The sequence below is a fragment of the Salmo trutta genome, chromosome 31, assembly GCF_901001165.1.
Source record: "Salmo trutta chromosome 31, fSalTru1.1, whole genome shotgun sequence".
NCBI lineage: Eukaryota > Metazoa > Chordata > Actinopteri > Salmoniformes > Salmonidae > Salmo > Salmo trutta.
In genome coordinates, this window is record NC_042987.1 from 1,135,024 (window position 1) to 1,279,202 (window position 144,179).

At 42.5% G+C, this 144,179-nt stretch overlaps 1 protein-coding gene and 1 long non-coding RNA gene across 2 annotated transcripts; one reads left to right on the forward strand and one right to left on the reverse strand.

Moving 5' to 3' along the window:
* Window positions 1-3,445: 3,445 nt before the first annotated feature.
* Window positions 3,446-4,144, reverse strand: LOC115169299 (uncharacterized). Its single transcript, XR_003870838.1, has 3 exons — window positions 4,059-4,144; window positions 3,684-3,790; window positions 3,446-3,474 (listed from the first exon to the last, which is right to left on the reverse strand). It is a non-coding gene; the product is annotated as an uncharacterized LOC115169299 (long non-coding RNA).
* A 24,001-nt stretch (window positions 4,145-28,145) lies between these two features.
* On the forward strand, window positions 28,146-118,773 carry LOC115169301 (excitatory amino acid transporter 5-like). Its single transcript, XM_029724789.1, has 11 exons — window positions 28,146-28,629; window positions 35,197-35,276; window positions 81,912-82,127; window positions 90,969-91,011; window positions 92,013-92,247; window positions 92,639-92,738; window positions 93,889-94,122; window positions 103,085-103,279; window positions 109,943-110,077; window positions 110,449-110,548; window positions 116,829-118,773. The coding sequence occupies exons 1-11, from the start codon at window positions 28,489-28,491 to the stop codon at window positions 117,075-117,077; spliced, it is 1,728 nt and encodes a 575-aa protein (XP_029580649.1). The 5' UTR covers window positions 28,146-28,488; the 3' UTR covers window positions 117,078-118,773.
* Window positions 118,774-144,179: the final 25,406 nt, after the last annotated feature.

Genomic DNA, 144,179 nt, shown 5'->3' on the forward strand with positions numbered 1-144,179 from the left:
AACCCAGCTTGGTCTACCAATCTAATCTAATTCATTAAAAATAGATCATATCACAGTAATCATTTCTATGACTCATTTACACAGTGTACAAAACATTAGGAATACCGTCCTAATATCGAGCTGCACCCCCTTAATTCGTCAGGGCATGGACTCTACAAGGTTGCGAAAGCGTTCCACAGGGATGCTGGCCCATGTTGACTCCAATACTTCTCACTGTTGTGTCAAGTTGGGTGGATGTCCTTTGGATGTCCATTCTTGATACACACAGGAAACTATCAGTGTTGTAGTTCTTGACACAAACCGGTGCACCTGGCACCTACTGCCATACCCCATTCAAAAGCACTCAAATATTTTGTCTTGCCCATTCAACCCTCTGAATGGCACACATACACAATCCATGTCTTAATTGTCTCAAGGCTTAAACATCCTTATTTAACCTGTCTCCTCCCCTTCATCTACACTGATTGAAGTGGATTTAACAAGTGACATCAATACGGGATCATAGCTTTCACCTGGTAAATCTGTCATGGAAAGAGCTGTTCCTAATGTTTTGTACACTCAGTGTATGACAGACTGGGAATAGGCTATAATCTAATTCCTCAACTCTGAGAAACAGCAGGCATTCATAACGCATTGTTTAGCATGCTAGCTCTGGGAAATAGTGAATTAGTTTGATAAATTCCAAGTATGTGAGGATCTGTACTGGTATGTGTTTGGACTCAAAGGACATGACCAGTGGATGTTGAACATGTTGGTCAGATGTTCTAAATGAATGAGGGACAGATAGACCAGCCCTCACTGGTCGTTTTAATCCCAGATTATCTCCTGAGTCCAATCCTGAAACAGGACAAAATTGGCAAAAGAAAGGGATTATTTGTCCATTGGTGTAGGGAATGTTGGTTGGGGGATGTGGTGGAGAAGGCATGTTCATCATGCTCTCACACACACGCAAGTGTGGGCACAGCTTTGTTTTCGTCAAATTTCGGAACTTTTTGGAGCAAAAAAATGTTTGCCCACGTGCTTCACGAGTGGCGCAGTGGTCTAATGCACTACATCGCAGTGCTTGAGGCATCACTACAGACCTGGGTTCGGTTCCAGGCTGTGTCACAACCTGCCGTGACTGGAAGATGCATAGGGTGGTGCACAATTGTCCAGGTTAGGGGAGGCTTTGGCTGGGGGGGGCTTCACTTGTCTCATTGTGCTCTAGGAACTCCTTTTGGCGGGCTGGGCGCCTGCAGGCTGACTTCGGTTGTCAGCTGAAAGGTATTTCCTCCAATAAATTTGACCATTAAAAATCCTATTTTCCCTAATCATAACCCCAATACTCCTATCCCTCTAGTAAGATAACATATATAATTGTTTTAATATTGGCATTCCACGGATCATTTGGCTATTTGATTTAGAATTTTAGGACCCCTTTAAGTATAAAAATGTATATTTAAAAATGATTTGATAACATATTGAATTTGGCGTTAGATAATATAGCCCATACTATATAGCATTGAATAACACATTCATAAATGGCAAAAAAGACAGTCAAAGAATACATCATAAGAAATCCTTCAACCAGGATTTCTGTAAAACCAGGGAAGTCCAAAAAAAACAAAAATATTTAGTGAGCTTTCTTATATCTCCTAGATATACAGTGCATTCGGATAGTACTCAGACCCCTTGACTTTTTCCACATTTTGTTACTTTACAGCCTTATTCTAAAATTGGTTAAATTCGTTTTTTTCCTTATCAATCTACACACAACGCAATGCCACAGACATCTCAAGTTTTGAGGGAGTGTGCAATTGGCATGCTGTCTTCAGGAATTTCCACCAGAGCTGTTGTCAGAGAATTTAATGTTAATTTATCTACCATAAGCTGTCTCCAACGTTGTTTTAGAGAATTTGGTAGTACGTCCAACCGGACTAAAAACCACAGACCAAGTGTAAACACGCCAGCTCAGGACCTCCACATCCGGCTTCTTCACCCGCGGGATCGTCTGAGACCAGCCACCTGGACAGCTGATGAAACTGAGTAGTATTTCTGTCTGTAATAAAGCCCTTTTGTGGGGAAAAACTCATTCTGATTGGCTGGGCCTGGCTCACCAGTGGGTGGGCTTATACCCTCCTAGGCCCACCCATGGCTCCGCCCCTGCCCAGTCATGTGAAACCCAGAGATTAGGGCTTAATGAATTTATTTCAATTGACTGATTTCCTTATATGAACTGTAACTCAGTACATTTTTGAAATTGTTGCATGTTGCATTTACATTTTTCTTCATTATAGATGGTCTTTCTGCCTCTCTGTCTGATTACCTCTCTCACATATTCCAGGGGCCAATATTCAGTAGGCCTAAACTGAATGGCCAGTACTGCATAACTTCTCCGTATTTAACTTCTCAGTTTTTACCATAAATGTTCTGTTTCCTGGCAGCATGTTATGGTATTCCGCTAAAAGCCACTTACATCACCATAAATATATGGTTGCAGGACAATGTAACTTCACAATCACGGCTTCAACAAAACAAACACCACAAAAACAACATTTACGTCTCTCTCTTACAATTTTTGTAAACAAACAAACATTATGGGGCCACACTGTTGACCAATTGAAGATAAGGACTGAGTGCCTGTAATTTACCCCCCTCCTCTCTTCCTCCCCTCACTGTGTAGCATTTCAACTAGATGACCTCTGTGTGTCACATACAGAGATTCCCAACCAACAGAGTAGATACAATAGCAGAGAGTACCACAGATGAGAGATGATTAAACAGAGCTTTGGGAGCTGTGGGACTCAATCAGGATTATGATTTTGGTATGTTATAGTATTATCTCTGTTTAGTTTAGATAGCGTGAGTAGGCCTTGCTGTGAGCGGAGTGCATTACACTCTTAGAAAAAAAGTTTCCATATAGAAAAAAAGTGTTCTGTCGCTTGCTTCATATATGGAACCCCTAAAAGTTTGATGTAGATCAGAACACCAATGGTTCTTCTTCACGGAACCACAATTGGTTCCATATAGAACCCTGTATGGTGCCATTTATGAAATATGGCTACTACTAATTAAGATTTTTTTTTAGCAAAGAATATAACATTATAAACAAGTAATGGACAAAAGAACACCAGCATAGTTTTGAAATAGTATTGTCATTATATGCAAACATAGTTTGGAAATATGCACTGGGGGCCAGGGAGGCATCTCTGTTTAAATAATGGACCAAGCCAATCTTGGTACCAACTCTAACTTCTTTATGGAACAGTCAGCTACAGTATGGGTTGTTGCCTAGCTGGTTCCGGAGGAGATTAAAAAATGAGCACTAACATGAGTTAATCTTCAGAAATAAGCATTTGTAAATCTGCCAAAATGAATACAAAATGCTATGCAAACATATAATTATTATGATGTAGAAGAACAACTTACATGTAGCTGTTGTCAGCAGCAGCCAAAAGAGAGATCCTTTTCCTCTGATAGTTGGTTACTTCCAGACTGAGCAAAACATAGATAGTGTGTTAAAAGTCATGTAATGATTAACATTTCACATTTTAGTAATTTAGCAGACGCTCTTATCCAGAGCGACTTACAGTAGTGAATGCATACATTTCATACATTTTCTTTTTTTTCCCCCGGATTAACTAGGCTATTGGATCACCCAGACTTATTATACATCATTAATTAGGAATCATTTAGATACATACCTGCTCTGTCAGCTCACTGCCCATTACATGCATTCAACAGGGGTCAGCAACAGTCTAATGGCTTCATGAAACCTAATAGTTCCCTCATCTGACTCCACACTGAAATACTGAAATTAAAGTAACAATTAGCTAATTGCCAATGTCAGGCTTGGTCTGTAGCTCTATATGGCATATGCCATAATACAAAATTACGTTTATTTGTAAGAGTTAGCTGGCTAGCTTGTAAAACGGCAAATTAAAGTAGCCTAACTTTTTCCTGAGCTAGCTATCTTACAAACGGTACTCAAATTCTAATACAACTTTATTTATCTAGCCTATAGTTTATCATTTGACTTTGGCTTCATTTATTTGAGTTAAAAAATCAACTACGCTTACCTTAATACATTGAAAAATAACGAGCTTATTGTTAGGCTATTTGCAAGTTCAACCACTGTCCTCTTGCCTCATCATGCTGGAATGGCAGTTGGTTTTTGAATCGGAATGGCAGTAAACATTTGGATTGACCAAAAGGTTCTATACAGAACCCCTTTTATTTTTTTATTTTTTTATTAAACACATTATTTTCTCTTGCTTCTAGCTAGCATTTAGTTTGCCACTCTGACCTCGGTAGCAATGTTGCAAAATAAGAATTCAATCTCCCCCTGCCATAAAGAGTTAACGGTGTCGGACGTCAGCTAAACATTTTTCTGACCAGGCGAAATCATGCAGCAGCATCATTAATATGGATATATATGTCAATGCAAAACAGCTAAAACTGATGAATTGCTGCATCAGATGACCTGGCCTCCACAATCACCCAACCTCAACCCAGTTGAGATGGCTTGGGATGAGTTGTAGGAAAAGCTAAGGAAAAGCAGCCAACAAGGGCTCAGCATATGTGGGAACACCTTCCAGACTGTTGGAAAATCATTCCAGGTGAAGCTGGTTGAGAGAACACCGAGAGTGTACAAGGTTGTCATCAAGGCAAAGGGTGGCTACTATGAGTTATTTCATAGTTTTGATGTCTTCACTGTTATTCTATAATGTAGAAAATAGTAACAATAAAGAAAAACCCTTGAAAGACTAGGTGTGTCAAAACCTTTGACTGGTACTGTATATAGAACCTTTATTAGTAAAGTGTTCTTCAATCTTCTCCAAATAACCAAAAGGTTCTATTTAGAACTCCAAATAACTGTCTAAGTGTACAGTATGGCGTGCGTGTGTGTGTGAGTTTGTGTGTGTGTGTGTGCCTGTGCTAGTGTGTGTGTGCGTGTCTGCTTGTTTGTTCCGTGCTTTTGTATGCGTTCTGTAGGTGCACACAGTCATTTGTGTGCATGTGTGTCGTCACACGCCCCCAATCTGGGAATCCTGAGCACACAGCTGTATGTAGGATTACCATTACTGTAATATAATCCCAAAGCTTGTTAAAATGTTAAGATAATACGAAATGCCATTTTCCCCTCATGGGGCTAAATGCTCCTAGGTTATTTTATTTCCTGGGCTGTATTAAAGGGGCAATCTGCTTTTAAAATAACAACAAAGGCAGTACCCCAACTCTGTTTTGGTAAACAGTGGAGGGATGGTGCTGTAGAAATGCAACCACTCTCAAATTCATAGACAGCTATGGATGCAAGTACTGACCATCCATAGTTTGAGGATATACAGTGTTACAGTGATACATTTGTAAAGCAAGCTTATATTTTGGGTTCTGATGGGATACGACAGTTGAACTAAGCTCATGAGGCAATTAAAAGTTATATTCCTCAATAATTAATGGGTGTGTAAATATACAGTGCAATCGGAAAGTTTTCAGACCACTTGACTTTTCCACGTTTTGTTACGTTACAGCCTTATTCTAAAATTGATTGAATTGTTTTTTTTTCTTTCTCATCAATCTACACACAATACCCCATAATGACAAAGGAAAAACTGTTTACATTTTTACTAATGATAAAAAATGTAAAACTGAATCACAGTACATAAATACTCAGACCCTTTACTCAGTACTTTGTTGAAGCACCTTTGGCAGTGATTACAGTCTTCTTGGGTATTATGCTGCAAGCTTGGAACACCTGTATTTGGGGAGTTTCTCCAGAGAATCTTATTTCTCATGGTCTTTTAGGTGCCTTTTGGCAAATTCCAAGCGGGCTGTCATGTGCTTCCGTCTGGCCACTCTACCGTAAAGGCCTGATTGGTGGAGTGCTGCAGAGACGCTTGTCCATCTGGAAGGTTCTACCATCTCCACAGAGGAACTCTGGAGCTCTGGAACACCTCCTTGACCACGATCCTTCTCCCTGATTGCTCCGTTTGCTGGGTGGCCAACTCTAGGAAGAGTCTTGGTGGTTCCAAACCTCTTCCATTTAAAAATGATGGAAGCCACTGTGTTCTTGGGGACCTTCAATACTGCAGATCCCTAGATCTGTGCCTGTCTCGGAGCTCCACGGACAATTCCTTCGACCTCATGACTTGGTTTTTGCTCTTACATGCACTGTCAACTTTTGGACATTATAGAGACAGGTGTGTGCCTTTCCAAATCACATCCAATCAATTGAATTTACCACAGGTGGACTTCACTCAAGTTGTAGAAACATCTCAAGGATGATCAATGGAAACAGGATGCACATGAGCTCAATTTTGAGTCTAATAGCAAAGGGAAATAATGTATTTCTGTTTCTTATTTTTAATACATTAATAAACATTTAAAAAAAAAATGTGCTTTGTCATTATGGGGTATTGTGTGTAGATTGATGATTGATATATTTTAGAATAAGGCTGTAACGTAACAAAATGTGGAACAATTAAAGGGGTCTGAATACTTTCTGAATGCACTCTATATACAGTACCAGTCAAAAGTTTGGACACACCAACTCATTCAAGGGTTTTTCTTTATTTTTACTAATTTCTACATTGTAGATTAATAGTGAAGACATCAAAACTATGAAACAACACATATGGAACCATGTAGCAACCAAAAAGGTGTTAACCTCTACGGGCTAGGGGGCAGCATTGAGAATTTTGGAAAAAATATGTGCCCATTTTTAACTGCCTCCAACACCAACTCAGAAGCTAGAATATGCATATTATTGTTCAGGTTTGGATAGAAAACACCCTAAAGTTTCTAAAACTGTTTGAATGGTGTCTGTGAGTATAACATAACTCCTATGGCAGGCAAAAACCTGAGAAGGTTTCATGCAGGAAGTACCCTGTCTGACAAGGTGTTGTTGTTCTTGCTTCTGTTTATTGAAGAGTCAGGATCTTAGCTGTAACGTGACAATTCCTAGGGCTCCAATAGGCTCTCAGAACCCGGGAAAAACCTGAACGATGACGAGGCAGCCTCAGGCTGAAACACATTATCTCCTTTTCCAAGTGTCGCATACGGGGACCATAGATTTAGGCGCGTGCGCGATTCGCCCCCGTGGAGTATTTTCATTCGGCTGTTTAACTAATTGCAGATTCCCAGTCGGAATATTATCGCTTTTCTACGAGATAAATTGCATAAAAATTGATTTTAAACAGCGGTTGACATGCTTCGAAGTACGGTAATGGAATATTTAGAATTTTTTTGTCACGTTCTGCGCCATGCGCACGACCGTGATTTAGCATTCTGATAGTGTCTAGAACGCACGAACAAAACGCCGCTGTTTGGATATAACGATGGATTATTTGGGACCAAACCTACATTTGTTATTGAAGTAGAAGTCCTGGGAGTGCATTCTGACGAAGAACAGGAAAGGTAAGACCATTTTTCTTATAGGAAATGTGATTTTGGTGAAGGCTAAACTGGTTGGGTGTCTAAATAGCTAGCCCGTGATGGCTGGGCTATGTACTTAGAATATTGCAAAATGTGCTTCATCCGAAAAGCTATTTTAAAATCGGACATATCGAGTGCATAGAGGAGTAATGTATCTATAATTCTTAAAATAATTGTTATGCTTTTTGTGAACGTTTATCGTGAGTAATTTAGCAAATTGTTAGTAAATTCCCCGGAAGTTTGCGGGGGGTATGCTTTTTCTGAACGTTTTTGATATAAATATGAACTTGATTGAACAGACATGCATGTATTGTATAACATAATGTCCTAGGTGTGTCATCTGATGAAGATCATAAAAGGTTAGTGCTGCATTTAGCTGTGGTTTAGGTTTTTGTGACATTATATGCTAGCTTGAAAAATGGGTGTCTGATTATTTCTGGCTGGGTACTCTGCTGACATAATCTAATGTTTTGCTTTCGTTGTAAAGCCTTTTTTGAAATTGGACAGTGTGGTTAGATTAACGAGAGTCTTGTTTTTAAATAGCTGTAAAATAGTCATATGTTTGAGAAATTGAAGTAATAGTATTTCAAACGTTTTAAAAATCGCGCCACAGGATTACACTAGCTGTTACGTAGGTGGGACGAATTCGTCCCGCCGGTCCCATAGAGGTTAAACAAATCACACTCTTTGCATTCTCTCAACCAGCTTCACCTGGAATGCTTTTCCAACAGTCTTGAATGTGTTCCCACATATGCTGAGCACTTGTTGGCTGCTTTTCCTTCACTCTGCGGTCCAACTCATCCCAAACCATCTCCATTGGATTGAGGTCAGGTGATTGTGGAGGCCAGGTCATCTGATGCAGTACTCCATCACTCTCCTTCTTGCTCAAATATCCCTTACACAGCCTGGAGGTGTGTTGGGTCATTTTCCTGTTGAAAAACAAATTATAGTCCCACTAAGCACAAACCTGATGGGATGGCGTATCACTGCAGAATGCTGCGATAGCCATGCTGGTTAAGTATGTCTTGAATTCTAGAATAAATCGCAGACAGTGTCACCAGCAAAGCACCCCCACACCATCACACCTCCTCCATGCTTCACGGTGGGAACCACACATGCGGAGATAATCCGTTCACCTACTCTGCGTTTTACAAAGATACGGCAGTTGGAACCAGAAATCTCAAATTTGGAATCATCGGACCAAAGGACAGATTTCCACCGGTCTAATGTCCATTGCTCGTGTTTCTTGGCCCAAGCAAGTCACTTCTTCTTATTGGTGTCCTTTATCGGTTTCTTTGCAGCAATTTGACCATGAAGGCCTAATTCACACAGTCTTTGGTCTGTAATCTGAGGTGCAGTTAACCTGTCTGGGCTAGGGGGCAGTATTGAGAATTTTGGAAAAATATGTTCCCATTTTTAACTGCCTCCTACACCAACTCAGAAGCTAGAATATGCATATTATTGTTCAGGTTTGGATAGAAAACACTCTGAATTTTCTAAAACTGTTTGAATGGTGTCTGTGAGTATAACAGAACTCCTATGGCAGGCAAAAACCTGACAAGGTTTCAAGCAGGAAGTACCCTGTCTGACAAGGAGTCGTGCGTCTTGCATCTTTTTATTGAAAAGTAAGGATCTTAGCTGTAACGTGACAATTCCCAGGGCTCCAATAGGCTCTCAGAGCCCGCGAAATAACTGAAGGTTTACGAGGGAGCCTCAGGTTGAAACATATTATCGCCTTTTGTAAGTGGATGCTCTGAGGACCTTTGAATGATGCGCGTGCATGAGTCGCTTCTGAGGAGAAATTTTATTCGGCTGTTTAGGCTCAATGCATACTCCCGGTCGGAATATTATCACTTCTCTACGACATAAATGGCATAAAAATTGGTTTTAAACAGCGGTTGACATGCTTCGAAGTACGGTAATGGAATATTTAGACATTTTTGACATGCCAATGCGCCATGCGCGAAACCGGGAAGAAGCATTCTAGAACTCACGAAAAAAATGTCGCTGTTTGGATATAACGATGGATTATTTGGGACCAAACCAACATTTGTTATTGAAGTAGAAGTCCTGGCAGTGTATTCTGATGAAGAACAAGCAAGGTAAGAAAATTTTTCTTATAGGAAATGTGATTTTGGTGGATGCTGACCTGGGTGGGTATCTAAATAGCTAGCCCTGTAATGCCGGGCTATGTACTTAGATTATTGCAAAATGTGCTTCATCCGAAAAGCTATTTTAAAATCGGACATATCGAGTGCATAGAGGAGTAATGTATCTATAATTCTTAAAATAATTGTTATGCTTTTTGTGAACGTTTATCGTGAGTAATTTAGCAAACTGTTAGTAAATTCAACGGAAGTTTGCCGGGGGTTATGCGTTTTCTGAACGTCACATGCTAATGCAAAAAGCTGTTTTTTGATATAAATATGAACTTGATTGAACAGACATGCATGTATTGTATAACACAATGTCCTAGGTGTGTCATCTGATGAAGATCATCAAAGGTTAGTGCTGCATTTAGCTGTGGTTTGGGTTTATGTGACATGATATGCTAGCTTGAAAAATGGCTGTCTGATTTTTTCTGGCTGGGCACTCTGCTGACATAATCTAATGTTTTGCTTTCGTTGTAAAGCCTTTTTGAAATCGGACAGTGGGGTTAGATTAACGAGATTCTTGTCTTTAAATAGCTGTAAAATAGTCATATGTTTGAGAAATTGAAGTAATAGTATTTCTAACGATTCAAAAATCGCGCCACTGGAATATCAGTAGCTGTTACGTAGGTGGGACGAAATCGTCCCACATACCCCAGACAGGTTAACTGTAATGAATTTATCCTCTGCAGCAGAGGTAACTCTGGGTCTTCCATTCCTGTGGCGGTCCTCATAAGAGACAGTTTTATCATAGCGCATGATGGTTTTTGTGACTGCACTTTTAAAGTTCTTGAAATTTTCCAGATTGACTGATCTTTATGTCTTAAAAAGTAATGATGGACTGTCGTTGTCTTTGTTTATTTGAGCTGTTCTTGCCATAATATGGACTTAGTCTTTTACCAAATAGGGCTATCTTCTGTTTACCACCTCTAAGTTGCCACAACACAACTGACTGACTTAAACGCATTAAGAATAAAATAAATTCCACAAATTAACTTTTAAGAAGGCACACCTGTTAATTGAAATGCATTCCAGGTGATTAGCTGATGAAGCTGGTTGAGAGAATGCCAAGCGTGTGCAAAGCTGTCATCAAGGAAAAGGGTGACCACTTTGAAGAATGTCAATATAAAATATATATACATATACTATATATATATACTTTTTTGGTTACAACGTGATTCCATATGTGTTATTTCATAGTTTTGTTTTCTTCACTATGTAGAAAATAAAAATAAATAAAAATAAAGAAACCCCCTTTTTTACATTTCTTTTAAATATCCGGAAATGGATGTACCAATTTCAGATTGCCTACTACAATAGCATATTTATCAGGTTTATACCGGTATCTATTGTCTATTGTTTAATCTCCCCTCAGGTACTGTAATTATCAAGTGCTATCTTGCGATCGGTGTAAATTAATCAAAATATGAGCAGGCAGGTAGAGCTGTAATGAAAAAGCCCTCAAGTTTGGCGCATGCTTTCATAATTAAGAGTGAGAGAGAGAGCGAGAGAGAACCTTTTTCAGTTCCCTCATCTGCCACCACATGATCATACAATTGACATCTTAACTATTGGCCCTGGTCAAAAGTAGTGCACTACATAGGGAATAGGGTGTCATTTGGGAAGCAGGCCCAGTCTGCTCTGCTGTAGGCTTGGAGGCTCTGTGTCACGGAGGCTCTCCGCACTGCTAAAGCTAACTCTCTCTCCTCTGCTCTCATCCTTCTAGACCTATCTGCTGCCTTTGATACTGTGAACCATCAGATCCTCCTCTCCACCCTCTCCGAGTTGGGCATCTCTGGCGCGGCTCACTCTTGGATTGCGTCCTACCTGACAGGTCGCTCCTACCAGGTGGCGTGGCGAGAATCCGCCTCGCACCACGTGCTCTCACCACTGGTGTCCCCCAGGGCTCAGTTCTAGGCCCTCTCCTATTCTCGCTATACACCAAGTCACTTGGCTCTGTCATCCTCACATGGTCTCTCCTGTCATTGCTACGCAGACGACACACAATTAATCTTCTCCTTTCCCCCTTATGATAACCAGGTGGCGAATCGCATCTCTGCATGTCTGGCAGACATATCAGTGTGGATGACGGATCACCACCTCAAGCTGAACCTCGGCAAGACGGAGCTGCTCTTCCTCCCGGGGAAGGACTGCCCGTTCCATGATCTCGCCATCACGGTTGACAACTCCATTGTGTCCTCCTCCCAGAGTGCTAAGAGCCTTGGCGTGACCCTGGACAACACATCGTTTTCCGCTAACATCAAGGTGGTGACCCGATCCTGTAGGTTCATGCTCTACAACATTCGCAGAGTACAACCCTGCCTTACACAGGAAGCGGCGCAGGTCCTAATCCAGGCACTTGTCATCTCCCGTCTGGATTACTGCAACTCACTGTTGGCGGGGCTCCCCGCCTGTGCCATTAAACCCCTACAACTCATCCAGAACGCCGCAGCCCGTCTGGTGTTCAACCTTCCCAAGTTCTCTCACGTCACCCTGCTCCTCCGCATATTCCACTGGCTTCCAGTTGAAGCTCGCATCCGCTACAATACCATGGTGCTTGCCTACGGAGCTGTGAGGGGAACGGCACCTCCGTACCTTCAGGCTCTGATCAGTCCCTACACCCAAACAAGGGCACTGCGTTCATCCACCTCTGGCCTGCTGGCCCCCCTACCTCTGCGGAAGCACAGTTCCCGCTCAGCCCAGTCAAAACTGTTCGCTGCTCTGGCACCCCAATGGTGGAACAAGCTCCCTCACGACGCCAGGACAGCGGAGTCAATCACCACCTTCCAGAGACACCTGAAACCCCACCTCTTTAAGGAATACCTGGGATAGGATAAAGTAATCCTTCTAACCCCCCCCCCCCAAAAAAAAGATATACATGTACTATTGTAAAGTGGTTGTTCCACTGGATATCATAAGGTGAATGCACCAATTTGTAAGTCGCTCTGGATAAGAGTGTTTGCTAAATGACGTAAATGTAAATGTAAATGGTAAAAGTAACAGGTGTGTGCGATTGGCATGGTCACAGCAGCAGGTGTTTGCGCCTGTTAAATTTAAAACCTAGGATTAGGTTTAGAAAGTATCTCAGTATGTCACAGGAATCTCACCTTCTCTGAATTCACACGCATTCTGCCTGCAGAGAGCTGGAACTGGCGATGGAGGGCCATGTGTGTGTGTGCTTGTGTGTGTGTATGTCCGGGGCTGTCAGCGTTGAGTGGAAAACACCTAATTAGAGTTTCCATCTAGTAGATCTAAAGTTTCCAAATTTTAAGACATATCTATCCCTCTCCCTCACAGTCCTTCACAGGTGTGTGTCAGGCAGGCCAACAGCCCAGACCGTCTGGCAGGGTTCGCAGGGTGGCAGCTGTGGGTCGTTGGGCATATAATTGAATACCTGTATTAGAACTTTAGAATAGACATTGAGATCCTTGCAACATTACAAAAAATCATGCAAAACAAATCTTGGTAAAGGAAAACTTTAATAAAATAACTCAGAAAACATGATACAATATTGCATAAAACAATGCATTTTTAGATATATCTGCACAATATGTTTGTTAGCTAGCCAGAAAGTTTTTGATTCCATTATTTTATTTTTATTAACTGTCACTATAACAACATTCCATATTAACAATGGCTGTCGGTAGCTGTTGGGTTTGGGTGAATGGCAATGAGTGGCTCTGTGGTCACATGCAGTGTCAGGGAGGATCCAGGTGGCCTCATTTTACCTGATTACACACATCGTCATGGGAACTAAGCTCACCACATGAGTGTGTCCGGTTCCCTTGTCCCTGGTGTGAAGCAGTACGTCTCTCCCTCTCCATCATACACACATGCAGTTGTTTATTTCCTTATTATTTTCCTTCTGACACACACACACAGCCATCCTGTTGTGTGTGTGTGTCAGTGTGTGTGGTGTATGTGTGTGTGCGTGCGGGCGTGTATACCTGTGTGCGTAAGCATATGTTTGCTTGTGTGTCTGTGTACAGTATGTGTAACACCACAGATGAATAACCATAATATGTGTCACGGTTGTCGTATGATGAAGAAGCGGACCAAAGCGCAGCGTGTGTATCGTTCCACATTTTCTTTATTAAACTGTGAAACTATGCAATACATACAAATAAACAAAACAACAAACCGTGACGAAGAGGTGCAACATACACTAACTCAAAATACAATCTCCCACAAACTCAGGTGGGAAAAACAACTACTTAAGTATGATCTCCAATTAGAGACAACGATGACCAGCTGCCTCTAATTGGAGATCATCCACCCAAAAAAACATAGAAATACAGAAACAAGAACATGACAACATAGAAAATCTAAACTAGACACAACCCCATCACACCCTGACCTACTCTACCATAGAAAATAAAAGCTTCTATGGTCAGGACGTGACAGTACCCCCCCAAAGGTGCGGACTCCGAACACAAAACATCTAACAAAAAAGGGACTGTTAGGGTGGGTGTCTAATGTCGGTGGCGGCTCTGATGCAGGACGAAGAACCTTCTCCTCCCACAGATCCTCCTGTATCGGATCTGGTGCGGGATGAACAACCCTCTCATCCTGCTTATCCGCCAGCATAGGAGGTGGTTTGGGTGCAAGACGACGAACCCTCTCCTCCTGCGAATCCAGCATCATAGGAGGCGGCTCCGGTTCGGGGGGTAGCCCCCGCTTCTCCCGCTGATCCCTCCGCTTTTGTGTCACTGGACCGTGGATCTTTGTCGGAGGAACCGGACCGTGGTTCATCGCCAGAGGCTCTGGACTGCAGACCGCCGCTAGAGACTCCGGACTGCAGACCGCTGCTGGAGGCTCCGGACTGGAGGACGTTGCTGGAGGCTCCGGACTGTGGGCCCTCTCAGGAGGCTCCGGACTGTGGGCCCTCTCAGGAGGGTCCGGACTGTGGGCCCTCTCAGGAGGCTCCGGACTGTGGGCCCTCTCAGGAGGCTCCGGACTGTGGGCCCTCTCAGGAGACTCCGGGCTGTGGGCCATCTCAGGAGGTTCTGGACTGTGGGCCGTCTCAGGAGGTTCCGGACTGTGGGCCGTCTCAGGAGGTTCCGGACTGTGGGCCGTCTCAGGAGGTTCCGGACTGTGGGCCGTCTCAGGAGGTTCCGGACTGTGGGCCGTCTCAGGAGGTTCCGGACTGTAAAACGTCGCCGGAAGCTCCGGACTGGGAACGTCGCTGGAAGCTCCGGACTGGGAATGTCGCAGGAAGCTCCGGACTGGGAACTGTCGCCGGAAGTTCTGGACTGGGAACTGTCGCTGCAAGCTCTGGACTGGGAACTGTCGCCGGAAGCTCTGGACTGGGAATGCGCACTGGAGGCCTGATGCATGGGGCTGGCACAGGTGGCGCCAGACTGGTAACACGCACCTCAGGGCGAGTGCGGCGAGCAGGAACAGGACACACCGGACTGGGCAGGCGCACTGGAGGCCTGATGCATGGGGCTGGCACAGGTGGCGCCAGACTGGTAACACGCACCTCAGGGTGAGTGCGGGGAGCAGGAACAGGACACACCGGACTGGAGAGACTCACTGGAGACCTAGTGCGTGGAGCCGGGACAGGATATACTGGACCGTGGAGGCGCACTGGAGGTCTGGAGCGTAGCGCTGGCACAACCCATCCTGGCTGAATGCTCACTTTAGCCCGGCAAGTGTGGGGCTCTGGCACAGGATGCACTTGGCTGTGCAGACGTACTGTGCAGACGTACTGTGCAGACGTACTGTGCAGACGTACCTCTCAGTTCCTCCACCCACACATGCTATGACATCTTCTGGTTTCAATGATGTTTCTAGAGACAATATCTCTCTCATAATCACTAAATGCCTAGGTTTACCTCCTCTGTACTCACATCCCACCATACCTTTGTCTGTACATTATACCTTGAAGCTATTTTATCGCCCCCAGAAACCTGCTCCTTTTTCTCTCTATTCTGGACGTCACAGACGACCAATTCTTATAGCTTTTAGCCGTACCCTCATATTTATTCTTCTCTGCTCCTCTGGGGATATAGAGGTGAATCCAGGCCCTGCAGTGCCTGGCTCCACACCTACTCCCCAGGCGCTCTCTTTTGATGACTTCTGTAACCGTAATAGCCTTGGTTTCATGCATGTTAACATTAGAAGCCTCCTCCCTAAGTTTGTTTTATTCACTGCTTTAGCACACTCTGCCAACCCGGATGTCCTAGCTGTGTCTGAATCTTGGCTTAGGAAGTCCACCAAAAACTGTGAAATCTTCATCCCTAACTACAACGTTTTCAGACAAGATAGAACGACCAAAGGGGGCGGTGTTGCAATCTACTGCAGAGATAGCTTGCAGAGTTCAGCGGTCAAACGACCTCCACTCATCACTGTCAAACGCTCCCTGAAACATTTCAACGAGCAAGCCTTTCTAATCGACCTGGCCCTGGTATCCTGGAAGGATATTGACCTCATCCCGTCAGTAGAGGATGCCTAGTTATTTTAAAAAAATGCCTTCCTCTCCATCTTAAATAAGCATGCCCCTTTCAAGAAATTTAGAACCAGGAACAGATATAGCCCTTGGTTCTCCCCAGACCTGACTGCCCTTAACCAACACAAAAATATCCTGTGGCGTTCTGCATTAGCATCGAACTGCCCCCGCGATATGCAACTTTTTAGGGAAGTTAGAAACCAATACACACAGGCAGTTAGAAACGCCAAGGCTAGCTTTTTCAAACAGAAATTTGCTTCGTGCAACTCCAACTCTAAAAAGTTCTGGGACATTGTAAAGTCCATGGAGAATAAGAACACCTCCTCCCAACTGCCCACTGCACTGAGGATAGGAAACTCTGTCACCACCGATAAGCCCACTATAATTGAGAATTTCAATAAGCATTTTTCTACGGCTGGCCATGCTTTCCACCTAACTACCCCTACTGCATTCAACAGCACTGCACCCCCCACAGCTACTCGCCCAAGCCTCCCCCATTTCTCCTTCTCCCAAATCCATTCAGCTGATGTTCTGAAAGAGCTGCAAAATCTGGACCCCTACAAATCAGCTGGGCTTGACAATCTGGACCCTTTCTTTCTAAAATTATCTGCCGAAATTATTGCAACCCCTATTACTAGCCTGTTCAACCTCTCTTTCGTGTCGTCTGAGATTCCCATAGATTGGAAAGCAGCTGCTGTCATCCCCCTCTTCAAAGGAAGTGACACTCTTGACCCAAATTGCTACAGACCTATATCCATCCTACCCTGCCTTTCTAAGGTCTTCGAAAGCCAAGTCAACAAACAGATTACCGACTATTTCGAATCCCACCGCACCCTCTCCGCTATGCAATCTGGTTTCAGAGCTGGTCATGGGTGCACCTCAGCCACGCTCAAGGTCCTAAACGACATCGTAACCGCCATCGATAAGAAACAATACTGTGCTGCCGTATTCATTGACCTGGCCAAAGCTTTTGACTCTGTTAATCACCACATCCTCATCGGCAGACTTAGTAGCCTTGGTTTCTCAAACGATTGCGTCGCCTGGTTCACCAACTACTTCTCTGACAGAGTTCAGTGTGTCAAATCGGAGGGCCTACTGTCTGGACCTCTGGCAGTCTCTATGGGGGTACCACAGGGTTCAATTCTTGGGCCAACTCTTTTCTCTGTATACATAAATGATGTCGCTCTTGCTGCTGGTGAATCTCTGATCCACCTCTACGCAGACGACACCATTCTGTATACTTCTGGCCCTTCTTTGGACACTGTGTTAACAACCCTCCAGACTGTTAAAGGAATTTTATATCTTTGATGATAATAATCAAGAATCAATTCGCCTTGACTAATGCCCAAGGTTTGTAAGACAATGGGTTAAAATAATTAGGCAAGGACTCAGCTTTCTGCAAAAGGTATCTGTAGCTTTTATTCAGAGAACGTTCTGAGGTCAGGATAACAAAACAGTCATTATATAGTTCTTGCTTTCTTACGCACATGCATTTACACACACTGTTGGTGACCTGTCTCCCCCACAAACTTCTCACACTCTTTATCACTCCCCTGATCTCGCCTGTTTCTTTCCCTCAAGATAAGAAATGCTTTGAAGCTTTCACTCCCAGGAACATGTGTCTCCTGGTGTCCCTCGTAATTGCATATACACATTCCTTTCCCTATCACATGGTTCCTGAACTTTCCAGAACTAATCAAACTTATCTATCCCTACATTGATCATTACATTGATTATTCATTAACCATTCTGTATGACTAATAATTCATCATGGTCTATTGATTCATTTACCTTTAATAGATAATTCTCTTATCAATTCCACCCTTAAATGATTCAATAATTCACCATGATTTGATCAGATGCTATATGAGAACCATACTAATCACACGCTATATGTAAATGCAATAATCACTCGCTACATGGAAATACATCACACACTATATGGAAATACATCACATCACACGCTATATGGAAATACAATACATCACACGCTATATGGAAATACAATACATCACACGCTATATGGAAATACAATACATCACACTACAATGATTTAAACAAGTCCAATACATTAATATTCCTCATATTCATCCATTACTGTCCTAGGCCTATTTCCAATTATGACACTTCTATTTAGGATTTTCATCATAATTTTCATTTAAGGAACAGTGTATCTAAATGTTGAAAATTGTTTCATCAAACATTGGCTCCTCGTTGTCGAAAGAGACGGAATCATCTCCCTGGCCTGGAGGCCCGCAATCGCCATCCCACTGATCAGAGCTCGGAATCGGTCCATATCTCACCATCTGCTGCATCATCGATCTCTCTAGAGTCCTGGTGATTAAACCTCTCACACATGGGACGAGACAACATCCACACAACACAAACACACTCATACAGGTGAAAGCAGCCCATAATACAGTTTTTACAATACTTTTCCATTTCCCAAACATGGGCTGTGTTCTCAGGAATGTACGTGTAGCGCTGACCCTAATCATTCTACCTACACTGCCCTCTTCTGCCAATAACATATCGAGAGTCAGTCTATTTTACCAGGTCATGAGGGGGGTGGCGGATAATTGATCAGAGAACCTCTTTACTGCATCCCCATTTTCATTCATGAATCTCTGTTGATTATAAAATATGTCATTAATCCCATCCACATTTTTATTTATTGTCAACCACCAAAATAATGTAGTGTTAAAGCCTTCACGTATTTGATTCATAGCTTTGTATTCATCTGGAACTTCCCTGAGGATGCCAATAGCATCCATCTAGACAAAGCTACTCCCATCCTGGTCAAAACTCCTCCTGTGCCTACTTTAGCCTCCTATAACTGGCCTCTGATGACTAACTTGACTTGGTTGGACCTATAACCCCAGGGCGCAAGTTCCTAACCACCCTTTGTGGTAATTTCTGTCGTATGCGTCCTTTGCTGGTACTAGCCCACCCTTCATCAGTTATAGGTGCTGTGAGGTTAAGAATGTTCTATTCATCTCTCAAACCTAAGTCAGTCACATTACCAATTACCTTTCAGTCATTAAAATCATCTAAGTTCTCGGTGCCATTCTTGTATCTATAACACTGGTATTCATCCGGAATTTAGGTGAACCGAGGTGGGTTGGCTGAGTACTTCAATCTGGCCAACCCCAATTCCTGTACAGTTGTCTGCTTCCCCAGGAAATTGTTTAATGTTTACCTTAAATTCTACATCTTGATCTTCTTCGACTCCTTATTCTGTATGTCACTCATCAGTGTATTATATAGTTTATCTTCTCCTTCTTCTCAATGACAACGGTATCGTATGATTAGTACCAGAAGGTGGTGGATCAATGTATCAGTCAGATTAGACTATGATGCAGCTCAGAGTCTCTACTCTTCCCAAAAACCGCCAACCCTCTCCTGCCCTTAGTCTCTCTGCTAGGTACCACCCCATACTCACACCTCTAGGAGCACACACAGTGATGAACGGTCGGGATAGGAAATCTTCGTTAAGGAGGTAACCCCCGGACCCTGTTGGTATCGGTTCTTCTCCTAACTCTGTGTGTGATCAACAGTGTTCATATGTGTACATACCTCCTTGCAGTGGGTAACGTGGACCCAAGTGACTCTCTCAGCTTTTCTAATGGCAAAAGCAGTGGTTTAACAGAACCTGGTATGGGCCTTCCCAATGGTGTTGCTTCCAGTTTTTTTCCCCTCAGGGACTGGATCCACACCCAGTCTCCTGGTTGGATTGAGTGAATCACCTTCTCCTGTAATTCACCTGTTGGACACAAAATCTTGGACATACGGGTTTGGTTAACAAACAGTCTTCTCATGTGCTCTGCTAGTATTTCTTCAACTTCTATGTCTACCTGTTCTGGTATCTCTAACTCTGTCATTCTATAGGCTCTACCTGATTAGCTAAACTGTCATCCATCATTTAAAGAGATGGCTCCTAGTAAACCAACTCTAGGGATAATATCTTGACTTAATATTTTAGCTACCATAATCATGTCCACCAAGTAAGTTGGGAACGCTTCTACCCATTTGCTATACTTATCTATTCTTGTTAAACACCCCTTCTTCCCCTCCTTTCGGAATATTTCAATAAGTCCAATTCCAAATGTTGGAATGGAGCTTCTTACAAAAAAATTTTGTTTAAGTAATTATCCTCTAGGCCATCACTCTTTCCTAACTACTCTACTATACTCCCTTCCCCTTGATACATTGCTTAGCCTATGTATCAATATTGCTGCGTATCCATACAATTTCTTTGGTAGGATAAGTAAATTATCCTTATGTCAGATCTTCTCTTGTAGGATGCCCCCTTTCATTTTCTACATGTCCAATTCTCTCTGGGGCCTTCATCCTCGGCTATTCTGTAAAAATTCTCTGTCTAGTTTCTTATCGTCTTTAAGATTTATCTATGCTGCTTTGTATGGTTTTAAATGTCTATGTGCTTGTCTGTGTAAATATTAACTTTTCTCTCCTTTCTTATTTCACCGGTTCTAGTCAATGCTACTATTTCGGCCTACTGTGCAGAATAGTGTCTGGGCAATGGTTCAGTGTCTAACACCTGAAACCAACTAAGCTTTCATATCTCCTCCTAGCGAATTTACCAAACATAAACTAAAATCAAAACTAAAATACATGCCTGCCAACGGAGCCGATAGTCTCTCCATGAATTAATATCCTAAAGCTAAGTGAACCAAATTCTCTTCCTATCTACTCCTGCTGGCCCCCCTTCTTTCTTCGTACTGCTCCCCAACCCTCAAGGTTTCAGCAGTGCAGGGGAGGATCTCTCTGTCTGCCCTTCTATCTGTCTCCAGCTTTTTCTCATAACAGAAAGTATCAAATCTGGGTTGTTTCCAAATATTGACTAAATGTCTCATTGACTCCTTGGTTGCACTCCTGAACTTTAGAAAAATCAACCTGTCTAGATATTGCATATCTACTTAAATTTATCTCGATACCCTCAATAATCCTGGATCACCTACAGATGTCATGTATCCCTGTCCTGTTGACCTAAGTCTACCATTATTAAACTTCTTCACAACAAAATATAGTAATACTAGTATATCAATTCCACAGCCTTGTTGTGTTAAATCTCTTACACTGAATTCAACAACAGCTGACTTCCTAAGGGAAAATAAATGTATCTACATCATGTAAAAAAATACCCCTGCTACTGGTCAAAATATTTTCAAATCACATAATCAGATCAAAATGACTCATCTGATTTACTCCACCCAGAAAAAATATTTTACCCTTATTGTTCTAGGAAAATAGACTTAAGGAAGCCTACCCTTGGTCTAAGGCTTTGCCCTTTTAGTCCTATCATTGGTTCAAATTATCAATTGTGTCTAAGAGCTTTAACTCCATCATAATTATCAGTTCTCCAAATTCCCTTAAAATCAATATCACCAATGACCTTAATTCACCATCCAAATGGCTTTTCAATGTGGCTGATCAGACCACACAGGAAAAGTCACCAGAGGGGTCAACAAGTCATACCACCTTTTCAGAACCGTGTTTCTTACTACATTAAACAAATTAAGGCTTAGAACTTCATCTACATTTTGTATCCCAGGTTCCCAGAACATTCCCTATCAAATGAATTCCATGTGTTTATTAAAACTCTGAAAACAAGACACTCCCCAGTATCACACAGAAATTTGATTCTCTCTCCCATTACTGTTAGTGTCAAATAGGGTTTCTGTTCTTGTTGTACTGCCAAATCAATTGTAGCCAATTCAAAAACTTCACAATCGCTGTTTATAACTAAATTCTGAAAATCGTCCTTCCCCTCACTAGTATCTGTTCCCCTGCTCTCCATAGTTAGTCATGCCCCATCCTCCTCCTCTGAGTCTGGCTGGGGTCGCCTGACCTTCTTTTCTTTATCTCTACTCCCTCTCTGGCCTTGCTTGTCTCTGTTTTTGTTACAATCTCTACCAGAATGGTTTCCCCCCCTGCAGCGGTTACACGGTGCGTTACACTGTCTAGCAAGGTGTCCTAGCTTGTGACAATTGAAACACTCGTATTCCCCTTTAAGATATCATGTCCCTAGGAATTTTTTATTTATTTATTTATTTTTTCCCAAAGAGAGCTAAGCGCTTCTTTTTCCATACAATAACCACTTGGTCAGCATTTCATCCTGTCACACTGATTGAAAAACCCAAAAGTTGACTATAAACAAAACCTAATAATACTTAAAATTCCATTGTACTCCCCCCAATCATTAGTTTTAAACTTTCTCAATGGTTTATGTGATTGAACATGCCTTTCTGTGGCGCCTGACCTTCTCTCTGTATTTGTCTCGACCCCCTCTCTGGCCTCTCTTACTTCCCTCAGATCTGCTAGCCCCCACCCTACGAGGTTCTGTTTGGTGGCACGATTTATCTCGGGATGCATTCCACTGAGGAAAGCAATTTTTCATTGCTGATAATCCGGGGCTTCAAATCCATCCACTACCGTCGGTTCTATTAACCCAATATTAGCGTTGGACACGTCCTTTAATCTCTCTAGGTATTGGTTTATAGTCTTATGAAATGTCCAAGGGTTTAAAAATATCATGTATATCGCCACAATTCTGTCGCAATTATTAATTTCCGCTCCTTATAATTCATTAGATTTAAGTAACTGCCTTTTCCTTGATTCCGTCCTTCAATTACAACTCCCATTCTCTCTATAAATCATTTAAGCAGGCCATTTAGACCACAAACAACGTACTTTATCGAATTCGCTCCGCTATTCTTTTGAAAGAATCTGTCTTCCTATTTAAACTAAACAAGCTATCAAAACATTCGGTTTCTATCTTAAACAAACACTAACAACAGTATCGTTCTAGTCAAAACATAATAATTACATTTAATTTTAGTCCCATGGTGCATGGGCTGGGATCCGAACACGGGTCCCCCGCATGGCAGGCAAGAATTCTACCACTGAACCACAATGCTATTATTCATGTTTACAATTTCGGTAGTTGTGTCCTACTCGGTCACAATGTTCACAGGGTGTTGTACAGTCTCTGGCGAAATGTCCTGTTCTATCGCAATTAAAACACCGCTTCTTTCCGTCTTGGACAGCGCGTCTCCCTGTTTTTCCCCTTCTGTCTACAGAGTCTGTTCTCCTCCCCGCTATTTCCCCTAGGGTTGCTATCAGGTACTCTGTTTTTTTCTGTTCTTTTTTAATTCTGTTGTTTTTCCCATGCTGCTCATAGTGAACGGCATATCTCTTTACCTCTGCCAGAGTTGCTGTTCCCCATCCTACTAGAGTCCTTTTTATGGCACGACTTATCTCTGGGCGCATTCCACTGAGGAAAGCTATTTTCAGTTGCTGGTGAAATGCTGTATCGTTCCCCTGGGCTACCCGTGGCTCTATTAACCCACTGTTGGCATTGAATACCTCCTTTAATCGCTCTAGGTATTGACTTATAGTCTCATTCTCTTCTTGTTTACACTCGTGAACCTTAGAGAAATCTGCATGTCGGTGATAGTGGTTCCTCAGATTATTACACAGCTGTGTGATTTTCTCGACATACTGTCCATCTATCGCCCAGGGCAATACCACCAAATCATTATGTCCAGGTTCCCACTGTCCCCGGACCGTTGCCCAGTCCTTCCCCACCAGCTGTCTTACTGCTCTCTCAATTTCCCCTGTGTCTAGCTTAAAGCTGGCTGCTAGACCTTCCAGATCTCTTCTGAACCTTTCTATACCTGTCTTAGGATGCACTACACCCTCTACGGCTCGGACCACATCTCTCTGTGTCCATGCCCTGTATACATCCAGAGTGGCCTGTGCCCCATCATCCCCAGCCCGTGGGTTTGGCAATGCTATCATAGGGTACTGGCCACTCTCTCCATTCTCTCTCAACTTCAGTAGCTCCTCTCTCTCCTTACCCTGTTCTTCCAGCAGCCTTCTCAGGGCTTTGACTGTCCTGTCCTCTACACTATCTACATGTCTATGTTCTGCCATTAACTCTAGCTTTTCTACATCTAAACGTCCATCAAATTCATACTTATTTCTCCATTTTGGGTCAAAATAAATGTTCCTTTTATCCTTGGATTCAATATATCTCTCATATATCTCTCTTAATTCCGGGACCTCCTTTGAGGATTTACCACCCATATTATTCAATTGCTTTCCTTGTTATTATGCTTATTCTCACAATCTATGGGTGTGCTTTTATTCTATATTTTTAATAGTCCCTGACTACTTCCCATATACCCCTAATAGTCCCAGACTATTTCCCATATATTTTGAATAGTCCCAGACTACTTCCCACATATTTTTAGCATTCCCAGACTACTTCCCACATTATTTTAGCAGTCCCAGACTACTTCCCATATATTTTTAGCAGTCCCAGACTATTTCCCATATATTTTGAATAGTCCCAGACTACTTCTCATATATTTTTAGTAGTCCCAGACTACATCCCATATCTTTTGAATAGTCCCAGACTATATCGATACGGGGTAGTTTATTTTTAGTAATGGCCTCAACTACTACGAGTCATTACGGACCCGTCTGTTTCCGAATAGTCCCAGACTACTTCCTATATTTAAAATCCTCCCTCACCTTTATCTTGACCAATGCTTTATAGGAATTTTTAGTAAGTTTAGAATTTAACCCCAAAATAATGAATAAAGATTACTGACCTTATCTTGCAGCTGAGAATTCAATGTTCGTTGAATCTCGTCACCACCTCTGTCGCGTACCAATTTGCCACCGGCCTGTAAAGAACCCACAGAAAAGGGCCAGGTCTTTGATTTACGGATATTTCATCCGCCCGTGCACGGTTTCGGTGTCTCCTTGGAACGACAGCGGCAGTTTGAGATCCGGCTCGAAGGACCAATTGTTAAAGGAATTTTATATCTTTGATGATAATAATCAAGAATCAATTTGCCTTGACTAATGCCCAAGGTTTGTAAGACAATGGGTTAAAATAATTAGGCAAGGACTCAGCTTTCTGCAAAAGGTATCTGTAGCTTTTATTCAGAGAACGTTCTGAGGTCAGGATAACAAAACAGTCATTATATAGTTCTTGCTTTCTTACGCACATGCATTTACACACACTGTTGGTGACCTGTCTCCCCCACAAACTTCTCACACTCTTTATCACTCCCCTGATCTCGCCTGTTTCTTTCCCTCAAGATAAGAAATGCTTTGAAGCTTTCACTCCCAGGAACATGTGTCTCCTGGTGTCCCTCGTAATTGCATATACACATTCCTTTCCCTATCACATGGTTCCTGAACTTTCCAGAACTAATCAAACTTATCTATCCCTACATTGATCATTACATTGATTATTCATTAACCATTCTGTATGACTAATAATTCATCATGGTCTATTGATTCATTTACCTTTAATAGATAATTCTCTTATCAGCTTCAATGCCATTCAACTCTCCTTCCGTGGTCTCCAACTGCTCCTAAAAACAAGTAAAACTAAATGCATGCTCTTCAACCGATCGCTGCCTGCACCTGCCCGCCCATCCAGCATAACTTCTCTGGACGGTTCTAACTTAGAATTTGTGGACAACTACAAATACCTAGGTGTCTGGTTAGACTGTAAACTCTCCTTCCAGACTCACATCAATCATCTCCAATCCAAAGTGAAATCTAGAATTGGCTTCCTATTTCGCAACAAAGCATCCTTCACTCATGCTGCCAAACATACCCTCGTAAAACTGACCATCCTACCAATCCTCGACTTCGGCGATGTCATTTACAAAATAGCCTCCAATACCCTACTCAACAAGCTGGATGCAGTCTATCACAGTGCCATCCGTTTTGTCACCAAAGCCCCATATACAACCCACCACTGCGACCTGTATGCTCTCGTTGGCTGGCCTTCACTTCATAATCGTCGCCAAACACATTGGCTCCAGGTCATCTACAAGACCCTGCTAGGTAAAGTCCCCCCTTATCTCCGCTCACTGGTCACCATAGCAGCACCCACCTGTAGCACGCGCTCCAGCAGGTATATCTCTCTGGTCACCCCTAAAGCCAACTCCTCCTTTGGTCGTCTCTCCTTCCAGTTCTCAGCTGCCAATGACTGGAACGAACTACAAAAATCTCTAAAACTGGAAACACTTATCTCCCTCACTAGCTTTAAGCACCAGCTGTCAGAGCAGCTCACAGATCTCTGCACCTGTACATAGCCCATCTTTAATTTAGCCCAAACTACTACCTCTTCCCCTACTGTATTTATTTATTTTATTTATTTTGCTCCTTTGCACCATATTATTTATATTTTAACTTTTAACTTTCTTCAAACTACAAATCTACCATTCCAGTGTTTTTCTTGCCATACTTTATTTACTTTGCCACCATGGCATTTTTTTGCCTTTACCTCCCTATCTCACATCATTTGCTCACATTGTATATAGTCTTATTTTTTTCTACTGCATCATTGATTGTATGTTGTTTTACTCCATGTGTAACTCTGTGTTTTTGTATGTTGTCGAACTGCTTTGCTTTATCTTGGCCAGGTCGCAATTGTAAATGAGAACTTGTTCTCAACTTGCCTACCTGGTTAAATAAAGGTGAAATAAATAAAATTAAAAAAAATACGGTGCGCATCACTGCAGAACAAGGTGCCTGTCTGGTCACACGCTCCTTAAAGCGAGTGCGTGGAGGAGACACAGGACGTACCAGACTGGGGAGGTGCACTGAAGGCCAGATGCGTGAAACAGGTGCATATGACACCGAACTGGTGTCACGCTCCTCAGCACGTCCGCTCTGCAGCGCTCTCAATGCCAACACCTCTCTCCGGAATCTTGCGTTGAGTTCCTCACTCGTCTCCCTGACTGGCTCTGGTTCACCCCTCGGCTCTCCACGGTAAGCACGAGGAGTTGCTCAGGTCCCAAACCTGAATCCACCAAACTCCCTGTGTGCCACCCCAAAACATTTTTTGGGGGAGCTGCCTCTCGGGCTTCCGTCGTTGCCGTGCTAGTTCCTCGTATTGTCGCCGTTCCTCTCTCGCTGTCTCCGCCTGCTTGCCTTGATGGTATAACGACTCGTAATATCGCCGTTCTGCTCTCGCTGCTTCAATTGGATGGCGATACTCCTCCTTTGGATGGCGATACTCCCCGGGCCTTGTCCAGGGTCCTGCCCCATCCAGGATTTCTTCCCATGCCCATTCCTGTTTACCACGCTGCTTGGTCTTTTGGTGGTGGGAGATTCTGTCACGGTTGTCGTATGATCAAGGAGCGGACCAAAGCGCAGCATGTGTATCGTTCCACATTTTCTTTATTAAACTGTGAAACTATGCAATACATACAAATAAACTAATAAACAAAACAACAAAACGTGATGAAGAGGTGCAACATACACTAACTCAAAATACAATCTCCCACAAACCCAGGTGGGAAAAACAACTACTTAATAAGTGTGATCTCCAATTAGAGACAACGATGACCAGCTGCCTCTAATTGGAGATCATCCCAACAAAAAAAAACATAGAAATACAGAAACAAGAACATGACAAAATAGAAAATCTAAACTAGACACAACCCCCTCACGCCTTGACCTACTCTACCATAGAAAATAAAAGCTTCTATGGTCAGGACGTGACATAATATCCTTAATCAATCAAATCAATCAATCAAATTTATTCATAAGCCCTTTTTACATCAGCCGATGTCACAAAGTGCTATACAGAAACACAGACTAAAACCCCAAGCAGCAAGCAATGCAGATGTGGAAGCACTGTGGCTAGGAAAAACTCCCTAGACTCCCTTAATGTGTCTCCATTCCCTCCCCCCTTCCAAGGCCAGTGGTTTTTCCCTCCTCTTGTTGTCTCCTCCATCTTTTTTTGTGGTTGCCTGGCTGGAACAATCCTCTGTCTAATTGTTGGTAGGTCTTTAATCCTGCCAGATCCCAGTAATGCAGCACAGTGCAGTGTAGCATGGCCCGGTCCGCTCCTAATAGGATCTAGTGTATTAACGCTCAGGACAATACTGCCAGCTGTCGCAGACTAGAGCCCCCTACTGGCAAGAGAGAGAGGGAGGTAAAGAGGGAGAAAGAAAGGGAGGGGGTGGAGAGAGAGAGAGAGCGAGAGAGAGAGAGAGAGAGACAGAGAGAGACAGAGAGAACGTGTGTGTGCCTGGAAAGTGTAATGTTCTTAGTCCTGTGTGGAATGACAGAGAGAGCAGCTCATGGAGTCGCAGAAAACCCCCTAAAGTGCAGAGGGGACAACTGCCTTTCTCCCTACTACTTTTTTTTCTGCAAACCTATATCTATTCCACCCACTCCTTTTTCTCTCTATCTCTATCTTCCGCTTCTTAGTTATTTTCTCTCTTTAATCACTTTTCAGTCCCTCCCTTCTCTCCCCGTCTCTTTGTTTCCGTCTTTCACCCAACCCGCTCCTGCCATCCAGTCTGTCGCCTCTCTACTGGCTCTATATGGTTGACTGAGTGACCGACCAGGGACTCTGGTGGAGTGAGTGTCCGTGTCCGGGACTGTGGAGGACTTTCCGGGAGAGTCAGGATGGCGGTGAACTTTGCAGAGGTGCGGGGTCGGGTGAAGAATGTGTGTGCGCAGAACGGGCTCCTCATCCTGTCTGTGTTGGCTGTGGTCATTGGCTGTATGATGGGGTTCCACCTGCGGGGCAAGCAGCTCTCCGACCAGGTCAGTGTCAAAACTAACACCTGCAGGGTGTCCTGTTCCCTCAACCAACCAACACACACCCTTCAATAGTACCCTTCCTTCAATAGTCATTCCCACCATCCCATAAGGACCTGTTCCTTCACACCTCCGCTACAGTTACCACTCCTCTGCTGACCTGAAACACCCTGGGTCTCCTGTTCCCTTACCCCCCCAACCCCCCACCCCATGTTCCCAAAAAGGGAATGGCTGGTAGCCTAGTGGTTAGAGCATTGGGCCAGTAACCGAAAGGTTGCTAGATCAATTCCCTGAGCTGACTAGGTAGAAATCTGTCGTTCTCCTCCTGAACAAGGCAGTTAACCCACTGTTCCTAGGCTGTCATTGTAAATAACAATTTGTTCTTAACTGACTTGCCTAGTTAAATATAAAAATCCCTTCTCCTTACAAATGTGGTGTCCTTGACCCGCTGCACCCTGTTCTCCCTGTCCACTGGTCCCCCTGTCCTCCTGTCCTTGAAAAACACCTTACATAAGAACTGTCCTCCCAAACATTCCCCTCTTTCTTAACACCAACCTCTCCTCAAACACAGCTGTTGTCCTACCATGTGACAATACCAACCTTAATAGCACTGTGTGATTGAATTGTGAATTACCACACACACTTATGTTGTGAGTGTTGAGGTGGGTGCAATGGGGGTTGAGAAAGAGGGAGATCGCTCTATAAGCTGTTGCTGAATATAGACGATCCAACAAAGCCTCTCTGCTCTTTAATGTCGCAGTACCAATGGCTGCTGTCGCTTAGTGGCTAGACCTGAGGCTAGATCACTGTTCTGTCTCTAGGAGGACACTGATCAGACTGACTTATGGAAAGAGACAACATTTTCTGTTTACAAAAGAGCTGGTATACTCAGCTAAAAAATGATATTAAAGTTGAAACACTTCCAAACACAACTCATCCAGTGATTCATGCTGCTGGGTAATGCTGTCCATCCTGCCCCTATTGATTTGTTTGGCTTCACTTGTCCTGTCTGAATTTGTTTTCAAAATAAACATCTTCTCATCAGCCGCGCTCCATATTTGTGAGATGAAGGATTGTTAGTGGCTGTTGCTGTGGCTGTGGAGGCTTAGCTGTGAAGCACATAGATGGGATATAGAGCAGAACACTGCTGTCATTCCCTGTTTGTTTTTTCTTCTTCAATATTTGTTGAAAAGGTATATTCACTTTATTTGGACAGAGATAGATTTGAATAAGACAGGGGATACAGAGAGGGGGGAGATGCAGAGTTACCCGCTAGACCAGCTTCAAGCATGGCATTCGCTGTTTATCAGATAAATAACAGAATACATTGAAATTAGACTCAGTTCATTTGAGAGCATTCTGTTCAAATTAAATATACAAAGGTAATTACGGCACACAATGTACACAATCGGCTGTGCTAATTTTACACATGGGGGGAGTGACAATCCACCAGCCCTGTGGGTTCTGAAAATGAACATTTACTGTTTGTTCTTAGCGACTGTCTTATTACATTGTGTACCGGTGTACTGGTATCTTGTAATTTCAATGATTGACGTAATAAAACAGGACTGTATGAATAATTGGTTATGTGACATTATACATTATTTAGAATGTACACTGAGTGCACAAAATATGACCGACTGACAAGGTGAGTCCAGGTGAAAGCTATGATCCCTTATTGATGTCACTTGTTAAATCCACTTCAATCAGTGTCGATGAAGGAGAGGAGACAGGTTGAAGAAGGATTTTTAAGCCTCGAGGCAACTGAGACATGGATTGTGTATGTGACAAAATATTTAAGTGCCTTTGAACGTGGTATGCCAGGCGCACCGGCTTGTGTCAAGAACTGCAACGCTGCTGGGTTTTTAACGCTCAACAGCTTCCTGTGTGTATCAAGAACGGTCCACCACCCAAAGGACATCCAGCCAACTTGACACAACTGTGAGAAGCATTGGAGTCAGCATGGGTCAGCATCCCTGTGGAACGCTTTCGACACCTTGTAGACTCCATGCACCGGCGAATTGAGGCTGTTCTGAGGGCAAAAGTTGGGGTGCAACTCAATATTAGGAAGGTGTTCCTAATGTTTGAAGAAAAAACAAATGTATCATCTATGGAGATGACAAACTTTGCAGAAAATAATATCTCAAATTGGAAAAGGAGAGTTTCCTGGGGACAAAATAATATGAAGTTACAAAACATTATGGGTATCTCTTCCAGCAGTTACCGTCTGTAGGTAGCCCGCGAGACCGAGTGGATTTTGTCAAAGTAGTATATTTGATAAGAGTCTGAAGCTCTGATAACACCACAATATTGCAACCGTTTAAAGGTCCATTAGACTGGTGGATAAGAGAGCAAGGAGAAGGAAATGGCTTCAATTTACAGTAGTAGTCATGGTGATAAGAGCTACTCATTACTGACATAAAACATCCTAGTTGGTTTTCTTTGAACATTCCATATGTTCTAAACATTAGTCCCAAAAAGATCCCCCCCCCCCAAAAAAAAAGTTATCTCCGGTGCTGTCATATAAGTGGGAGAGAAGACTTAGGAGAATATGATGGAAAAATCAACAAAGTGGAATTCAAGAGGCATCTAATGGTGCCTTGGGAGGGTTTTTGTTTTCGGTTGAAGTAGTTCCTCAATAGCTACTCTTCTGTCTCAATTTCTACCAAAAACATGTTCAAGGGTGCTGTATTTCTGCTCGTGGTGGAGCTCTATCTACATTACCACACGTTTCTTCGAGATGGCCTTCCAAAATATCCAGCACTTCCTTCATTTATATGACTGACCAAGTGGGATATTGTTGGTTGTTTTTACTGAGCTTTGTGCTCTCTTCCTACCTTCTGGCTAGTTGCTACTCACTGTGTATCTCTTGAACACAATTGCTACTCACAGAGTTTACACATGCAGCCAAATTCTGATCTTTTGCCAAATTATTGGTAAATGATCTGATCTGATTGGTCAAAAAGATAATTTAGTGCCAAAGATCCGAATTAGGCTGCCCGTATAAACGCAGCCTAAGAGAACACCGTGGGAAGCAACTTCCCACTTGGTAAGTCATATAAACTAAAGAAATGCTGGATATTTTAGAAGGCCATCTTGAAGACACTTGTAGTACTGCAGATAGAGCTCCACCAGGTCGAGCAGAAATACAGCACCCTTGAACAGGCACGTTTTGGCCAAAATTCTTAGACAGAAGAGTAGCTATTCAGGAACTACTTCAACAGAAAAACCAAAACCCTCCCAAGGCCTCTTCAAACACAGACACAAGGCTGCGTTTAGACAGGCAGCCCAATTCTGAGCTTTCTTTCACCAATTGGTCTTTTGACTAATCACATCAGATATTTTTCAGAGCATATCTGATTGGTCAAAAAAACAATTTGTGATTTTTTTTTATTTTTAGAATTGGGCTACTTGTCTAAATGCAGCTATAGAGCCACAGTGAATCCAGTAGCTCTTTTACATGGATTAGGCTAATGTTGTACTATGGAGGGGAAGCAAAGGAAATGTTTGAGGGGTAACCAAAATTATACTATTATTTGTTATGAGAGCTGGTTTTCTATCCCCTCTTTCTGCTGTGAGGTAGAGTGGGTAGGAGAAAGTAGAGTACTGGAGGCGGAGGAGGTCCTGAGGGTGTAGCCATGTCTTCATAGGGAATGGGAGGGGGGGAGTGAGTGGATAGATGCACACAACATACCATCACCCCTACTCTCCCCCTCCACTGTCTTGAAGGTTATTTCTCAAACCGACAACGGTTTGTTCTGCACTAAGGCAAAAAAACAAACCATACAAAGTATACACATAGTTGAGGTGGAGGAAGGAACAATTGAATGTTTGTTTGCGTTGTATTTCTCCTGTTTGTTTGGGAATGGTTTAGATACCTTTTTTCCCGCCACCTAAAACTAGTCTATAGCAAAAGGATCGTCTAATATAATTAACCAGATTAATAATTTGCTTAATTTGAGAGACTGTGATGCCACTGCTTTTAAGCCTTGTTCACTCTGGCAGTTTGAAGTCACTAAAATCAAATTTTTATGCATATTTGAGTCAGTTCTTTTTCCTGTAGTCTGAACAGCCAAAAAGCACATTGAATCGGATATTTCAAACCATCTTCATATGTTGTTTGAAAGCAGATACTAATCTGATTCCTGGCCATACAACTTCACATTTATGTCATTTAGCAGACAATCTTATCCAGAGCGATTTACAGGAGCAGTTAGGATTAAGTGACTTTCTCAAGGGCACATTGACAGATTTTCACTTAGTCGGTTCAGGGATTCAAACTAGCAACCTTTCAGTTACTGGCCCTACGCTCTTAACGACTAGGCTACCTGCCACCCTCGTGCCTGAATGGTCAAATCTGATTTATTAAGTGGTAGACTGTTATTTGGCATATCTTGTTGCTTGCTAGCTACTCTGTTGACAGTTTGACAAGAACATGTGGTAGCTAACTAGCTTGTTCATTCTTTACAAACAAATTTGTGAATGTGCTTGAATGCTAAACAGATAGCTAGTTGACTGCTGTGGCTAGCCAAAAAAGGACTTGTTTTAAACACACCCGTCGTTACTATGACAACTAGCGTAGCCATGTCAGCAAAAGACCGCTGCCTGAACACACACAAATCTGGATTGGTCACTTGTAACTTGTTCTTTGGACAGTCAGTTTCCAAAACGCATTTGAAAAACAAAACTGATTTGAGCATTAACGCCTGCAGTGTAAACAAGGCTTCAGAGCAACTGACTCAAACTAATCTTCCCAAATCTAGATCTCCACACAATTATTTTAAAACCCTCTGAACCCTAACCCCGGTCCCCTTTCCCTCCCATTTTGCTGTCCTGCTATCATGCAACAGATGTATTGCATGATATTACAAACAAGATGAACCATCAGGTCTTATATAGCGATCATTTATGGGTTATGATATGATCAACCTCCCAAAATGTCACTGGGTGTTTCATTTATTGGGATTAGGTGGTTATAATTGGGGCAGTGTGTGCATGTGCCACATGTCAGCCTTGTGTTCGGCAGATGCCAGGGCCTGATACCAGCTGTGTGTGCGCGTCTCTCCCGTGACACACACACTCACTACTAATCAGCCCGCCATTTGACTGCAGTGATCCTGATCTAATCTCTCTCTCCTCCTGTCTTTCCACCCCCTCTTCCTTCCTAATATTAAACAACAGCTAAAGCTCTTTAGCCGTTATCATCTCTCAGACTTATTGTGTTTGAATTCATCCCTCTCGCTCCCTTCCTCTCTCTCTCTCTCAAAACCTTCTCTCTATCTCTCCACACCTCTCTGTTCCCAACATCTTTGTTTCTCCCACTACTCTCCATCCCCCCCAACCATCCCTCTCTCTATCCTCCTCATATCCACATCCTAAGGAATTGTAAACACTTCCCATCTTAGTAAATACAGTAGAACAAATTATAGTAAATACCTGAGAGGTTGATGTTCTAACAGATGCCTATTTAATTATTTATCTGGATTGAATATTCCCATTCATATCACATGCTGTTTGTAACTTGCCACTGAAGTTTAAAGGGGATCATTTTATGTTGGTGACTTTTCCTGTTGAAAAATAATATCTGACGTATAAATACAGTAATGTACACACACTTAAGGGTAAAAAAATATGTTTTGAGCAACGTAGTGTTTGTTTTTTTACACAAATGCAAACTTCACAGAGTAGGCCATTCAAGGAGTTGGTCTGATGGTGGTCCCATTGTGTGTTTTTACCTTTGTGGGTACATTACTGCATTTATTCTTGGCATAAAGCTTTTAAGTTGGTCTGAAACTCTTTGTTTACAGGCCACATCAAGCCTGCAAGTCACGTTATACTGGTTTACAAAGTGATTTCTAATGGAATCCAACAATTGAAACGTTTAATAACCCCATACCTGAATTCAGAATGACTGCCAGGGTTGGGGTAATGTATTATTGAGACTATCTAAATCATATAAACTGGAACCGCCATCTCAGCAACAGGTGCAATAAGTCCAACTACAAACTGATTTGATTAGTTAAAAAAAGTATGTTATTTATGTTTGTGTAGCATAATATTAACCAACCAAACACAGTGCATGCAAAAACACAGGTATTGAAACAAACAATTCAGAAAAATCTACCTGTAAGAGAGCATGCTGGGAAATATGATAATGATGAGCGTGGTTTTGAGTTGTTTTGATCAAACAAGTTTGTTGAGTAAACACACTAACACATTAGCTCAAGTTCTTGTCCTTTTGAAGTCTGCTTAACTCGCGTAATAACGCTGATTAAACGATTGGTTGAGTTGGCTTTTTGACAGTGTTGCCTTCCAAAGGCAACAAGAATTTGTAATTTTACTCAACAAGCTTTTTCAAATTCAGCTTACTTCGAGAAGAGTTTGTTGAGTAAACAAACTTGAACACATTACTTCAAATTATAACGCTGATTAGGAACTGGTTAAGTTGGCTTTTTACAGTGTGGTAAATCCAAAATGCCTATCTACAGTAAGCCTACCCAATATTTACAGTAGGTCTATCTACCCTAACTAACATCCTGCTCTGCTTTGTTTGTCCTCTCTGTGTTTATGTAGGAGGTGAAGTACTTCCAGTTTCCTGGAGAGCTCCTGATGAGGATGTTGAAGATGCTCATTCTGCCTCTCGTCGTCTCCAGGTAGGAACACAACAGAGGGCATGCTGGGTAGTTCACCCTCCTCCCAACACACACACACATACACAGTACTTGGAAAATATTTGTGCTTGTATTGATCTTCGCTGACAAAAAGACAACATCTACTTCCATGCCCTGTCCTTCTGACTTGGAAACTAGCTGCAGTATGTCCTAGAATTTGCTGTTGTTTATTTATAAGATTACATTTTCAGGTCATGCAGTTCTGCTGTTGTTTGCAGAACTGTGAGTGTGTTTGGTGTTAGCTACATATGACTGCTGAGAAATGTAAAATAAAACTACATAAACACACTCAAAAGCCATGAGGTCGAAGGAATTGTCCATATAGCTCCGAGACAGGATTGTGTCGAGGCACAGATCTGGAGAAGGGTACCAATACATTTCTGCAGCATTAAAGGTCCCCAAGAACACAGTGGCCTCCATCATTCTTAAATGGAAGAAGTTTGGAACCACCAAGACTTTTCCTAGAGCTGGCCACCCGGCCAAATTGAGCAATCGGGGGAGAAGGGCCTTGGTCAGGGAGGTGACCAAGAACCTGATGGTCACACTGACAGAGCTCCAGAGTTCATCTGTGGAGATGGGATAACCTTCCAAAAGGACAACCATCTCTGCAGTACTCCACCAATCAGGGCTTTATGGTAGAGTGGCCAGACGGAAGCCACTCCTCAGTAAAGTTTGCCAAAAGGCACCTAAAATTCTCTCAGACCATGAGAAACAAGATTTTCTGGTCTGATGAAACCAAGATTGAACTCTTTGGCCTGAATGCCAAGCGTCACGTTGGAAGGAGACCTGGCACCATCCCTACGGTGAAGCATGGTGGTGGCAGCATCATGCTGTGGGGATGTTGTTCAGCGGCAGACTAGTCAGGATCTAGGGAAAGATGAATGGAGCAAAGTACAGAGTGATCCTTGACGAAAACCTGCTCCAGAGCGCTCAGGATCTTGGACTGGGGTGAAGGTTTGCCTTTCAACAGGACAACAACCCTAAGCACACAGCCAAGACAAAGCAGGAGTGGTTTCGGAGTGGTTTGAGTGGCCCAGCCAAAGCCTGGACTTGAACCTGATCGAACATCTCTGGAGAGACTTGAAAATAGCTGTGCAGTGACGCTCCCCATCCAACCTGACAGAGCTTGAAAGGATCTGCAGAGAAGAATGTGAGAAAGTCCCCAAATACAGGTGTGCCAAGCTTGTAGCGTCATACACAAGAAGATTCAAGGCTGTAATCGCTGCCAAAGGTGCTTCAACAAAGTAGTTGTAAAGGGTCTGAATACTTATGTAAATGTCATATTTCCATTTTATTTTCATTAATAAATGTCCAAAAATGTCTAAAAAAATGGTTTTGCTTTGTCATTATGGGGCATTGTGTGTAGATTGATGAAGGCAAAAACTATTTAATCCATTTTAGAATAAGGCTGTAACATAACAAAATGTGGAAAAAGTCAAGAGGTATGAAAACTTTCTGAATACACTGTATATATTTCAGGAGCTTTCTTTTATCTCCTAGATACATATCTCCTAGATATAAGACAGTCACTTCAAAACCTTATTCCTAATGATTTATTTTTTGACTGTCTTTTTTTTTGCCATACATTTTTATGGGCTATAGTGGTTGTCACGTCCTGATCCTAGTAAGATGTAATTTTCTATAGTAGAGTAGGTCAGGGCGTGACAGGGGATGTTTTTGTGTTTTTCTATGTTTTCTATTTCTATGTTTAAGTTCTAGTTATTCTATTTCTATGTTGGGATTGTTTGGGTTGATCTCTAATTGGAGGCAGCTGATCCTCATTGCCTCTGATTAGAGATCATATTTAAGTAGGGGTTTTTCTTCCTGGGTTTTGGTGGATGTTTTCTGTTTAGTGTGTTTCACCTGACGGAACTGTTGTCGGTCGTTTTGTTGTTTTGTTCTAGTGTCTTCATAATAAAAGTGAATATGAGCACTATACACGGTGCGCCTTGGACCCCTTTATACGACCCGCGTTACAGTGGTAAAGGCCAAATTCAATATTTTATCAAATTATTTTGCAATCTTAAAACAATTCAATTTAAAACAATATGTAATCTTAGTAGATCCCCCCATAAGGTGAAACGTTTGAATGAAATATAGGCCTACTGCTTCTATATTCTAATATTCTAAAAGTATTTTTTTTTATTAATCAGCTTCATGGTTTAATATACAGTTGGCTGTTTTTTCCGTGCATCGGCAAGACAGAACACTTGGGGTAAGACAAGGGGTGGCGGTCTGTGTCTATTTGACAATAACAGTTGGTGCGCGAAATCAAATATTAAGGAAGTCAGTGGTGTAAAGTACTGAAGTAAAAATACTTTAAAGTACTACAGTACTTAAGTAGTTTTGGGGTATCTGTACTTTACTTTACTAATTATATTTTTGACAACTTTTACTTCACTACATTCCTAAAGAAAATAATATACTTTTTACTCCATACATTTTCCCTGACAACCAAAAGTACTTGTTACATTTTGAATGGCTAGCAGGACAGGAAAATAGTCAAATTCATGCACTTACTGTATCAAGAGAACATCCCTGGTCATCCTATTGCCTTTGATCTGGCGGACTCACTAACCACAAATGCTTTGTTTATGTCTGACTGTTGGAGTGTGCCCCTGGCTATCCGTAAAAAAAAAAAAAAGAAAATGGTGCAGTCTGGTTTTCTCAATATAAATAATTTTAAATTATTTATACTTTTATTTTTACTTTCAATACTTAAGTATATTTTAGCAATTACATTTACTTTTGATACTTTTACATACCCCAACCAGAAGCCATGGATAACAGGCAACATCCGCACTGAGCTAAAGGATAGAGCTGCTGCTTTCAAGGAGCGGGACTCTAACCCGTACACTAATAAGAAATCCTGCAATTCCCTCAGACGAACCATCAAACAGACAAAATGTAAATACAGGACTAAAATTGAAGACTTGCAAACTATTATGGACTACAAAGGGAAGCCCAGCTGCAAACTTCCCAGTGACACAAGCCTACCAGACGAGCTAAATTACTTCTATGCGCGCTTCAAGGCAGCAACACTAAAGCATGCATGAGAGCACCAACTGTTCCAGACGACTGTGTGATCACGCTCTTTGTAGCCAATGTTATTTAACCTTTATTTAACTAGGCAAGTCAGTTAAGAACAAATTCATTACAATGACAGCCTCTTATTCTTCTTAAAACTGCATAAAAGTTTGTAAGGAAACATTTCACGGTAAGGTTGTATTCCTGTTGTATTCAGCGCATGTGACAAATAATAACATTAGATTTTTGGGATTTTAAGAAATCCAGCGGTAACCTGCAGGAGCACGTTGACCTTCTACCTGTGCGTTGCAATCGACGTTTCACAATATTGTTGAGCCATTAACTATCTCTCCTGATTCACCTAATCAAGGGATTAATGATTAGTTGACAAGTTGAATCAGGTACGCTAGCTGAGGAATAGTTAAAATACATGGAACCGCCGGGGGCCCACGAGGAGAGGTTTGAAAACCCCTGGCCTAACTAAGTCCTGTGAGTTTCCTTTCCTCCTTGTTGCAATGTTGGTGTTTATGCAAGGTTTTCATGCAACAGAATGTCAGTGCAGTTCTACAAGTGATTATTATACAATTTCTACGTTCACCTGAATTCTCCTCACAGAGAAAAAGCAGGGAATAATATTTATGTGGCGGTACTATAAATCTGATGCCGTTTTATGGGGTTTGATAAGTTCTTGCTAATGGTGAGCCGGACAGATTCTCTCCAGCCCGACTCTATTTTGGAACCAAATCTTCTGTTCCCTGGCTACATGAGGCTGCAGCGATGTTGACCGGCAAAAAATGAAATAACAAATCATGCAAACGGACTGATTACATGCAGGACGCTTTGCGGAATAAGCTACTTACAATCCCTGCTACGGCAAAGACTGGATGAGAAGTTGATCCCCCTCTCTCTCTCGCTCTCTCTCTCACCCTCTTTTTATGTCTATCTCTCTCGCTCTCTCACCCTATTTTTATCTCTATCTATCTCTACCTCTCTCTCCCTCTCTCTCGCTCTCCATCCCTCCCTCCCTCCTCACCTCTAAGCAGAAGGGCCAGGCCAGTCAGTGTTCTAGTCCCTCAGTCACATGCACAGCAGGAGTTAACTTTAGTCCATGCTAGGTTTCCTGCCAAAGAGGCACATGATGGTTAATTACGTTAATAACAACTTATCTGATACTCTATATTATTGTATAAAACTGTAGTATTACTATATTTACATACTATAGTATTCATTGTAGTGTTTTTGCAGACTTTACAGTAGTATTCAATGTAGTGTTTTTGCGGACATGACTGTAGAAAAGTTGTAATTAACGTAACGTGCCTGGATATGGGCTCTGTTCCTTGGTGTCCACATCACTAAGGACTTAACATGGTCCTCTTACACCAGCACAGTTGTGAAGAAGGCATGACAGCTCCTCTTCTCTCTCAAGAGGCTGAAAATATTTCGCATGGCCCCTCAAGATCCTCAAGAATGTTTACAGGTGCACCATCGACAGCATCTTGACTGGTTGCATCACCAGCTGGTATTGCACCTGCAACGCCGTCAACCACGGGGCAAGCTCCCAGATATTCAAGACACTCATACCAGGCGGTGTCTGAGGAAAGCCCCCAAAAATCGTAAACAACACCAGTCACCCCAGCCATGGACTGTTCTCTCTGCTACCGTCCAGTAGACGGTACCAGAGAATCGGGTCTCAAAACAACAGGCTCCGAGACAGCTTCTTTCCCCAAGCAATAACCCAGCAAACCAAAATTGGTTCTGTGAAAGTTCCCAGAACATTTGTTAGGTTGCGGCTAATGTTCTCATAACAAAATAACTGTCCGGTTGTCCTGGTGATTGTATAGAACATTCGCCTGATGTCCTCGCAAGAACGTTCTCAGAACACATTTTGTCTGTTTGTGTTATTACATTGCCTGGAACCTAATGAGAACGTTTGGGGAATGTTATGTGGTGGTTGTTACAGATGCTGAGCACAACATTTTAGTGAATGTTAGGAGAACATTCCAAAGATCTTAAAAAACATTTTTTTGTAATGTTAGATAACGAGAACTAAATGGGAAGCTTAGCTAATGTTTACATTTTAGCAGACGCCTTTATCCAGAGCAACTTACATTAAGTAGTGAGAACATACATTTTTGTACTGGTCCCCCATGGGAATTGAACCCACAACCCTGGTGTTGCAAGCACCATGCTCTACCAACTGAGCCACTCAGGACCAAATGTTCCTGGTTTGCTGGGAAGAGTGGTGAACAGTTAAACAACGGCTGCCTACCCTCTCTCATGGACTATCTGAAGTGACTATCTGTACAGACTGTATGCTCACTCACTGGTCTCTACCTACACATTCACACACACACACCTAGACCGGGGGTGAAGTCAGGCGCAGGAGACCAAATACCAAATATGCACTAGCAGAGCGTTTATTCCTGAGTCCAAAACACCATGAACAGGCATAAAAACCAGACAAAATAATCCCACCCAAAAGGGCCAGAACGCAGTCCAGAAAGAAACGCCAGTCCACATAAGACAAAGAAAATATAATGCAACCCCAAAACCACGACAGGTAAAACAAAACAATCGCGCACGAACCCAACCTGGTAGGGCGAGACTAAATAACCCACTAATAAACCTAACTGAAAAAAGGTGAAACACAGGACAGACAAAACCAAACGAAAAGGGAAAAAGGGATGAGTGGCAACTAGTAGACCGGCAACGACGACCGCCGAGCCCCGCCCGAACAGGGAGAGGAGCCACCTTCGGTGGAAGTCATGACAATCAACTTGTCTATCATTTTCTTTTGTCGTTACTTGTTGCCCTAGAATACTAAATAAACCTTTGCTCACCAGAATAATGTGATAAATCAATAAATGGAATACTTCAGCAGCAGTTATTTTATTAGCGGTGAGGAATAAACAGGCGGCAAATACTTACAATATTTACAAAGATAACTAACCGGTCAAAGAGCAACATAGAACATAAACTGAATCAAATATGAGCTCATTCTAAAGAAAACCCAGGCTTCAATCATGCCTGAAAAACCTGGCAGCATGCCAACCTGTTCCCTGTCTGTCTCCCTATAAAAAACAATGAATTACAGGGTTTAAATAGGACTCCCCATCATGCAACAGCCAATGAGAATCCGTTTCACATCAGGATATTCAATTAACATTACAATGCACAAATTACAATCCAGACATATTAAGATCACAATCATGCATAGAGATTTATACTAGCACACATCTCAATAAATGTGCTAACCCCACATAATATAAAATCAATTAATGTGCGTTTTGTAAACAGTGTCTGGTTATTATAATCCTGAAATACTTTAGATTGTCTGATTGAGGACATACACTATAGTACAATTGTCACAGTTCTACACATGATTGAGGGATACTACAGTGTGGAGTGTAGTATTCTATAGTATACTATATAATTCTATAGTAAGTACTATAGTATTCTATAGTAAACTCAAATATTTTTTCATGTGGGTAGGGTTGAGGTTAGCTGTCTGGGGAACTACGTACAATTCCCACCCACCAACCTACTCATCCGCCCATCCGCCCCACCCACCTGAAGCCCATCATCCGCACAAATACATCCACCCACCTCCAAGAAACCCACCCACCCACCAGCCTCCACCAAGGATCCTCATTAGCATATGGAACAGGCTTCATACAACAAAATACGTTTTGAATTGATCAGTGGTTCCCTTTATAGTTATTTTGTTACAGGTATCCACATGGGTAAACAAGCCAACTCCAGGCTACAATATAGTTGTTGTTTGTTGCTATATACTTCCGTACTAATCAGTATGGATTGCATATTCTCTACATCTCTATGGTTCTGATTATGTTGATTGGTCAAGTTAATAATCCTGACAAATGTATTTATTTAATTTTTTATTTATTTCACCTTTATTTAACCAGGTAGGCAAGTTAAGAACAAGTTCTCATTTACAATTGCGACCTGGCCAAGATAAAGCAAAGCAGTTCGACAACATACAACAACACAGAGTTACACATGGAGTAAAACAAATATACAGTCAATAATACAGTAGAAAAATAAGTCTATGTACAATGTGAGCAAATGAGGTGAGATAAGGGAGGTAAAGGCAAAGTAAATACAATATAGCAAGTAAAACACTGGAATGGTATATTTGTAGTAGAAGAAAGTGCAAAGTAGAAATAGAGATAATGGGGTGCAAAGGAGCAAAATAAAATAAATAAAATAAATAAATACAGTAGGGGAGAGGTAGTTGTTTGGGCTAAATTAAAGATGGGCTATGTACAGGTGCAGAGATCTGTGAGCTGCTCTGACAGCTGGTGCTTAAAGCTAGTGAGGGAGATAAGTGTTTCCAGTTTCAGAGATTTTTGTAGTTCGTTCCAGTCATTGGCAGCAGAGAACTGTAAAGAGAGACGGCCAAAGGAGGAATTGGCTTTGGGGGTGACCAGAGAGATATACCTGCTGGAGCGCGTGCTACAGGTGGGTGCTGCTATGGTGACCAGTGAGCGGAGATAAGCGGGGACTTTACCTAGCAGGGTCTTGTAGATGACCTGGAGCCAGTGGGTTTGGCGACTATTATGAAGCGAAGGCCAGCCAACGAGAGCGTACAGGTCGCAGTGGTGGGTAGTATATGGGGCTTTGGTGACAAAATGGATGGCACTGTGATAGAATGCATCCCGTTTCTTGAGTAGGGTATTGGAGGCTATTTTGTAAATGACATCGCCGAAGTCGAGGATCGGTAGGATGGTCAGTTTTACGAGGGTATGTTTGGCAGCATGAGTGAAGGATGCTTTGTTGCGAAATAGGAAGCCAATTCTTGATTTAACTTTGGATTGGAGATGTTTGATGTGAGTCTGGAAGGAGAGTTTACAGTCTAACCAGACACCTAGGTATTTGTAGTTGTCCACATATTCTAAGTCAGAACCGTCCAGAGTAGTGATGCAGGACAGGCGGGCAGGTGCAGGCAGCGATCAGTTGAAGAACATGCATTTAGTTTTACTTGTTTTTAGGAGCAGTTGGAGGCCACGGAAGGAGAGTTGTATTGCATTGAAGCTCGTCTGGAGGGTTGTTAACACAGTGTCCAAAGAAGGGCCAGAAGTATACAGAATGGTGTCGTCTGCGTAGAGGTGGATCAGAGACTCACCAGCAGCAAGAGCGACATCATTGATGTATACAGAGAAAAGAGTTGGCCCAAGAATTTAACCCTGTGGCACCCCCATAGAGACTGCCAGAGGTCCGGACAACAGGCCCTCCGATTTGACACACTGAACTCTATCAGAGAAGTAGTTGGTGAACCAGGCGATGCAGTCATTAGAGAAACCAAGGCTATTGAGCCTGCCGATGAGGATGTGGTGATTGACAGAGTCGGAAGCTTTGGCCAGGTCAATGAAAACGGCAGCACAGTATTGTTTCTTATCGATGGCGGATACGATGTCGTTTAGGACCTTGAGCGTGGCTGAGGTGCACCCATGACCAGCTCTGAAACCAGATTGCATAGCGGAGAAGGTGCGATGGGATTCGAAATGGTCGGTAATCCGTTTGTTGACTTGGCTTTCGAAGACCTTAGAAAGGCAGGGTAGGATGGATATAGGTCTATAGCAATTTGGGTCAAGAGTGTCCCCTCCTTTGAAGAGGGGAATGACAGCAGCTGCTTTCCAATCTATGTGAATCTCAGACGACACGAAAGAGAGGCTAGTAATAGGGGTTGCAATAATTTCGGCAGATAATTTTAGAAAGAAACGGTCCAGATTGTCTAGCCCAGCTGATTTGTAGGGGTCCAGATTTTGCAGCTCTTTCAGAACATCAGCTGAATGGATTTGGGAGAAGGAGAAATGGGGAAGGCTTGGGCGAGTAGCTGTGGGGGGTGCAGTGCTGTTGACAAATCAGTTTAACACCTAATGTTCATACCTTTCAACATAGTTGGAAATGGCATTGTCTGGGTCTGTCTGGTATCTTCATATCTTAATGTAAAATGTAATGTAAATGTCTGTGGTAACGCCATGTCTGTCAGTTTTGGGAGCTGAATGCCCAGTGATTTGACAGTGATTAATTCCCAGAGCATTTATTTTCCAACTGATTCAATCCCTGTCGTCCTCTGTCTGCCCGCCCACCCGCCCCCCGTCCGTCCGTCTGTCTGTCTGTCTCTACTAGTAATAAAAGGCCTCAGCCCTCTGATAAACCCCTTATGGAAGAAAATCCCAACTGATTATTAGTTCAGCAGAGCAGGTTAAACATCGTATTCAAGTCAGATGAAATATGAGTTTTAGAGTGAATTGTTTTTCTGGCTTCTCAATCGTGATGGACAGGACAGAGCTTTGGAAACTACTTGTATGGTGTTCTTGTAGGAAGATACACTAGCTGTGCAGCAAAGGGCAAGGAGGGTTTCTAGATTTGGACATACTGTAGAATAGTGTCTGTTTGTTTTTTGTTTGTCCATAATAGTAGTATTGCCTCATGCCAATTATTGTCTCATTTGTTATGTCACTGTAATCTTTAATAGCACTAATGGGGTATTGGTAATAGTCTGGATGGCCAGCTGTCATCTTCTGTATGTACAGTAATATAGTGGTCTGGTACTGCAACATGTCTGAAAATAGTATTCATGTATAATTATTTATTATGCTATAATTTAATCCTACTGTTTTTATGTTTGTTTGCTGACCATATTGGATAAAGGATGTGAGGGCTAGAATGTCATTGTTTTTGCATAAAAGAGATCAATAATAAGGATTTATGATGCCTCTGTGTGTTAATTATCTGATCCTTTGATTGTGCCTCCACATTTTCATGCAAGATAAATTAAAGCTAAAAGACAGAGACCTAAGGTTAATGAGTGATGGCAGGCATGTCATTTCTTTGAGGCTGTACCCTGCTGCACACATAAGATCAGGAACTGTTGGCCAAGCTATGTTACTTCCTGAGACTATTTCAGCCTTGCGCGTGCATGTGTGTTTAGATATGGATACAGTCAAGGAAAGGAGCACTCAGTCAGCTCCACTGTTTCCACTCGAGGAGGAGGAGGGGTGGATTATTAGAAGTCTCTTGTCCAAAGAAGGGAAGGTAGAGTACAGTGCAGTAAGCCTCAGATGGCAGATAGTCATATGCGAAATTATTGGCACCATTGGTATAGATGAGCAGAAAATACTGTATAAAATAAATACTGAGCTATAGTGTATTGTAAGGCGTCTAGATGTAGCAGGTAAGGCGGAGTAGGGCGCAGGACACAGAGATGAGTAATTCACGTACTCACAACAAATATTCCAAGAAGGAAAATAATCAAGCTCACAAATACAGACCAACTTACAATGAACAAACACGCACAAAACCATGGGGGAAACAGAGGGTTAAATAAGGAACATATAATTATGGGATGGAAACAAGGTGTGTACAATGAAGACAAAACAAATGGAAAATGAAAAGTGGATTGGTGGCGGCTATAAAACCGGTGACGTCGACCGCCGATCGAACAAGGAGAGGGACCAACTTCGGCGGAAGTCGTGACATGTATGCTCTAATTTTTTTATTTATTATCTTCTTTGGTACTAATACAATTGTTCAGAGGAAAAATATTTAGTTTAACAAGTAATACAAAAAAATCTAAAAAATATAGGTGTCATTATTATTGGCACCCCTGTTTGCAATACTTTCGGCACCCTTCCCTTGCGAGGTTAACAGCACTTATTAGCCTTTTTCTATAATGTTTTATGAGATTGAAGAACAAATTGGGGCGGATCTTAGACCATTCCGCCATACAGAATATTTTAAGATTCTTGCTATCCTTCGGTCTGTGCGGAGTACGGAGTCATTGCAAAATGTTGATTTTGTGGTCAATTAACCATTTCTTTGTGAATTTTGATGTGTGCTTGGGTTATTGTCTTGCTGGAAGATCAACTCGCGGGCAAGTTTCAGCTTCCTGGCAGAGGCAATCAGGTTATTGGCTAAAATGTCCTGGTACTTGGTAGAGCTCATGATGTGGTTGACCTTAACAAGGGCCATAAGACCAGCGGAAGCAAAACAGCCTCATAACATAAAAAATCCAGCACCATATTTTACCTACTGTAAAATATGGTGCTGGATTTTCTGCATATGCATTCCTTCTTTTGGCACCAAACTCACCACTGGTGTGAGTGGCCAAAGAGCTCTATTTTCGTGTCATCTGACTATAACACTGGTTCCATTTCAAATACCAATGCCGTTTAGCAAACTCCAGGTGTTTACATTTGGGGTTTTTTTTGCTCTAAAAAAGTGGGAAACTTGCCTGCTAGAGGACCCAAGTGTATATTGTCCCCACGCAGAGTGAGCAAGATGGTTCGGAAGGCAAATGAAAGTCCAAGGGTCACAGCGGGAGAGTTACAGAACTGGGTCGCTTCTTGGGGTCACCAAGTCTCCAAATCTATAATTAGACGTCACCTCCTTGCCAATAAGCTTTTTGGAAGGGTTGCCAGAAACAATTCCTATTGACAAAGAGTCACAGTGGCCTTGGACTTTCATTTGCCTTCCGAATCATCTTCCTCACTCTGCGTAAGGACAAGATACACTTGGGTCCCTTACCAGGCAAGTTGACCATTGTTCCAGTGGTTTTAAATGTATTTATTGTTGCCCTACTAGTGGTAAGTGGTATATTTGTATTTTTCAGTCGTTTTTTTGTACCCATGGCCTAATTATGAAAGTCAACAACCTTAGTCTCTTTTAATTTGTGAGTTCTTTCATTTTCCCCATGGTGATGGATGACACACACACACACACACACACACACACACACACACACACACACACACACACACACACACACACACACACACACACACACACACACACACACACACACACACACACACTGTGAAAGATACGAAGACACTGGCGTGCGTGTCAGGATGGTTGTCCAGAGTTTGTCGGTAATAATAACGAATGATAACGAATGATCAATTCTCACAACTGAAAAACAATGCTATTAAGATAGTAGTATACGTAATAGTACAGCTCTGAAGTAAAAACCCTTCATAAAACCTTTATTAAACCCTTATAACCCCCTATGTAGCTTTAGCCTCATGTAAGTACAAGTCAAAGAGTGTATATCCAGCCAGTTCTGTCTGTCTCATCCACTCATACAGACACAACATACAGGAAAGATAATACATGAAAGACTACAGTATATAATCTCTGAAACAATTCCCCAGCATTTACAACAGTTCCAACATCATCATGATCTAATCTGCTACGTAACGCCACTTTAACGCTTTTTTTATTAGGGTAAAAGATGAATCAGTCAGACTATGAGTGTGGAGGGTGATTATATCAGATGCATGCACACCTGTGCGCAAACATGCATGCATGCACACATACACACGCACAAACACGCATGCACACATGCATAGTGACAAACGCACGCACAAACACGCACGTAAGCATGCACACACACACACACACACACACACACACACACACACACACACACACACACACACACACACACACACACACACACACACACACACACACACACACACACACACACACACACACACACACACACTCTGGGACTCATGTCTACTGTACTGCAGCCCCATGATCTGGTCTGGTTTTTGTGTCACTGGACATCTCTCTATCTGTGTGTGTCTGTCTGCATCTGTTTTGTCTGCAGCTGTGTGTGTGTGTGTGTGTGTGTGTCTGCAGCTGTGTGTGTGTGTCTGCATGTGTGTGTGAGTGAGTGAGTGTCTGTGTCAGCATTTTGTGTGTGTGTGTGTGTCTGTGTGTGTGTCTGCATGAGTGTCTGTGTCTGCATGTGTGTGTGTTTGAGTATCTGCATATGTGTCTGTGTGTGTGTGTGAGTGTGTGTGTGTGTTTGTTTGTTTGTGTGTGGATTATTACTGCATCTCCATTTAAGACTCTAATCTCTGACCTCTGCATGCATCCCTGAGTGGACCCGTCAACCTTTGGACTCATTGTGGTATGACATCAACTCTGTACACTATGCATGTGTCCCAAATGGCACTCTATTCCATATACTGTATAGTACACAACTTTTGACCAGAGCCAAATTGGGCTATAGGGAATAGGGTGCCAGTAGTAGACCTACATGCCCTTGTTAAGTCCTTTACCCCTACCTTGTAGACTAGATTATACATATGTATATTAATGGTGTTCTACAGAGGGGGCATTCTTACACATTTAGAATAAATCATTATTCCAGCAGTAATCAGCATGGCATCAGCCATTCTGACACACATTCTAAAATATACATACCGGTATGGAGAAACCAGTATGTATATAGTGCATTTGGAAAGTACTCAGACCCCTTCAATTTTTCCCACATTTTGTTACGTTAGAGCCTTCTTCTAAAATTGATTAAACCATTTTTTTTCTCATCAATCTACACACAATACCCCAACATGACAAAGCGAAAACAGGATTTTTTTGCAAATGTATGGAGTCCACCTGTGGTAAATTCAATTGTTTGGACATGATTGGGAAAGGCACACACCTGTCTATATAAGGTCCCACAGTTGACAATACATGTCAGAGCAAAAACCAAGCCATGAGGTCGAAGGAATTGTCCGTAGAGCTCCGAGACAGGATTGATACGAGGCACAGATCTGGGGAAGGATACCAAAAAACATTCTGCAGCATTGAAGGTCCCCAAGAACACAGGGGCCTCCATCATTCTTACATGGAAGAAGTTTGGAACCACCAAGACTCTTCCTAGAGCTGGCCACCTGACCAAAATGAGTGATCGGGGGAGAAGGGCCTTGATCAGGGAGGTGACCAAGAACCCGATGGTCACTCTGACAGAGCTCCAGAATTCCTCTGTGGAGATGGGAGAACCTTCCAGAAGGACAACCATCTCTGCTGCACTCCACCAATCAGGCATTTATGGTAGAGTGGCCAGACGGAAGCCATTCCTCAGTAAAAGGCACATGACAGCCTGCTTGGAGTTTGCCAAAAGGCACCTAACGGACTCTCAGACAATGAGAAACAAAGTTTTCTGGTTTGATGAAACCAAGATTGAACTCTTTGACCTGAATGCAAAGCCTCACATCTGGAGGAAACCTGGCACCATCCCTAAGGTGAAAAATTGTGGTGGCATCATGCTGTGAGGATGTTTTTCAGTGGCAGGGACTGGGAGACTAGTCAGGATGGAGGAAAAGATGAACGGAGCAAAGTATAGAGAGATCCTTGATAAACACCTGCTCCACAGCGCTCAGAACCTCCGACTGGGGTGAAGGTTCACCTTCCAACAGGCCAATGACCCTAAGCACACAGCCAAGACAACGCAGGAGTGGCTTCGGGACAAGTCTCTGAATGTCCTTGAGTGGGCCAGCCAGAGCGCAGACTTGAACCTGATCGAACATCTCTGGAGAGACCTGAAAATAGCTGTGAGGCGACGCTCCCCATCCAACCTGACAGAGCTTGAGAGGATCTGCAGGGAAGAATGGGAGAAAGTCCCAAAATACAGGTGTGTAAAGCTTGTAGCGTCACACCCAAGAAGACTCGGGGCTGTAATCACTGCCAAAGGTGCTTCAACAAGGTACTCAGTAAAGGGTCTGAATACTTATGTAAATGTCATATTTCATTTAATTATTTTTTAAACATTTGCAAAAATGTCTAAAAACCTGTTTTTGCTTTGTCATGATGGGGTATTTTGTGTAGATTGATGAAGGAAAAGAAACGATGTAATCCATTGTAGAATAAGGCTGTAACGTAACATAATGTAGAAACACTCAAGTGGTCTGAATACTTTCAGGACGCACTGTATTTCTCATTGCTAAGAAAAATATATGCTCTCATTTCTAAGCAGACTGACATTCTGACATATCTAAAACAAATTGATTAAATGGAGCAGAGGATAAACCATCTCCGCTCTGCTTTGCTCTCATTTCTAAGAAAATTGTTGTCAGTCAGTCGTCATGGCCTTTAGGCTTTCCAGGCTTGACCTTTTGAGAGGGAGTTTCCTCTTCAACCCCTCACAACAGCAGTGGAGGCGGATGGGAGGAGCTATAGGAGGACGGGCTCATTGTAATGGCTGGAATGGAATAAATGGATGGCTATCAAACATCACACTTATGGAAACCGCATGTTTGACTCGGTTCCATTTTGACTGAGTGACTGCGGAACTTGACAGCCATGTTGTCTTTAGACCGATACATTCTATTGTTCTAATAGAGCAAGATTGTTTTCACAGTCTCTGTTACATACAACATGAAAATCAACACACAATCCGATACATCACAGAAACACAATACAATATACAACAGTGTTGTTGTACTTCTTCGTGTCAGCAAAAGGAGGAAGTGAGTGAGATAGTGATTGTGAACTACCTATCTATTACATCGGCAATTGAAATATACTGCTCAAAAAAATAAAGGGAACACTTAAACAACACAATGTAACTCCAAGTCAATCACACTTCTGTGAAATCAAACTGTCCACTTAGGAAGCAACACTGATTGACAATAAATGTCACATGCTGTTGTGCAAATGGAATAGACAACAGGTGGAAATTATAGGCAATAAGCAAGACACCCCCAATAAAGGAGTGGTTCTGCAGGTGGAGACCACAGACCACTTCTCAGTTCCTATGCTTCCTGGCTGATGTTTTGGTCACTTTTGAATGCTGGCGGTGCTTTCACTCTAGTGGTAGCATGAGACGGAGTCTACAACCCACACAAGTGGCTCAGGTAGTGCAGCTCATCCAGGATGTTACATCAATGCGAGCTGTGGAAAGAAGGTTTGCTGTGTCTGTCAGCGTAGTGTCCAGAGCATGGAGGCGCTACCAGGAGACAGGCCAGTACATCAGGAGACGTGGAGGAGGCTGTAGGAGGGCAACAACCCAGCAGCAGGACCGCTACCTCAGCCTTTGTGCAAGGAGGAGCAGGAGGAGCACTGCCAGAGCCCTGAAAAATGACCTCCAGCAGGCCACAAATGTGCATGTGTCTGCTCAAACGTCAGAAACAGACTCCATGAGGGTGGTATGAGGGACCGACGTCCACAGGTGGGGGTTGTGCTTACAGCCCAACACCGTGCAGGACGTTTGGCATTTGCCAGAGAACACCAAGATTGGCAAATTCGCCACTGGCGCCCTGTGCTCTTCACAGATGAAAGCAGGTTCACACTGAGCACGTGACAGACGTGACAGAGTGGAGACGCCGTGGAGAACGTTCTGCTGCCTGCAACATCCTCCAGCATGACCGGTTTGGCGGTGGGTCAGTCATGGTGTGGGGTGCCATTTCTTTGGGGGGGCCGCACAGCCCTCCATGTGCTCGCCAGAGGTAGCCTGGCTGCCATTAGGTACCGAGATGAGATCCTCCGACCCCTTGTGAGACCATATGCTGGTGCGGTTGGCCCTGGGTTCCTCCTAATGCAAGACAATGCTAGACCTCATGTGGCTGGAGTGTGTCAGCAGTTCCTGCAAGAGGAAGGCATTGATGCTATGGACTGGCCCGCCCGTTCCCCAGACCTGAATCCAATTGAGCACATCTGGGACATCATGTGTCGCTCCATCCACCAACGCCACGTTGCACCACAGACTGTCCAGGAGTTGGCGGATGCTTTAGTCCAGGTCTGGGAGGAGATCCCTCAGGAGACCATCCGCCACCTCATCAGGAGCATGCCCAAGTATTTAATAAGATTATTTCTTTCATTCAGATCTAGGATGTGTTGTTTAAGTGTTCCCTTTATTTTTTTGAGCAGTATACATTTTTGATCAACCGACAATCAGAGTTTCTCAGAGAGCTTCTCCAAATAGTAAGTCAAATGGTAACATTACAAACATTTCAGAGCTCATAGAAAGAAAATTATTATTGATCTCAGTCTGTCAGTATCCTCAAGAAACCTGTTACTAAATCAGAGAGAGAGAGTGTGAGAGAGAGAAGTCCTTTACATAAGTAAGGAAAGGTCACAGATTTTTCTGGACCATGCTTGACTGTCTCCAAATGTTTCCCATCAGAGCAGCCAGATGAGCAGACAGAGCAGAGCAGTGGTGAATGAAAACACTTCTTCCTGCTTGACTGTCTATGGCTGAATCCTCTCCCCTCCTCTACTCCTCTCCTCCTGTCCTCCGCTTCTACTCTCCTCTGCTCTCCTCTCATCCCCTCTCCTACTCCCCCCTCCTCTCCTCCCCCCTCTCCTACTCCCCCCTCCTCTCCTCTCCCCTCTTCTCCTCTGCTCCCCTCTCCTCCCCTCTCATGTATTCTCTCCTCTTCCCTCCTTCCTCTCCTCTGCTCCCCTCTCCTATCCCCTTTCTACTCTCCTCTCCCCTCCCCTCTCTCCTCTACTCTCTCTTTCTCTCGTCTCCCCTCCCCTTCTCTACTCCCCTCTCCTCCTCCCCTTCTGTACTCCCCTCTACTTCTCTCCTCTCCTCTCCTTCCCTCTCATCCTCTCACACTCATCAGTAATCTGCAGACAACAACCAGAGTACGAGGGTTGCTGTTGAGTCATTCAGGCCAAGTTCTGAATAACAACATCAATTTTTCAGGGAGAATGCTGAAGGCTTGATTCAATCCATATCGTTCAGCATTATAGCGCAAATTACACTTTTAAAGGTAAATTCCGATTGAGCCGACATATGCAGCTTTTACCTTGAATGCAGTCTCAGCAAACGTGGGAACATTACCTTTACATTTCAATTGTGCTATAGCTCTTAACTTCTGTGAAAGGGATTATATCCAGCCCTTTAATGGAAACATTTTCTCTCAGTTAGATGCTCATTCATATTCATATTCAGATTTGATTAATGTAGCCCTTACCATGAATTTAACGTACAACTAATTGTTGTACTGGTACTACAAAACAAAGGCTATGTGACATCACTCAGTAATGAAAAGGCAAAGAAATCACACTGTATCAGTGAGACCACTTGTTGCAGATTTACTACCATTTAGTACCAGAAAGCACTTATACTGAACAGGAAATGGAGGAGACATCAATCTCTGGGACTCTCTGATCCCCAGAGCTGGACAGACAAGGGATGCTTCCCAAATGGCACCCTATTCCTTACATAGTTAATTTCTTTTGACCAAAGCCTTATGGGCCCTGTTCAAAAGTTGTGCACTATATAGGGAATAGGGTGCCATTTGGGATGTAGACAAGATGTTGACCTAGCTGCCTAAAGTCTAATCCTGTATTGTTTGGCCTGCGGGTTAGAGTGGTCAATGAATGTTTCCTCTGCCATTTTGTGCTGTGAGGCTGTCCTCCGCAGATACCCCTCTGAGATAAAAATCTACTTCCCAAATGGCACCCCATTCCTTGCACTACGGTTGAGCAGGGCCAACAGGGGAATGGAAAATAGGGTGCCATTTGGGATGTAGATGCAGTGAACCATCCTGATCTTGAGACCGTGCTGAGGCTGAGATAGCTTTCTGGATGTCCTTGATCGTCACACAGTCTCTTACCAGCAGGAGATGGGCACAGGAGGTAGTGAATGAAGGGGGAGGGTGTGTGTGTACAGTATGTAGAGTATGTATATAACTGTTTCATATATCACTAAGATATAGCTGCTCATAGCCTCGGAAGGCTTCTAATGTACGAGACTAAGTCTCTCATGACACGGTCTTGACACTCATTTGGGTCTGAGTGCCGAGATTAGTGTGTGTGTGTGTGTGTGTGTGTGTGTGTGTGTGTGTGTGTGTGTGTGTGTGTGTGTGTGTGTGTGTGTGTGTGTGTGTGCGTGCGCGCCCCCTAGTTAAAAGTAGTTCACTATAAAGGGAATAGGGTGCCATTTGGGACGCAATGTATTCATCCAGTCTACACAAGAGACCAGCTGGGTGATGACTGATGAACACTTGTTAATTTTCACACAGGGACAATCCGTCCTTGTCATCACAAATAAAAGCAAATACATTAAATAGAAATCAATGATTTCTTCAAGTATGGTTTATCAGAGGTGTTGGGATTCAGCAAAAATAGAAAAATACACAGCCAGGTCAAAAGAGAAGTCACAAATGAAATGAAAACAAATACATTCATTAGATGTTCATTCATTATTCAACTATGGTTTATTAAAGATGTTTGGATGCTGCAAAATTAGAAAATCCAAAATGATAATCAGAACTCGAGGCATTAGACATGCATCAGACATCAAGAACTGATCCCAATTCTCATTTGTTGATTTCTCAAGGGAAAATACAACAGAGTTGGTGCCAGAAGGGCTTGGAGGTATGCATGTGTCTTTTTCCTGGAATGAAATTCTTCATCACTTTTAAAGGAGATTTAGAACTCGCTGTCATTGTTTTCTATGTTAATCACACTTTGCGGTTGTTTACTTGCAATTGCATATCACTTTGGAATCTTGTGATAATTGTGACTGACTGAATATACACTGCTCAAAAAAATAAAGGGAACACTTAAACAACACATCCTAGATCTGAATGAAAGAAATTATCTTACTAAATACTTTTTTCTTTACATAGTTGAATGTGCTGACAACAAAATCACACCAAAATAATCAATGGAAATCCAATTTATCAACCCATGGAGGTCTGGATTTGGAGTCACACTCAAAATTAAAGTGGAAAACCACACTACAGGCTGATCCAACTTTGATGTAATGTCCTTAAAACAAGTCAAAATGACACTCAGTAGTGTGTGTGGCCTCCACGTGCCTGTATGACCTCCCTACAACGCCTGGGCATGCTCCTGATGAGGTGGTGGATGGTCTCCCGAGGGATCTCCTCCCAGACCTGGACTGAAGCATCCGCCAACTCCTGGACAGCCTGTGGTGCAACGTGGCGTTGGTGGATGGATCGAGACATGATATGCTCAATTGGATTCAGGTCTGGGGAACGGGCGGGCCAGTCCATAGCATCAATGCCTTCCTCTTGCAGGAACTGCTGACACACTCCAGCCACATGAGGTCTAGCATTGTCTTGCATTAGGAGGAACCCAGGGCCAACCGCACCAGCATATGGTCTCACAAGGGGTCTGAGGATCTCATCTCGGTACCTAATGGCAGTCAGGCTACCTCTGGCGAGCACATGGAGGGCTGTGCGGCCCCCCAAAGAAATGCCACCCCACACCATGACTGACCCACCGCCAAACCGGTCATGCTGGAGGATGTTGCAGGCAGCAGAACGTTCTCCACGGCGTCTCCAGACTCTGTCACGTCTGTCACGTGCTCAGTGTGAACCTGCTTTCATCTGTGAAGAGCACAGGGCGCCAGTGGCGAATTTGCCAATCTTGGTGTTCTCTGGCAAATGCCAAACGTCCTGCACGGTGTTGGGCTGTAAGCACAACCCCCACCTGTGGACGTCGGGCCCTCATACCACCCTCATGGAGTCTGTTTCTGACCGTTTGAGCAGACACATGCACATTTGTAGCCTGCTGGAGGTCATTTTGCAGGGCTCTGGCAGTGCTCCTCCTGCTCCTCCTTGCACAAAGGCGGAGGTAGCGGTCCTGCTGCTGGGTTGTTGCCCTCCTACAGCCTCCTCCACGTCTCCTGATGTACTGGCCTGTCTCCTGGTAGCGCCTCCATGCTCTGGACACTACGCTGCACTACACAGCAAACCTTCTGGTCACAGCTCGCATTGATGTGCCATCCTGGAGGAGCTGCACTACCTGAGCCACTTGTGTGGGTTGTAGACTCCGTCTCATGCTACCACTAGAGTGAAAGCACCGCCAGCATTCAAAAGTGACAAAAACATCAGCCAGGAAGCATAGGAACTGAGAAGTGGTCTGTGGTCCCCACCTGCAGAACCACTCCTTTATTGGGGGTGTCTTGCTAATTGTCTATAATTTCCACCTGTTGTCTATTCCATTTGCACAACAGCATGTGAAATTTATTGTCAATCAGTGTTGCTTCCTGAGTGGACAGTTTGACCATTATTAACCAGGGTCACGTCCCTGTCCTCCATCCTCCGCCCTGCACTGGGAAAGAACTGTAAAGCCTCTTGCCCAGTCTTTATACACAGTGTGCTGCTGCTTCAACGAACTCCAACACACACTATGTGTCACGAGCGGAATGAACAGTTTAAGGAGTGAGTCAAGCGCAGGAGACTGAGGTCCGTTGGAACAAACTTAATTTAATAAATCCAAGGGCAAGATCCATATACGGCTGGGAGCATAACAGTCAAAAAATGACTAAAAGAAGCTCTGCTCAACAGGCAGACGGGGCGCAGCCCGGCAAACCTAATGCCTATACGATAGAAGTAACACCACACGTAACAAAGAACAATCCCGCACGAATCCTAGCTAAACACAGACAGACTAAATACCCCCCCCCACTAATGACAAACACAAAACAGGTGCAATCAAAAAACAGACATAACTAACAGACACTGAAACACAGATCGGTGGCAGCTAGTAGGCCGGCGACGACGAGCGCCGAGCGCCGCTCGACCGAGGAGAGGCGCCACCTGTGGATGTTGTGACACTATGGGAGAATGTAAATAGCATCCATCCTCTCTCCTCAAAACCCATTGGATAAGCCAGAGGTCACTCCCCTCTGACTTTTTCCTCCAATGGGTTTTGTGAAGGAGGAGTGTGCATCTGAGATTCTTCCATAGAGATACGTAGATAGAGGACTCATCTTTGTATTTATGCCATTATAGTGTCTGTGACAGCATGGACAGCGCCATTGAGGCAATCTCCATTTTGAAGTACTCCATTTTCTTCTTCACGATTGGTTGATCCCTCCTGATGACCCGGTTGGACATGGCCCAATGAAGTTGGAAACCCCACTGAGTTGACTACATGAAAATGGTGGATACTCCACATCTATCCCCCTCCAACACACTATCCATATCTCAATGAGAGCAGCAGACCTGGATTGAAATCCCTTCAAATAGTTTGTCCGTGCTTAATTGAGGTTGCCTGTCTTAATGGACCAAGGGGGAATTCTGACCCGAGTTAAGCACGCTTAAATGGAACGCAATTCCCTTTTTAGGCACTTTTCTCTCTATGCATATTCTGACCTTGAACTTCTGCATGAGAATTGCATGCTATTCAAAATGAAGGTGTGGTGGTGTGTAAACAGATACGCCGTATTCTGACCTTTACTTAATTCCCTAATAATTCCACCACCTTCACGCAAGAGGCAACCATGAATAACGTCTAACAAACCTACCGGTTCCAAGTGGAAAAAACATATACTTTGTTTTTTCAGTGTTTATTTATTTTATACTTTTCACTTGTAGCCTAATATGTCACCATCAATCTAATGCATTCTAACAACTGATCGGCAATTGCGACAGACCTTGGATCATTTCCAATTTAATTGACTGAACATGGCCATTAATAATTGCATAATAACACAAGGCTACAACAGCAATAAACTGAAGTTATAGGCTATTTATTTAATCTGTTTGCCAGCTCCAGGTAGGCTACACAAGTGGCACAAATTGATTTGCAATGACTCCAGTGATATTGTAATTTCAACATATTTATTTTATATAATGGTAGCCTACAGTAGCCTACAATGGCATATAAATTAATAGGCTAAGTGATGGCCAACAGAGGCAAATGTATCATTCTCCACATTTAATGGATTTTTTCACATAAAAATAACCATGCGAGGGAGTTCCATAACTTCCATTTTAAATTTCCACTCGCAGCCCCCAAGACTCAAGAACTGAGCATGCTTTAAACAGTTCGCTTGATGCTGTTTTCTTTAAGCAAAGTTGACATTAGAATGGAGTTTGAGCAAATATTTGTAATGCGCTCTAGTGCGCCCAAAGTAGTTTTCCAGTGCTTTGTCTCCATTATTTATTGATGTGCATCAGTTCAATGTGTTAATATGTTTTATAGAGAAAAATAGGTGTCTCCATAATGCCAATCTAAATAGCCTACTTACAACTGGTAAAATGTTGTCACGACATGCACGAGTGCTGCTTTGTCTCCTCTCGATCAGGCGACAATAGTGGACTAAAGGCATGCTTCAGTTTGGCTGGCGCCTAGCCGAATTAGCCGACCGAACATCACATATTCCGTAAAAGACCTTTGCTTGAAAAACGAGAAAAAAGCAGCAATAGTACTGTTTGTGTATTTTGAGACGCTGTAGCCTCAAAATAGTCAGAATTAATCTAAGCTAACTCAAGAAATCTGTAATTAATTTTGACGTTTTTGCCGAAGATATCTTAGTCGCGCAATTTTACATCTAACTAAGAAGTTTGATGCAGTATTTTTCATGCTTCCCAGCTGAAACAGTTTGGTAAAGTTCATGCATATATTATAACATTTTGTGATGTTTTTGTTCATTTTGGACTTCGGTGAGAGTTATTTCGACTGTTGGGACACACCACATTTTTTCTGGAGCCAAGCCGTAGTTCGGAGCTGGTCTGCGCCCTTTCATTGGTGATGGGTCAACAGTCTTTGTTGTCGTTCAACTAGAGGCGACTTGCTTAATGCACATTTTTTCATGTAAAATTAGATGTAAAATTGCACGACTAAGGTCTCTTCGGAAGAAACGTCAAATTGAATGACAGATTTCTTGAGTTATCTTAAATTAATTCTGATTATTTTGAGGAAGTGTATACTGGCTACGTGTCTCAAAATGGACAAACTAATGCCGCTTTTTTTTTTTTCAAGGGAAGGTATTTTAAGAGAGTATGCCAGCACAATTGTTCGGTTCCTCTAGCCGAGATTGGCTAGGCGCCAGAAAAACTGAAGCATGCTGAACCCTTAAGCTGCCTGCTGTAGTGCTCTCTCAACAAACACACACCCCTCCGGCCCTCCCCACCACTCATTCACTCACTCAGCAACAGCCTGCCTCCCTGCCTAACAGTCAGCAGCAGGTCACAGTGAAATATATATATTTTTAAAGATATAATGTTTAAATGTACCCCAATTCGCTACAAAACTACGGACATGGCAACCCCATCCCTATCAACACCCATCAAAATAAAGTAATCTTTCTTCTGATGTAACTGTTGAGACAATGCGTTAAATCTCAGACTAAGTGTTCTTATAGAAAGCTAATGTATTCCATTGAGCCCATTTTAGCTTTTACTGGAGTGTGTTTGACAGGTCATTACAAACGTTTCCACGGTTGTTACGTTAGGAAAGAGTCACGAGAGTAAAATGAAAGCAATCAATCCAGCGAGATTTAAGTGACAAGTGGATTTTGCACCCCTCAAACTCAGAAAATAGATGACTGAAAGGATCCTCGGATGGGCGTTGCTACTTATTACCAAAGGGACAGGGTTCTGGTCTGGAAGTATGTTTTCCATTGCACCTACAGTCTTGCTTCAGTACTGCAGTTGAACTGACGTCCAGCCCAGAAAGGCAATTTCCGTAGTCGGTCCCATAGAGTAGTCAGATTAGAAAATGTCTGATAAGACACTTTAGTTATCATCTTTGTTCACAAAACAACCATTGAATTACATGTTTTTTTTCGATCACTCACAAGCGAAGATATTAAAATGTAATATTTATCCAATGTCGCGCTACTCCCTGTGCACACTGCACAGAGTGCTAACCTGTGTTCGAATACCCATACTAACATACTGTATACTACATACTTAATGAGTATATACTCATACGATTAGTTCATTGTAGTATACTGAAAGCCAACGGTATACTTTCAGTTGAGCGTACTAGCACTTTGCCTGTCTACCGGAAGTTGATGCTGTCGATATGCAACTACTTTCCAGCTTGTTAGCGTACCAAATGACGAGCTAAACTCAGCAAAAAAATAAATGTCCTCTCACTGTCAACTGCATTTATTTTCAGCAAACTTAACGTGTGTAAATATTTGTATGAACATAACAAGATTCAACAACTGAGACAGAAACTGAACAAGTTCCACAGACATGTGACTAACAGAAATGGGATAATGTGTCCCTGAACAAAGGGGGGGGGGTCAAAATCAAAAGTAACAGTCAGTATCTGGTGTGGCCACCAGCTGCATTAAGTACTGCAGTACATTTGCTCCTCATGGACTGCATCAGATTTGATAGTTCTTGCTGTGAGATGTTACCCCACTCTTCCACCAAGGCACCTGCAAGTTCCCGGACATTTCTGGGGGGAATGGCCCTAGCCCTCACCCTCTGATCCAACAGGTCCCAGACGTGCTCAATGGGATTGAGATTCGGGCTCTTCGCTGGCCACGGCAGAACACTGATATTCCTGTCTTGCAGGAAATCACACCACAGAACGAGCAGTATGACTGGTGGCATTGTCATGCTGGAGGGTCATGTCAGGAGGTCATGTCAGGATGAGCCTGCAGGAAGGGTACCACATGAGGGAGGAGGATGTCTTCCCTGTAAATCATAGAGTTGAGATTGCCTGCAATGACAACAAGCTCAGTCCAATGATGCTGTGACACACCAACCCAGACCTTGACGGACCCTCCACCTACAAATTGATCCTGCTCCAGAGTACAGGCCTTGGTGTAACACTCATTCCTTTGACGATAAACGTGAATCCGACCATCACCCCTGGTGAGACAAAACTGCGACTCGTCAGTGAAGAGCACTTTTTGCCAGTCCTGTCTGGTCCAGCGACGGTGGGTTTGTGCCCATAGGTGACGTTGTTGCTGGTGATGTCTGGTGAGGACCTGCCTTACAACAGGCCTACAAGTCCATTGCGGACAGTCTGAGCACTGATGGAGGGATTGTGCATTCCTAGTGGATGGCAACAACAACTCAGGCAGTTGTTGTTGCCATCCTGTACCTGTCCCGCAGGTGTGATGTTCGGATGTACCGATCTTGTGCAGGTCTTGTTACACGTGGTCTGCCACTGCGAGGACGATCAGCTGTCCGTCCTGTCTCCCTGTAGTGCTGTCTTAGGCGTCTCACAGTACGGACATTGCAATTTATTGCCCTGGCCACATCTGCAGTCCTCATGCCTCCTTGCAGCATGCCTAAGGCATGTTCACACAGATGAGCAGGGACCCTGTGCATCTTTCTTTTGGTGTTTTTCAGAGTCAGTAGAAAGGCCTCTTTAGTGTCCTAAGTTTTCATAACTGTAACCTTAATTTTCTAAGGTTGTAAGCTGTTAGTGTCTTAACGACCATTCCACAGGTGCATGTTCATTAATTGTTTATGGTTCATTGAACAAACATGGGAAACAGTGCTTAAGCGCTTTACAATGAAGATCTGTGAAGTTATTTGGATTTTTACAAATCATATTTGAAAGACAGGGTCCTGGAAAAGGGACTATTGTTATTTTGCTAAACTGTTGCTCAGTTTAGAAATGTTACGATTTCGGGTGTGTTCGTAAATTCAATCTGGAGTGTCAGAGTGTAAATCCAGAGTGTTGTCAGATTGTCCGTTCATAAATTCAGAGTGTTGTCAGATTGTCCGTTCGTAAATTCAGAGCGTTTCGCTCTCGGAGCGTACATTGGACACTCTGGCCGAGGAGTAGGGCTGATCCGAGCGTTCTGACCTCACAACGGCAGTCAAGCACCCAAGCTAACTGGCTAATGTTGGCTAGCTACTTCCAGACACAAATGAGAGAACACCTCACTCTGAACATTTTACTCGCCCTAGCAGAGCTGGTTAGGCTGTTTTCATGTTATCCAGAGCGTTGGTGACTGTAACTGTGCTGCTGGCAACAATTACATTTTTTATTTTTTGTCAACGTTTACCGACACAGGCCATATTCAACGGGTGTTGAGCGTTCGTAAATTCAACAGTTATTATGCGCTCTGGCACACTCAGGCGAGACGAGTGCTCTGAAATCAGAGTAGATAGCCAGAATTAACAATGTCCATTGAGAATCAAGACAATAAACATTGGGTAGTTAGTTAGATAGCATATAGTTAATACACTGCCTGGCAAGTTCGATGTATTGGTAGCCAACCAACGTTAGGTAACTAGCTAACATACCGGTACATGCTGTAATGCTATGCAGTTCATAAGGATAGCATAGCTAACAAATTGTCAGAGAAGATACCGTGTAGGGGACCTTATTTGAAAAGTAATTAATTTATTACATTGCTCAACATTTTCTTAACATTCGTCATAATTAGTTAAAGCAATAAATATGTATCCACTCTCGTCAGACATTGTCTGCATATTTTCTGGCATTTTCTTCAAATCTGAAAACGTTGTGAAGCCACGCCCATTCTTCGTCTTCTATGATATCATGCCGGTCTGCAAACAATCGTTTAAGTGCATGCCGCCACCTACTGTGCTGGAAAGTACGATCAATCATGATCTGCCCAATTCTGTACTACCATGAAAATAAAATTCTAAACCAAATAAATCCCCCACTTCTACCGCGCCCTCCTCCAAAAACCCCTCCCCAACCCCACTCCACCCTTAGGATTGTTCAGCATGTCAATAACCATTTAAACAGTAACATTTGTTACCAAAATATCTCTTTTGCCGTCTTCACAATAAACTTCAACCTGGCATTTCTGCTTTCCATAACCTGAGTCGTATTGATAACCCTACCAATAAAAGCTATGAAGTCAACTTTATTAATTATCAAAGTGTCCTTTGGCACCGCACATTCATGAGCACAAGATTTCTGAAAAGGCCTTGAAACCATGCCAGGACCAGAAGAAGCACCAGCACAGACAGTAGGTCCACTTACTACAGGTAAATCCATGTAAGATCCTTCAGTCTGACAGCAGGTCCACTTACTACAGGTACATCCATGTAAGATCCTTCAGTCTGACAGTAGGTCCACTTACTACAGGTACATCCATGTCAGATCCATCAGTCTGACAGTAGGTCCACTTACTACAGGTACATCCATGTAAGATCCATCAGTCTGAAAGTAGGTCCACTTACTACAGGTACATCGATGTCAGCTTCATCAGTCTGACAGTAGGTCCACTTACTACAGGTACATCCATGTCAGATCCTTCAGTCTGACAGTAGGTCCACTTACTACAGGTACATCCATGTAAGATCCATCAGTCTGACAGTAGGTCCACTTACTACAGGTACATCCATGTAAAATCCATGTACCTGTAGGTACTACATGTAAGATCCATCAGTCTGACAGTAGGTCCACTTACCTGTACATGTAGTACCTGTAACATGTAAGACATGTAAGATCCATCAGTCTGACAGTACGTCCACTTACTACAGGTACATCCATGTCAGATCCTTCAGTCTGACAGTAGGTCCACTTACTACAGGTACATCCATGTCAGATCCATCAGTCTGAAAGTAGGTCCACTTACTACAGGTACATCCATGTAAACTCCATCAGTCTGACAGTAGGTCCACGTACTACAGGTACATCCATGTAAGATCCATCAGTCTGACAGTAGGTCCAATACTACAGGTACATCCATGTCAGATCCATCAGTCTGACAGTAGGTCCACTTACTACAGGTACATCCATGTAAACTCCATCAGTCTGACAGTAGGTCCACTTACTACAGGTACATCCATGTAAACTCCATCAGTCTGACAGTAGGTCCACTTACTACAGGTACATCCATGTAAGATCCATCAGTCTGACAGTAGGTCCACTAACTACAGGTCCATCCATGTCAGATCCATCAGTCTGACAGTAGGTCCACTTACGACAGGTACATCCGTGTAAAATCCATCAATCTGACAGTAGGTCCACTTACTACAGGTACATCCATGTCAGATCCATCAGTCTGACAGTAGGTCCACTTACTACAGGTACATCCATGTAAACTCCATTAGTCTGACAGTAGGTCCACTTACTACAGGTACATCCATGTAAACTCCATCAGTCTGACAGTAGGTCCTTACTACAGGTACATCCATGTAAGATCCATCAGTCTGACAGTAGGTCCACTTACTACAGGTACATCCATGTCAGATCCATCAGTCTGACACTAGGTCCACTTACTACAGGTACATCCATGTCAGATCCATCAGTCTGACAGTAGGTCCACTTACTACAGGTACATCCATGTAAGATCCATCAGTCTGACAGTAGGTCCACTAACTACAGGTCCATCCATGTCAGATCCATCAGTCTGACAGTAGGTCCACTTACTACAGGTACATCCGTGTAAAATCCATCAATCTGACAGTTGGTCCACTTACTACAGGTACATCCATGTCAGATCCATCAGTCTGACAGTAGGTCCACTTACTACAGGTACATCCATGTAAGATCCATCAGTCTGACAGTAGGTCCACTTACTACAGGTACATCCATGTCAGATCCTTCAGTCTGACAGTAGGTCCACTTACTACAGGTACATCCATGTCAGATCCATCAGTCTGACAGTAGGTCCACTTACTACAGGTACATCCGTGTAAACTCCATCAGTCTGACAGTAGGTCCACTTACTACAGGTACATCCATGTCAGATCCATCAGTCTGACAGTAGGTCCACTAACTACAGGTACATCCATGTAAGATCCATCAGTCTGACAGTAGGTCCACTTACTACAGGTACAACCATGTAAGATCCATCAGTCTGACAGTAGGTCCAATACTACAGGTACATCCATGTCAGATCCATCAGTCTGACAGTAGGTCCACTTACTACAGGTACATCCATGTAAACTCCATCAGTCTGACAGTAGGTCCACTTACTACAGGTACATCCATGTAAACTCCATCAGTCTGACAGTAGGTCCACTTACTACAGGTACATCCATGTAAACTCCATCAGTCTGACAGTAGGTCCACTTACTACAGGTACATCCATGTAAGATCCATCAGTCTGACAGTAGGTCCACTAACTACAGGTCCATCCATGTCAGATCCATCAGTCTGACAGTAGGTCCACTTACGACAGGTACATCCGTGTAAAATCCATCAATCTGACAGTAGGTCCACTTACTACAGGTACATCCATGTCAGATCCATCAGTCTGACAGTAGGTCCACTTACTACAGGTACATCCATGTAAACTCCATCAGTCTGACAGTAGGTCCACTTACTACAGGTACATCCATGTAAACTCCATCAGTCTGACAGTAGGTCCTTACTACAGGTACATCCATGTAAGATCCATCAGTCTGACAGTAGGTCCACTTACTACAGGTACATCCATGTCAGATCCATCAGTCTGACAGTAGGTCCACTTACTACAGGTACATCCATGTCAGATCCATCAGTCTGACAGTAGGTCCACTTACTACAGGTACATCCATGTAAGATCCATCAGTCTGACAGTAGGTCCACTAACTACAGGTCCATCCATGTCAGATCCATCAGTCTGACAGTAGGTCCACTTACTACAGGTACATCCGTGTAAACTCCATCAGTCTGACAGTAGGTCCACTTACTACAGGTACATCCATGTCAGATCCATCAGTCTGACAGTAGGTCCACTTACTACAGGTACAACCATGTAAGATCCATCAGTCTGACAGTAGGTCCAATACTACAGGTCCATCCATGTCAGATCCTTCAGTCTGACAGTAGGTCCACTTACGACAGGTACATCCGTGTAAAATCCATCAATCTGACAGTAGGTCCACTTACTACAGGTACATCCATGTCAGATCCATCAGTCTGACAGTAGGCCCACTTACTACAGGTACATCCATGTAAGATCCATCAGTCAACACTGTAGTTCTACCAGTCTGTTTTACGTCCTCTGCATATTATACATCATGACGGATCCTATATCTCCTAGCCTCTCTATCCTCTCTCTGTACCTGACATCCACCAAATGCTGCCCTTTGTTCTCCCCCACAATTACAGCACTTAATTGAACCTTCCCATTGCTTCCACATTCACTGTAATCATGTGCTCCTCCACACTTGGAACATCTTTTCTTTCCTTTACATATGTTTAGGGAATCTCCACATGCCTTTAGGCAAACACCAAACATGTTTGCTTATTTTTTTCTTTAAGCAATGGCTTTTTTCTGGCCACTCTTCCGTAAAGCCCAGCTCTGTGGAGTATACGGCTTAAAGTGGTCCTATGGACAGATACTCCAATCTCCGCTGTGGAACTTTGCAGCTCCTTCAGGGTTATCTTTGGTCTCTTTGAGCAGCTACATGTCCCATTCTCTGACATTTAAAACACATTCTCTGGAAACTAAAGAATCCTATCTATACTTTTCCTGGCAAGACTTTCACTTCTTTGACCCTCTTTCCTACTGATCAACCTTTAAGCCTCAATCACTCTGCCTCCTTCACTGTTTCTTTAATATCATCTGTGGACATAGATATTGTGACCCCAGTGATGACTCCCCTCAGTCTAGCTTAAGCAACAGGGACATGGCTTTTAATCTTCATCCCAAAAAATGTCTTCATTTTCTAAATCTTCTCTTGCTGAGCCTGGCTACCACACAATATTAACAATCTACCATTTCCAATGAAGCAAGCTAATTTCACTTCACCTACATCTTTCTCTATGGCATTAGTTAGTCGGATAGGGTGTAAGTGAGGCCCTGTGGTCTCATCAAACACTTTCACCACTTTCCACATCACTACTCTTGCTTTCTACCTTGGCCCTTTTTATGCTTCCTTTACTAGACGATCCTCTGCTTTCTGTTTCATGATCTCTCTTCTTCCTATGTCTTTCCACTACCGACCATTTCGGCCCTTAACCCTCCCGCTCCATACAATCAGAACTGACACCCATATTGTTCGTATTCCAGCACAGCTGTTGCTTCACCAACTTTTTCTCAATTTCCTCTATTTTGTCCACACTACTCGCCACCATTTCCCATTAACCTCTTACCACATTTCTGCAATAGCAAACAATATTCAACGATATCAAACAACTCTCACTTGTGGTCAAACAATTGGTCTCATGGGGGAGCATGTGATGCCGCGGAGCTGAGCAGACATTGGAAAACCGAGCTCTTCAAAGTTATTATATTATCACCTAAATAACAACGTTGACATTGTTCGGATGTACCGATTCTGTGCAGCCTCTTGTGAGCCTGCCGATATGCTGGCTATTCTCCTCCAGGAAATTCAGGATGGTAACAAAGGTCTTTCTATGAAAATTGACAAGAAATCGGCTGAACTCCATTCTTCCATTGACGACCTGAAATCCTCCATGAACGATCTCCTTTTGAGAACGACTGAGGCTGAGTTGCGCATTAGCACAGTTGAAGATACTATTGCTCGACATGACCAGGTTCTGATAGAACTGCAGAAGGATAATGCCTACCTCAAAAACAAGGTAGACCAGATGGAGAACCAGAACAGACGTAGTAATATCCGTGTGGTGGGCTTGAAAGAGGACAGCGAGGGCCATGACCCGGTCCGTTTCTTCACTCAATGGATCCCGGATGTCCTAGGCATAATCAACTTCACCAAGCCGCTGGAAATCGAAAGCGTCCACAGAACATCAGCGCCGAAACCCTAGCCAGATGAGCCCGCACGGGCCATCTTGATCAGGTTCCTCCGTTTCCAAGACAGAGAGAAGATACTGCAACTCGCAAGAGCCAAAGGGGACATCACCATCGATGGCAAGATGGTCAGCCTTTACCCGGATATGAGAGCGGATCTCGCCAGACGTCGCAAGCAGTTCAGACCTGTCGCCAAAGCACTGAAGGAGAAGAACATCACCGGCTACCTCATCTATCTTCTTGGAATTTGGATCTGTTTACCCCGCTATCCGGTCGCTATAATTGATTTGTACATTTTCAACTAACCATTTTTTTCCCGGGGTGAGTTCTATTACATTTACAGGAGAGTATATTTTGGTTTAGTCAATATCCACTGGGCGAAGCAAATAAGTGGGCTTAGGCCCACTGCCTTCCCCCCCATTTATGTTTCTCCTCTCCTGAAAAGAGACTCAAGCAGCCCTTACCATGGGCAGTAAATATTCAGCCATAAATGTCTATTCACAACGTTTGTTTTCAACTTAGAGAGCTCGAAGGTTTTAGTTTACGCCAAGGTTTAGCTAATAAGAGCAAGATGGAAAGCGAGCAGCAACCTATCTCTACAAGTGTATTCATGTTTGATTGTTGGGATTGTTGTTTTAGTCTGACAATCGGGGTTGGTGGGATTTTTTTTCTGTTTGTTGTTTCCTTCCTAAAGAGACACATAGGTCACTTCTGTGTTCAAACCAAAGTTCAAACATTTCCTGACTATTTACACATGAGAGATTTCCATTCGGTTACATATTTGAAACCCAACCTATGCTTAATCCACTAAAACATGTCACATTCAATGTAAGGCCGTAACAGCCCGATTAAAAGAAAGAGTCTATACATACCTTAAGAAATTAAAGGCTGACATTGTGTTTTTACAAGAAACACATCTTACAGCCAGTGAACACAAGAAATTGAAGAGAGAATGGGTAGGACAAGTTTTTGCGTCCTCTTTTAACTCCAAAGCAAGAGGAACTGCAATTTTGATAAGTAGACATCCCCTTCTGCGTCAACAACACCATCTCTGATCCCTCGGGCAAGTTTGTTTTGGTGCAGTCTTGGACCCTATTGAATATTTATGCTCCTAACTTCGATGACCATATGTTTATACAGAATGTCTTCCTTCAGGTCTCTCAAGCACCACCAGGATGGCTACTGGTTGGAGGAGATTTTAATTTTTGTTTAGATACAGTTCTTGATAGGTCCTCTGATAAAGGTCCTCTCACTTCTTACCAAAGCCGGCAAGCTCACCATGTCATTAATGAAAGATGTCAATTTACTAGACATCTGGAGACAGTTGCACCCACAGGATAGGGCCTACTCTTTTTATTCACACCCACATAAGACACACAAACGCATAGATAACTTTTTACTATCGACCCAACTGCTTCATAGAGTGTTAGATAGCGAGTATCTCCCCAGTGTCACGTCTTTCGAAAGGAGCGGACCAAAGTGCAGCGTGGTTGTAGTTCCATATTTCATTTAATCCGTGGACCAGCTGCCCCCAATTGGAGATCAACACAAAAAACAACCACATAGAAATAGAAAACTAGAACTAAACATAGATATAGAAAACAGTAAAAACCCACAAAACACCCCCTGTCACGACCTGACCTACACTACCATAGAAAATAACATCTTACTATGATAAGGACGTGACAGTACCCCCCCCAAAGGTGCAGACTCCGAATGCCACGAAAACACAAACAAAAACAAAAGGGAGGGTTGGGTGGGTAACTCCTATCTATGGCGGCTCTAGTGCAGTCCACATAACCTCATCCTCCAGCAGAGGAGGCGGCTCCGGTTCGGGGCATAACCCCCGCTCCACCCGCTGATCCCTCTGCTTTAGTACCACCGGACCGTGGATCGTCGACGGAGACTCTGGGCTGCAGGCCGCCGCTGGAGACTCTGGGCTGCAGGCCGCCGCTGTAGGTTCCAGACTGGGGGACCATCGCTGCAGGCTCCGTGCCATGGATCATCACTACAGGTTCCGTGCCATGGATCATCTCTACAGGCTCCGGGCCATGGATTATCCCTACAGGCTCCGGGCCATGGATTATCTCTGGAGGCTTCATGCCATGGATCATCTTTACAGGCTTCGGACCATGGATCATCACTGGAGGCTTCTTTCGTGGAGCTGGAATAGGTCTCACCGGACTAGGGAACGTCGCTGGGAGTTCTGGACTAGGGAACGTCGCTGGAGGCCGGGTGCGCAGAGCAGGCACAGGGTATACTGGGTCGTGGAGGCGCACTGGAGGTCTGGAGCTTATGGCTGGCACAACCCGTCCTGGCTGGATAACCACCATAGCTCGACAAGCACGAGGTGTTGTGACAGGTCGCACAGGTTTATGTTGGCGAACTGGGGGTACCGTGCGTAGAGCTGGCACAGGATAACCTGGGCCGAGAAAACGCACCGGAGACCAGGAACGCTGAGCAGGCATACTCCTTCCTGGCTGAATGGCAACTCTAGCACGGCACCTGTGAGGAGCTTGCACCGAGCGCACCGGGCTGTAGCTGCCCACTGGCGACACAGTGCGTATCTCAGCATAACATGGTGCTTGCTTTATCACTCACCCCCACAGTAAGCACGGGGAGTTGGCTCAGGTCTCCAACCTGACTCTGCTAATCTCCCCGTGTGCCCCCCCCCCCAATTATTTTGGGGGGGCTGTGTCTTGCGCTTGCCTTGTTGCCGGGCTAGTTCCTCCTCTCGTCGCTGCTCTGCTCTCGCTGCCTCCACCTGTTCTCGCTGCCTCCACCTGTTCCCATGGGAGGCGATCCCATCCAGCCTCCTCCCATGTCCAGGATCCCTTGCCGTCTAGAACTTCCTCCCAGGTCCATTCCTTTCCACGCTGCTTGGTCCTTTTGTGGTGGGTTATTCTGTCACGTCTGTCGAAAGGAGCGGACCAAAGTGCAGCATGGTTGTAGTTCCACATTTTATTTAATCCGTGAAACTTTGCAATACATAAATAACTGAAATTACAAAACAACAAACCGTGACCAGAGCGAAACAAACACTACTCAAAATATAATAACCCACAAAACCCAGGAAGAAAAACCCCTACTTAAATATGATCTCCAATTAGAGACAATGAGGACCAGCTGCCTCCAACTGGAGATCAACCCAAAAAACAACAGCATAGAAATAGAAAACTAGAACTAAACATAGATATAGAAAACATAGAAGAAGAAAAAACACAAAACACCCCCTGTCACGCCCTGACCTACTCTACCATAGAAAATAGCATCTTACTACATCTTACCCGCTAATGTGCGCCTCCTATAGACCAATCTCTCTCCTTAACACAGATTGTAAACTGGTCACCAAGATGCTATCTAAGAGACTGGAGTCATGTCTTCCCATGTTGGTCAACCCAGATCAGACTGGCATCATAATTAATAGATGGTCCTCCAATAATCTCAGAAGGTTCTTTGATATAATTCACCTTGCTAACAAAAACAAAATACCTAGTGTCGCAGTCTCCCTCGACGCTGAAAAGGCCTTTGATAGGGTTGAATGGCCATACCTCTTTCGCGTCTTGGAAAAGTTTGGTTTAGGTACCGTGTTTGTAAATTTGATAAAATCACTCTACAAATCTCCTAAAGCTAGGATTGCTACCAATGGGATTACTTCCTCCTCTTTCCCTCTCTATAGGGGGAACAGACAAGGTTTCCCAATTACCCCCACCTCTTTGCCCTCGCCATCGAACCGTTGGCTGAGGCTATTAGAACGTGCCCTGACATACATGGCTTTGAGGTGGGCCCCCAGACCCATAAGTTATCACTCTTTGCGGACAACCTTATCTTATTTCTAACGAATCCAGAACACTCTCTCTCTCACTTGCAGATCCTACTACAGTGTTATAGTTCTTCCTCTGGATATAAGGTCAATTTTGATAAAAGCGAAATCTTACCGTTGTCTGTCTTTGACCATCATACCATCAAGCACAAGTTTCCTTTTAGATGGTCGCCTATGGGCTTCACATATTTGGGCATAATGGTGGATGGTAATCTGAACAACCTCTATAAACTCAATCTGGCCAGTTTGTTGTAAAAGGTGGAGGGTGACCGGTGTAAATGGATGGACTTACCTCTCACTCTACTGGGTAGAATCAATGTAATTAAAATGAATGTCCTGCCCAGATTTCTATATTTGTTGCCATCTCTCCATATCCCTGTTCCCGCAGCATTCTTTTCCTCTCTCGACAAGCTGACCAGACAGTTTATCTGGCACGGCAAAACCCCTAGGGTTGGCCTGGATAAACTGACCCTTGATTACGGTCAAGGGGGCTTAAACCTCCTCAATTTTAGAATGTACTACTGGGCTGCACAGTCTAGTTTTCTGGCTCAGAGGTTTGACAATGGTCCCTCTCCCTCATGGTTGAACATTGAAAAGCTTGAGGTAAATGATGACACTGGGGCAGAATTGTTTTACAAATGGGACAGAAAATCTATAAAAACCATCACAGACAACCCTTTAATCATACGTTCTGTCCTGGCATGGTGCAAACTGCATGAGCTGTTCAGACGAGGGGGATTTCTTTCCCCTAAAACCCCTTTATGGAACAATAGATTGATCCCTATGTTTTTCCAGAATAGTAACTTTAGACCATGGTCTGATAAGGGGATCACTCTTCTGGAACACTGTTATGAGGAGGGAGTTCTTATGTCTTTTGATCAGCTGAAACAGAAATACCACTTGCCTAACAGGGACTTCTTTAGCTACCTACAACTACAAAACTTTATTAGGGTGTCTCTCAAGTGACAGTGGAACCTACCTAAGATGTCACCTATTGAACAACTCTGCCACGCAGACCAACCACTGTTCAAGACCATTTCCCTTGTTTAAGATGCTCTTATGTCAGGACTAACACTGCCTGAGCTAGATAAACCCCGACTTAGATGGGAAAAAGATCTGGGTATTGATCTTGATGAGGGTCTATGGAGTGACCTATGTAGGGGTGGTGTTACATCCACATTGAACTCCAGATATAGATTGATCCAGTTTAATTTCCTCCATCAGCTCTATATCACCCCATCTAGACTGCACAAGTTCAACCCTGATATCTCTTCCCTATGTTTTAGATGTGGCTCAGATGAAGGAACATTACTCCATTCCACTTGGCAGTGTTCAAAACGACACGGTTTCTGGCAGGGGGTATGCGATACCATATCCTCAATTCACGGGGTTGCATTCCCTTTAGACCCGGAGGTCTGCCAGCGATTGTCAAGAAATGTATTGCCTTGAAATGGAAATCGGATTCCTTCCTGCCAGTTGCAATGTGGCTATCGGAAGTTAATAGTTGTATCCCACTGGAGAAAATCACTTACTGCTTGAGGAATAAGTTAGTCATTTTACAGAATTTGGCAACCTTTTATTGACTATATGGAGAATCTCCCCCCACATCACATTGATTGAATCTCTATATAATCCTTATATAATGTTTCACACGTAATGTATAATATGTAGCTTACGGCGCGGGTGACCATATGATCCAATGTCTCATTATTATTATTTTTTATTTTACTCTTTATTATGACTTATTTATTGTATGTTTGTATATATAATTATTATTATTTTTTTTTTTTGTTACGCTCGTCTGTTACTGTCACTTTGACCTATTGTTGTCTAATATCTTTTCACTTTTGAATGTTCTTAATTGGAAAATGCAAAAATAAAATATAAAAAAACCCAAAAAACAATCGGTCTCATTGGTTTCAAGTCGCACTTCTCTGCGCATGCTCTATCCCTCCCACTGTTTACTTATAGCCGACTTACTATTTTCTGATGTATCTGTTTGTTAACCTCTATGGGATCGGTGAACCCCTACGGGACGGCTGAGCTAACGTGCGCTAATGTGATTAGCATGAGGTTGTAAGTAACAAGACATTTCCCAGGACATAGACATATCTGATATGGGCAGAAAGCTTAAATTCTTGTTAATCTAACTGCACTGTCCAATTTACAGTAGGTATTACAGTGAAATAATACCATGCTATTGTTTGAGGAGAGTGCACAGTTATGAACTTGAACATGTATCAATAAACCAATTAGGCACATTTGGGCAGACTTGATACAACAGTTTGAACAGAAATGCAATGAAATGCAGTCTAAAACTTTGCCCATACACTGCTGTCATACACTGCTGCAATCTAGTGGCCAAAATCTAAATTGCGCCTAAACTGGAATAATACATTGCGGCCTTTGTCTTGCATTTCAAAGATGATGGAACAAAAAAACTAAACAAAAAGACATGTTTTTTCTTTGTATTATCTTTTACCAGATCTAATGTGTTATATTCTCCGACATTAATTTCACATTCAAAGTGTTTCCTTTCAAACGGTATCAAGAATATGCATATCCTTGCTTCAGGTCCTAAGCTACAGGCAGTTTGATTTGGGTTTGTCATTTAGGCGGAAATTGAATAAAAGGGTCCGATCCTTACTGGAGCTAAACTACGAGAGAGAAGCATTGAAACTCCCCGAAGGCATAGTACAGCCACGCCCATTTTCTGAAGAATTGCATTATGGGCCCTAAAAGCACGAAAATAGTGCCACTGCTTGTATACTTTGTATTTTGGCAGATTTAGTACGACATCCGATAACTTTTGGCATACTAACTACATCCATACTACGATCAATAAGCATACTACATACTCAATTTACATCACAAAAAGTACAGTTAATGCGGTTAGTATGAGTATTCGAACACAGATCTAGTGTGCATGTGAATTTGGGCTGTGTAAATCAGATGCAACCTGGGTATGGTCCATGAATCGTATGTCAATGTAAATACTAGATTATGTTGAAAACAATGGTCCGCCATCTTGGTCACAGTCTCGAGTTATTTTATACTTCAGTGCTTATTACTCAGCTGAGATCATTAGTGGGATGGTTGGAGTTCTCTGGAAGTTGAAAAGTTGCAGTAATGTTGGAAGTTATGTCCTAAAGGGTTTTACCCTGTGCTTTGAGTGTTGGATTTCTTATGTTCATGTCATAGATCTGTTTCTATTGATTTCTGTGTATATTTGATGTGCCTGATGATTAAATATTTAGGGAACGCTACTAAGAAGAAATGAACAGTGGCTTGTGAAATTATTCACCCCCCTTGGCATTTTTTCTTATTTTGTTACCTTACAGCCTGGAATTAAAATTGGGGGATTTGTATCATTTGATTTACACAGCATGCTTACCACTTTCAAGATGCAAAAAAACCTGAAAACTTGAGCGTGCATAACTTTTCACCCCCCCGAAGTCAATAATTTGTAGAGCCACCTTTTGCAGCAATTACAGCTGCAAGTCTCTTGGGGTATGTCTCTATTAGCTTGGCACATCTAGCCACTGGGATGTTTGCCCATTCTTCAAGGCAAAACTGCTCCAGTTTCTTCAAGTTGGATGGGTTCTGCTGGTGTACAGAAATCTTTAAGTCATACTACAGATTCTGAATTGGATTGAGGTCTGGGCTTTGACTAGGCCATTCCAAGACATTTAAATGTTTCCCCTTAAACCACTCAAGTATTGCTTTAGCAGTATGCTTAGGGCCATTGTCCTGCTGGAAGGTGAACCTCCGTCACAGTCTCAAATCTCTGGAAGAATTTCCCTGTATTTAGTGCCATCCATCATTCCTTCAATTCTGACCAGATTCAAAGTCCTTGCGGATGAAAAACATCCCCACAGCATGATGCTGCCACCACCATGCTTCACTGTGGGGATGGTGTTCTCGGGGTGATGGGAGGTGTTGGGTTTGCGCCAGACATAGCATTTTCTTTGATGGCCAAAAAGCAAAATCTGACCAGAGTACCTTCTTCCATATGTTTGGGGAATCTCCCACATGCCTTTTGGCAAACACCAAATGTGTTTGCTTATTTTTTTCTTTAAGCAATGGCTTTTTTTCTGGCCATTCTTCCGTAAAGCCAAGCTCTGTGGAGTGTACGGCTTAAAGTGGTCCTATGGACAGATACTCCAATCTCCGCAGTTGTCATGATCGTGTGGAGAGATGGACCAAGGCGCAGCTTGATTGGAGTTCAACATCTTTATTTTTGTGAAACTTAAACAAGCCAAGAAACAAACGACCGTGCAGTACTGAGGTGCGACATGCACTCACTCAAAAACAATATCCCACAAAACACAGGTGGGGAAATAGCTACCTAAATATGATCCCCAATCAGAGGCAACGATAAACAGCTGCCTCTAATTGCGAACCATATTAGCACCAACATGAAATTATAAACTAGAGCACCCCCTAGTCACGCCCTGACCTACTACACCATAGAGAACCAAGGGCTCTCTATGGTCAGGGCGTGACAACAGTGGAGCTTTGTAGCTCCTTCAGGGTTATTTTTGGTCTCTTTGTTCCCTCTCTGAATAATGCCCTCCTTGCCTGGTCCGTGAGGTTTGGTGGGCAGCCCTCTCTTGACAGGTTTGTTGTGGTGCCATAATCTTTCCATTTTTTAATAATGGATTTAATGGTGCTCCGTAGGATGTTCAAAGTTTCGGATATTTTTTTATAACCCAACCCTGATCTGTACTTCTCCACAACTTTGTTCCTGAGCTGTTTGGAGAGCTCCTTGGTCTTCATGGTGCCGCTTGCTTGGTGGTGCCCCTTGCTTAGAGGTGTTGCAGACTCAGGGGCCTTACATTGTACACAGGTGGACTTTATTTAACTAATTGTGTGACTTCTGAAGGTAATTGGTTGCACCAGATCTTATTTAGGGGCTTTATAGCAAAGGGGTGAATACATATTCATGCACCACTTTTCCATTTAAAATTTTTGTAAATTTTTGGAAACAAGTAATTTTTTTCATTTCACTTCATCAATTTGGACTATTTTGTGTATGTCCATTACATGAAATACAAATAAAAATCCATTTAAATTACAGGTTGTTTTGCAACAAAATAGGAAAAACGCCAAGGGGGATGAATACTTTTGCAAGGCACTGTATGCACTGTACGCTATTAGCTGAAATCTTTCTTAAAAACCTTGTTTTCCTGTTTTTTTTACATACACTGAGTATACCAAACATTAGGAACACCTTTGCCCTCAGAACAGCCCCAATTTGTTGAGGCATGGACTCTACAAGGTGTCGAACGCATTCTACAGTGATGCTGGCCCATGTTGACTCAAATGCTTTCCACAGTTGTGTCAAGTTGGCTGAATGTCCTTTGGGTGGTGGACCATTCTTGATACACACGGGAAACTGTTGAGCGTGAAAAACCCAGCAGTATTGCAGTTTTGACACAAACTGGTGCGCCTGGCACCTACTACCGTACTCCGTTCAAAGGCACTTACATTTTTACTCTTGCCCAATCCCCCTCTGAATGACACACATACACAATCCATTGTCTCACAGCTTAAAAATCCCTTTTTAACCTGTCTCCTCCCCTTCATCTACACTGATTGAAGTGGATTTAACATGTGACATCAATAAAGGATCATAGCTTTCACCTGGATTCACTTCGTCAGTCTATGTCATGGAAATTGTTCTTAATGTTTTACAGCTGTTTTAAAAGGCCGACTGAAATTTCAGCCTGTTTTGGTGGGATGGAGTTTTGTCCCATCACCAAGTGGTAAATTAGTTAATAGACCAATAAGAAAGAGTTCCAAACCTCTCTGCCAATTACAGCTAGTTTTAAGTTCACCCCTCCCCACTCAAACTACTCCCAGACAGTCCTAGCTAAATTCTTTCTTGTTTCTTTTGACCTTTTGAATTGAAAACAATCACAGTAAGGTAATCAATTGTTACCCAGAAATGATTTGATGTTGAGATAAAAACGGCTGCGTTCGACCTTTAAAAAGTGTATTTCACATGAATGTCCCAATACACTATACAGACAAGAACAAGAGGTAGCTAACCATTTCAACAACCGTTAGCACTCTCTCTCTTTCTCTCTTTCGCTCACTCACTGTCTACAGTTTGATTTGCTAGTCTCTCTCTCTCTCCTTCTCTCTCTCTCTCTCAATTCTATTCAATTTGCTTTATTGGCATGACGTAACAATATACATGTTGCCAAAGTGTATTTAGGAGATTGAGTGATTCATTTACAATATTAACGTAGTTAAAATAATAATAATCAATATTGTCAAAAGGACAATCAGTAGCAACAATAATCAAGGTAAAAAATAATCATACAATGGAGAATAACAATAACAATGGCATAGAGGACATGTGCAGGTTGGTCTGTCAGACACGGTCCCTCATCTTATTGCAGGCAGCAATGTAGTGCGCTGCCAAACCACAGCTCTCTGCGTCTTCCCCGAACAGGACGGTAGCCTATTCTCATCAGATAGGTCTCTGAAACCTTGAATAAGGGTTTCAAATTTGGGGAAATTACACTTTTAGATTGTTTTATATTTTTTACATTTTGTCAGGAAATGCAGCTGTGTCTCTGGTCCTGCTGTGGTTGCACAGCCTTTCCTCTACAGGGAGCCATGTTTCCTGTGTCTACCGTTCTCAATAGCGAGAATGTGCTCACTGAGCCTGTACTTTGTACAGGTTTTGAACAGTAACCGTGGTCAAATAGTTTGCCATGGTTTACTGTTGATGTAGTGCCAGATAGCAATGCATTTTGCTTTGTGCTTGTGTTTCCCAATAGATAATGTAGTTTTGTTTTGACTGTGTTGTAATTTGGTTTATTCTGATTGATTGGATGTTCTGGTCCTGAGGCTTTAGTGTGTTAGTAGAACAGGTCTGTGAACTCAACCCCAGGATCAGCTCGATTAGGGGACTTTTTTCTTTGCCCAGTGTTTGGCATCGCAGAGCTTGGTAATGATATGAGAGGGGATCACTGTATTTTAGATATTTCCAAAACTTAATTGTTCTTTTTTTAGTTTTTATTATTAGTGGATATAGGCCAAATTCTGCACTGCATGCATTGTTTGTATATTTCCTCTGGAGATGTAGGAGAATATTATAGGGTTTCGATGGGGTTTGTCCCACTGGGTGAAATCTTGTTTTGCAAGTGGACTCCACACCTCGCTGCCATAAAGTGCAATTGGTTCAATGACACATTCAATTAGTTTAAGGTATTTCAATTTGAATTTGTTTTTTAATGTCGTAGAATGCCCTGTGTGCTTTCTCTCTCAGTTCATTCACTGCCTCATTTAGGTGTCCAGTTGAGCTTCTATTTAAACCTAAGTAATTGTGGTGATATATTTTGTACCAATTGATACCTCTGGTCGAAGTCCCTGAGACCTGGATCTTCTCTGGAAAATCATTCTTTTTGGGGTTTACTGCCAAGGCCCAGGTTTGGCAGTACCACTCTAGCAGGTCCAGGTTCTGCTGTAGGCCATGTGCTGTGGGTGACAGCAGGCACAGGTCATCTGTGAAGAGCAGGCATTTAACATTTGAATTGTGGAGACTAATACCAGGGGCTGAACATTTTTCTAGAATAGCGGCCAATTCGTTGATGTAAATATTGAAGAGCGAGCGCCTCAGATTGCAACCCTGGAGAAGATCCCACCCCTGGTTAAAGAATTTGGTTATTTTCTTGCCAATTTTGATGCTGCACGTATTGCCAGTATTGCCATTGATTGAATTATGTCATATGTTTTACCAACCTACAACGCTTTTAATAACTTTGTAGAACAGTCCTGTATGCCAAATAGAATCAAATGCTTTATGGAAGTCGACAAAGTAAGCATACATTTGGTGGACATGTTTATCTATCAGGTTGTGTAAGGTGTAAATATGATCGGTCGTGCGATGTTTTGGTATAAATACAATTTGGCTTTTACTCAAGACATTGTGCTTTCCCCAGGTTACTGTTCACACAAATGCCTCTGTAAATGTTAGGGTCAAATTTGTTTCCGTTATTAAGGATTGGGGTTATGAGTACTTGATTACAGATGTCAGGGGAATAACCTACACTCAGGATCAAATGAAACAGTTTTAGCCAATTAAAATTTTGCACTGGTGAATTTGAGCATCTCATTTAGGATACCATCAGGTCCGCATGCTTTTCAATTTGAGGGCCGGAAGTTTCTAATAGAGCTCCTGGTCAGTAATTGGGGAGTCCAATGGATTTTGATTGTTATTATAGCTTTTTCTAATCCATTCAACTTCATGAATTTGGCGTTGTTCTGCGTTTGCATCAATTTGAGCTGTGTTGTAGAGTGTTTAAAAATGGGTTGTCCTTAAGCCACCATTTTGTATCGCTAATTCCTCTTGTTTCTATTTTTAATTTTTTTTGTTCCCAATTTTGCCAGAAGTTGTTTGTGTTTATGGACTAGTGTCAGCTGCTTGCTGTTGTACTGTGCTTTTTTGGTTCTGATTGTACGTTTATAGAGTTTTAAAAGTCTCATAGTAATAAAGGTGAAATTCACCATTATTTGGCACTTTGTGCTTTTGGTTTGATAGTGTTCCAATTTTTTTCCTGGTAATTTTACAATCTGTATCAAACCTATTTCAGTTTTTTTCCTGATAATTTTACAGTCTGTATCAAACCTATTTCAGTTGTGCTTCTTTTGCAGTTTGCCTGAAAATATTGTTTATATGTTTTACTGCTAGATTGATGCCTTCTTTACTATGAGTGTATGTGGTATCTAGAAAGTTATTGTGTTTGGATTTTTTGGTTACTGGTTGCCTTCTGGTATTCTTCTGTGCTGTTTTGGGCCCATCTGTATGAATTTCTGAAGTTGTACAGCTTGCTGGGCTGTGAATGTGTGGTTGTTTCCAAGTCTGTACTTTTGAGGAACAAGGTAATTTGGCTGTGGTCAGACGGAGGTGTTAGTGGCTTGATGGTGAATGAGCTGAGAGAGAAAGGGTCAATGTCTGTAATCATGTAGTCTACTGTGCTGTGGCCAAGAGGTGAGTAATGGGTGAATCTCCCCAAAGAGTCCCCCCGTAACCTACCACTAACAAAGTTCAGACTCAGGCTTTGACAGAGCTGCAACAAATCCCTTCCATTTTTGTTGATGGTGCTGTCACTGTTGTTTCTATGGGGCAGATTAAGACAGAAACAGTATGGCCTGTAATAAAGCTGTCCCCTCGTGTGGTCATTAGGTCAGATAGTGTGCCTGTGAGCGCATGTGTGTCCCCACAGATCAGCACATTTCCCTGGGCCTGGAAATGGCACTTCTCCTCAATGGTGGGGAATATCTCCTCCGAGTATTATGGGATTCTGAGGGAGGAGGGGGGAATATATATTGCACAAAGTAACACATTTTTTCTGTCAGTACAAGTTACTTTTTCAGTTTTAACCATATGTCATATTTACCAATTTTGAGAGGATCAATTAGATTTTGTAGTTTGGGTTTGTGCCAAATGATCAATACTCCAGAGTCTCTACCTCTATTGACAGATCTGTGTTTCTGTGATGGCACAATTACCTCTCTGTAGCCTGTGGGACAGTGAGTGACAATGTCTGCCTTACACCATGTCTCCTGCAGAATGATGACATCAACATCTTTCAGATGACATGAACATCTTTTCAGTGGTAAACTCTTCAGTCCAAAGGTTGACAAGTTTAGGCCCTGAATGTTTCACATGCTAACTGATAGTGATTTCACGTTGCAAATTAAGCAAGAATAGTGCAGTGAAAAATACAGTAACTACTAAGTTGTTAGGAATGAGATAAACAATGGATAACAGCAAACGTGTTCTCTTTTTTCCTTCTTTCTATTCATTGAACAAGTAAACTCTTAGTACAGCAGTGTATGCGTGTGCGTTGAGTGGAGTTTAGTGCAGATATACTGGAGGAGCTGTTTAATCTCACTGTTACGATCGTCAAAAGGCGTGGACCAAAACGCAGCGTGTTGAGTGCTCATATTTATTACTACAATGAAGCACCTAAACAAAGAAACAAAAAACGAAAGCAAACAGTTCAGTCAGACAACAGACAACTAAACGGAAAACAACTACCCACAAAAACCCAGGTGGGAAAAGGCTGCCTAAGTGTGGCTCCCAATCAGAGACAATGCTAGACAGCTGCCTCTGATTGGAAACCATACCCGGCCAAAACATAGAAATAAAACACATAGAATGCCCACCCCATATCACACCCTGACCTAACTAAACAGAGAAAAACGGCGCTCTCAGGTCAGGGCGTGACACTCACTCAATCCTACAGAGTTCTCCTTTCCTCTGAGGGCCTCAGCATAGCTGCGCTGGTCCTGCTGTTGGGCCCCTGGTGTGGGGTATTAGGCTGGGCCCGGTCCAGTCTGGCTGTGCCGATGGAAGTGGTGATGCTCTGGTGGTGGGTAGGGCCTGTAGGGTGGGCTGGGTCTGGTGTGGAATTGAGGGGGCTTGGGGCTCCTTGGTGGTCTGGTATGGGGTCTCTGGGTGGTCCTCTGTCCAGTAAGATGTGGGGTGTTTGTCTACCAAGTGCCCCCTAACCATTCTGTTTCTCTCCGTCTTCTCTCCCTGTGATGATCTGCCTGGCTCTTTCACTTCCTAACCATTCTTTTTCTCTTCTCTCTCTCACTCCAGTTTGATGTCAGGGCTAGCAGCCTTGGATGCCAAGTGTTCCAGCCGCCTGGGCATCATGACAGTCTCCTACTACCTGTGGACCACCTTTGTGGCGGTGGTGGTGGGCATCCTCATGGTTACCATTATCCACCCAGGGGGCGCCGCCCAGAAGGAGGACAACGAGGACAGCGGCAAGCCAATCATGAGCTCCGCTGATGCCCTGCTTGATCTGATTCGGTAAGAGACAGGAAGAAGATCATTGCATTGACCTTTGACCTTTGTTGTTGCGTGTCCTACTGAATTGAATCGTTCTAAAATCAGCCTACAGTGAAGGTTCAATTGTTCAAGGATTCCAATGTTGAGGGGTTTTATTTGTCACGTTTACAATAAACATTTGTTTCCCCAGTGCAAAACATATTCTAGACAGGAATATTGCTATTACTTTGTCAGTTCCTCTTCAAGCCTCTGTACTCTGTGACTGTTGACATGCTAAAGGTTTTGCTGTTCAATAAATCAAATGTATTTATATAGTGACTTTTATAAAAGCAACATTTCATATAAGGGTTTTACACAGTAACCTGGCAACTGCAGATTCCCAAGACCCTCTAGACCTCACTCAGTAAGAGACCTCCCCTTCATCAGAATTTGTTTGAGGCAGGCTTTAGAAAAATGATTTGATATGATAAATGACAAATGATAAAACCAGTAAGACATGCGTGTGTCCATGAGTGTGTGCGTGCATGTGTGCATACGTGTGTGTCCGTTCCGTGTGGAGATTGTACAGTGGGGGAAAAAAGTATTTGATCCCCTGCTGATTTTGTACGTTTGCCCACTTACAAAGAAATGATCAGTCTATAATTTTAATGATAGGTTTATGTGAACAGTGAGAGACAGAATAACAACAACAAAAATCCAGAAAAACGCATGTCAAAAATGTTATAAAATGATTTGCATTTTAATGGGTGAAATAAGTATTTGACCCCTCTGCAAAACATGACTTAGTACTTGGTGGCAAAACCCTTGTTGGCAATCACAGAGGTCAGACGTTTCTTGTAGTTGGCCACCAGGTTTGCACACATCTCAGGAGGGATTTTGTCCCACTCCTCTTTGCAGGTCTTCTCCAAGTCATTAAGGTTTCGTGGCTGACGTTTGGCAACTCGAACCTTCAGCTCCCTCCACAGATTTTCTATGGGATTAAGGTCTGGAGACTGGCTAGGCCACTCCAGGACCTTAATGTGCTTCTTCTTGAGCCACTCCTTTGTTGCCTTGGCCGTGTGTTTTGGGTCATTGTCATGCTGGAATACCCATCCACGACCCATTTTCAATACCCTGGCTGAGGGAAGGAGGTTCTCACCCAAGATTTGACGGTACATGGCCCCGTCCATCGTCCCTTTGATGCAGTGAAGTTGTCCTGTCCCCTTAGCAGAAAAACACCCCCAAAGCATAATGTTTCCACCTCCATGTTTGACGGTGGGGATGGTGTTCTTGGGGTCATAGGCAGCATTCGTCCTCCTCCAAACACAGCGAGTTGAGTTGATGCCAAAGAGCTCCATTTTGGTCTCATCTGACCACAACACTTTCACCCAGTTGTCCTCTGAATCATTCAGATGTTCATTGGCAAACTTCAGATGGGCATGTATATGTGTTTTCTTGAGCAGGGGGACCTTGCGGGCGCTGCAGGATTTCAGTCCTTCACGGCGTAGTGTGTTACCAATTGTTTTCTTGGTGACTATGGTCCCAGCTGCCTTGAGATCATTGACAAGATCCTCCCGTGTAGTTCTGGGCTGATTCCTCACCGTTCTCATGATCATTGCAGGGGATCAAATACTTTCCCCCCCACTGTAGCAGGCAGCAAAGGGGCTTCCAGCTCTTAGCTTCACCTCATCAGTTAACAACAACAATCCTCAGCAGAGCCTTGGAATATAATTACCATTGGTTGTGTCCCAAATGGCAACCTATGAATAGGGTGCCATTTTAGCAAATATCCATGGCCCTCAAAATGCCTTATGCACTCCAAGATCTTAAGCACAAGAAATTCGTAAGATATAGCACTAACTGGATTTGTAACATATCATCCAATTTTTTTTATAAAGAATTTAAGGACGTAACAAATATTTGTAAATGGATGACGCCATACACAATTTGATGACAATTACTATGATTATTATTATTTGACCATGCTGGTCATTTACGAACATTTTAACATCTTGACCATGTTCTGTTATAATATCCACCCGGCACAGCCAGAAGAGGACTGGCCACCCCTCATAGCCTGGTTCCTCTCTAGGTTTCTTCCTAGGTTTTTGGCCTTTCTCAGGAGTTTTTCCTAGGGAGTTTTTCCCAGCCACCGTGCTTCTTTCACATGCATTGCTTGCTGTTTGGGGTTTTAGGCTGGGTTTCTGTACAGCACTTTGAGATTTCAGCTGATGTACGAAGGGCTATATAAATAAATTTGATTTGATTTGATGACGTAGTGCACAGAAAATGGGGACCACTTTTGGCTTGTGAACACCACTTTCAAAACTACTGGCTGAAATTATGCAAAAGTTCAAGAGTGCATCTTAGATGCTTTATTAAACATCATTAAAAAACAGCATTTTTATTCTCTTTGTTTGTTCTCTTTTCCATCCAATGCCACCGTGTGTAAGCTCCAGCTAATGGATCATTATTGTGTCCTATATACAGTTGAAGTCAGAAGTTTACACACTTAGGTTGGAGTCATTAAAACTCATTTTTCAACCACTTCGCAAATTTCTTGTTAACAAACTATAGTTTTGGCAAGTCGGTTAGGACATCTACTTGGCACATGACACAAGTCATTTTTCCAACAATTGTTTACAGACAGATTATTTCACTTATAATTCACTGTATCACAATTCCAGTGGGTCATCTGTACAAACAATAGTATGCAAGTATAAACACCATGGGACCACGCAGCCGTCATACTGCTCAGGAAGGAGACGCGTTCTGTCACCTAGAGATGAACGTACTTTGGTGCGAAAAGTACAAATATATCCCAGAACAACAGCAAAGGACCCTGTGAAGATGCTGGAGGAAACAGGTACAAAAGTATCTATATTCACAGTAAAACGAGTCCTATATCGCCATAACTGCAAAAATCACTAAAGCTGGAGACTCTTACCTCCCTCACTAGCTTTAAGCACCAGCTGTCAGAGCAGATCACTGCACCTGTACATAGCCCATCTGTAAAATAGCCCATCCAATCTACCTCATCCCCATACTGTATTTATTTATTTATCTTGCTCCTTTGCACCCCAGTATCTCTACTTGAACATTCATCTTCTGCACATTCTACCATTCCAGTGTTTAATTGCTATATTGTAATTACTTCGCCACCATGGCCTATCTATTGCCTTACCTCCCTTATCCTACCTCATTTGCACATGCTGTATATAGACTTTTCTACTGTATTATTGATTGTATGTTTGTATATTCCATGTGTAATTCTGTGTTGTTGTATGTGTTGAACTGCTTTGCTTTATCTTGGCCAGGTCGCAGTTGCAAATGAGAACATGTTCTCAACTAGCCTACCGGGTTAAATAAAGGTGTAATAAAAAAATGTAATAAAAAATCACCTGAAAGGCTGCTCAGCAAGGAAGAAGCCACTGCTCCAAAACCACCATAAAAAAGCCAGACTACGGTTTGCAACTGCACATGGGGACAAAGATCGTACTTCTTGGAGAAATGTCCTCTGGTCTGATGAAACAAAAATAGAACTGTTTGGCTATAATGACCATCGTTATGTTTGGAGGAAAAAGGGGGAGGCTTGCAAGCCGAAGAACACCATCCCAACCGTGAAGTACGGGGGTGGCAGCATCATGTTGTGGGGGTGCTTTGCTGCAAGAGGGACTGGTGCACTTCACAAAATAGATGACATCATGAAGAAGAAAATTATGTGGATATTGAAGCAACATCTCAAGACATCAGTCAGGAAGTTAAAGCTTGGTCGCAAATGGGTCTTCCAAATGGACAATGACCCCAAGCATACTTCCAAAGTTGTGGCAAAATGGCTTAAGGACAACAAAGTCAAGGTATTGGAGTGGCCATCACAAAGCCCTGACCTCAATCCTATAGAAAATGTGTGGGCAGAACTGAAAAAGCGGGTGCGAGCAAGGAGGCCTACAAACCTGACAAAGTTACACCAGCTCTGTCAGGAGGAATGGGCCAAAATTCACCCAACTTATTGTGAGAAGCTTGTGGAAGGCTACCTGAAACATTTGACCCAAGTTAAATAATTTAAAGGCAAAGCTACCAAATACTAATTGAGGGTATGTAAATTCTGACCCACTGGGAATGTGATGAAATAAATAAAAGCTTAAGTAAATGATTTTCTCTACTATTATTCTGACATTTCACATTCTTAAAATAAAGTTGTGATCCTAACTGACCTAAGACAGGGAATTTTTACTAGGATTAAATGTCAGGAATTGTGAAATACTGAGTTTAAATGTATTTGGCTAAGGTGTATGTAAACTTCCAACTTCAACTGTATGACCACCTCTGTCGCCTCAGTTCAACCCAGTCATGTGTATAGAAAACATATAATGTCTCTGGTTCAACCTCTGTTCACCATCACTGCAGAGAGGATAAATCATTTGGTACTGTAGCTTCCCAAGACAACATTTGATCCAGACCTGTCCTTTTCACATTTCTCCGGTGAGAGTTTTGAACTGTTTAATTCAACTCTGCCAGAGATATAAGGCCCTGATATATTCAGAAAATGTTAAGCTATGAACTGCTTAATTGACAATATAACTGCTCTTTTAAAGCTAAGATTCGCGATAGGCAAAACTGCGCCACTGGCTGCCCCCAGATGGGTTTGTTACTGTTTTTGTTCTGAGGAAATTTGCATCCAGCATCGTGGTATAAAAAAAAGTGGTACATACTCTGATGTTCTACTGTGCATGCAAATCTCCAGCGCTTGGTTGTCTCTCACCCAGCCACCCTGGTGGTTAACCATGTGTGCGGTGTCATGTGCCGTCTCAGCCTCACGGAGTGTGTGTGTGTGCGTGCATGTGTGTTTCAGTGACACGAACACAAACAGGATGTAAAGCCTAATGCCTCCTCTGTCAGTGGGTCACAGCTAAGCTAATTAACCAGGTGAGGGATGGAGGGTGGGGTAAGGGTTATGGTTAGACACAGGGACACGCTAGACTGGCTCAGAGCATCACAGCGTGTATCACCATAACAGCCGGTCAGTGGGCCACTGTCACAAGCACTTAGTCACCCAGTCACAGGCCTATGGCCCTACACAGCTCCCAGTCACAGGCCTATGGCCCTACACAGCTCCCAGTCACAGGCCTATGGCCCTACACAGCTCCCAGTCACAGGCCTATGGCCCTACACAGCTCCCAGTCACAGGCCTATGGCCCTACACATCTCCCAGTCACAGGCCTATGGCCCTACACATCCCCAGTCACAGGCCTATGGCCCTACACATCTCCCAGTCACAGGCCTATGGCCCTACACATCTCCCAGTCACAGGCCTATGGCCCTACACATCTCCCAGTCACAGGCCTATGGCCCTACACATCTCCCAGCCACAGGCCTATGGCCCTACACATCTCCCAGTCACAGGCCTATGGCCCTACACATCTCCCAGCCACAGGCCTATGGCCCTACACATCTCCCAGCCACAGGCCTATGGCCCTTACCTACACACAGGGACCTCTCGTAGGGAGGCTTTACTACACAGACAATTGCACTTTATTATTACTTTATTATCGCTTAGTATTAATGATTTAAACATTTACCATATGTTATAGTAATCGTAATAAATAAAAAGACAGTAAGTTGGCATACGTGTTTGTTCACAAACGTGTATATTTTTTTGTTAGAGCTGAACACCAACCTTGTCATGTGCTGTCCTGCATCAAAAATTGTAACAGGTAATCAGATTTATGATGTGAAAAAGTGTATGTTAAGCCAGACAGGGATTCTGTGGCCCTTACCTACACACAGAGTCCTCATGTGAGAGACTCTACACAGACAATGACACTTTATTACTACATTATTACTATTAAGTATAACAGATTAAGGAACACTGACTATCTTTTATTGTCATTGTGTAAGTATAGGTGGTACTCATTCAGGTGTATTTTGATTAGAGCTGAGCATGTGCATTAGCCTGTTACATGCTGTTAAACATAGGGAACTGATGCAGAGGGTAACTGCGCAATTATGTGGGTTTTTTTTCAACTTAAAATGAAAAGTGAGTGCCAAGCACTGTGACATTTTGAAAATGCGTGGGAAAATGACCTGTGTATCTATACCAGGGTTGAAGTCAATTCCATTTAAATTCTAGAAGTACACTGAAATTCCAGTTCCAATTCACTTTAATGCTTTTCAATAAGGAACATGTGGAATTGGAATTGACCCCAACCCTGGTATCTACCTAGGCATGTACGTGAGGCCAGGAGGAGGGATCCTGCCTGTCCTTGTTGTTGCTGTGTGTTTTTTTTTATCCCAGAGGACAGCTGTGCTCAGGATTTACCCTAAAGCTTTAGAGCCTCCCTCACTCCCTGCCTTCATCTATCATGCCAGTGTATATATATGTGCTTATGTCTGTGCGCCTGTTTTCGTGCATGTTTGTGCGAGGTGCATGCGTGCGTCTGCATGTCCAAGTATGTGTGTGCTTATGGCCGTGCGCTTGTGTGTGTGTGTTTAATGTGATGTGTGTATGAACGTGTGTAATGGTGCAGGTGTAATTAGTGGCATTGAGGTCAGTGTTTCGTTCTGATCCACACTGTGTTTGATTACCAGAGTGGTTTATTGGCATGCTTGACTCTCATAGAGGACCGGAATGGATGACTTAGTAATGGAATCTACTATAATTCAAATCCAATTTATTGGTCACCTACACAGTTTACAGGTGTGACCTTGTGATTAAATATACTGCACTTCAATACTCTATATCAGTATTTTTATTTTAAATAATATTTTTTTTCTTTTTTCTTAAAATCATCAATCAACAAATTCATCACATTATTTATACAGTGAATTTTACAAATGTTTAGCGAGCATGTTGTTTATTATTGCACTATATACATATTTTAAAATGTGTTTATTGAACCATTATTTAACTAGGCAAGTCAGTTAAGAACAAATTCTTATTTACAATGACGGCCTACCACGGCCAAACCCGAACCTGGATGATGCTGGGCCAATTGTGCGCCGCCCTATGGGACTCCCAATCACGGACGGTTGTGATACAGCCTGGAATCGAACTAGGGTCTGTAGTGATGCCTCTAGCACTGGCCAGATGTTTGCATTTCAAATAGCAACGCTCATCCTGAGCTCGCACCTCCAGCCCTGGGAGGGACCTTCCCGCAAAGTGCAGGAGATTCCATTTGTCTCCTGGTGCCTTCCAAGGCTGAAAGTAATTAAAACTGGACTGAGTTTGTGAATGTAATTATGTGAATTAAATTGTTGTGCTTGAATTGTTTCAAGGGCTGTATATTAAGTATGTTCAGTGAGACCGGGTCAAAATTGTATGTTTGGTTGACCAGTTATCAGGCACATTCCTCTTGTCTGGTCATAACTGGTCATTTGGTTTAACTGAGAACTTGTTTTGCAAGCTGCATCAAAAGACACGTGTATTTCTCATTAGTTGAGAGTCACTTACGCGGTCTTATACTGTAATGTATAATGTATTTTATGTACATAGTAATTGTTTGAGTGTCAATTAATTCGTGACTAATAAATCGTATTAGTTGATTTGAGTAAATGGATTCCTCATTTATAGAGTAACTCTTTGATTGACTGTACATTCATCATTTAGTAGGTGTCACGGTTGTCGTAGGGTAAAGTGGACCAAGACGCAGCGGGGAAATGTGCACTCATCTTCTTTATTAAATGGACAAGAAGGTGAACCAAAACAAACACAACAAAAACACAACGACTAATAACAGGCCGGTAAGGCAACAAAGCTATACCCAGCACAATCTCCCACAAAATACCAACACAAACACATACCTATTTATAGGACCCTCAATCAGAGGCAACAAGAAAACACCTGCCTCCAATTGAGAGTCCAACCCCCAAATACCTAAACATAGAAATACAAATGACTAGACTAAACATAGAAATACATAAACATAGAACATTGCCCAAAAACCCGGAATAATAAATCAAACACCCCACTAAACACACAGCCACCCCGAACCACATAAAACAAATACCCCCTGCCCCGTCCTGACCAAACTACAATAACAAATAACCCCTATTACCTGTCAGGACGTGACAGTAGGTCTATTGGTAAATGTTATTTACACTATACACATAGCATTATGCATAGGTTCTAACTTTACATCTCTGGCTAAGATAGACCTAAATTAAAGCTTGGACTGTGGTTGCTATAAACAACTCATAAGTCCTATAAGCCACTTAATAATCACATAAAGCTATCTTAGAACACATGTAATTACAGTACCAAGTGGTGACGTGCAGACTCTCAAGCTGGCTAGACCCTTCGGTATACAGTACCAGTCAAAAGTTTGGACACACCTACTCATTCAAGGGTTTTTCTATATTTTTTATTTTTTTACTATTTTCCACCTAGTAGAACAATAATGAAGACAACAAAACTATGAAATAACACATTTGGAATCATGTAGAAACCAAAAAAGTGTTAAACAAATCAAAATACATTTTAGATTTTAGATTCTTCAAAGTAGCCACCCTTTTCCTTGATGAACGCTTTAGACACTCTTGGCATTGCTACTAATATGTGTTCTACTGAAAATGCTACTACTGTACACATTGTGTAAATCGTTTCTGGTTATCCACAAGATGATGTGAAAGAGACAAGTGGGGTACCAAAAAAGGTTATAAATAAAGTGTAAAGCTTTTGGATGTGGTCAAATTCTCTGACTCCTCATTTGGAACATTCTGTGCTTCCATGTCTGTTATTGGAAAGTCTAGTCACATAACAGATTTGCATTAAAAAGTTTGATTGAAAAATTGTGAATCATGCTTTTTCATTTATTTCAACACTTTAATTTCTGAAACCTGTCAGCCGGCTAGAGTTTAACACTTTTCTATATTCTTCCCTTCCAGAAACATGTTCCCAGCCAACTTGGTCCAAGCAACTTTCCAACAGGTGAGCAGTATGACATTATCATACTGTGTATAGTAGAAATGTAGGCGTTTCCATTTTAGTTTCCTAAAGAGTTTTAGGAGGAGTGCCAAAGCATGAAATGCCGATGATAGGAGATTAATGAGATTATTTAAATGGAAGTCTGTGTGTTTGAAATACAAATTCACCAAATTATGGGTGACCATTGACCGGATTGCATTCAGTACAGTATATTTAACTAATTCCGACTCTTTTTCACACACGTACCATCATCATGCTTAGCTTGTATATCTAGCTACACATAACATGTTAGATACTTCAATATGACATTAATGTGTATACTGTATATATACTGTATATTCACTGAGTGTACAAAACATTATGAACTATCTTTCCATGACATAGACTGACCAGGTGAATTTAGGTGAAAGCTATGATCCCTTATTGATGACACTTGTTAAATCCACTTCAATTAGTGTAGATGAAGGGGAGGAGACGGGTTAAAGAAGGATTTTTAAGCCTTGAGACAATTGAGGCATTGATTGTTTATGTGTACCATTCAGAGGGTGAATGGGCAAGACGAAAGTTTTAAGTAAGTGCCTTTGAAAAGGGTACGGTAGTAGGTGCCAGGCGCACTAGTTTGTGTCAAGAACTGCAATGCTGCTGGGTTTTTCACGCTCAGCAGTTTCCCGTGTGTTTCAAGAATGGTCCATCACCCAAGGACATCCAGCCAACTTGACACATCTGTGAGAAGCATTGAAGTCAACATGGGCCAGCATCCCTGTGGAACGTTTTCGACACCTTGTAGAGTCCATGCCCCAATGAATTGAGGCTGTTCTGATATTTGGAAGGTGTTTTGTACACTCAGTATATATCTGGTCTTGTTACTTTAGTAACGTACCAGGAGTATTCTCATAATGATGCCCCCCCCCCCTGCCCAACGTGGCAGCTGCCCTGACAGAGCTTTATACAGTATATGTTGAATACTTTAATATGATATTCATATATACATCTGGTCTTATTAGTATCGTACCAGGAGTATCCCCATCATGAAGGCCCCCCCACCCACGGTGGCAGCCTCCCTGATGGAGAGCACCACCCGGAGGGTCTATATCTACGGTGTCCAGGACGACAACGGCATCGACATCCAGAACTTCTCCCTAGACTTGACACCTCCGCCAGACATCCAGATGCGCACACTGCCCGGGACCAGCGATGGCATGAACGTCCTGGGGATCGTCATATTTTCCGCCACCATGGGTGAGTGACGTAATCACTGACCTCTAACCCTAACCCCCAGACACCCTGTGATGTCATTATGGGTGAGGGACAGTTCCACTAACAAATGCACACACCGACGTGCATGCATGCATGCACACACACAAACACACAGACACACACACACAAACCCCCTAAGGCACACTGCCTTGTAGTGTCATTATGTTTGAGTGACATCATCGACACTATCACTACCGTCTCTGCCCTTCATCTAGTTAAACTTCACTTTACACTTTAGTTCTCTCCTCAATGTTTATCAATTCCCTATAGTTAAAGCACAAACTATTAGCAAATCAATCAGGCCCACGGTATGGTGTCCATGTTGTCTCAGTCTAACACCATGTGTTGTTGTTGTTGTTGGTGGTCTCTCCAGGTATCATGCTGGGAAGAATGGGGCCTAATGGCAGCGCCTTGGTCAACTTCTGTCAGAGTCTGAACGAGGCTGTCCTGAAGATTGTCGCCATAGTGATCTGGTAAGAGCTAGAGGCCCCTCACAAAAAACAAGGAACTCAGTTGGGGTCTCAACTTACTGTTGAGAGTTAGAAGAGTAGAATGCACGAGGTGCAAGATCAACATTTGGTTGTGGATCAGCAATTTTTATCTTGTTATGTCAGTCACTGACAGTCACTCAATTAGCCATGTCAGCTTTAAAAATATATATAGGTGTAACAAGCATCTTGTAGGTAGACCAAACTACAGCGGGTATATTGAACATATTCTTTTATTAGAAGGAAAACAAAACACTTACAAAAAACAAACGACGAAAACAGTCCCGTAAGGTGCACAGACTAAACAGGAAACAACCACCCACAAACACAAGAGAAAACTAAACCACTTAAATATGGCCTCCAATTAGAGGCAACGACAACCAGCTTCCTCTAATTGGAGGTCCTACCAAAACCCCAACATAGAAATAGAAAAACTAGATAAGCACATAGAAATAGAAAATATAGAACATAAACCAAAAACCCCGAAATACACTAAACAAACACCCCCTGACCAAACTACAATAACAAACAACCCCTTATACTGGTAAGGACGTGACAATAGGTAAGTTAATTCTAGCCAGCTATCTAAACTTGTAGTAATCATGGCTGACCACCGACCAGGCACAGAGGGCACGTGCCCAGGGGCCCTGACCTCCAGGGGGGCCCCATTTATTTGGTTTGTCACTCTCACTCAGACATCATTAACATGGCATAAGTAATGGCAAAGGTGTAAAAAATATATATCTTCAACGCATGGCAAAATGGGTCGAAATTTTTTTTATCTCTGCCCCATGGCGAAATAAATAGAATTGCCTGACATGTTTTATAAAATAACCAGGAGTATTCTCACAAAATGTCTCTCCGCCACATAGCAAAATGTGTAGAACTGCAGAAATCTTGCTTTAAAACTGCCACATTTTCTGTACACCCCAAATGTGTAGAATTGCAGGAAAGTAAACTTAAAAAACAAAATGTTTCTCTCCACCGTCAAGAGCAGGGCCAACCAAATCTCGCTTAGGGCCCCCAAAAGGCTAGAGTCGGCTCTGTTAAAAAACTAGCCTGTTTGGGTAAAACAAAATGACCTACAATGAGAATCTACAATGTAAACAACTCTTAACTTCCTGGTCCACCGCAGGTACTTCCCTTTCGGCATTGTGTTCCTGGTCGCCGGTAAGATCCTGGAGATGGATGACCCCTCGGCCATGGGGAAGAAGTTGGGGTTCTACGCTATCACCGTGGTGATGGGGCTGGTGCTGCACGGTCTCTTCATCCTACCAGCCATGTACTTCTTCATCACCAAGAAGAGTCCCATCGTCTACATCAGGGGCATCCTGCAGGCCCTGCTTATCTCCCTGGCAACCTCCTCCAGGTAAACAACAACAACCATAACACTGACCCTAACCCTAACCCTAGCTTCATATCCACACACCGGCTCAAACCTAACCCTTGCTCCAGTCACAGTCCTAGCTGTAACCCTAACCCTAGACATAATACTAACCCTAGACATAACCCTAACCCTAGCTCCAGCCACAACCCTAGCCATAACACTAACCTTAGTCATAACCCTAGCCATAACCCTATAACCATAACCCTAGCTCCAGCCACAACCCTAGCCATAACACTAACCATTTAGCAGACACTCTTATCCAGAGCGACTTACAAATTGGTGCATTCACCTTATGATATCCAGTGGAACAACCACTTTACAATAGTACATCTATATCTTTTTTTTGGGGGGGGGGGGGGGGGGGGGTTAGAAGGATTACTTTATCCTATCCCAGGTATTCCTTAAAGAGGTGGGGTTTCAGGTGTCTCCAGAAGGTGGTGATTGACTCCGCTGTCCTGGCGTCGTGAGGGAGCTTGTTCCACCATTGGGGTGCCAGAGCAGCGAACAGTTTTGACTGGGCTGAGCGGGAACTGTGCTTCCGCAGAGGTAGGGAGGCGAGCAGGCCGGAGGTGGATGAATGCAGTGCCCTTCTTTGGGTGTAGGGACTGATCAGAGCCTGAAGGTACGGAGGTGCCGTTCCCCTCAAATGTGAATGTATTCAATTTCTGCTTTTATTTTTAATCATCTACCAATAGGTGCCCTTCTTTGCGAGGCATTGAATATGAATTCGTAAGGCAGAAATTATTACATTTTAAAGCATTAGACCCCTCACCAAAGGCTTCAGTCATACAAAAGTTATACTTAAATCCGAACTGGTTCTCTAGCAAATTAGTAAGAATGTCTCACCCTATGTTCAAGAAAGGCATTTTTCCCTTTATTCAGAGGGAAAAAGTAAGGAACTTGTCTGTCGGCCTTGCATTAAAGACCATACAGTAATTGGTTAAAGAAAATTGTGATAAATAAAATAGTATACCGGTTTCATGTAAGGACCCAAAAATTGACAGCCGTGCCATACAGATTGCAAAATAGTTGGGAAGAGATTTTTGACATACCGATTCCATGGCACAGGGTTTATGAAATGATACGCAAAATGATGCCGGATTCAAAATGTAACATTTTTCAATTTAAATTATTGTACAGAATTCTTGCAACCAATAGAACATTATTTATATGGGGGATACAACCTTCCCAGCTCTGCAGATTTTGCTGAGAAAGGGCAGAATCATTAGATCATTTGTTTGGTACTGTCCATATGTGCTGTAGCTTGTTTTTGGTCACAGGTCCAGGAATGGCTGAAGAATTGCAATATTTACCTGGAGCTAACCCTGCAGATAGCACTACTGGGCAATCTGAAAAGTCATAGTCAATCGATCAATAATATAATAATACTTTAGCAACAAAAAAAGTATTTTAAATTTTACAATCTGTAGAAACAATGAGAATAGAAAGGTTCAGAACTTTGGTGAAACATCACAGCACAGTTGAAAAATATATGGCAGATAGAAATCCAAAATGGATGGTGTTAACAGATAGATGGGAGGGATTGAATGGCGCTGAAGGTTGGGACTAATAACAAGATACTTAATGTAAAACATACCGTGCCCGCAAAATGTATATAGGTTAAGAACTTTTTTTGAAAGAACACAGTTTGAAAGATATGACAAATAGTAATCAAAACGGATGGACATCATAAATATATAGGAGAGGTTGAGGACAGAGGAAGGACAGGAGTAAAAACAAACAAAATATAACTATTGTAGAACAGACTGTGTCCATAAAATGTACACTACCGTTCAAAAGTTTGGGGTCACTTAGAAATGTAGTTGTTTTTAAAAGAAAAGCACATTTTTTGTTAAAAAACATCAAATTGATCAGAAATACAGTGTAGACATTGTTAATGTTGTAAATGACTGTTGTAGCTGGAAACGGCAGATTTTTAATGGAATATCTACATAGGCGTACAGAGGCCCATTATCAGCAACCGTCACTCCTGTGTTCCAATGGCACGTTGTGTTAGCCTTTTAAGATGATAAACTTGGATTAGCTAATTGATCATTACAAAACCATTTTATGTTAGCACAGCTGAAAACTGTTGTTCTGATTAAAGAAGCAATAAAGTGGCCTTCTTTAGACTAGTTGAGTATCTTCAGCATCAGCATTTGTGGGTTCGATTACAGGCTCAAAATGGCCAGAAACAAAGAACTTTCTTCTGAAACTCGTCAGTCTATTCTTGTTCTGAGAAATTAAGGCTATTCCATGTGAGTAATTGCCAAGAAACTGAAGATCTGGTACAAGTGGGAGGCCCCGGTGCACAACTGAGCAAGAGGACAGCACTTTGTGACATCGGCTTTATAAATGCATTTGATTGAATTTGATTGATTGACAGGTACATTAGAGTGTCTAGTTTGAGAAACAGACGCCTCACAAGTCCTCAACTGGCAGCTTCGTTAAATAGTACCCACAAAACACCAGTCTCAATGTCAACAGTGAAGAGGCGACTCCAGGATGCTGGCCTTCTGTATGTGTATGAGGGTACATACAGTTGAAGTCGGAAGTTTACATACACTTATGTTGGAGTCATTAAAAAAAAAATTCAACCACTCCACAAATGTTTTGTTAACAAACTATAGTTTTGGAAAGTCGGTTAGGACATCTAGTAATTTTTCCAACAATTGTTTACAGACAGATTATTTCACATATAATTCACTGTATCACAATTCCAGTGTGTCAGAAGTTTACATACACTAAGTTGACTGTGCCTTTAAACAGCTTGGAAAATTCCAGAAATTATGTCATGGCTTTAGAAGCTTCTGATAGGCGAATTTACATTATTTGAGTCAATTGAAGGTGTACCTGTGGATGTATTTCAAGGCCTACCTTCAAACTCAGTGCCTCTTTGCTTGACATCATGGGAAAATCAGGCAAGAACCTCAGAAAAAACTATTTGTAGACCTCCACAAGTCTGGTTCATCCTTGGGAGCAAATTCCAAACACCTGAAGGTACCACGTTCATCTGTACAAACAATAGTACGCAAGTATAAGCACCATGGGACCACGCAGCCATCATACCGCTCAGGAAGGAGACGCGTTCTGTCTCCTAGAGATGAACGTACTTTGGTTGGAAAAGTGCAAATCAATCCCAGAACAACAGCAAAGGACCTTGTGAAGATGCTGGAGGAAACAGGTACAAAAGTATCTATATCCACAGTAAAACGAGTCCGATTTCGACATAACCTGAAAGGCCGCTCAGCAAGGAAGAAGCCACTGCTCCAAAACCGCAATAAAAAAGCCAAACTATGGTTTGAAAATGCACATGGAGACAAAGATCATACTTTTTGGAGAAATGTCCTATGATCTGATGAAAGAAAAATAGAACTGTTTAGCCATAATTACCATCGTTATGTTTGGAGGAAAAAGGGGGAGGCCTGCAAGTCGAAGAACACAATCCCAACTGTGAAGCATGGGGTGGCAGCAGCATGTTGTGGTGGTGCTTTGCTGCAGGAGAGACTGGTGCACTTCACAAAATAGATGGCATCATGAGGGAGGAAAATTACGTGGATATATTGAAGCAACATCTCAAGACATCAGTCAAGAAGTTAAAGCTTGGTCTCAAATGGGTCTTCCAAATGGACAATGACCCCAAGCATACTTCCAAAGTTGTCACAAAATGGCTTAAGGACAACAAAGTCAAGGTATTGGAGTGGCCATCACAAGCCCTGACCTCAATCCTATAGTGAATTTGTGGGCAGAACTGAAAAAGCGTGTGCGAGCAAGGAGGCCTACAAACCTGACTCAGTTACACCAGCTCTGTCAGGAGGAATGGGCCAACATTCACCCAACTTATTGTGGGAAGCTTGTGGAAGGCTCCCAAAACATTTGACCCAAGTTAAACAATTTAAAGGCAATGCTACCGAATGCTAATTGAGTGTATGAAAACTTCTGACCCACTGGGAATGTGATGAAAGAAATAAAAGCTGAAATAATGTATTCATTCTACTATTATTCTGACATTTCACATTCTCAAAATAAAAGTTGTGATCCTAACTGACCTAAGACATGGAATTTTTACTGGGAATAAATGTCAGGAATTGTGAAAAACTGAGTTTAAATGTATTTGGCTAAGGTGTATGTAAACCTCTGACTTCAACTGTATGTATGTATGTATGTATGTATGTATGTATGTATGTATGTATGTATGAAGTCGGAAGTTTACATACAGCAAATGAGTAGATAAAGCATGTCTGGTTGGAGGGGTGTATGCAGTGTGAAGAACATTCAGAAATCTCTTCCAATACACATTGCCTATGACCATCAGAGGTGAACCAGTTGCATACACAGCTTGAGCAAGGCATTCATCAGCATTTCTCTGACTACATTCCTCCACTGAGTCAAAAAACCTTCTGATTCCAGGAGGACCATGAGCTGTTGCTATTGATAAGGTGTCTGATTTACAATTTTCACCTCTTTATTTTATTTATGTCACCTTTATTTAACCAGGTAGGCCAGTTGAGAACAAGTTCTCATTTACAACTGTGAACTGGCCAAGATGAAGGAAAGCAGTGTGACAAAAACAACACAGAGTTACACATGGGAACCTCGAATTGAATAGAAGTAGAGGGACTTTTGTCAGAGGTTGCTTGTTGTGGGCGCTGAGGGAACTTTATGCACTTGGCCAGATGATTCTGCATCTTTGTTGCATTCTTCACATATGATTTGGCACAGTATTTGCAAATGTACTCAGCTTTTCCTTCTACATTAGCTGCAGTGAAATGTCTGCACACATCAGATAGTGCCTGTTGCATTTTCCTGTAAAGATTACAAAAAAATGAGTAAAAAACCCCAAATATAATTCCATGTACAGATAAATAGTTAAGCAGTTAGATTAAACAACTACTTTGTAAGATAAATGTTTTAAAGTGAAACATATATGGAAACAGGTGAATTAACACTCAGTTAGCAGGCTCAAGCAAACTAAAACCCACATGGTAGCAAAAACTAACTAGCAGAAATTGTTAACAAGTTAGAAATTATTTAAACACACTGCTGTAGGCTACTATTTACTAGTTAACAAAAAAATAATGTATGTCATATAAAATATATTCACCCCACCCAGTATTGTAATCAAAACTTACCAGAAAGCATGTAGTCCTTGTCTCAGACAGTGTAGCAGTGTGGGCTCAATAGCATCTCATTAGTGTGCAAGATCTTGAGAATCAGCTGTACATGTGATGGAAGAGTGCACTGTACATGTGATGGAAGAATGCACTGTGCATGCAGAGGGTTGCAATTCCAATGATTTGGGGATAGTTTAACTAAAATATGTCACAAGACCTAGAATTGCCTTATGTGTATCCCACAAAAAGGTTCACTGTTATAAGCTAACTTTTTTGATGAATTTAAGCAAAAATCCCCAATTCCAGGGCTTAACTTCACATGGAATATTTCCGGAAATTTCTGATATTTACCGGAAAGTTTACAAACCTTTTACAACCCTAGTAGAGGCTTTTGCAGAAGTTGAACACATAGGGACATTTTTTGTGGCCTAGGGTTTAGTACAAATGTGGCCATTATAAACACATTTCATGCAATTCTACATCATTTTAGATGACTGGAGACTTTAGCAGAATATTTTTTAATTCCTAGCAAATGATCGAAATGACAGACTATTTTGACACTGACAAACTGAGATAAAAAAAGACCTTGTCTTCAAACCATCAATAGCCTAGACAAACTGTAGGTGTGTGAAGACACATATTGTGCAATATGAGGAGGAAATTATAGTCCTAAAAAAGCTTTTCAGCTCCCGAGTGGCGCAGCGGTCTAAGGCACTGCATCTCAGTGCAAGAGGCATCACTACAGTCAATTGACCCAGCATCGTCCGGGTTTGGCCGGAGTAGGCCGTCATTGTAAATAAGAATTTGTTCTTAACTGACTTGCCTAGTTAAATAAAGGTTAAATTAAAAATACATTCACTGACTCACCCAATGATGCTGAGTGGCGATGGCCTATGCGCTCGTGCCAAAAGCTCATCTCTCTCAATAGGCCTATTTGAAAATTGATAACTTGGACAGATTAGTCTTCTCTTTTCAGCAGGATCCATTTGCTTTCAAACCTGTATTTTCCCGCAATTGTATTTTAAATATTGCAAAAGCCTGTTTTGGCTGCATGCTGTTTACTGCCAGATGTGCCGCACGTACCCGACTTTCGGCATGCCTCGTGATTGGGCTACACACAATCCACAGCTAGACAATTTTTTTTAAAGAATTATAGCCATTCTCCTGGTGTAGTATTCGGAATTATTTCATTTATTTCTGAGCAAACAGAAGTAATTCTATAACTTTGGCACCTCCAGAACCCTTTGTGTGGCTATGATTCTATAAGGAAATAAATGATAAAGTGTAACGCTGGAGAGCTGACAGTTGCAGGTGCATGTCTATCAGACTAGAGAGAGGGAGAGAGACCATAGAAAGTGAATCGCATTCTAGTTCTGTGTGAGATAGAGGCACGCTTCTCTCTCTCACCACAGCAATGTCCACTTGCTGGTCTATATAGGCTACAATGTTGCATAAATCATAAGCCTGGGCCGAGCCAACACGAATCAATTATCAGGCACATTTTCACATTACGTTTTTTAGGGGGCAGCCAGGAGAATTACAGGGGAGTCAACTTTAATTTGACTAACTCTGATTGCTTTTATTCCAATTTTTACATTACAAACAGTTAAAAGTATTTTTCATGCCAGGAGAGGTACCGGATCAAGGCAAATAGGTTCCAGAACGAAGCAGTCCAAAACTGAGAGGTGCCGGATCCTGTTCCGGTAGGATCCGATTCAAATTAAGCACTGACTTTGGAGCAAAGCTCTGCAGCATTAGAGCAGAAATTATCAATATAAGTGGATGTCACAGATCCAACACTATTGGTATGCACTCGTTGATTGAGTGATAACCTGGGTCACATTACAGGCATTATTAGTACAAACAGTTAAAAGCTTCCTCTTGAGAGAACAGCTAGTTGCTAACCAGTCAATGTTCAGGTCACCCAGATAATAGACCTCTGTTAACATCACACACATTGTCAAGCATTGCACACACACAGTATTATTAAAATACTGACTGTTAGCACATGGTGGCCTGTAGTAGCATCTTAAAAGAAGAGACTTTAGATGAGGCAGGTGAACTTGTAACCACAACACTTCAACAACATTTGACATGATATCCTCTCTAAGCTTTACATGAATATGCCTCTGAACTTATACAGCAACACCTTCCCCATAGGCTTTTCTGTATTTTCTGTAGATGTAATATCCCTGTGTTACTACTGCTGTGTCATCAAATGAATTTCAGAGTTTGCCAGTATATCAAATCAATCAATCAATCAATCAATCAATCAGAGTTGGGCAGTATATGAATGCTATCCAATGTTAGAAGTTATTGATTTCATGTACCTTATTTCTAAGGCTACATGTATTAATATGGACTATTGTAAGCCCTTTCCTTGGTAGCTTATCGCAGATAGACATAATATGTAGACAAAATAAATAAATAAGTGTGTGTGTGCGTGTGTGTGTGATGTTAGGCTGAAGCTACTGACCCAGAAGCTTGGCTCTCTCACTCCTCCCAGTCTTTTGGGAGGGAGGGTGGACAATGAGCCTGTAGTAGTGGATGTAAGTAATGTTCTCATGCTCTCTGGCAGCTTTCATAACTGGGATAAGTTTTTTCTGCCTCTGGCGCACAGCTTCAGAAAAGTCCTCATTGAGGAAGATGTTGGTTCCACTCAAGTTCTTGGCTCTCTTTAGAACAGACATCTTGTCCTTAAACCTCAGGAAATTGGCCGCTATCGGCCTGGGTCTGTCAGCTAGGCTGGTTACATGTTCTAGACCTGCGGATGGCCTCCACCTCAATCTTCTTATGATCCATCTGCAGCTTTTCAGTGATCATTTTTCTTACTTTCTCTTCAGACTCGACCCAGATCTCATGTGAAGACTCTGGTATGCCATCCACAACGATGTTATTCCTCTTGGATTGCCCCTATAGATAATATTTTTTCCCAGTCATTGTTAATAATGATTTACAGAGAGTGCTAATGTCCTCTCAAGAGTACTTACAGTTTGTTGTCATCTTGCCGCAAGTATTTTAGGACATCCACCTTTCCCTGGGAGAACTGCAAACTGTTCTTAAGGTCCTGGACCTTTCTGGTCAGATTGTCCATTCTTTTGTTAGTTGAGTCCATCAGTATTTGGACAATGCTCTTTAAGCCATTTTCCTGTTGTTGCAAAAACTTCTTGTAGAACCCTTTTTGTTTGTTTAAAAGATTCTTTACCTCTGATAGAGAAACACTGTCCTCGCCATGACTCCCATCTTTGGCTTTGGCTGCCACGGTAGCAACGTAGGCTAATACTGGCACTCCACACATTTCCAGAGAGGGCAGGTCGCAGGTCAGATTTAAACAACAACAAACAGAAGAGATTTAGACAGCCGCAAGTCCGGGACAATAAATGGTCCCAGTGACAAGGACTAACTGTGTCGCAGGCTATGTTCAAGCTGTCAAGGAAACTTTGCTAGTTTGATAGCTTGTTAGCAGCTAGGTTAGCTGCTATGCTATTACTCATTATGGAAAGCACTAATATTTTCAAATACCATTCCTCAGTGAAATACTGTTACCTGAGTTTGTCAGTTAACACAGACTGCCTGCAGCTAAAATAGAGTTGAGCACAGCCCATTTCACATTATTCTAATCATAGAAATAGAATCCCTAGAATGGGGAAAACCCCTCAGACCATGCTGATTTGACTCATACACATAGGTACAATCAATATGGCCGCCTGTCCACCCATCACTAATGTTGAATGGTAATGCCTGTTCAATTTACAAGACAATAGAGTTGAGCGAGTTTAATCCAATATTAATACTTATCTAAAACGCAATCTGCTCCTTTGTCTCATCAGCTCTGCCACACTGCCTATAACCTTCAAGTGCCTCCTGGAGAACAACCACATCGACCGACGCATCATCCGCTTCGTACTCCCCGTGGGCGCCACCATCAACATGGACGGGACGGCACTCTATGAGGCAGTGGCGGCCATCTTCATCGCCCAGGTTAACAACTACGAGTTGGACTTTGGCCAGATCATCACTATCAGGTATGCATCCTATAGTCTTAGGGGGAGGGGAGAGTCAACAAATTCTTGTGAGAGGGTTTCTAGTATTTTAGGCCGGGATTCAATCAGAAACTACACTATAGCACGCTTACTTTTAAAGGGGCACTGTAGTTGTATTCCCATTTTTGGTCTCATTATTTACTTATATGTACCCATTGATTCTTGATAAATATAACTTAAAAATGCCTCATGAGCTTACCCAATCAGATCCCAAAAATATAAACGTGTTTTACTCCAATGTTTGTAAATAAAGTAAATGCAAACAAACACTATATAGCCACAAAACATGGTTAAGGGCCCGATTCAATCAGATCCGCTTTAGCCGACATCCACATAGCTGATGTTTTGGCGGTGCCGGATTGGAACTGGGTTAGAGCAGTCAAATCCACAAGCGGCTTCTGGCATTATACCTAAAGCGGACATTGCCATTGACTACACGGAGTCTCATTAAGAGAAATCCCACGCAGCCTTGTTTGTAAGTTAGAACACTGGAATGTGAAAAGTAATCTACACCTCGATTAGGCAAAAAGAAATCCTCATTATTTAGTTTAATGATTTTCCATTTGAGCTTCATTATTTCTATATAGCCTATACTTTCTCGTTGTACACTTTAACATGAGTGGGACATGTGTGGCTTCGTGACAATGATCACAAGAGCAGCTGTTCACTGATTCGACAGCTCCAACACAGTCTCACCTCCGACACCACCAAATCATCAGCTATGCAGGTGTCAGCGATCTCCGGTTAACGCTTGATCTGATTGAATCTAGGCCTAGAACTACTATTTTGGATATATACGTCCATATCATGAATGGTCAGTTCTTGCATCTATGGCTCTGTCTATGAATTTTGAAAGTGGTCACATTTCTTCAGCCCCATCACAATAGCATTTTACAGAAACGGGCAGGGAGTGCGCTTTGTTATTGTTTCAACTGCAGATTGCCGCTTTAAAAGTCATTTGTAATTGAGCCAACATCTGTAGCGTTTGCCTTGAATGCGATCTCCACGAACGCATTTAAAAGACATATTGTCTACGAGCGAAATTGGGACAACCAATTAGTGGTATGAAAATGGATGAATGGGGCATCTGAATTATAATTGCAGACTGACTTATTAAATACGTAGAAAGTATTTATGACTACAACACGTGATGTAAACAAATAGGTAAAAAACCTGGAGAAATGTTGGAAGATCCGATTATTGCAATGGAATTTCCTGGAATGGAATGGGGTGGAAAATACATGGTTATCATATTGATTGCTTAATCATCCAGATATGTGTATTTTATAGGCACCAATGATAAGCATGTGTGGAATTATTTTGTCCAAAATAGCACCAAGGGTACAACAAATCTCTAGCTTTGCATTTTGTGCCACACAGACATGTATCTGGTGTTACAGTTTTTAGGATGAATGAATGAATATTAGGAGATTATACTGAATCAAACACGTAGATAAATGCATGCAGGCAGACAGACAAACAGGCAGGCAGACAGGCAGGCAGACAGACTAGCCCAGACCCCTCCTCCTCCACCACACCTGCAGATCTGCAGTATAAAATGGCCTTGCTCTCCCCTAATTTAATGACATGTTAAACTGTAATAACATTAAGCAGACCTATCCTATCCTCCTCTACTCATCACAAACTGCTGCTTTCTAAAAGGAACCCTATTCCCTATATAGTGCACTACTTTTGACCAGGACCCATAGGGCTTTGGTCAAAGTAGTGCACTAGATTGGGAATAGGGTGCCTATTTGGACGCAGACCGACTGTGGCCAGGCAGGCAGTAATCTCCTGGCAGTAAGACCCATATGACCTGTATTACTCAGCTCTCTTGTCACGGCAGAGTTATCAGGAGGGTTTTTATATTATTTTGTAGCGTCCTGTCTTTTGCTGTGACGTTTGGCTGTTCTTAGCGGAGTACTGGTCAATCTGTACATTTACATTTTACATTTACGTCATTTAGCAGATGCTCTTATCCAGAGCGACTTAAATTGGTGCATTCACCTTATGATATCCAGTGGAACAACCACTTTACAATAGTACATCTATATCTTTTTGGGGTGGGGGGGGATGGGGGGGGTGGGGGGGGGGATGGGGGGGGTGGGGGGAGGGTTAGAAGGATTACTTAATCCTATCCCAGGTATTCCTTAAAGAGGTGGGGTTTCAGGTGTCTCCGGAAGGTGGTGATTGACTCCGCTGTCCTGGCGTCGTGAGGGAGCTTGTTCCACCATTGGGGTGCCAGAGCAGCGAACAGCTTTGACTGGGCTGAGCGGGAACTGTGCTTCCGCAGAGGTAGGGAGGCGAGCAGGCCAGAGGTGGATGAATGCAGTGCCCTTCTTTGGGTGTAGGGACTGATCAGAGCCTGAAGGTACGGAGGTGCCGTTCCCCTCAGCTCTGTAGGCAAGCACCATGGTCTTGTAGCAGATGCGAGCTTCAACTGGAAGCCAGTGGAGTGTGCAGAGGAGCGGGGTGACGTGAGAGAACTTGTGAAGGTTGAACACCAGACGGGCTGCGGCGTTCTGGATGAGTTGTAGGGGTTTAATGGCACAGGCAGGGAGCCCCGCCAACAGCGAGTTGCAGTAATCCTGACGGGAGATGACAAGTGCCTGGATTAGGACCTGCGCCGCTTCCTGTGTGAGGCAGAGTCGTACTCTGCGAATGTTGTAGAGCATGAACCTACAGGATCGGGTCACCGCCTTGATGTTAGCGGAGAACGACAGGGTGTTGTCCAGGGTCACGCCAAGGCTCTTAGCACTCTGGGAGGAGGACACAATGGAGTTGTCAACCGTGATGGCGAGATCATGGAACAGGCAGTCCTTCCCCGGGAGGAAGAGCAGCTCCGTTTTGCCGAGGTTCAGCTTGAGGTGGTGATCCGTCATCCACACTGATATGTCTGCCAGACATGCAGAGATGCGATTTGCCACCTGGTTATCAGAAGGGGGAAAGGAGAAGATTAATTGTGTGTCGTCTGCGGATGCTGGAGTGAGTAGTCGTGCTGTACTTCGCTCCGCGGGTAATATTACATTTCATTACATTACAACGGAACGATTTGATTTGATTAGCTAGCTAGCTAGCTACGTAGTTGTCTTTGCTGTCTTTGTATCAAGGATAAAGGTGTAGCTTTGACAAACTAACAAGGTTAGCTAGCCAGCTGTATTCGTTCGTTTGCACCATTTTCCAAACGCGTCAACACCACAAAACCACAGCCACTGCTAGCTAGCCAACTTTACCAACTAGCAGTACTGTAGAAACTAAATACATTACAACGGAACGTTTTGATTAGTGTAATGTTAGCTAGCTACATAGTTGTCTTTGTATCAAAGATAAAGGTAAGATAAAGGTAAACGCAGCCATTGCTAGCTAGCCAACTCTAGCAGCTAGCAGTACTGTATCATTTTTAGTCAATAACATTTTTGCAACGTAAGCTTAACTTTCTGAACTTTCGAGACGTGTAGTCCACTTGTGTAGCAAGCAGGACTGACTTTGTGTTAGCTAGTCAACATTTAATCACTTCTGCGTTATGAAAGGAACTAGACACGGACACGTATGACCAATTGGTAGTTTGTTGTAACCAAGTATTGGTGCTAACATTGTGTATTGGTGCAAACCGTGTGTATTGGATGCTAGCATGCTAGTTAGCTACGGCGTCATAGGACACGGTGCACTGGGTGGGTTTCACGGAAGAATACTGTACCAAGTTATCTAGCTGAATAAACTAAGTTTGAGCCTATTCCTGGAAACATTGAACCACTGTAGTTTACATCAATTATATTTCTAAAGTGGAAGTTGGAAAAGTTATATGAGTGTTTCAGTGAATGGTTAGTGAGGGAGGCCCTGCTCTCTCGCTTCCCCAGTTGTTTAGTTAATTTTCATTCCAATCTCATTTGCATTAGCGTAGCCTCTCCTGTAGTCTGTCAACTATGTGTCTGTCTATCCCTGTTCTCTCCTCTCTGCACAGGCCACACAAACGTGCTCATCCAGAAGCGGCGCTCCTAGTGGCAGGAGACTTTAATTAAGCAAACAAATCCATTTAACCTCAGTTCTACCAGCATGTCACATGTGCAACCAAAGGGAAAGAAATTGTAGACCACCTTTACTTCACACACAGAGATGCATACAAAGCTCTCCCCCGCCCTCCATTTGGCAAATCTGACCATAATTATATCTTCCTGATTCCTGCTTAAAGCAAAAACTAAAGCAGGAAGTACCAGTGACTCGCTCAATATGGAAGTGGTCAGATGACGTGGATGCTACGCTATGGGACTGTTTTGCAATATGTTCTGGGATTCATCTAATGGCATTGAGGTGTTTACCACCTCAGTCATCGGCTTCATCAATAAGTGCATCGACGACATTGTCCCCACAGTGACCGTACATATCCCAACCAGAAGCCATGGATTACAGGCAACATCCGCATTGAGCTTAAGGCTACAGCTGCCGCTTTCAAGGAGTGGGACACTAATCCAGACGCTTATAAGAAATCCCACTATGCCCTCAGATGAACCATCAAACAAGCAAAGTGTCAATACAGGATTAAGATTTAATCCTACTACACCGGCTCTGATGCTCATTGGATGTGGCAGGGCTTGAAAACTATTACAGACTACAAAGGGAAACCCAGACGTGAGCTGCCCAGTGACGAGAGCCTACAAGACGAGCTAAAAGCCTTTTATGCTCGCTTTGTGGCAAGCAGCACTGAAGCATGCATGACAGCACCGGCTGTTCTACACGACTGTGTGATAATGCTCTTGGTAGTTGATGTGAGCAAGACCTTTAAACTGGTCAACATTCACAAAGCCGTGGGGCCAGATGGATTTCCAGGACGTATACTCAAAGCATGCATGTTTCAAGCAGACCACCATAGTCCCTGTGCCATAGAAAGCAAAGGTAACCTGCCTAAATGATTACCGCCCCGTAGCACTCACGTCGGTAGCCATTAAGTGCTTTGAAAGGCAGGTCATGGCTCACATCAACAGCATCCTCCCGGATAACCTAGACCCACTCCATTCACATACCGCCCCAACAGATCCACAGATGACACAATCTCTATCACACTCCACACTGTCTTTTCCCACCTGGACAAAAGGAACACCTATGTGCGAATGCTGTTCATTGACTACAGCTCAACGTTCAACACCATAGTGCCCACAAAGCTCATCACTAAGCTAAGAACCCTGGGACTAAACACCTCCCTCTGCAACTGGATCCTGGACTTCCTGACTGGCCGCCCCCAGGTGGTAAGGGTAGGCAACAACACATCTGCCACTCTGATCCTCAACACTGGGGCCCCTCATGGGTGTGTACTTAGTCCCCTCAATGTACTCCCTGTTCACCAACAACTGCGTGGCTAAACACGACTCCAACACCATCATTAAGTTTGCTGACGACACAACACTGACAACGATGAGACAGCCTATAGGGAGGTCAGTGTTTCCAAGACAACAACCTCTACCTCAATGTGAGCATGACAAAGGAGCTGATTGTGGACTACAGGAAAAGGCGGGTCGAACAGGCCTCCATTAACATCAACTGGGCTGTAGTGGAGCGGGTCGAGAGTTTTAAGTTCCTTGGTGTCCACATCACCAACAAACTATTATGGTCCAAACAAACCAAGACAGTCGTGAAGAGGGCACGTCAACAACTTTTCTTCCTCAGGAGACTGAAGAGACTTGGCATGGGTCCTCAGATCCTCAAAAAGTTCTACAGCTACACCATCGAGAGCATCCTAACTGGTTGCATCACCGCCTGGTACGGCAACTGCTCGGCATCTGACCATAAGGCACTACAGAGGGTAGTGCGTATGGCCCAGTACATCACTGGGCCAAGCTTCCTGCCATCCAGGACCTATATACTAGCCGTTGTCAGAGGAAAGCCCTAAAAATTGTCAGTGACTCCAGTCACCCAAGTCATAGACTGTTTTCTCAGCTACCGCACGATAAGCGGTACCGGAGCGCCAAGTATAAGACCAAAAGGCTCCTTAACAGCTTCTACCCCCAAGCCATAAGACAGCTGAACAATTAATCAAATGGCCACCGGACTATTTACATTGACCCCCCCCCCCAGATTTGTTTTGTACACTGTTGCTACTCGCTGTTTATTATCTAAGCATAGTCACTTCACCCCTACCTCCATGTACAAATTACCTTGACTAACCTGTAGCCCCGCACATTGACTCGGTACCGGTACCTCCTGTATATAGCCTCATTATTGTTATTTTAGTGTTACCATTTATAATTTTTTACTTTAGTTTATTTGGTAAACATTTTCTTAAATCTTTCTTGAACTGCACTGTTGGCTAAGGGCTTGTAAGTAAGCATTTCACGGTAAGGTCTACACTTGTTGTATTCGGCGCAGGTGACAAATAAAGTTTGATTTGATTTGGTTCGAATCCAGGCTGTATAACATCCGGCCGTGATTGGGAGTCCCATAGGGTGGCGTACAAATGGCCCAGCGTCGTCTGGGTTTGGCCGGGGTAGACCGTTATTGTAAATAAGAATTTGTTCTTAACTGACTTGCCTAGGTAAATAAAGGTTAAATTTTAAAAATTATATATAAATAAATTGGGAGGTGTTGGACACTGTACAGATTTGTGCTAATACAGTTAAGGTCACTGGTTTAATTTCCTCTCTCTCCTGATCCCAGTATCACAGCCACAGCTGCCAGTATTGGTGCAGCTGGAATTCCGCAGGCCGGACTGGTCACCATGGTGATCGTGCTAACCTCAGTGGGCCTACCCACTGATGACATCACACTCATCATTGCTGTGGATTGGGCGTTGTAAGTACACAACGCTTCTGTTTGATCTTCACCCCCAGTTTCTCTTTATATTTAGATATAATAAAAGTTGATAAAGGGTGAGGTGTTGATAAAGTTAAGCCTAAGCAAAGTTTTCCGTATTTTACATAGTCAATCAAAAAGTAGTCTTATAGGATCATGTTATTAAAAATAACATTCTACTGAGATATTACGACAAGTTGATTTTAAAATATATAATAAAGTGATCTCAATATGTCACAAAAACTGTGATACTGTAATGTGTTACTAGTGCTCTCACAACACTGCTAGACTGTAGCTTCAGTGTGTGTGCAGTGCACCAACAGAGCCTCCCACCACCACCAAGGCAGCTGAACCTCCATTTTGTGTTCCAGAGACCGTTTCAGGACCATGGTCAATGTGATGGGAGACGCTTTGGCCACGGGGATCATGGCTCACATCTGTAGAAAAGATTTTGTCAAGGAGGGAGAGCAGGTGAGAGAAACTCTGTTTCTCAATATGCATTCCACCGTGCTCCACACTCTCATGCTCTGAGTGCATTCTCCGAGGAAGTTCTCGAGAACGTTCTTGTGAGGACGAGAATGTGGAGAACGCATAAAACATGACATTTTAGAAGCACTTGCACTCCCCCTACTGTATTACCTCAAGCTGCACCTCCCCATTCACTGAACGAAAGAAGATATACACAACGCAAACGTTTTACTTCATGACTATCAGCTAGCTATCTACAGAGCACTGGGAAAGTATTCAGACCCTTTGACTTTTTCCACATTTTGTTACGTTACAGCCTTATTTTAAAATCCTCATCAATCTACACACAATACCCCAAAATGACAAAGTGAAAACAGGTTTTTAGAAATTCTTTCAAATTTATTACAAATAAAAAACAGGAATACCTTATTTACGTAAGTATTCAGACCCTTTGTGTAGATTGATGAGGAAAAAAACTATTTATTCAATTTTAGAATAAGGCTGTAACGTAACAAAATGTGGAAAAAGTCAAGGGGTCTGAATACTTTCCGAGTGCACTGTATATGTGAATCGTAATAAAACTAACCAGATAGTTTAACAGCCAAAAATTACCTAAAACTAAAGTTTTGCAAGGTAGATCTCAATTCTTTGTGGCTAGCTAGCTAACAATTATTTGTGGTTATCTGGCTAGCTAACAGTAGTAGCTAGCCAGTTATCCCAATTGACTTGCGGTCTACGGTACATAGGCAGGTAAACATGCCAAAATTAACACGGCATGTATTTCTTAACGTATCAAGATAAAATATTGTAGTCAGGCAACATGTGAGATGTGAATAGGAAACACTTCATTCTGAAGTCGGAGTGTATATTCTCTCGTTTCAGCTCAAATAATGTCCGCCATTGATTTCAAGTATTTTTCATATTTTTTTATGTGGAGGGCGTCATATTTCTTTGCATACTTTCTGTTAAAGCTTGCATCGATGCAAACATCAAAATATGATTATTTTTTTGAGAAGTGCCCTCCATGCTCCGTTTCACATACTTTGATTTGGACTCCGACCCTCCCGTGCTCCAATTTGCGTGCTCGGAGCACAGTAATATGCGTATGAGAAACACATGCTAACACAATTCTGGACACACAAGGATCAAGGTTATAAACTTTCCATTCGAGGAAGTTTCATTTCCATTTTCCAATAAAAAAGGGCTCTATTCAATCAGATCCACTTTAGCCGACATCCGCATAGTGGTGTCGGAGGTGGAACGATAATTACTGGGTATTGTAACTCCAGTTATGAGTAGAGCGCAGCCCCATAGGGGGGCTTCATTCATACTGGTCTACCCTGCTGCAAAGCAGTATCGCCTGAGAAATTAATTATGCACACACCATCAGCCAATGAGAGTACAGGTGTCCCTATATATTGAGGCTCCCCCAAAATGATTTGCAGCGAGTCTTCTGAAGTTGGACAGGGCTAGAAAGCCTATAGGGCTTCGCTCTACTCATATACAGTAGCTGTGCATGGGTAAAATCACAGGGGAAGCCAAACCAGAAGAAAAAAAAACATATTACAATCTATTTTGTGATACTTGTGTTGTTTGCTCTATAACCCATTCGTCCATACGTCACTGTGATATACAATGAGGCCTTGACAACAAAAAGACAGTCACACAGTGGCGGAATAAATTCAACCACACATACTGTACGTTTGTTTCATCACAAAACCAAAGAGCAACATCTGTCGGGTGAAGTTCACAAAGCAAATATTGCATACATGGTCAAGCAAGTTAATGCTTCCTAGCCTGCCTGCTAGCCTAACTTTCTCGCACGGGCAACAATGAACCAGCTAATTTAGCGAGCTAGTTAACGTGATCCTACTAGACTACATCTAGGCTACATATTGAACTTCAATCATCTCAGGCCAGTGGCACAATACAATATATGAATTTATGGTTAGATCAGAATCGACTTTATAAACATTGGCCTGTACAGAGAATTAAGTCAAAACCACAAGTCAAAATCCCCATCTGCATCCATGGCTTAGAAAAGGGATGATTTTTGCCATGGAGACCAGAAACAGACACATTTTTCTGACAATGATGTTTTCCTTTTGATGTGTGGTGGGGGGTTGGTGCGCCAGGACTACCCACAGTTGAGCTCAGCTCGACGCTGATTGGCTAATTCTTTCATAAAAAAATGATCAAGGGAGGCTAAATGCTTTCTGGGATCAATCAACAAATACTAAGGCGCCAACATGTCATACTCTTTTTGTCCATACAGCATCAGATACAGAGAATGGGTAACACATACTGAGACAGAGGGGCTCTGTTTCCCTCGCTCGGATGATTTTGCTGGTGAGATAGATTCAGCGAATTGAAGGAAAATTACAAAAACACAGAGAGATGAAAGATACGTTTTTATAATAAAATGTGTTTTATTGGTCAAATATTTGGGGAAGCCTGCCTTCCCTTGTCCTCCATGAATACACACCACTGCTCATATAACTGAAGTTACAATACAGTCGGCACTTTAACCTTATAGTCATTGTATTATTTCAAATCCAAAGTGCTGGAGTACAGAGCCAAAACAACAACAAATTTGTCATGGTCCCAATACTTTTGGAGCTCACTGTACATCGTAAAGGTCGCTCCTATTGGTTTAGGGCGGAGCCCTAGTCCCTACGATGCCCGAAATGTACTCCCTACCGAACTCAACACTTCCCATATAATGAAAAGCATCAATACAGGACTAAGATCGAATCCTACTATGCCGGCTCTAACACACGATGGATGTGGCAGGGCTTGCAAACTATTACAGATTACAAATGGAAACCCAACCGCGAGCTGCCCAGTGATGAGAGCCTACCAGATGAGCTAAATGCCTTTTATGCTCGCTTCAAGGCAAGCAACACTGAACCATGCATGAGAGCACCAGCTGTTCATGACAACTGTGTGATTATGTTCTCCATAGCCGATGTAAGTAAGCCCTTGAAACAGGTCAACATTCACAAGGCCGCAGGGCCAGACGGATTACCAGGACGTGTACTCAGAGCATGCGCTGACCAACTGGCAAGTGTCTTCAGTGACATTTTCAGCCTCTCCCTGACCGAGTCTGTAATACTGTACCCACGTGTTTCCCAGAAACCCTAGACCCACTCTAATTTGCATACAGCCCTAACAGATCCACAGATGATGCAATCTCTACTACACTCCACACTCAGCTCGGTGTTCAACACCATAGTGCCCTCAAAGCTCATCACTAAGCTAAGGACCCTGAGACTAAACACCCCCATTGATATTGACAGGGCTGTAGTGTAGTGGATCAAGATCTTCAATTTCCTTTGTGTCCATGTCACTAACAAACGATTATGGTCCAAACACACCAAGATATTCGTGAAGAGGGCACAACAATGCCTATTCCCCCTCAGGACACTGAAAAGATTTGGCATGGGTCCTTAGATCCTCAAAAAGTTATACAGCTTCACCGTTGAGAGCATCCTGACTGGTTGTATCACCACTTGATATGGCAACTGCTCGGCATCCAACCGCAAGACCCTACAGAGGGTAGTGCGTATGGCCCAGTACATCATCGGGGCCAAGCTTTTTGCCATCCAGAACCTCTATACCAGGTGGTGTCAGAGGAAGGCCCTAAAAACTCAACGAAGTAATAGACTGTTTTCTCTATACCGCACAGCAAGCGGTACTGGAGAGCCAAGTTTAGGTCCAAAAGGCTCCTAAACACCTTCTACCCCCAACCCATAAGACTGCTAATCAGTTAATCAAATTGCTACCCAGACTATTTTATGCTGCTACTACTCACTGTTTATTATCTATGCATAGTTACTTTACCTCTACCTACAGTACCAGTCAAAAGTTTAGACACACCTACTCTTTCAAGGGTTTTTCTTTATTTTTACTATTTTCTACATTGTAGAATAATAATGAAGACATTAAAACTATGAAATAACACATATGGAATCATGTAGTAACCAAAAAAGTGTTAAACAAATCAAAATATATTTTATATACTGCTCAAAAAAATAAAGGGAACACTTAAACAACACATCCTAGATCTGAATGAAAGAAATAATCTTATTAAATACTTTTTTCTTTACATAGTTGAATGTGCTGACAACAAAATCACACAAAAATAATCAATGAAAATCCAATTAATCAACCCATGGAGGTATGGATTTGGAGTCACACTCAAAATTAAAGTGGAAAACCACACTACAGGCTGATCCAACTTTGATGTAATGTTCTTAAAACAAGTGAAAATGAGGCTCAGTAGTGTGTGTGGCCTCCACGTGCCTGTATGACCTCCCTACAACGCCTGGGCATGCTCCTGATGAGGTGGCGGATGGTCTCCTGAGGGATCTCCTCCCAGACCTGGACTAAAGCATCCGCCAACTACTGGACAGTCTGTGGTGCAACGTGGCGTTGGTGGATGGAGCGAGACATGATGTCCCAGATGTGCTCAATTGGATTCAGGTCTGGGGAACGGGCGGGCCAGTCCATAGCATCAATGCCTTCCTCTTGCAGGAACTGCTGACACACTCCAGTCACATGAGGTCTTGCATTAGGAGGAACCCAGGGCCAACCGCACCAGCATATGGTCTCACAAGGGGTCTGAGGATCTCATCTCAGTACCTAATGGCAGTCAGGCTACCTCTGGCGAGCACATGGAGGGCTGTGCGGCCCCCCAAAGAAATGCCACCCCACACCATGACTGACCCACCGCCAAACCGGTCATGTTGGAGGATGTTGCAGGCAGCAGAACGTTCTCCACGGCGTCTCCAGACTCTGTCACGTCTGTCACGTGCTCAGTGTGAACCTGCTTTCATCTGTGAAGAGCACAGGGCGCCAGTGGCGAATTTGCCAATCTTGGTATTCTCTGGCAAATGCCAAACGTCCTGCACGGTGTTGGGCTGTAAGCACAACCCCCACCTGTGGGCGTCGGGCCCTCATACCACCCTCATGGAGTCTGTTTCTGACCGTTTGAGCAGACACATGCACATTTGTGGCCTGCTGGAGGTCATTTTGCAGGGCTCTGGCAGTGCTTCTCCTGCTCCTCCTTGCACAAAGGCGGAGGTAGCGGTCCTGCTGCTGGGTTGTTGCCCTCCTACGGCCTCCTCCATGTCTCCTGATGTACTGGCCTGTCTCCTGGTAGCGCCTCCATGCTCTGGACACTACGCTGACAGACACAGCAAACCTTCTTGCCACAGCACGCATTGATGTGCCATCCTCCGTCTCATGCTACCACTAGAGTGAAAGCACCGCCAGCATTCAAAAGTGACCAAAACATCAGCCAGGAAGCATAGGAACTGAGAAGGGGTCTGTGGTCCGCACCTGCAGAACCACTCCTTTATTGGGGGTGTCTTGCTAATTGCCTATAATTTCCACCTGTTGTCTATTCCATTTGCACAACAGCATGTGAAATGTATTGTCAATCAGTGTTGCTTCCTAAGTGGACAGTTTGATTTCACAGAAGTGGGATTGACTTGGAGTTACATTGTGTTGTTTAAGTGTTCCCTTTATTTTTTGGGGCAGTGTATTTTATATTCTTCAAAGTAGCCACCCTTTGCCTTGATGACAGCTTTGCACACTCTTGGAATTATCTCAACCAGCTTCATGAGGTATTTACCTGGAATGCATTTCAATTAACAGGTGTGCCTTATTAAAAGTTAATTTGTGGAATTTCTTTCCTTCTTAATGCATTTGAGCCAATCAGTTGTGTTGTGACAAGGTAGGGGTGGTAAACAGAAGATCGCTGTCATCAAGACAAAGGGTGGCTACTTTGAAGAATCCTAAATATAAAATATGTTTTGATTTGTTTAACAATTTTTGTCTTTGCAATCAGACTGGATTTATTAGGGAATTACCCTCTTACTCAAATATTTATAATCTTCTCAATTATATTTTCACTCCATCTCCCTCAACTAAACCTGATTAGTTTGCTAATTTCTCTGGACACAATACAAATATTAGATCAGGTACAGTAGTCACTGCCACAGCTATTTGTTTTGCATAGGGAATTATCATTTTGGCTAAAAAGACATGCTGTTATGAGATAAAAGAACATTAAAACAAAGTTTCAATTGCAACTTACAATATATCCAAATGTGTTGGCCGTTTAACATTTTTGTTTTCTTTGTACCTCCCATTGCGTGCTGACATTTGAACCAGCAGTGGACCTATCCATTTGTTTTGCATAGGGAATTCTTTGCTTTAGCACAAATTCATGGATTGGTTCCTTCTTCTACCTCCCGTTGTCTTCTACCCCCTTCAGGTACCTTTGATCTGCGAGACCAAGCCCATGATCAGCATCCAGCAGATGATGACGTACCAGAAGAACGGTGTGTACCAGCCCCCTCCCTGCGGACCGGGGAGCCCGGACGTGGCTCGTCTAATGCAGCTGGAGGAGGGGGTACGGCCGGAGCAAAGGAAGAGGAACCCCCATGCTCCCCAACACAAGAGGGAGCACAAGGTCAAGGACCACTGCTCCATCGACATGAATGGCCTGGAGACCAACGTATAGACATAATTATCATTGAGCTGCATCCTGATTCGTCACACTTCTCCCGAAGAGTGCACTTGCACACTCCCCGTCATGGATCTAATAAGGGTGGATCTAACAACTCCCTCCAGCCAATTCTTAGCCTACACCAATCCTACGCTTTTAAATCCATGATGAGAAGTGGGAAAATGCATACTTTGGAAAAAAGTGTAGAGTAACTGAATGCAACCAGTATCGTAGCTACAGGGGAGAGAGGGAGAGAGGAAGGACTCACTAACTGCTCCAGAGCTCGGGACGACCAACCCGACCCTTGCTGGCACATTATGGCCCACTGTGGATGCAATTCAGAGGATGTGTAAAGAAAATACGATTTTCTACATTACGTATATTACGACCCACTATGATTGTGTATATTTTTGTGTACATATTTACAAGACTTATTATACTATGCACCAGCAGCAGAGTGATATGGTGGGAGACATTCTATACATTGAGACATTCTATATGATGAGACATTCTATATGAAGTGCAAACATTCTATTTATTGAGGAGACATTCTCTATGATGAGGAGACATGTCATACGATGAGAAGACATTTTACACCGTTTATTAGGTACACCACCACGTTCAATGGTTTGCTCCTACAGCCAGTAAATCACGTGGCCGTGGCTTGCTATATAAAGCAGGCAGACAGGCATCAAGGCAATCAGTTACTGTCACCTAAGCAACTGAGCGTATAATGATCGTCGCTAAGGTAAAATCTAGAATCAGTTTTAATCTCCACATCTGAAACAAAGGGATACATAGGCTATCTAAACGTTTTATATCATTGAGAAACTGATCGGTACATTTAAACTGGCTGTTAAGTTTTCTGAAGACCTCTTTCATCGATATCTAGAATGGCTTTTCAAGACATTCGTGTTCACATTCAACAGAGAAGGGATCTACAGAACTCAAATACACTCTACTCTGCTCTTCTTCCTCAGCAAACTGACACATATTGCTTCTCTCTCACTGATTTAAACCTTTTGATACCTTTCCTCCTTAAAATGTCCTTCCCATTATCTTCTTTGCCTTTTTATCCCCTTAAACAATGTAGTACACAACTGCCTCATATATGGTGACTGGCATGATGGAAACAATTGCTGTGTACCAAATGGCATCCTATTCTCTATACAGTGCACTATATACGGTAGGGAATAGGATGCCATTTGGGGGACACACAATGACAGAGACAGGTATGTGTAAGAGCCATACTGCTCCGGGAGGTGTTAACCGTTGTTGAAACATTTCTGGAGTGTCAAGTTCTTTGCGCACACCCTATTCCCTCTTTGCCTTAAAGTACAAAGGAAAAGCATGTGGGGAGATAATACAGTATGGGTACACCACAGAACATATGGGGTTACACCTAATACATCCAAGGCAAGAGCAGCAAGCTGCAACAAAACAACCACAGGCCATACTCTGAACTTCGCTTCATATGTACATATATTCATTTTAAAAGTGAAAAATCATTTGCAGTTTGTATAAACATACAGTATGACTCAACAGGCACCATTCTATCTTTGTTATGAAATGAACAATTAATTGTTTCATCTAGTCCAATTGCACTTGATGTTTTCTGTTTTTCTGTATAAAAAAAGGGCAAAAAATTGAAATATATTGTAAGGAAACACAAATACACATTTTATTGAACTGTGGTGTGTAGTATGTTTTGATTGTCTGATGAGTTGGTTTTCTTATTTGAAACCCATATTTTTGGATAGCTAGTTGGATTTTTGGAGTTTCATTTTCTTGGCATCACAAAAAACATATTTGGCACCTTATGGTGAACAAAAAGACAGGAAATGTAAAGGGTTCAAAGTAGACCCAGAACACAAAGCGACACAGGAAACATGCAAACATTATTAAATGCTCCTCTAATGGATATATTCTCAGATCTCTCACAGACTTAGGGCTAGAGTCTATCAGATCTGTGCTAGGCGCCACCCGCATAGTGGTTGTTTTGGCGGTGTCTCGGCATTTTACCTAAAGGGGACATTTCCATTGACTGCATGGAGTCGTATCAAGAGAAATCCCATGCTGCCTTGTTTACAAGTTCGAGGACTGGAATATGAGATGTAATCTACTCCCCGATTAGGCTGATAGAAATATTCATAATTTTGTTTGCATTTATTGTAGCTGGGGATTTTAACAAGGCTAATCTGAAAACAAGGCTCCCTAAATTCTATCAGCATATCGATTGCGCGACCCGGGCTGGCAAAACCCTAGATCATGGTTATTCTAACTTCCGTGACGCATATAAGGCCCTCCCCCGCCCTCCTTTCGGAAAAGCTGACCACGACTCCATTTTGTTGCTCCCAGCCTATAGACAAAAACTAAAACAGTTAGCACCCGCGCTCAGGTCTGTCCAACGCTGGTCCGACCAATCGGATTCCACGCTTCAAGATTGCTTCGATCACGTGGACTGGGATATGTTCCGCATAGCGTGGAACAACAACATTGATGAATACGCTGATTCGGTGAGCGAGTTTATTAGCAAGTGCATCGGTGATGTTGCGCCCACAGCGTCTATTAAAACATTCCCCAACCAGAAACCGTGGATTGATGGCAGCATTCGCACAAAACTGAAAGTGCGGACAACTGCTTTTAATCAGGGCAAGGTGACCGGAAACATGACCGAATACAAACAGTGTAGCTATTCCCACGAGAGGTATGTGGCAGGGTCTACAGTCAATCACAGACTACAAAAGAAAAACCAGCCCCGTCGCGGACCACGATGTCTTGCTCCCAGACAGACTAAACAATTTCTTTGCTCGCTTTGAGGACAATACAGTGCCACTGACACGGCCCGCTACCAAAACCTACGGGCTCTCCTTCACTGCAGCCAACGTGAGTAAAACATTTAAACGTGTTAACCCTCGCAAGGCTGCAGGCCCAGGCGGCATCCCCAGCCGCGTCCTCAGAGTATGCGCAGACCAGCTGGCTTGTGTAATTTACAGATATATTCAATCACTCCTTATCCCAGTCTGCTGTTCCCACATACTTCAAGAGGGCCACCACTGTTCCTGCTCACAAGAAAGCTAAGGTAACTGAGCTAAATGACTACGGCCCCGTAGCACTCACTTCCGTCATCATGATGTGCTTTGAGAGACTAGTCAAGGACCATATCACCTCCACCCTACCTGACACCCTAGACCCACTCCAATTTGCTTACCGCCCCAATAGGTCCACAGACGATGCAATCGCAATCACACTGCACACTGCCCTAACCCATCTGGACAAGAGGAATTCCTATGTAAGAATGCTGTTCATCGACTACAGCTCAGCATTTAACACCATAGTACCCTCCAAACTCGTCATTAAGCTCGAGACCCTGGGTCTCGACCCTGCCCTGTGCAACTGGGTCCTGGACTTCCTGACGGGCCATCTCCTGGTGGTGAGGGTAGGTAACAACATCTCCACCCCGCTGATCCTCAACACTGGGGCCCCACAAGAGTGCGTTCTCAGCCCTCTCCTGTACTCCCTGTTCACCCACGACTGCGTGGCCATGCACGCCTCCAACTCAATCATCAAGTTCGCAGACGACACTATAGTGGTAGGCTTGATTACCAACAACGACGAGACGGCCTACAGGGAGGAGGTGAGGGCCCTCGGAGTGTGGTGTCAGGAAAATAACCTCACACTCAATGTCAACAAAACAAAGGAGATGATCGTGGACTTCAGGAAACAGCAGGGGGAGCAGCCCCCTATCCACATCGACGGGACAGTAGTGGAGAGGGTGAAAAGTTAAGTTCCTCGGCGTACACATCACGGACAAACTGAGATGGTCCACCCACACAGACAGCATGGTGAAGAAGGCGCAGCAGCGCCTCTTCAACCTCAGGAGGCTGAAGAAATTCGGCCTGTCACCAAAAACACTCAAACTTTTACAGATGCACAATCGAGAGCATCCCGTCGGGCTGTATCACCGCCTGGTACGGCAACTGCTCTGCCCATAACCGTAAGGCTCTCCAAAGGGTAGTGAGGTCTGCACAATGCATCACCGGGGGCAAACTACCTGCCCTCCAGGACACCTACACCACCCGATGTCACAGGAAGGCCAAAAAGATCATCAAGGACAACAACCACCCGAGCCACTGCCTGTTCACCCCGCTATCATCCAGAAGGCAAGGTCAGTACAGGTGCATCAAAGCGGGGACAGAGAGACTGAAAAACAGCTTCTATCTCAAGGCCATCACTGTTAAACAGCCATCACTAACATGGAGTGGCTACTGCCAACATACTGACTCAACTCTAGCCACTTTAATAGTGGAAAAATTGATGTAATAAATGTATCACGAGCCACTTTAAACAATGCCACTTTATATAATGTTCACATACCCTACATTACTCATCTCATATGTATATACTGTACTCTATACCATCTACTGCATCTTGCCTATGCCGTTCGGCCATCACTCATTCATATATTTCGATGTACATATTCTTATTCATTCCTTTACACTTGTGTGTATTAGGTAGTTGTTGTGAAATTGTTAGGTTAGATTACTTGTTAGATATTACTGCATGGTCGGAACTAGAGCACAAGCATTTCGCTACACTCGCATAAACATCTGCTAACCATGTGTATGTGACAAATTTGATTTGATTTAATGATTTTCCTTCTGAGTGTCATTATTTCTATATAGCCAAAACTTTCTCATTCTGAACTTCTAACATGAGTGGGACAGGCGTGACTTTGTGACAATGACCACATGAGCAGCTGCTCACCGATTTGACGCACTTACACCTGTCGGCAATCGCTTGTTAACGCTTGATCGGATTGAATCTAGGCCATAGTTACAATAATCTATAGCAGCCATTTGATGTACAGCACATGGCCCACAGCCTCAAAGAGAGATAAGATAAGCTCCTGTGTGACATGGTTTTCAATAGTCAAAAGTAGTGCACTACAGTGGTGGAAAAAGTACCCAGTTGTCATACTTGAGAAAAAGTAAAGATACCTTAGTTGTCACGGATGTCGTATGAAAGAGACCAAGGTACAGCGTGCGTATCGGTCCACATTTTTATTTCTATGTGAAACTATGCAAGACAGACAATAAACTATAAACAAAAACAACAAACCGTGACGAAGAGATGCTACATGCATAAACTCAAAATAATCTCCCACAAACACTAGTGGGAAAAACAACAACTTAAATATGATCCCCAATTAGAGACAACGATGACGAGGTGCCTCTAATTGGGAATCATACGAAAACCCCAACCTAGAAAAAAGAACCTAGAACACAACATAGAAAATGTAAACTAGACAAAAAAACAACATAGAAAAAAGAACCTAAAACACAACATTGAAAATGTAAACTAGACAAAAACCCCAACATAGAAAACAGAAACTAGAACCAAACATAGAAATAAATAAACTAGACAAAACCCCCCAGTCACACCCTGACCTACTCTACCATAGAAAAATACGAGCTCTCTATGGTCAGGACGTGACATTAGTAGAAAATTACTCAAGTTTAAGTCACCCAGTGTATTCCTATTTGAGTAAAAGTATTTGGTTTTAAAAATACTTAACTGTCAAAAGTAAATGTAATTCCTAAAATATACCTAAGTATCAAAAGCAAATGTAATTGCTACAATATTCCTAAGTATTAAAATTAAAGTATAAATCAATTCAAATTCCTTATAATTTACAAATAGCAAGGAGCACGCTCCAACACTGACATAATTGACAAACAAAGCATGTGTTCAGTGAGTCCGTAAGATCAAAAGCAGTAGGGATAACCATTGATGTTCTATTGATACAGTGCCTTCGGGAAGTATTCAGACCCTTTGACTTTTTCCACATGTTTACGTTACAGCCGTATTCTAAAATTGATTAAGTAGTTTTTTTCCCTCAATCTACACACAATACCCCATAATGACAAGGCAAAAATTGGTTTTTAGACATTTTTGCTAATTTGTAAAAAATATAAAACTGAAATATGACAAAGTATTCAGACCATTAATTGAGTACTTCGTTGAAGCACCTTTGGCAGCGATTACAGCATTGATTCTTCTTGGGTATGACGCTACAAGCTTAGCACACATCTATTTGGGGAGTTTCTCCCATTTTTCTCTGCAGATCCTCTCAAGCTCTGTCAGGTTGGATAGAGAGTGTCGCTGCACAGCTATTTTCAAGTCTCTCCAGAGATGTTCGATTGGGTTCAAGTCTGGGCTCTGGCTGGGCCACTCAAGGACATTCAGAGACTTGTCCCGAAGCCACTCCTACTATATCTTGGCTGTGTGCTTAGGGTTGATGTCCTGTTGGAAGGTGAACCTTCGCCCCAGTCTGAGGACCAGAGCGCTCTAGAGCTGGTTTTCATCAAGGATCTCTCTGTATTTTGCTCCGTTCATCTTTGCCTCGATCCTGACTAGTCTCCCAGTCCCTGCCGCTGAAAAACATCCCCACAGCATGATGCTGCCACCACCATGCTCACCGTAGGGATGGTGCCTGGATTTCCTCCAGATGTGACGCTTGGCATTCATGCCACATAGTTCAATCATGGTTTCATCAGACCAGAGAATCTTGTTTTTCATGGTCTGAGAGTCTTTAGGTGCCTTTTGGCAAACTCCAAGCAGGCTGTCATGTGCCTTCTACTGAGGAGTGGCTTCAGTCTGGTCACTCTACCATAAAGGCCTGATTGTTAGAATGAGATGGTTGTCCTTCTGCAAGGTTCTCCCATCTCCACAGAGCAACTCTATTGCTCTGCCAGATTGACCATCGGGTTCTTGGTCACCTACTTGACCAAGGCCCTTCTCTGATTGCTCAGTTCTGGTACCTTTCTCCAGATCTGTGCCTCGACAATGCTGTCTCGGAGCTCTACGGACAATTCCTTCAACCTCATGGCTTGGTTTTTGCTCTGACATGCACTGTCAGCTGTGGGACCTTATATAGACAGGTGTGTGCCTTTCCAAATCATGTCCAATCAATTGAATTTACCACAGGTGGACTCCAATCTCAAGGATTATCAATGGAAACATGATGGACCTGAGCTCAATTTCGAGTCTCATAACAAAGGGTCTGAATACTTAAGTAGATAAGGTATTTCTGGTTTATATTTTTTATAAATTTGCAACAAAAAAAAAGTTTTTGCTTTGTTATTATGGGGTATTGTGTGTAGATTGCTGAGGTTTTTTTATTTATTTAATCCATTTTAGAATAAGTCTGTAATGTAACAAAATATGGAAAATGTCAAGGGGTCTGAATAATTTCCGAAGGCACTGTAAGCGTGTGAATTAGACCATTTTCCTTTCTGCATTCAATGTACTTTTGCGTGTTAGGGAAAATGTATGGAGTAAAAAGTACATAATTTTGTTTTGGAATGTAGTGAAGTAAAAGTTTTCAAAAATATAAAGTACAGATACCCCAAAAAACGACTTAAGTAGTACTTTCAATAATTTTTACTGAAGTACTTTACATAACTGGTGCACTATAGAGAATAGGGTGGCATTTGAGATGCAGCCCAAACCCACACGAGAGTCCTCAGGAGAATTTAAGGGATTCCCTTAGTCTTAACATCAGCCTGCCCTGCTCCCAGATCACAGATCAGATCCCACTAGTTGCCCTTATCTGTTATACGTTAATGTTCAGGAGCCATAAGTCTGGTGACCCGGGACTGGGAGGATGGACTAAACGTGACTAATCCCGGCCAAACAGCCACAGCAGCTGCTAAATGCCACCAGTTGGCACCATTGGATGGAGAGAGGGATGGAGGGAGAGATGGAAGGAGGGGTGTAGGAAAAGATTAAGAGCCCAGGCTGTGTCTGGCATAAGGTGCAGCCCAGTGGGGCTGGGAGCCAACAGGGACAGGTCTGGATCAGCTAAAAATGTTAAATGTTTTTTGTAAAAATCTACAAGAAAAAAAAACTAAAAGTAGGGCATCATGAGATGAATGTACAAATAAGACAATTACAATAGCATCTGAAGGCATCTAGAATTTGTTATAATTTGGATCATCTGGTAACATTGCTTTTTGTTTTGTTTTGTTTGTTTAATTTTCCCCAAAAGCCTCAGAGGCTTAGGCTGGGATTCAATCAATTACAGATAGTGGGTTTCCAGAAACCCAGGAGAAACATTTTATTTTTCAGAATAAAACAAAATCCTCCAAAAAGGTGTAAGAACAATTGTAAACTGGGTGGTACGAGCTCTGAATGCTGATTGGCTGACAGCAGTGGTATATCAGACCGTATACCACGGGTATGACAAAACATGTATTTTTACGTCTCTAATTAGGTTGGTAACCAGTTTATAATAGCAATTCTGTGATATATAGCCAATATACCATGGCTAAGGACCATGTCAAGGCACTTCGCGTTGCGTCGTGCTTAAGAACAGACCTTAACCGTGGTATATTGGCCATATACCACACCTCCTTGGGCCTTATTGCTTAAGTATACAACAGATGCACAAAGTAACCTTGATATAAATCCTCTTAAGGATCAGACCCTTTTTTTCAATTTTCGCTTAAAATGACATACCCAAATCAAACTGCCTGTAGCTTAGGACCTGAAGCAAGGATATGCATATTCTTGATACACTTTTTGCTTGTGGAAATGTGAAATTAATGTAGGAGAATATAACACATTAGATCTGGTAAAAGATAATACAAACAAAAAAAACATGCGTTTTCCAAAAACATTTTTGTACCATCATCTTTGAAATGCAAGAGAAAGGCCATAATATAATATTGCAGTTTAGACGCAATAAAGATTTTGACCACTAGATGACAGCAGCGTGTGTGCAGCGTTTCAGATTGATCCAGCGAAGCATTGCAATACTGCACAGTATTTTGTATGTCTGCCCAAATGTGCCGAATTGGTCAATTGATACATTTTCAAGTACATAACTATAGAGAACATACAAAAATGATATGGTAATACAACATTTTAGTTTACACACTCCCAGGAATGTTATACATGGATCATTAGCTTATACACTAACTTTCGCACATCTAGATGGCCGGCCGGGGTGGGTGCGGAGCCAGAGACAGCAGGGGTTCAAATTGTAGAACCCAGCTCCTACATTTGAATATAAAAATAGATTTTATCAAACCAAACTATGCTACATTTTATCTCTGGGACCCACAGGATGACAAATCAGAGCAAGATTGAATGTAAGTACATTATTTACCTTCAAAGGTGAATGTATCAAACCAGTTGCCGTTTGTTGTTGTGCACTCTCCTCAAACAATAGCATGGTATTTTTTCACTGTAGTAGCTACTGTAAATTGGACAGTACCGTTGGATTAACAAGAATTTAAGATTTCTGCCATATAAGACATTTCTATGTCCTGGAAAGTTTGCTGTTACTTACAATGTCATTCTAATCACATTAGCATCTACCGTCCCGGTATAGGGACTCCGATCCCATAGAGGATAAACCTTGTAGGCTACCCTTCACACATTCGAAAGATAATATTCAGAGGCCAGTAATTTGCAATCTCTCCACCACTAATCCAATCTGTATGTTCAGGGCCTGAGCACGAACCTTCTCACCTTCTCTCTTTGCACATGTCAACATTATTGCACAGTTTAGGGAATAGGGTGTAATTTGGGACTCACAGAGCTCGTTGTAGAAAAACAATAATTTCCTGAAAATGACCCTTAGATACAAAAAAGAAACTAGACGCCGAGGGCTCTTGTCAAAAGTAGTGCATTATATAAGGAATAGGGGTGCCATTGAAATTACGTCAGAACAGAGGAAATGTAGAATGTTACATTTCTGCCAGACAAGTGTACAGCAACATGATACTACAAAACCCTAAGAGGAAAACATTTGTTATAAAAATAATTAGGAATAAAATTAACATCTGTACAGTGAATTGGTTGTGAAGTAATTAATGCAATCAGTTACACAAACACTAACGCAGCAAACAGGCATAATAGTGTCTCATCTGCAAGTTAAATGCTCTCAGACTACATCCCAAATGGTACCCCATTCTCTTTATAGTGCACTACTTTTGACCAGAACCCTATGAGCACTGTTCAAAAGAAGTGCACTGAATAGTGAATAGGTTGCCATTTTGGAGTAGGATGCAGACTCAGACAAATAGACTCAGACAAACCATAATTGTTTTCTTCTTATTCACGTCTTGGAAGTAACTCATCAAATGTACTCAGTCTTCTTGTCAATAGTGTTTATTTATTTAGTCAAAATCAATAGTGTTCATTCAGTCATTTACAGATAAACATTCTATACAAAATTAATATTATTCAATATCAGGTCACATCGGACGGTCATTTTGAAGTCAGAGATGCCAGTTTGTAGAGAAAGACACCAGGGCACATAAAGTGGTATTCAAACAGCATTATTATCAAATAGTCCATGATGTAACATTATTATTAAACATCATTTACTACACAAACAGGAAATATTGTATAAATGTACAGCAATGACAGTGTGTGTCCCAAATGACACTCTATTCCCTTTATAGCCCTATGGGTCCTGGTCTAAAGTAGTGCACTACAAGGGGAATAGGGTGCCACTTGGAACAAAGTCAGTGTTATTATTGATGTGGGCACACAGGCATGAAAGCAGGCAAGTCATACACTGCCATGCTCTAGCAGCAAACACCTGGTCTATGTCCCAAATGACACCCTATTCCCTATATAGTGCACAACTATTGACCAGTGCCCACAGGTTCTGGTTAAAAAAAGTGCTATATGTAGGGCATAGGTGCCATTTGGGACGCAAACGCCTGGTCACTGTGGTATTAAAGGACTCAACAGAAGTGCCGGAGATCAAACCAGATTAGTTGGTGCATAACAATATTTTCCTTTTCTTGACACACCAACAGTTTCATAAGTTGTTTATAAACTGGGCATCCAAGAGTCCAAAGAGACCTCAATTGCTTCACACAACTGTCACAATATCTCTTCCTCCAGGTTATCCCAGCTGGTAGCAGAACCATAGAATTAGAATGAATATTATAAAATAGAATATCTCATTCTATTTCTATGGTCAGAACATTGTAGCTTGACAGTTAAAGAGATTCTCCGGTACTTTAATAGAGTTTTTAGCCAGTAGTTCTGAAAGCAGCCCCCACAAGCCAAAGGTGGTCCCCCAAAAATTGCATAGGGGGAAAAAGTATTTGATCCCCTGCTGACTTTGTACGTTTGCCCACTGACAAAGAAATTATCAGTCTATAATTTTAATGGTAGGTTTATTTGAACAGTGAGAGACAGAATAACAACAACAAAATCCAGAAAAACGCATGTCAAAAATGTTATAAAATGATTTGCATTTTAATGAGGGAAATAAGTATTTGACCCCTCTGCAAAACATGACTTAGTACTTGGTGGCAAAACCCTTGTTGGCAATCACAGAGGTCAGATGTTTGTTGTAGTTGGCCACCAGGTTTGCACACATCTCAGGAGGGATTTTGTCCCACTCCTCTTTACAGATCTTCTCCAAGTCATTAAGGTTTCGAGGCTGACGTTTGGCAACTCGAACCTTCAGCTCCCTCCACAGATTTTCTATGGGATTAAGGTCTGGAGACCGGCTAGGCCACTCCAGGACCTTAATGTGCTTCTTCTTGAGCCACTCCTTTGTTGCCTTGGCCGTGTGTTTTGGGTCATTGTCATGCTGGAATACCCATCCACGACCCATTTTCAATGCCCTGGCTGAGGGAAGGAGGTTCTCACCCAAGATTTGACAGTACATGGCCCCGTCAAATGATGCGGTGAAGTTGTCCTGTCCCCTTAGCAGAAAAACACCCCCAAAGCATAATGTTTCCACCTCCATGTTTGACGGTGGAGATGGTGTTCTTGGGGTCATAGAGAGCATTCCTCCTCCTCCAAACACGGCGAGTTGAGTTGATGCCAAAGAGCTCCATTTTGGTCTCATCTGACCACAACACTTTCACCCAGTTGTCCTCTGAATCATTCAGATGTTCATTTGTAAACTTCAGATGGGCATGTATATGTATTCTTGAGCAGGGGGACCTTGCGGGCGCTGCAGGATTTCAGTCCTTCACGGTGTAGTGTGTTACAAATTGTTTTCTTGGTGACTATGGTCCCAGCTGCCTTGAGATCATTGACAAGATCCTCCCGTGTAGTTCTGGGCTGATTCCTCACCGTTCTCATGATCATTGCAACCCCAGGAGGTGAGATCTTGCATGGAGCCCCAGGCTCGCACCAAATGTTGTCACCTTCTCACCAAGCTGCTTGGCGATGGTCTTGTAGCCCATTCCAGCCTTGTGTAGGTCTACAATCTTGTCCCTGACATCCTTCGAGAGCTCTTTGGTCTTGGCCATGGTGGAGAGTTTGGAATTTGATTGATTGCTTCTGTGGACATGTGTCTTTTTTACAGGTAACAAGCTGCGGTTAGGAGCACTCCCTTTAAGAGTGTGCTCCTAATCTCAGCTCGTTACCTGTATAAAAGACACCTGGAAGCCAGAAATCTTTCTGATTGAGAGGGGGTCAAATACTTATTTCCCTCATTAAAATGCAAATCAATTCATAACATTTTTGACATGCGTTTTTCTGGATATTTTTGTTGTTATTCTGTCTATCACTGTTCAAATAAACCTACCATTAAAATTATAGACTGATCCTTTCTTTATCAGTGGGCAAACGTACAAAATCAGCAGGGGATCAAATACTTTTTTCCCCCACTGTGTGTGCAGATATGTGCTCACGTCATTGCGCTCTCTCTCGCTCTGCTGTGTGTGATTCTTGCTAGCTGTCACTCAAATGGCAAGGGGCTGATTCTCTTTGGCTGGAACTCGAATTGCTAGGAGGCTGGCCCATATGGGGGGAAATGTAAGAAAAACAGTTGCTTTCAAACTAGTGATTTTGTGACTAATTGATGTGACTGTAATTCTCCTCATAGATTATGCATGTGTGACATACACATTGACACATCCAGCCCAAAGGGAGGTTTACAAAATACAAATAATAATAATAATAACGATGAAAACATGAATTAAATATAAAACATCTCACTATTCATTAAGTTACAGGACTCTTAAGGCAGTTAGAATCTTGAGACAGGTTGATTTCTCAACAAATTATCAAGTACATAATCTATTTCAAAGATAGAGACACAGAGAGAGAGAGAGAGAGAGAGAGAGAGATGAACACAGGAAAGCATCAAGAGTGAGTATAAAGAGATGAGAAGAGGTGAAAGAGGGGTCAGATAGAGGCGAGAAGAGAGAAGGTGCATAAATGTAACATATGGCAGGAGTTCCAGAGCTGAGAGCCTATCAGCCAATCACAGCTTGGCTTTGGCTGGTGTCAGCTGTAGACTCTGGAGCTTCATGGCCATGCCCATGTTCCCCGTGATATTCACAGCCATTAAACTCTGCAACTGTTTCCTTCCTCTCCGAAAACTGAGTTAGGAAGGACGCCTGTATATTTGTAGTGACTGGGTGTATTGATAGACCATCCAAAGTGTAACTCATAACTGCACCATGCTGAAAGGGATATTCAATGTCTGCTTTTTAAAACTTTTTATTTGTTTTATCTACCCATAGGTGCCCTTTTTGCGAAGCACTGGAAAGCCTCCCTGGTCTTTGTGATTGAATCTGTGCTTGAAATTCACTGCTTGACCGAGGGACCTTACAGATAATTGTATGTTTGAGGTACAGAGATGGGGTATTCATTTAAAAATCATGATAAACACTATTATTTCCCACAGAGTCCATGCAACTTATGAAGCACATTTTTATTCCTGAACCTTTTTAGGTTTGCCATAATAAAAGGGTTGAATACTTATTGACTCAAGACATTTCAGTTTTTCATTTTTTTTATTAATTTGTAAACATTTCTAAAAACCAAGGAGCATTTACATCCCATTACATGACAACAATAAACAATCTACAAAGGAGTACAGTAGGAAAGTTGGAACTGAAGTATTTGTAAGTCATTCTTCAAAATCCAAATATTTGTCAGTACTTGAAATGAATGGAAATCTCCAGCTAGTGTAACGCTATGGGCATTTCCCATGTTAAAGAATCCTGTGGTGGGCTACCATAGAGTAAAAAAGGCTAAGTCATTAGAGGAACCCCTACAAATATATATAGATTCAAAAAAAATATTTGTTTCGGCTGTGACAACATCTCAATTTAATCCATTTTAAATTCGGGCTATAACAACAAAATGTGGAAAAAGTAGAGTAATGTGAATAATATCTGAATATCTATATGTGTACGCATATGACATTTACGAAGGTTTGTGAACAAACTTTCATTACCTTCGGGTGTACGCGAGCGTGTGTGGTGTGTATGCGCATACATGCGTGAGGTTTACCGAAGTTTGTGAACAAACTCATTCCATTTCTTTTTCTCTCTGTCTGTTACATGTTAAGTGATTTGTCCTTGCTCTTTGGGCATTAAAAAAATGTCAAACTGTGTCCATTATGGCCTGGGTCAATGTCCTTGAACAACCAGAGGGCTGGAGAATGCACTTAGTACATCTGGAGGCCTTGACTAGATATTCATTTACGAGAGAGAACGAAGGGGGCACGAGTGAGAGAGAGAGAGAGAGAGAGGGTACAGAGAGAAGAGAGAGAGACCCACCCCATGTCATATCAGCATGCAGTCTAGATGAGGACTAATCCCACTACACTGGCCAATTTTCAGCAGACAATCAAATCAGATTTAGCTTCCTACTAACGATTAGGCTTCGTCATTTTGACCAAAAATCTAACTAAGAGAAAAATCGAAATGAATAAAAAATGACTTTCAAGATTCATAAAAGCTCATTTATGTAACCATCTGTCTTTCCAGTGGAACTTTATTTGGACTAAACGTGAGTGAAGATTCTCAATATGAAAGATTGTGAAATTACTGATCTCCATCATTGGACAGTCATGCAGCTACAGAGCCATAGGGATCCACTATAAAGTTTGTCTTGAAGTGGTCACATATAGGAGGCTGACATGTACAGTCGTGGCCAAAAGTTTTGAGAATGACACAAATATTAATTTCCACAAAGTTTGCTGCTTCAGTGTCTTTAGATATTTTTGTCAGATGTTACTATGGAATACTGAAGTATAATTACAAGCATTTCATAAGTGTCAAAGGCTTTTATTGACAATTACATGAATTTGATGCAAAGAGTCAATATTTGCAGTGTTGACCCTTCTTTTTCAAGACCTCTGCAATCCGCCCTGGCATGCTGTCAATTAACTTCTGGGCCACATCCTGACTGATGGCAGCCCATTCTTGCAAAATCAATGCTTGGAGTTTGTCAGAATTTGTGGGTTTTTGTTTGTCCACCCGCCTCTTGAGGATTGACCACAAGTTCTCAATGGGATTAAGGTCTGGGGAGTTTCCTGGCCATGGACCCAAAATATCGAGGTTTTGTTCCCTGAGCCATTTAGCTTTCTCTTTTGCCTTATGGCAAGGTGCTGGAAAAGGCATTGTTCGTCACCAAACTGTTCCTGGATGGTTGTGAGAAGTTGCTCTCGGAGGATGTGTTGGTACCATACTTTATTCATGGCTGTGTTCTTAGGCAAAATTGTGAGTGAGCCCACTCCCTTGGCTGAGAAGCAACACCACACATGAATGGTCTCAGGATGCTTTACTGTTGGCATGACACAGGACTGATGGTAGCGCTCACCTTGTCTTCTACGGACAAGTGTAACATAACATGTTTGTATATGCATATGTGCTATAAAAAGTTCAAGTAATACCTGTATACCTCTTGAGGACTGAACAAGAGGACAATAGTCTTGGGCTTTATATCAAATGGTACCCCCCTGGTCAAAAGTAGTGCACTACAGAGAGATTAGGGTGTCATTTGGGACGTACACTTAGTCATTGTTGTTTTAAAAGAGACTCACCATCTGTGGCTTCATCTTGCATTTCATCAGGTTCAGTAAGTCTTCGTCTCCTATGGTGATAGTACAGTCCGTCTTTTTATCTGAATGGAGCAGAGAATAAAAAAGGAGTTTCAATTATCGTGCCCAACAAAACCTTCCTTCTGTCATGAAATTACTACTGTACATGTGATATAGGCTGCGTTCCCTTTATAGTGTACTACTTTTGACAGGGCCCCATAGGGTGCCATTTGGGATGCAGTTATACAGTACAGTTGAAGTCGGAAGTTTACATACACCTTAGCCAAATACATTTAAACTCAGTTTTTCACAATTCCTGACATTTAATCCTAGTAAAGATTCCCTGTCTTAGGTCAGTTAGGATCACCACTTTATTTTAAGAATGTGAAATGTCAGAATAATAGTAGAGAAAATTATTTATTTAAGCTTTTATTTCTTTCATCACATTCCCAGTGGGTCAGAAGTTTACATGCACTCAATTAGTATTTGGTAGCATTGCCTTTAAATTGTTTAACTTGGTTCAAACGGTTCGGGTAGCCTTCCACAAGCTTCCCACAATAAGTTGGGTGAATTTTGACCCATTCCTCCTGACAGAGCTGGTGTAACTGAGTGAGGTTTGTAAGGCCTCCTTGCTCGCACACACTTTTTCAGTTCTGCCCACAAATGTTCTATAGGATTGAGGTCAGGGCTTTGTGATGGCCACTCCAATACCTTGACTTTGTTGTCCTTAAGTCATTTTGCTACAACTTTGGAAGTATGCTTGGGGTCATTGTCCATTTGGAAGACCCATTTGCGACCAAGCTTTAACTTCCTGACTGATGTCTTGAGATGTTACTTCAATATATCCACATCATTTTCCTCCCTCATGATGCCATCTATTTTGTGAAGTGCACCAGTCCCTCCTGCAGCAAAGCACCCCCACAACATGATGCTGCCACACCCGTGCTTCACGGTTGGGATGGTGTTTTTTGGCTTGCTAGCCTCCCCCTTTTTCCTCCAAACATAACAATGGTCATTATGGCCAAACAGTTCTATTTTTGTTCAGACCAATCTTTGTCCCCATGTGCATTTGCAAACCGTAGTCTGGCTTTTTATGGCTGTTTTGGAGCAGTGGCTTTTTCCTTGCTGAGCGGCCTTTCAGGTCATGTCGATATAGGACTCGTTTTACTGTGGATATAAATACTTTTGTACCTGTTTCCTCCAGCATCTTCACAAGGTCCTTTGCTGCTGTTCTGGGATTGATTTGCACTTTTCGCACCAAAGTACGTTCATCTCTAGGAGACAGAACGAGTCTCCTTCCTGAGAGGTATGATGGCTGCGTGGTCGCATGGTGTTTATACTTGCATACTATTGTTTGTACAGACGAACGTCGTACTTTCAGGCGTATGGAAATTTCTCCCAAGGATGAACCAGACTTGTGGAGGTCTACAATTTTTTTTCTGAGGTCTTGGCTGATTTCTTTTGATTTTCCCATGATGTCAAGCCAAGAGGCACTGAGTTTGAAAGTAGGCCTTGAAATATATCCACAGGTACACCTCCAATTGACTCAAATGATGTCAATTAGCCTATCAGAAGCTTCTAAAGCCATCATTTTCTGGAATTTTCCAAGCTGTATTAAGGCACAGTCAACTTAGTGTATGTAAACTTCTGACCCACTGGAATTGTGATACAGTGAATTATAAGTGAACAATTGTTGGAAAAATTACTTGTGCCATGCACAAAGTAGATGTCCTAACTGACCTGCCAAAACACAATAATTGTTAACAATACATTTGTGGAGTGGTTGAAAAATTTGTTTTAATGACTCCAACCTAAGTGTATGTAAATTTTCGACTTCAACTGTAACATTCGACATACAGTTAGGATCTGGCTAAAAATACTTTAATCAGTTATAAAACCCATTGCCCTTTATGGTTGTGAGGACTGGGGTCCGCTCACCAACCAAGAATTCACAAAATGGGACAAACACCAAATTACGATTCTGCATGCAGAATTCTGCCAAAATATCCTCAGTGTACAACGTAAAACACCAAATAATGCATGTAGAGCAGAATTAGGCCGATAACCGCTAATTATCACAATTCAGAAAAGAGACGTTAAATTCTACAACCACCTAAAAGGAAGCGATTCCCAAACCTTCCATAACAAAGCCATCACCTACAGAGAAATGAACCTGGAGAAGAGCCCCCTAAGAAAGATGGTTCTGGGGCTCTGTTCACAAACACAAACAGACCCCCACAGAGCACCAGGACAGCAACATCTACAGTATCTACAGTAACCATAAATGAAAAGATAGTTACTTGACATATTGGAAAGAATTTACAAAAAACTGAGCAAACTAGAATGATATTTGGCCCTAAAGAGAGAGTACACAGTGGCAGAATACCTGACTGCTGCGACTGACCCAAAATTAAGGACATCTTTGACTATGTACAGACTCAGTGAGCATAGCCTTGCTATTGAGAAAGACCGCCGAAAACATCCTCTCTTCTCTTGAGAGCCAGGTCTATGTGCACACTGCCCACAAATGAGGTGGAAACTGAACAGCACTTTCTAACCTCCTGCCAAATGTATGACCATATTAGAGACACATATTTCCCTCAGATTACACAGACCCACAAAGAATTACGAAAACAATTGGGTGAAATACCACAGTGTGCAATCACAGCAGCAAGATTTGTGACATGTTGCCACAAGAAAAGGTCAACCAGTGAAGAACAAACACCATTGTAAATACAACCTATATATATATATTGTCCCTTTTGTACTTTAGCTATTTGCACATCATTACAACACTGTATATAGACATAATATGACATTTGTCTTTATTCTTTTGGAACTTTTCTGAGTGTAATGTTTAATGTTAATTTCACTTTTGTTAATTATCTATTTCACTTGCTTTGGCAATATAAACATATGCTTCCCATGACAATAAAGCCCCTGAAATTGAACTGGGGGGGGGGGGGGGGGGGGGGGCAAAGAGAGCGAGAGAGAGAGCAACAATATCTTCTCACTGGACTTTTTGCGCTGCATTGTTGGAATTTATCGCTTTGTTCAGCCTATATTCCTCTCTAACATAACATATTTACTGAAATAGGCTATAGCAAATAAGAATAGGCAAATTACTCAATGTCACTCGTATGCTCTCGTATGCGCAGTAAGCGCGACGCCAGTCAAGTTCAAATAGGCTAAACCATCGTCACATCATGGTGTCGTCACCATGGACGACGGCTGTCAATCATCGTCGATAGATGATAATAGGGATGTGAATTGCCAGGGACCACACGATACGACATTATCACGATACTTAGGTGCTGATAAAATATGTATTGTGATTCTCACGTTTCTATATGTATTTCGATTCGATAGTGTGCTTTTATTACGATTCGATGTTCCAAACATATTGCTCACCATATGTCTGCTGCAGAGGGACAAGAGAGAGCCATGAGAAAAAAAGTTTTGATCAGTCATGCAAATAAAAGCGATAAAAACGAATTTGAGTCCAATTTTTTTTTTAAACATGGAGAACAAGCTATGAAGGAAAAATACTGGAGTTTTGGTGCAGGTACAGCCAAGTAGCGAAAAAATTATATTGCGATATTGACCGAAGCGATACTATATATAGTCAAAATAATAATGTAACTGTAGACATTTTTTATAAAGAGCCACATGATGGTAGTGAATTCCCACTACTGCTTATAACTTATTAACCAACATTTATTCACATTACTTACTGTACTTTTAGAAAATATTTCAGTTGTGTATATTACGTAGATTTATTTGATGACTATTATTTTTCATTCCTTAAAGTCATCATTTCATCTCTGCTAAGGCATTAGCAGCCAGTCAGCCAATCATCTAATGTTATCGCTGTGCTCCCCATTGTACGATTCATCCTATTTAGCTAGAATAGTAGTAGCTAGCTGACATGTTTTTATTTATCTCTAGAGAAATGGCGCGCTGAGCCACAGCTGCGGGATGATGTTTCGGGGCAGGGGTGCTGCGTTTTTTTAGAGGACGGGGCGAGAATTAATATATTTTTTAATTACGATTTTTCAGGGGGTGCTAATCAGGATTTAATGCCCCAAAACCACTCCCTTTCCCGGGATAAATAACTGCAAGAAACCAGTAAATTATAATAAATTATTTATATCAACAGCATGGCGTGAAATGGAACTGTTAAATTATATGCGACCTATCATCTCAATCAAATGTATTTATGAATCCCTTTCTACATACAGAAACCCAGCAAAAAACACCAAACAGCAAGCAATGCAAATGTATAAAAACTGCCTAGAAAGGCAGGAACCTAGGAGAAAAGCTAGAGAGGAACCAGGCTCTGAGGGGTGGCCAGTCCTCTTCTGGCTGTGCCAGGTGGAGATTATAAGAGTGCATGGCCATTTAAGGCCAGATTGTTCTTCAAGATGTTCAAACGTTCATAGAGGACCATCAGGGTCAAATAAAAATCACAGTGGTTGTAGAGGGTGCAACAGGTCAGTACCTCAGGAGTAAATGTCAGTTGGCTTTTCATAGCCGAGCATTCAGAGGTCAAGACAGCAGGTGCAGTAGAGAGAGAGAGAGAGAGAGAGAGAGAGAGAGATAGTCGAAAACAGCAGGTCCTGGACAAGGTAGCACGTCCGGTGAACAGGTCAGGGTTCCCTAGCTGCAGGCAGAACAGTTGAAACTGGAGCAGCAGCACAACCAGGTGGACTGGGGACAGCCAGGAGTCATCAGGCCAGGTAGTCCTGAGGCATGATCCTAGATCTCAGGTCCTCCAGGAGGGGAGGGAGAATTAGAGGGAGCATACTTAAATTCACACAGATAAGACAGGAGAATTACACCAGATATAACAGACTGGCCCTAGCCCCCCGGCACATAGACTACTGCAGCATAGATACTGAAGACTGGAGGCTGATACAGGGGTGGATCGGGGGACACTGTGGCCCGGTCCGACAATACCCCCAGACAGGGCCAAGATATAACCCCACCCACTTTGTCAAAGCACAGCCCCCCACCACCATCAACAGACCACCAATTTACTACCCTGAGACAAGGCTGAGTTTAGCCCACGAAGACCTCCTCCATCGCACGAGCCTGAGAGGGTGCAAAATCGGACAGGAAGATCACGTCTGTGACTCAACCCACTCAAGTGACGCATCACTCCTAGGGACAAAATTGAAGAGTACTAGTAAGCCATTGACTCAGCCCCCGTAATACGGTCAGTGGCAGAGAATCTTAGTGGAGAGAGACAGCAAGGGCAGTTCGGCGCTCCAGTGCCTTGCCATTCACCTTCGCACCCCTGGGCCAGGACACTCAATCATAGGACCTACTGAAGAGATGAGTCTTCAGTAAAGACTTAAAGGTTGAGACCGAGTCTGCGTCTCACATGAATAGGCAGATCATTCCATAAAAATGTAGCTCTATAGGAGAAAGCCCTGCCTCCAGCTGTTTGCTTAGAAATTCTAGGGACAATGAGGCCTGCGTCTTGTGACCGTAGCGTACGTGTTGGTATGTATGGCAGGACCAAATTGGAGAGATAGTTAAGAGCAAGACCATGTAATGCTTTGTAGGTTAGCAGTAAAACCTTGAAAATCAGCCCTAGCCTTAACAGGAAGCCAGCGTAGAGGCTAGCACTGGAGTAATATGATCACAATTTTTGGTTATTGTCAGGATTCTAGCAGCCGTGTTTAGCACTAACTGAAGTTTATTTTCTGATTTTTGCAATGTTACGAAGATGGGAAAAAGCTGTCCCTGTGACCAAATACTTATTTTCCACCATAACTTGCAAATAAATTCATTAAAAATCCTACAATGTGATTTTCTGGATTTTTCTTCTCGCATTTTGTCTGTCATAGTTGAAGTGTACCTATGATGAAAATTACAGGCCTCTCTCATCTTTTTAAGTGGGAGAACTTGCACAATTGGTGGCTGACTAAATACTTTTTTCCCCCACTGTAGCTCAGGCAGTAGGAAGCTCTCTCATCCATTTATATGCAGATGATACAGTCTTATACTCAGCTGGCCCATCCCTGAATTTTGTGTTAAATGCTCTACAACAAAGCTTTCTTAGTTTCCAACAAGCTTTCTCTACCCTTAACCTTGTTCTGAACACCTCCAAAACAAATGCCATGTGGTTTGGTTAGAAGAATGCCCCTCTCCCCACTGGTGTGATTACTACCTCTGAGGGTTTAGAGCTTGAGGTAGTCACTTGGGAGTATGGCTAGACGGTGCACTGTCCTTCTCTCAGCACATATCAAAGCTGCAGGCTAAAGTTGAATCTAGACTTGGTTTCCTCTATCGTAATCGCTCCTCTTTCACACCATCTGCTAAACTAACCCTGATTCAGATGACCATCCTACCTATGCTAGATTACGGAGACATAATTTATAGATTGGCAGGTAAGGGTGCTTTCGTGCGGCTAGATGTTCTTTACCATTTGGCCATCAGATTTGCCACCAACTGGAGCTAGTTTCATTTATTTACCAAAGAGAGCATATAGCTAGCTACATTGATAGGCTTTTATGTTTTTCTGTCGAGCGTAATGTGCAGTAGCCTATATCATATGTATTGGATAATGGCACAATCATTTGGACTTTTTTTGGGCTTGGGCTCATTAAATGTCTTTAATGTAGGGCTCATAATTTTATTTTACATTTTTGGCTCATCAGGCTCAGGAAGCATCAAGCTTGAATTTTCAATCATAGCTCTAATCAAATCCACACATAAGCTGATTTATGTGCTTTATAATGCTTTTTAAAAGAGAAAAGTGATTTATTCTTAAGATGTAACATTTGTAAAATACCTGGAAAATATTCAACCCTAGTCAACACCCCTACTTCTCGCGGCTGTGCGTTGAGCTCACAGAAAAAATAACTCAATGAAATTCAATTAATTGAACCGACAGTCAATGAGTCATTTAAAAACCAGGGGAAAAAACACAATTTTGTTAATTACTCAGAACTAGTTGCTACTAGGGCTGACCAGGTGGGGTGGAGGAGAACCAGGAAGAGGAGAAAGAGGACAACAGCAGAACAGCACCTAGTTTAAATGGACAGTGTGAGATTCTGGCAGTTACCCAGAGTTAGATTAATTTATGGATACCATTTTATGTCTCTGCGTACAGTTTGAAGTAAGTTGGAAGAAATTTTGTGAGACAATGCTAACTAACGTTAGCCTAATGGCAAAGTCTACAGATACGCTAGCATCATATGAAACTAATTCCAACGCAGACATAAAAATGGTATCCACGAGTTCATCTGACTCTGGGTAAGTAGAAAAACAGCTTAATTGCCATAATCTCACACTATCCCTATAATATCCTCCTGTGACAACCTAGGGAAGCCTGCCAATGTCACAGCCTGACAGCCTGCCTGCCAATGCCTGTATGTCTGTCTCTCTGCTTGTCTGTCTGTCTGTCTGCCTGCCGGATTGTTACAAGCAAAGCAGGGATAGACGAGCTTATGTCGGATTTACTGACCTTCCCAGGAGACTAGTTCCCTCTGGTGGCCATGACTGATACATAGTCACATCAAATGTCAACACTTACACCTGCAAATATCCATAAATGACAATTAAGATGTATCTGTAATAGTAAAATAAAAACATTCCATGAGAAAAAAAGTGTACACCTGAATTTGTTGCTTTTTCACCATAATTGTTGCATAAAAAATTGAGGTCAAGGGTGAAAAGTCACAGGGTTAGGTCACTGGGCCAGCAGATGGTGGTTGTGTTTACCTGTTGCTCCCATGGGGGTCAGAGGTTAAAGGGTTACAGGGTCCACAGCAAGTGGTTGTGTCAGAGACAGAAGAGGAAGTGAGATATCCCACTCCCTCTTTTTTCTGGTTTAATGGAAGTCAATGAACTAAGCAGACCACACACAGCTGCTGTTGCATTGATGCCTCCGTTTTGGGCTGGATGTGTCAATGTGTAGTTCTTACATGCATAATCTATGAGTAAAATTACTGTTTTATACTGTTGCATGGTATACCAAAACATTTTCGATACTAGAACATGAAAAACGGTTCAGTACTAGAATTTTTTGTTACTTCTATCAAATGTGTCTCTGATTGAGATAAGATCAAGTCTGTCTATCAGAGCAGCCGATGTCCCCTTATAGGGCAGTCCACTTGCTAATTGTGATGGAGGTCACCTTGGGGTCATGATAGGGGCTGCACCAAATGATTGATATATTATAATAATTGATTATGCTTATGTTGTATTAATAGAAGGGGATGGGCTATAAGACAATCCCCCACTACATGTATAGGGTCCTGGACCACAGAGTAGCAATATATGCATTATAAGGTTTAATACTGTTCCACAGTTATTTTCTAGTCTCTGCCTCTTATAAGAAATGGTCTGAGAGATGTGTGAGCCATTGCAGTCAAAACAGGGTGTTTGTGAGAAAGCGCCTCAAGGCTAAAAGAGATACATAGACCCCTGCAGGGGAGTAAATAGATACGAGACAAGTCAGACACACTGCTGTAAGCCACACGAGAATGGAAAATTACTGTGAGCCCTTAGAAAACACTGGACTATTGTTTTCTCCTGTATGTTTGTATAACTGTATATGCATGGGCTTGGTCTCATGAGTAGAAGGTGTTGACGTAGGCAGTTACATCACTAGGGGTTGACTGCAAGCATATTAAAGCAACTTTGACCTTTTTTTATTTTGCAGAACTTACTCTGAAACATACGCACTGTGTTTCCATTGTCAACTTCTGTCTGCAATTGCATTAATAAAGGTTTGATTGTCACGTCCTGACCAGCAGAGGGCGTAATTGTGTTAGTCTTGGTCAGGATGTGGCAGGGGGTTTGTGTTTGTTAAATGTTGTGTGGGTGATTGGACTCCCAATTGAAGGCAGGTGTGTTGAGTTGCCTTTGATTGGGAGTCCTATATAGGAGTGTGTGTTTTTCTTTGGGGTTGTGGGTAGTTGTCCTTGCACTGCGTTGTATGTGCCTGCAAGACTGTTTCTGTCGTCTTTATTGTTTTGTCCAGTGGATACTTTACTCCTTTTTTTAAAATTAAAAAACATGAGTATCCACATACCTGCTGCGCCTTGGTCCATTCTTGACGACACTTGTTACATTGATTGATTTACTTAAAGAAGATAGTCTGATTGCTGATTTCACCAATAAGCCAATGATTGACAAGGAATAAGGAACCTACCCCAACAATTGCTAACTCTAGCCTCTCCTGAGGAACCACTGCACTGTCTTAAGCTGTGTTCGAATACTCATAATAACCGCACCAATAGTGCTATTTGTGATGTGAATTGCACATTTAGTATGCTTATTGGTCATAGTATGAATATAGTAAGTATGCCAAAAGTTCCCAGATGTCGTACTAAATTCGCCACAATACGAAGTATACATGCAGTGGACACTATTTCCATGCTTTTACGGACCATAATGCAATTCTTCAGAAAACGGGCGTGGCTTCACAACGTTTTCAGATTTGAAGAAAATGGCGGAAAATATGCAGCCGAAGTCCGAGAGCGGATACAAATTCATTGCTTTAACTAATTATGATAAATGTTAAGAAAATGTTGAGCAATGTAATAAAGTAATGACTTTTCTAATAAGTTACGTTACACGTTATGTTGGCTGACAATTTTTTAGCTACGCTATCCTTACAAACCGCATAGCATTACAGCAGTATGTACCGGTATCTTAGCTAGTTAATGTTACCTAACGTTAGTTATCTACTAATACATCAAACTTGCCAGACAGTATATTACCTATATGCTATCTAACTAAGTATGCAACGTTTATTGACTTGATTATTCATGTCGTTCTTAGAAAAGTGGTATAGCCGTTGTGCGTTTCAATGGACATTGTAAAATCTGGCTATCTACTCTGATTTCAGAGCACTCTTTCACAGAATAACTGATGAATTTACAACGTCTGCAAAAAAAAAGCTTTAATTGCTGCCAGCAGCACAGCTACAGACACCAACGCTCTGGAAAACATGAAAACAGCCTAACCAGCTCTGCTAGGGTGAGTAAAATGGTCAGAGTAAGGTGTTTTATCATTTGTGTCTGGAAGTAGCTAGCCAATGTTAGCCAGTTAGCTTGGGTGCTTGACTGCCGTTGAACGCTCGGATCAACCCTACTGCTCCTTCGCCAGAGCGTCCAGCACTGCCAGCAGTATGCGCTCTAAATACGCCGAGAGCGAAACGCTCGGAATTTACGAAGCCCAGAGCACAATCTGGCACTCCGGATTGAATATATACGAACACACCTGAAATTGTAAAATGTTTAGCTAGTCATTTGTTATGCTAGCAAGAGGTTGCATAGCAACAGTATCAACTTCCGGTAGACAGGCGACGCTCTAGTACGCTCAATTGAAACGATACCATTCGTTTACAGTACACTAAAATGAACTAATAGTATGTAGTATATACTCATTAAGTATGTAGTATACAGTACATTAGTATGTGTATTTGAACACAGCTTAGGATTTATGCTGCACAGAAGTTAACACACTTGAATACTGCAACACAGCATGATAACTGTTAATTACTGTTTGCAAAACAATGTCCATTAGCTAGTACAGGCTAGAACACTTTACAAGCCAAGATACCGGTAGCTTCCAGCTTTGTGGGCTGACTTTCCTTGCTAGCTAACGGCTGAACTAACATCAGTGTACCACCCTAGTGCCTTGTTTGTGATAATATGTTTAGTATTGCTGATTTCAAAGCTGAAACTTTATTCATTTGCTTCTTCTCCCCAGCATCACGTCTCTCCAGTCAAGATCATCTACATCTGACTGTTGTGTTAATGACGTCATGCGTCAGGCACACTTATAAAAGAAGAGACCGTTTTTATATGCAAATGTTGTTGATCAGTACAATAACATAAGTCTCAAATGGACGGGAAAAATATATATTTTTTCATCTGTAACCCTTTGAAATCAGCCAAAACAAGCTAAATAACTCAATGCATGCACACATTCCTATTGAACATGCATTAACCTGTTTTGTGAATAGGCCGGGGCTACATCTTGATTTACCCAGTTTATCAATAGACTAGAGATTTACCATACAAATAAATTATTACCAGTATGTTATGTAGTTGGATAGGTAAAAAAATAAAAGATAGTGTAATTGTATAATTGATTCATTAATGCATACATTAAAAAAAAGTACAATTTCAAATGTAATGAACTCAAAAGATCTGTCTGGATACTAATTCTGGTATGGTGACAACACTACTGTCTTGCATCCAGGGCCTAAAATTAACTTTAAGTCTACCAGCCACTCAGAATGTTTACCAGACAAAATATAC

Excerpts from the sequence above, each read along its gene's own strand:
- LOC115169301 (XM_029724789.1), top strand. The coding sequence starts at position 28,489 with ATGGCGGTGAACTTTGCAGAGGTGCGGGGTCGGGTGAAGAATGTGTGT. Across the intron at positions 28,630-35,196 it reads GCAAGCAGCTCTCCGACCAG|GAGGTGAAGTACTTCCAGTT; the intron begins GTCAGTGTCAAA and ends GTGTTTATGTAG. Across the intron at positions 91,012-92,012 it reads TCCAAGCAACTTTCCAACAG|TATCGTACCAGGAGTATCCC; the intron begins GTGAGCAGTATG and ends TGGTCTTATTAG.